The 144,179-nt window shown below is 39.3% G+C and overlaps 7 protein-coding genes and 1 long non-coding RNA gene across 15 annotated transcripts; 6 read left to right on the top strand and 2 right to left on the bottom strand.

Moving 5' to 3' along the window:
* Nucleotides 1-7,647: 7,647 nt before the first annotated feature.
* Nucleotides 7,648-13,252, top strand: LOC130914503 (uncharacterized). Of its 3 annotated transcripts, none has more exons than XR_009062941.1 (4): nucleotides 7,653-7,821; nucleotides 8,022-8,370; nucleotides 8,718-8,803; nucleotides 10,628-13,252. It is a non-coding gene; the product is annotated as an uncharacterized LOC130914503 (long non-coding RNA). The 3 variants fall into 3 exon arrangements; XR_009062940.1 differs by having other exon boundaries at nucleotides 7,655-7,821; nucleotides 8,022-8,244; XR_009062939.1 differs by having other exon boundaries at nucleotides 7,648-7,821; nucleotides 8,022-8,803.
* A 32,788-nt stretch (nucleotides 13,253-46,040) lies between these two features.
* Nucleotides 46,041-66,173, bottom strand: LOC130914709 (sialoadhesin-like). The gene is made up of 6 exons (XM_057834145.1): nucleotides 66,109-66,173; nucleotides 65,887-66,025; nucleotides 65,663-65,817; nucleotides 57,383-57,493; nucleotides 49,881-50,132; nucleotides 46,041-46,120 (listed from the first exon to the last, which is right to left on the bottom strand). The coding sequence occupies exons 1-6, from the start codon at nucleotides 66,155-66,157 to the stop codon at nucleotides 46,041-46,043; spliced, it is 786 nt and encodes a 261-aa protein (XP_057690128.1). The 5' UTR covers nucleotides 66,158-66,173.
* Nucleotides 66,174-74,405: 8,232 nt separating this feature from the next.
* Nucleotides 74,406-88,640, top strand: LOC130914486 (myelin-associated glycoprotein-like). The gene is made up of 11 exons (XM_057833725.1): nucleotides 74,406-74,509; nucleotides 74,911-74,985; nucleotides 75,060-75,452; nucleotides 77,213-77,509; nucleotides 82,169-82,268; nucleotides 82,373-82,405; nucleotides 82,478-82,510; nucleotides 82,576-82,635; nucleotides 84,490-84,549; nucleotides 86,295-86,322; nucleotides 86,420-88,640. Exons 2-11 carry the CDS (start codon nucleotides 74,940-74,942, stop codon nucleotides 86,480-86,482), a joined length of 1,113 nt encoding a protein of 370 aa, XP_057689708.1. The 5' UTR covers nucleotides 74,406-74,509; nucleotides 74,911-74,939; the 3' UTR covers nucleotides 86,483-88,640.
* Nucleotides 88,641-95,635: 6,995 nt separating this feature from the next.
* Nucleotides 95,636-107,337, top strand: LOC130914483 (sialic acid-binding Ig-like lectin 14). 4 transcript variants are annotated; one of them, XM_057833721.1, is made up of 9 exons: nucleotides 95,636-95,754; nucleotides 95,841-96,200; nucleotides 101,636-101,920; nucleotides 104,521-104,772; nucleotides 104,970-105,080; nucleotides 105,150-105,237; nucleotides 106,290-106,364; nucleotides 106,463-106,532; nucleotides 106,607-107,337. In XM_057833721.1, the coding sequence occupies exons 1-9, from the start codon at nucleotides 95,706-95,708 to the stop codon at nucleotides 106,649-106,651; spliced, it is 1,335 nt and encodes a 444-aa protein (XP_057689704.1). In that variant the 5' UTR covers nucleotides 95,636-95,705; the 3' UTR covers nucleotides 106,652-107,337. The 4 variants fall into 4 exon arrangements, 2 of the variants coding, with proteins under 2 accessions (XP_057689704.1, XP_057689703.1); XR_009062937.1 differs by lacking the exon at nucleotides 106,607-107,337 and having other exon boundaries at nucleotides 105,150-105,294; nucleotides 106,463-106,518; XM_057833720.1 differs by lacking the exon at nucleotides 105,150-105,237.
* Nucleotides 107,338-110,605: 3,268 nt separating this feature from the next.
* LOC130914491 (uncharacterized) lies at nucleotides 110,606-119,501 on the bottom strand. Of its 2 annotated transcripts, XM_057833732.1 has the most exons (8): nucleotides 119,293-119,501; nucleotides 118,845-119,216; nucleotides 118,718-118,750; nucleotides 118,589-118,624; nucleotides 118,401-118,512; nucleotides 118,220-118,294; nucleotides 113,248-113,326; nucleotides 110,606-113,174 (listed from the first exon to the last, which is right to left on the bottom strand). In XM_057833732.1, the coding sequence occupies exons 1-8, from the start codon at nucleotides 119,354-119,356 to the stop codon at nucleotides 113,088-113,090; spliced, it is 858 nt and encodes a 285-aa protein (XP_057689715.1). In that variant the 5' UTR covers nucleotides 119,357-119,501; the 3' UTR covers nucleotides 110,606-113,087. The 2 variants fall into 2 exon arrangements, with proteins under 2 accessions (XP_057689715.1, XP_057689717.1); XM_057833734.1 differs by lacking the exon at nucleotides 118,220-118,294.
* Nucleotides 119,502-122,534: 3,033 nt separating this feature from the next.
* si:dkey-238d18.4 (TBC1 domain family member 15) lies at nucleotides 122,535-128,784 on the top strand. Of its 2 annotated transcripts, none has more exons than XM_057833718.1 (10): nucleotides 122,535-122,882; nucleotides 125,265-125,450; nucleotides 125,532-125,650; nucleotides 125,823-125,926; nucleotides 126,248-126,315; nucleotides 126,398-126,544; nucleotides 126,609-126,699; nucleotides 128,046-128,194; nucleotides 128,303-128,444; nucleotides 128,616-128,784. In XM_057833718.1, the coding sequence occupies exons 1-10, from the start codon at nucleotides 122,687-122,689 to the stop codon at nucleotides 128,782-128,784; spliced, it is 1,371 nt and encodes a 456-aa protein (XP_057689701.1). In that variant the 5' UTR covers nucleotides 122,535-122,686. The 2 variants fall into 2 exon arrangements, with proteins under 2 accessions (XP_057689701.1, XP_057689702.1); XM_057833719.1 differs by lacking the exon at nucleotides 122,535-122,882 and adding an exon at nucleotides 124,413-124,991.
* A 1,203-nt stretch (nucleotides 128,785-129,987) lies between these two features.
* On the top strand, nucleotides 129,988-137,308 carry LOC130914472 (heat shock cognate 71 kDa protein). The gene is made up of 9 exons (XM_057833703.1): nucleotides 129,988-130,125; nucleotides 133,862-134,067; nucleotides 134,172-134,377; nucleotides 134,454-134,606; nucleotides 135,332-135,887; nucleotides 135,958-136,160; nucleotides 136,235-136,433; nucleotides 136,513-136,745; nucleotides 136,825-137,308. Exons 2-9 carry the CDS (start codon nucleotides 133,863-133,865, stop codon nucleotides 137,002-137,004), a joined length of 1,935 nt encoding a protein of 644 aa, XP_057689686.1. The 5' UTR covers nucleotides 129,988-130,125; nucleotide 133,862; the 3' UTR covers nucleotides 137,005-137,308.
* A 573-nt stretch (nucleotides 137,309-137,881) lies between these two features.
* LOC130914490 (chymotrypsin-like protease CTRL-1) lies at nucleotides 137,882-141,563 on the top strand. Its single transcript, XM_057833731.1, has 7 exons — nucleotides 137,882-138,016; nucleotides 138,188-138,291; nucleotides 138,392-138,471; nucleotides 140,401-140,482; nucleotides 140,590-140,770; nucleotides 140,860-140,990; nucleotides 141,301-141,563. The coding sequence occupies exons 1-7, from the start codon at nucleotides 137,890-137,892 to the stop codon at nucleotides 141,460-141,462; spliced, it is 867 nt and encodes a 288-aa protein (XP_057689714.1). The 5' UTR covers nucleotides 137,882-137,889; the 3' UTR covers nucleotides 141,463-141,563.
* The last annotated feature ends 2,616 nt before the right edge of the window (nucleotides 141,564-144,179 follow it).

Genomic DNA, 144,179 nt, shown 5'->3' with positions numbered 1-144,179 from the left:
TGGGAACACTTACCATATTCTCACAATTACTATTAAAAGAATTGCCAGTATCATCATAGCTCCATAGCTGCGATTGGCTGGCAACCAGTTCAGGGTGTCCCCTGCCTACTGCCCGTAGTTGGCTGGGATAGGCTCCAGCACCTCCGCGACCCTCGTGAGGAAAAGCGGCATGGAAAATGAATGAATGAATGAATCATAGCTCCAGCTGGAATAAGACTATAGAGTTACAGCATCTTGTCTGCAAACAAGCAAAATTGAGCAAAACACTCGATTGATGTAATTCAAATAAATGAACACTTTCTCCCATACTGTGAACAGGTAAAGTGATTGCAATACTGCTCCTGCCCACAGTGTTGTTAGCCAAGCAGTTGATAAACCCAGAAGAAGGAAGAGAAGCCTTCAGACTGGTGATGGTAACGGAATCATGTTGCTCTATGTCAGGCTCTGGAAGGACTGTGTCAGACAAAAAGAAGTGGACACTGCTAGGGGGTCTGGACTCTACAAAGCACACACATTTAACCATCTCCCCCTCGGAGGAGCAGGATGAGACACTCTTTATCTCAGAAGCATCTGAACATGAAAAAAAAAAACAAGGAAACAATAATGGGTCAATTATATTCAGACAGCTCTAAGTAATAACCTCTCTGACACACTAAGTGTTTCACCAATTTCAGGGTGATTATTATACATTCCTCTTAAATGTCAAAACTTGTCAGATATCTGTCCAACCAGTATGCAGGAATAAAATCAAATTGAAGAAAGTTTGCCCCACTCCTCAAGGCAGAATACTTTCAGCTGTGAGATGTTTGAGGTGTTTCTTGCATGTACAGCCCGTTTCAAGTCGCCCCAAAGCATCCCAAAGAGATTAAGATCTGGGCTTTGACTCGAACATTCCAGGACTCTCCATTTCTTCCCTTTCAGCCAGTCCTTGGTGGATTTACTGGTATATTTCTGGTCATTGTCATGTCGCAGGGTCCAGTTTCACTTCAGCTTTAAATTTTTTCACAGATGATCTCACATGTTCCTCAAGCACCCTCTGATACACGATAGAATTCATGGTGGATTCTATGATGGTGAGCTGGCCAGGTCCTGCTTAAGCAAAGCATCCCCAAACCATGACACTTCCACCTCCATGCTTCACAGTTTGTATGAGGTTCTTTTCCTGGAATGCTGAATTGGGTTTACGCCAAACATGTCCTATAAATGAAATTTTAGATTCATATCTGTACAAAGAACATTATTCCAAAAGTCCTGGTCTTTGTCTATATTCACTCTGGCAAACTTTAGTCTGGCCTTCATGTTCTTCTTGGAGAGCAAAGGTTCCCTCAATGCACACCTATCATGAAGGTTAAACTTGTGAAGTCTCCTTCTGATTTTGGAGGCATGCACTTTCACATCAACAGTAGCAAGACATTTTAGGGTTTTTGGAGACTTCTTTTAGAATTTTGCGGTCTGCTCTGGCGGGGAACTTGCTTGGACAGCCAGACCTCGGCATGTTGGCAGTTGTTTTAAATGTCCTACACTTGTAGACTATTTTCCAGACAGGTGAATGGCTGATTCTATATTTTTTCGAGATCTTTTGAAATCCCTTACCAGACTCATGGGTGTCTACAATCTTCTTTCTGAAGGCGTCAGACAGCTCCTTTGAGCTCACCATGGTGTTTTCTTTCACTTAAACAGTCAGGGGACCACCAAACTAAATGTGAGGCTCAAAACTCACCCATCGCAGGACAACCATTTACACCCACATACACACCTGCTGTCAACTTAGAGACTTTAATTAAATCATAATGTACACATCTTCAGAAGGTGTGATAATTGAGTCCGTATGGACGCGTATAGTTTACATTTATGAGATGGTGGACTGTGCATCTTCAACTATTCTATCAGTTGTACACAACGGCACAGTTCTTTTTTCCAATCAGACACTGGAATGTTTTGATGACGCATAAAAGCATCTGAACTTTTAATGTGTATGCAGTCTTTTAATTTGTATCCCTAAATACAGTACCTGTTTAGTTTTTTCTTGTCTTGTGAGGGCCACATCGTTTATTGACCGGTGAATTTAATGTCTCTACCAGAGTGTGGCCAGGGGAGGCCACATCCCCCGATTTCTAAAGTTACTGCCCACTGCCTGTTATTCAGTATATTTGAAGGACTGTGCTGTTATTAGTCTGCACACATTACCATTGGAAAAATTAAAAAATATATCACAATATAAACCAGAGTACCGTATTTACATTAGTAGGCAGACAAAACCTCGAATAAATGGCCTTCATGTGAAAGATGATTGCTCAAAGTATTTAGGTATATAATGTGCACATTTCTTGGACCTCTGTTAATGGAAAAGAAAAACAACAACAAACATTGTCATTGCTTATGAGCTCAGCCATCTTGTAACATCAGTTAATCCCACGTACATACAGTTAGACTCAAGCTCAGGCGGGTGTTGTAATGGGTATTAATGATGTCATGAGGAAGGGTGTGCAATGAAGTATACTAACATTCGACTGGCTAAAATAGTATCGGCACTGAAAAGATGTCTGGCCCCACATCCTAAGAATACTGGCTCTTATTTACCATGTCAGAAAAATAAAAATTCAGTTCTTTTTTAAAGTTATCAAACAAGATTCTTTCCACTAGTATGCACACGATTTAGGAGTTGTCTTTCCCTTTAAGATCGTTTAGCTATTATAGGATAGTTTTCTACTCGTCAGTTTCCTACATCAGTATAGACCCCAATCACATGCCGTCAAAACTGTCCGTCAGCTCGTCGTGTTTACACATTACCGCTACGTACATTCCTCTTATTACGGCGTGTTTTTCTGCTCGTTAACATTAATAATCAAAATGGTGAAGGCGTGTGTGGCGGTTGGTTGCAGTAACAGGGAAGATAGACGGATTAAAAAAATTATTCAAAAAATAATGATGGTCGAAGAAATAAAAATCTTGAATTTGAAACTGTATGTTGTCGACGATTAGCCTCGCAATGATCCTAATTGTGGTTGTTAGCCCAAAACCCTCTAAATATATATTAAATGCATCTTACCAGATATAAAATGACTACTACATTGTCTGTGGTGATCGTTTGGTGCCCAGTATTCTCGTCAAATTGCAACAGTCCATCTCGCTCTCCTCTTCGGGTCTCTTGGAATACGGTAGAACTTCAAGTCTACGGATCATCAGTTAAACAGGGGTGTCCAAACTTTTTGCAAAGGGGGCCAGATTTGGTGTGGTAAAAATGTGGAGGCTACCTTTGCTAATTTACATAGAACAATGTATTTTAACAAATTTTAGCAAGCCCTTCCGTGTGTCACATTTGCTTTATTATTATTTTTTTTTAATTCATAATTTCAACAATCTCGCCTTTGTGGCGTTCTCTTCCGACCCTCGGGCTCTTGCGAAATACTGCTGCTGTGAAATTAAACTAGCTTCAAGTTGCTTTAATTTCTCGCAGCGTATTTTCTGTGTAATCTCGTCATACATGTCAGTGTGTCTTGCTTGGTAATATCGCCTCACATCGAACTCCTTGAAAACAGCGACAGTCTTTGCAAATGAGGCAGACACAGTTGTTGCGTATTTTATTGAAGAAATAGTCCAATATCCACCTATCCTTGAAGCGTCGGGCATTGCAGTCAACTTTTTTTTTTTTTTTATTGATTGTCGCCATTTTAGAAAATTGGAAGTAAAGGGTCACATGGGCTAATGTTGCTTAGAATGCTGCTCTTAAAGTTTTTCAAACTTTCGTGAGAATAGGCTGAGTTTCTGTGGACAAGATGGTTGTAGATATCAGGGTAGCAGATGTCAGGCAGAGACGGCGAAGACAGCGGGTCGAAAAATATCAATTTAGGCATCAAATATGGATCTGGCGAATGGATCGACCGAAGCTTTTCCACATAACGCCTTTTATGCAACACATCCAACGAGCTTACAGTGTCTGAAGGCAACGGGGCTCCCATGAATTGCACTATAAATTGCATGATAAATTGAGACCATTGAGAATACGGACACACAATGACGGACAATATGGTGGCACAATACAGCGACACGTCATTGTGTGACGTTGGTGATTGGGGTCTATAATGATACCCTGAAACTATGACTTTTAGCTCTGCTGTGACACCCTCCCATTCTGGCCACCACTGTACAAAAATATATAAAGGTGCCATTTGGTGAATTTTGCGACATGACTAGAACAGCATTGAATTTTTATTTTGCACTCTGCTAAGATTGGAATTAAATATGGGAGTGCGTGTGACCCACTGGATTGATGCCTAGTTATAGCTTTTTCTGCTAGCCTTAACACATTTAGAAGCATTGACCTCCAATGACCTGGATTTCAATTCCTCCACCATCAGAGCTACCTTCTACTTACATTTGACATTTAGGATTTTGGTTGCCATCTGTTGCTGCCCTCCCTTAAATATGATGTGGCATTGCAAACGTGTGTTATTGTTTGCATTGGCAAGATGTAGTTTCAGTGTGGACATTGCTTTCCATTGCCCGTTCCCCAGTGGTCGTGTCTGATATTGTAGATGTCCAGAGTGACTCCAGTGGAAGACCGGAAGAGAAGTGGGGCATGAGTGAGTGACAGTACAAGAAGCAATCAGGAGTGGGTGATGTTTGTCTTCCATCACAGTTAAATTGACAGGACTTGCACCTAGAAACATAAAAGAATGTTTTGTTGCTATGAGATGTAATTTTTTTTTTTAATTTATGTATAGTATATAACACAAAATATATCAGTTCCCTTGTTTTCAGCTTCTTTCATTTCCTTAAAAAATGTGTATACAGCATTTTTCTTATATTTTTTAGAAGGCCAAAACAGTAAACTCATTACTTTGGCCTTATCTGGTGTAAATTTCGTGTTATTGTTAGGTGTGGAATAATTGATCATGTTCATAAAAAGCAAAACTGAAAGTAGTTTCTGATTCATAGCACTACAATTAAGTACTACAATAATGTAGTTGTGTTTTGAATCTCAAGACCAGTCTCTAGACCACATTTTGAAGGTCCTGGTCTAGTCCGGACATCCACAGGTTTTCAGCAATGATCTCTTGTGAGAAGTGCTTCGCCATATTCCTTCTTTCTTCACCCATGTTTAACACATGGGTCACCATCTGTCAGGGAGGGGCAGCATGGAAGACCCAATCGCAGAGAAAACTGCCCGACGAGTGGTGGCCATGATTCTTGCTTCATCAAGCTTTTAAAGTGATCCTCTACCTTAAATACATGTAGGCTCTAATAAACCACAATTGTTCTCTTGTACGAAAATATGTTGTTAGAAACACATAAAATGTTGAATCAATGGCAATATTTCATCATATTTAGTACATCTTTTGACCGATAGTTGGCCCCATGTTTTGCGGGCTCGCAGTGATGACGTAAATGGGATGTTTCCAAATGTGTAGCGTGTACAACAATTGCGTATTGCTGCCTAAACTCGCTTAGTAAAATGCCACGATGTGCTGCTTTTGGATGCAATTTCCAGTCAAATGGTAACGAGTGGAGTGACGTGAGTAGTCAAGGTGGAATTATTATTTTTTGTGAATAAATGTGCATAAGTGGAAGCTTCTCCCCTTTTTGGTCCCTGTGTGCTCGTATCCTACCTACCATGCGTTACAACTGGCGCCCGAACATTTTTCCTGGATACTCAGTCAAGTAAGGGATCCATCTAATTTCTGGATCCGACAGTCCCACCGCGGCTGCAATATTGGTTTCGGATCTGTCTAGTTTCTGGATTCGTCGGTCCCACAGCGGCTTTTTGGATCCGTCTATTTTGTGGATTCGACGGCCTGATCGCGGTTGCAACATTGCCATGAGATCGGTCTAATTCCTGGATCTTCGAGTGAGTGAAAAAACAGGGATTTGGATTACTATTGCTATCTTTTTTGTTGACTATTCTTCGTGGGAGTTTTCCCCAAATCATACCAAATAATTAAAGCACTATGGGACGCTACAGTGACGATGGTGACTCTGACATGGACCTTACTTTTATGTTGGAGTTCGTCTGGGAACGTGTGTGTGCGTACCCCTGAGCTCCCGAGTGATGAGTGGTTAAGGTGAAAATATTATTTTTTGTGTGAATAAATGTGCATAAATGGAAGCTTCTCCCCTTTTTGGTACTTTTATGCACGTATCCTACCTACCACGCATTACAATGTACAAGACATGGATTACACTCGATTCCAGGATTTGTTCCCGTCAAACTGTTGGCTTGTACAATATGTAAAGCATATGACAGCTCTGGACACTAACAATCTACATAATTATACTGGGATAAGTTTGAAAACGCAATATCTTACCTTGAAGATCTGCCAACAAAAACCGGAGTTCTCAACAGCATACACTCTCTGCTCCGTTATCATTGAGACACACTTGCAGCGAGTACATCACCAGTTTTGCCCAATTCTTCTCTTATAAGGTACTGTATTTCCTGTTCTCATTTTGGCTTTGCTGCTCGTCTTGTGAACGACCAACAGTGCTGTCCTGCTCTTCACTTTTCCAATCTGGTTCAAATTGGAAGGGCAGAACCGACGACATGTTGGGGTAGCTAAGAGTGACACGCTGGAAGTTCGGCCCGGTGATGTCACGCACTGTGACGTAACAAGAATGGCGACCTATCACTTAAAATAATTTTACAAATTTTATTAAAACGAAAACATTAAAAGGGGTTTTAATATCAAATTATCATAACTCATACAAATATTGAATAGTGAAATCTATGTTCAATATGACCAATGAGTGTTCATTCTCTTATGCCATCTTACTAAACTTTTGACTGTTTCTTAACGTTTGCTGCCACTGACGGCAATTGACCATTTGGACTGAGAGGATTGGCAGTCATAATTCGCGAAAACATGATCTTTCACTGCTAGACCTTCCAGTTCAATTGCATAGGACGTCTATTGCCGCCAGTGGCAGCCAATGAGTTAAATAATGATGAGGCAGTAGGTGACAACAATTACCATTAACACAAACTGAAGTAAATTTGTTGCCATCGCAATTGATTTCAAGAATGTGATGTAAAATAATGTGCATCAGCATTTGTACAAATATTCCAAACAGCATGAGTAGAAAAGCTGCAGTGAAATGGGCTGTTATCTTCTATCCTTCGGGTCTATTTTACACATTGGCGTAGATTGGATCAGAGACTATAGTCCACTCTGCCTGTGAAGGTAAAATGAAATCAATTTACTTCAAGCAGACATGAACTGAAGTAACTCTCAAGATGTATCGACAAACCTCACTCTGGTTGCCATATGTATGTTCACCGTACATGCTGCTGGAAGCCGGAACAGCCTTAATATTTTTCCTGACGGACAGGAAAAAGGCAGTCAGAAAATGACTCGTGCAATTTCTAAAAGAAGGTTTTCCATTCTGTAACCCAAGGGAAAAAACACTACACTATTTCAATAATTAGTTAATAAATAAATAGTTAAGATAGTTATTAAAAAATAAATAAGTTCTAAAATGTTGTTCAAGAATGTTAAAATGTTGAAAATAATCCATTTACACTATGATGATGTCATATTGTTGACCAGTAATGTCTGTTAAGCAGTTTTTTTTTCTCTCCTTCCCAACTGTCATTCATCTCATATGAACCTGTTGATTGGTTATTTGTATGTGGTCTGATGTTGTATTCCAACGGGGAGAACGACAAGGGGGAGGGACTTTGGGAGAACGAGGCAAATTGACGAGCGAAGCAGACGAGCAGAGCTCACATGAATGAGGAAAACGTCTGTCCTGGAGTTTTTTATCGTCACACAACGATAAATGCGGAGTTTATCTACAGTGTGTGGACCTTAAAACATCCCGAAGGTAAATTATTATTGAGCAATGTAGCTCATGTTGCTTTTATTTGCTAAAAGAGAAAGCTAACCGTTACTAGCGATTAGCATGTGCTAATATGCTAGCGCGAGTGGAAACTTTTTCCCCTTGTGATAGTGTTGAACTCAAAAAGACTTCAAATTAGCATTGAATAGTTTACACTGGCTAAGTGTAAATATCTGTTTGTCAAGGGACACGACGTGCGTGCTCCTTGGACCTTTTTTCGTTATTTGGATAAATTGCTTGAGGACCACCGAGGGGAAAAACGGGCGTCGACGGCGTGTCGGGCTGCATGCGTCTTCCCAGCGTTCTCAACGGTCATCAACCATCTTACCACCAACCAGAGCCCATCTCTCATCTCTTTTCCTTCTTCTTTCTAACTTCCATCTATCTCTCTCTCAAGAACATCTGACTGTGAGTACTGAGACACACAGAAAGTGCACTTATTGTTTTTTTTTTGCTGTTAAAGCGAAACGGTCACTAAGTTTTTGACCTCAACGTTCACAAGCGACGACTCAGGCCTGCAACGTTTTTTTTATGGTGGGAAGTTTTTTTTTTTGCTTTATACATTATTTGATTTCCTCTGTTTATATATGAGTGTGTGAAAAGTTTAAAGTATTTCGGTTGTGTGAGTTAAAACAAAATACACATTTTTACTTTAATGAAAGACTGAAATCTTATTATTTCTTAGTAGGGTAAATATATTTAAAAATTCTACTAAGTGGAGGCACCAAACCATTTAAGTTTCAAATTCTAGCAACGGCACCACTTACACAAAAAATTCGAACCCAGAGCCCACCCAGCGTGTCACGTGGGTAGGGGCTACAATTCTAAAAAGTGAAGTGAGAATGATGACATTTTAACCTCGCTCCTTTGACTGTTTGAAGGGACTCCACAGGTTGACGTGGATCTGAAGGAAGCGTCTCTCTCGATCTACACCTGGTGGCCAAACAACAGTATGTCACGTTATCAGGTAACCGTAAATTCTCACCTAGTGGCACGAGTAGTTAACTGGAAATATTAACATAGAGCGCAGAAATATTTTAAGAGCAAAATTAACCATAACAGCTTTTACAAATTACTTAAAATGTATTGAAAATTGCATGTATCTGTGTAAAGGTTTGGTAGAATCTCCAAACTCATTGTGATACTGATTAAGTTACAAATAAATATAAAATAGAATGCTTAAGTATTGCATGATTAGGTAATGAAAAAAAGACATAAATGATCACTGCAAGCACTACCAGTCAAGATAGATTGGATGCAGGCCCGGAGTGGCTAATTTGGAAGACCAGGAGACATCCCGGTGGGCTGGCTGGACATTTGGGCCATGAGGGCCGGTCTTAACGTACATTTTTAATGAAGCTCTTAGTTAAACATGCTAATAACGGCATTAACACAACCCTGCTTTGGCTTTGAATTTTTTAACGCATGATAAAATATGGCCAATTCCTGCACCCTGTAGCTTGGAAATCAAGACGGTGAGCGCAATGGCCGCAAGCTCTGGGAGAGAGTAACATCCTGCTGACTTTATCCTGGCAAAACATAATTTGGGGTTTTAATGGCCAAAATGGGGCACGTTGAGGCAGCGTGACAAGCATGAACCCGCCTGGCCACTTGGCGCGTCCCATTACGGGTTTTTTCCCCCAGCATGTTTGGATGGAAATACATCGATGGACTTATTGATGCTTTGGGCAGCTGTTGTGGCTGCCCAAGACGCACTATAGGCAGGCACAAGCACACAGAGCATCAGGGTAAAATGCTCGTGTTAGGAGAAAAGTCACTTTGTCTTTTTTAACCCAAAATGTGGCACGCTGAGGCGGTTTATAGCATTTATTGAGCTGCAATGCCCAGATAAACTGTGAATGAACGTGTGGCCCGAAGCTCACTATTTTTTAGCACAGACAGAGAGGATTGGGGTGAAATCAGTGTTCTCAGGCAAAACATAACTTTGACGTTTTATCCCAAAATATGTCCCTTTGAGGTCGATTGGCGGGTGAGAAACCCCTGAAAAGCACAAATGAACTGTATAAGTGCTTTGGGAGACCACCGTTTTGGTGAGTTCAATCATTTCATCTTTCACATTTAATGTTTTTGTAAAAAATTTTAAAAAATTAAAAAAAATCATGGTTAACTCATCTTTACAAGTGTAAAGTTGCCCAATTCTTATTTCTGATAAGGTTTAAATTTGAATGACTATAGCCTATATAAGGTAAGCACATTGGTCAACTCATGTGCCAGTAGGTGTATTTAAAAATAAGATATATTACAATTTTTTGCATTAAAAAAGGCCATTAATTGCAAGTTAATTATGGACGTGATTAATCGTGATTAAAAACTTTAATCGCTTGACATCACAATTACATCATTTCAATACAGTAGGTCATGATATTAAGTGGGCCGGTCTGTGGCATGAAACCCCCGCTTCAGCCTTGATTGGACATCTGTACTCGTCAAACGTAGCTAATTCGTTAATCGCTTGGGAACACTTACCATATTCTTACAATCACTATTAAAAGAATCGCCAGGATCATGACAGCTCCAGCCGAAATTATACTATAAAGATACAGCATTGTGTCTGCAATCAAGCAAAATTGGGTGAAACACTCTTGATTCATGTCATTCAAACAAGTAATTCAATTAAATAAAACACTTTCTTCCATACTGTAAACTGGTAAAGGGATGGGGGCACTGCTGTTGCCCAAACTGTTGTTGACCATGCAAGTGATGAACCCAGAGGAGGGAAGAGAAGCCTTCAAAGTGGCGATTGTAATGGAATCATGTTGCTCTATTTCAGGCCTTGGAAGTACTGTGCCAGGCAAAAAGAAGTTGACGCTGCTGGGCGGTCTGGACTGGACAAAGCACACACATTTAACCATGTCCCCCTCAGAGGAGCAGGATGAGACACTCTTAATTTCAGGAGCATCTATATATAAAGAGAAATGGAACAATAATTGGTTAATTATAGTTGGACAACTCTTAGCAATAACCTTTCTGAGTCAATATCATGGTAATTATTCATTTATATTCCTCTTAAATGACAAAACCTTTCTGACTCACTGTGTTTCACAAAGGGTGATTTAAAAAAAAAAATTTTTTTTTTACGTTCCTCTTATATGTCAAAACTTGTCAAATTTCTACCCAACCTGTATGTGTGAGTAAAATAGTCACAAAATACAGTTAACTTACACGTCACATCAAGCTGGACAGGTGATGATGTTGCTTTTCCTATGGCGTTTATGGCAATGCAGTACAAGCGCCCCGTGCGTCTAGAGACATTCGTCAGGATAAAGATCCTGCCCTCGTGCAGCCGAGCGCCGTGGTCGTTATGCCACTCATAGCTGCTGGCGGCAGGGTTGGCGTCACAGCTGCACTTTAGATACACAGCTTCTCCCTCCTTTACATTTGCTTTGTATTGAACATCTATATTCACTGGACCATCTATAGGGAAACACACAAGAGGCTACAGCGAGGTTTGATGGACATTTTTATGAACAAGAAACAAATAGTTTTTATTTTCAACGCATTGGCAGATATTTGGTCAAAACAGCTATTGCAGGAAAAGCATTTACACCCACATACACACCTGTTTCAAAGTTAGAGACTTCAATTAACCTATAATGTGCGTGTCTTCTGAAGGTGCCATAATAAAGATCGTATGGAACCATATACAGTCATGTGAAAAAAAATTAGGACACCCTGTGAAATATTCAGTTCTTTATTAAGAAATGTTCACTTATCTGATCACTTGTCTGATCTTGTTTTTCTTTATCTCTGGAAAAGAATGTGATTTAATTGCAGGTAAACAACACAAATTAACATTGTTTTATTCATTAAAGAAATGCATATTCTAACTGAGGAAAAGATTGGACCCTACCACCTAATAGTTACCCCCTTTGGCTGCAATTACTTTAGTGAGACGCTTTTTGTAGCCATCTACCAGTCTTTGACATCGGTCTGAAGAAAGTTTGCCCCACACCTCAACACAGAATACTTTGAGTTGTGAGATGTTTGAGGGGTTTCTTGCATGTACAGCCTCTTTCAAGTCACTCCAAAGCATCCCAATGGGATTGATATCTGGGCTTTGACTCAGCCATTCCAGGACTCTCCATTTCTTCCTTTTCAACTAGTCCTTGTTGGATTTACGGATATGTTTTGGGTCATTTTCATGTTGCAAGATCCAGTTTCGCTTCAGCTTCAATTTTTTCCAAAGATGATCTCAAATGTTCCGAATGCACCCTCTGATACATGATATAATTCATTTAATCATCATTAAATGATGGTGAGCTGGCCAGGCCCTGCTGTAGCAAAGCATCCCCAAACAATGACACTTCCACCTCCATGCTTCACACTTGGTATGAGGTTCTTTTCCTGGAATGCTGACTTGGGTTTATGCCAAACATGTGCTCTGTTCTGGTGTCCAAATAATTCAACTTTCGATTCATCTGTCCAAAGAACATTATTCCAAAAATCCTGGTCCCTGTCTACATTTACTCTGGCAAACTTCAATCTGGCCTTCATGTTCTTCCTGGAGAACTAAGGTTTCCTCCATGCACACCTCCCATGAAAGTTAAACTTGTCAAGTCTCCTTCTGATTGTAGAGGCATGCACTTTCAAATCAACAATAGCAAGAGCCTGCTGTACGTCCCGTGATTTTGGGTCTTTGGAGACTTCTTTCAGAATCTTGCGGTCTGCACTCAGGGTGAACTTGCTTGGACGGCCAGGCTGGACTTGAATGTCCTCCACTTGTAGACTATTTTACAGACAGTAGAATGGCTGATTTTATATTCTTTTTAGATCTTTTGAAATCCCTTACCAGACTCATGGGTGTCTACAATCTTCTTTCTGAAGGCCTCAAATAGCTCATTTGAGCTTACCATGGTGTTTTCTCTCACTTAAACAGTCAGGGGACCACCAAACTAAATGAGTGGTGTAAATAAGGCAAGCCTCCTTTAAAACACTTGGTTGGTAAGGATGTTCTAATCATGTGCACCTGATGTGATACACTTGTGTGTGATTTTAGCCATTTTAAGTGGGATTGAATGTTGGGGTGTCCCAATTTATTCCTCACCAGAAAGTGCATTTATTTAGAATTACATTTTACAGAAAGTTATTAAATACCGTTTTTTTTATTTTTTATTTTTTATTTTTTTTTTAATTTTTTAGTTCTATTACTTGAATCTCTCAAGATTGTTAAAATTGATATTAAATATCTATATGACCAAATATGTTAGAAAACACACAGGCTTCCATAGGGTGTCCTAATTTTTTCACATGACTGAAGTTTATATTCATGAAAATATGATTCAACACAATGTTGGCGGGCAGCTTCCCCTTTGCTATGGGTTATAAACAACGGCACATTTCTTTTTTCCTATCAGACACTAGAATGTTTTGATGATGCATAAAAGTGTGAGCTTTTCAGGTGTGTGCACTCCTTGAAGTTGGATACATACATATTGTATCTTTTCTTTTTTTCCTTGTCTTGTGAGGGCCACATTTTTTGTGTAACGGTGAATTCAATGTCACCCCTAGAGCATGGCCAGGGATGGCCATCACCCCCATCTACAAAGTTATTGCTCACTGCCTAATATTCCGTGTATTTTAAGAACTGCACTGTTATTAGTCTGTGCACACAAGATAATTGAAAAAACAGATATAACACAATAAACCAAAGTATAGTACCGTAATTTTGACACAAATTTGACACATAAATGGCATTTGTCCATAGATAAGCCACAGGGATGGTCACACCTAACACTACTGTTGTCGCGATACTTTAATATTTTGAACTTGATATCTATACTCAAAAAAATACTCAATACCATTTTCGATACTACATAATTAAAAAATAAAATAAAAATAATGTAACTCATTCAGTGCCATTGGACGATGTTAGACGTCCGGTCTTGTGGCTCATGAAAAATTAAAACTCTTTAAAAAAGAGTTTATGACTACTAGATGTCCAATCCATTTGAACTGGGAGGGTGGCAGTGAATTAATGTTTAAAAATTAATTACCGGTAATCGTATTTAATCGCAATTCAAACCATCTATAAAATATGCCATATTTTTCTGTAAATTATTGGTGGAATGGAAAGATAAGACACAAGACGGATATATACATTCAACATACTGTACATAAGTACTGTATTTGTTCATTATAACAATAAATCAACAGGATGGCATTAACATTATTAACATTGTTAAAGCGATCCATGGATAGAAAGACTTGTAGCTCTTAGAAGATGAATGTTAGTACAAGTTATAGAAATTGTATATTAAAACCCCTCTTAATGTTTTAGTTTTAATAAAATTTGTAAATTTTTCAATCAAAAAATAAACTAGTAGCTCGCCATTGTTGATGTCAAAAATAAATGGTGCTGAAAACCATAAAATCGTCGCACCCAAGCCCAGTAGAGGGCGGTAAAACACCAAAAAACACAAGTAACAAGTGGAAATGACACTTTGCTGTCATTTTAATCTGTTTGAGTGGGGCAGGTGCGTTAAATGTGTCAATCTTAAATTTTAAATCTGCATAGTTAATTATGTTGAGTGAGCTACATATGTGGTTACACAACCCCCACACCACTCCGCTGTTAAGATAGAGTGTGGGAAGTTGTCTCCTTGAAAATTGAATGATCTTGGAGCAAAAAACAATGAGCACCCCTGATTTAGGTAGTATAGGATAGTTTTCGACTGGCCAGTTTACTACAACAGTATAATTTTGCCCTGAAATAATGACTTTTAGTTTTGATGTGCCAAACCAACATCTCAAGTGTCCCATTCTGGCCCCCATGTACATAAATATCTGGAGATGCCATATGGTGAATTTCGTGACATGAATAGAACTGCATTCAATTTTTATTTTGCTGTCTGCTACAATTTGAGTTAAATATGGTAGTGTGTGACCCACTGGATTGTTGGGCAGTCATAACAAACAAAGCCTGTTTCCGCTGGCCTTAACACAATCAGATGTTTTGACCTACACAGCATGGGTGAACATTTTTCTTTTTAATTAATTTTATTCCTAATAGCCAATGACCGGGATTTCACTTCCTACATCATCAGAGCTACTTTCTACTTACATTTCACATTTATGATTTTGGTTGCCACCTCTACCTGCCCTCCCTTGAATGTGGCGTGGCATTGCAAACGACTGTTATTATTTGCATTGGCAGGATTTAAAATCAATGTGGATGTAGCTTTCCATTGCCCGTTCCCCAGTGGTCGTGTCTGATATTGTAGATGTCCAGAGTGACTCCAGTGGAAGACAGGAGGAGAAGTGGGGCATGAGTGAGTGACAGAACAGGAAGCAATCAGGAGTGGATTATGTGTGTCTTCCATTACAGTTAAATTGACAGGACTTGCACCTAGAAACATAAAAGAAGGTTTTGTTGTGATGAGTTGCAATTTTTTATTTAGGTAAATAACAACACAAAATCTATCAGTTCCCTTGTTTTGAGCTTCTTTCAATTTCCTTAAAGGGATCCACGGATAGAGACTTGTAGTTCTTAAAAGATTTAAATAAATTTAATTCAAATTATTTGATTTTGAAACCCTTCCTGATGTTTTCGTTTTTGTACAATTTGTAACATTTGTTCAACTTGTAGGTCCCCATTGTTGACGATGTCGCAAGGCGGTAACGTCACATGGTTTCGCTGCCGGGCTTCCAGAGTATGACTCCAGTGACATAAAATTGCCATCTCTTCAACCCTTTCAATTTGAACCTGAGAGGAAAATTAATGAGTGTGACAGCACTGTCGATATTTCACAAAATGAGCAGCAAACGCAAAATGAATAGGAAAGACGGGATGAGACGAGACGAGAGTATGGGAAAGAAAACGGTGTTCAGCCAAAATGTATTACACTGGCGAATATGACATCTAAAGTACTACCGTAAGCTTTCAACTTGTTTTGTTTTGATGCATACAGACAGGACATACTCAAGATGCCTTAAGAAAATACTTACACGTAGTAATATCAATTAAGGGCGGTATAAATATGCTATGTGACTAATGTGGTCAATAGATCAACAATCTGCTTTACAGCTACCACAAGAAAAAAAACAATGCTTAAAATTAGGAGAGGGAAACAAATGCAAAAAGTATTTTGAGGCACTGAAAAGCTAACAAAAGACTCAATAAAAACACATATAGGAAGTACTCGCCACTTTTAACCGATGAGCGCATGTGTTGGACGTCGAGTGAATATTCTTCGAGTGACAGTGACATTCTACGTCATCACCCTGAGCGCCCATTGCAGGTAAAAAGCCATGTAATAAATATTATAGATCTTTCAATCAATGGCAATATTTTATGTGTTTCTAATAACATATTTTAGTAAAAGAGAACAATTGTGGCTTATTAGAGCCTACACGTCTTTAAAGTGCCTATGACACCAAAATGCATGTTTATTTTATATTTCATACAGTATTTTATGCTCCTGAATGAAATTGACCGCTTGGATGTGTGTGGAAGCAATCATTATATTTATCAAATTTTTGAATCCCGTGCCATGAAAAGGAGTGACTTCAGGCTCCAGTCTTGGGTTGAGGACGAATGCGAATGTGATGTCATCCGGGTCAGCATCTCACAATACAGCATTGCTTTATAGAATGCAGATGCACTGCGGATTCATCTGATTTTACGGATTAATTAGTTTATTTTTCGCATCACACAAGCAAAATTTGCTGCAGAGTTTTGTTACTGCACCAGGGAGAGGAGTGTGAGCCTTTTTGGGTTTCAAAAAGTTTCCGTTCAGCACGAGTTCGGCCAAAACAAGTCCGACAACTGTGGGACCATTGGACTTAAGAGGAAGGGATTAAATGGCTTAGCTGTCACCCCAGGAGAAAGCCTCTTCTGAAGACGGTACACAAAAAAGCCTGACCGTTTCATCAGACCATAGGACATGGTTCCAGTAATCCATGTACTTTGTTGACATGTATTCAGCAAACTGTTTGCGGGCTTCTGTATTGTACCGTCTTCAGAAGAGGCTTCCTCCTGGGGTGACAGCCATGCACAACAATTTGATGTAGAGTGCGGCGTATGGTCTGAGCCCTAACAGGCTGACCTCCCCACCTCTTCAATCTCTGCAGCAATGCTGACAGCACTCCTGTAATGAGTCACATGACATTTTGGAGGGAAAATGACAAGCAGCAAGGGCGTAGGTTTGGTCAAAACATTGGGAGGGACGATATGGCATAATGTGCATGTACACTTTTTGCTGAAGATGGGACAAAATTATTGATAAATGCAAAATAAATGTGTATTGACTTATACTAACTTTTATGTGTATTGGTTCAGCAGCCCCTATACGATTCAATTCAAACCTTTGCTTTAAAAAATTACTAAAGAAGCATTTTGAAGACTTCCAGGCAAAATGTCCGGATTTTATGAGCAAATTTAAATTGCATTATTTGAACATAAATTATATCAATATACGCAATAAATACAAGCTTGTTAAATATCTCTTAACTATCCAGGAATGCAAAAAAATAAACATTTGTCTTAAGACCACTCAGCATTGTCGAGAAAAAAAAAAAAAAAAATATATATATATATATATATATATATATATATATATATATGACTGAAAATACTTCTTTGTCAGGGAATAAAGAAAAAATAAATAAAATAAAAATGGAGTCATCCTTCAGGTAAAACACTCTCAAACTCAACAAAAAACATGAAAGCTCTTGCGGGCTGCTTTAAGACCATATAAATAAAATAAAAAGTAAAATTGGGGAGCTGGGGGTAAAACTCTGTTTACTACATTTCTCACAGTCTAATTAATGTTAACAGTAGAAAACACATGAAGGAGGAGACTTCTCTCTAAGCAGCTACCTAGTTAAGTTTTACAGGTTAGCAAGTTGACACAGTTTAATGTTATGCTAAATCTGATGCAGGTTAGACTTTCAGTAGCAAAATTAGTGTGGTGTTCCCAACTTGCACAACATTGGCGTCTTTTAACATTTCTTACTGTGGCTGCTGCTGGCTGGTGTTAGGTCTAAACTCACTTTTGTAATTAATTAAAGACCCAGAAAGGGACGGAAGGAGGATCAGACCACGAACGGAGATATGCTGACGGCTGTCAGGAGAAAAGTTGATGCGAAGCGCGTAGTTCACAACAAGCTTATCTGCCTTTCCCCTGAGGAGCGCAGCCTTTTATTGACAGAGTGAGAAAGTTTCAACATACATGTGTGAGTTTCACATCTTGAGAAAAGAATGCGGGCAGTTATTTGTCTTGTCTCATTGTGTTGAAACTTTATGGTCAGCAATAGAAACCTAAAACAGGAAATCTGCCCCTCTGTATCATGCTGGCATCTGTCCTTCAGTTGAATGTGACCTTCCGCGACACATTCTTTCTTTTGTAAGGCCTTAAGACTGTTAAATAAGACTTTAGTTATAACTATTAGTTTTAAACACACATTATTAACCTTAGCACGCAAAAGCATTAGAGCACATCTTACACTGGAAAAAAAAAAACTTCTAATATCTAATGTCTGTGTGTGTGTGTGTGGGAGGGGGGGGGGGCGTGGTCATGTCATCAGCCAATCAAATGTGCATTTATGAGGAATTGATTGGCACATTCAGCAAGTGAAAAGAGGTACATGTAAGTCAGAACATAATAAAAATAATTCACTTACTAATGGTGGGGTCAAATACAACAATTAAAACATATGGGAAGCCAATCTAAACTACCTATATAACTGAAGTCATATAACGCAAATACTTAAAAGTTGGTGGGGACAATTTTACCATCCTGAAAAGTTGGTAGTGTTTTGTCCCTACCGTTCCTATGCAAACCTACGCCCTTGACAAGCAGTACTCAATTTGGACATTTAGGGATGTACGTAGTTTCTATGGGGTGTACTCACTTTTGTTGCCAGGGGTTTAGATATTAATGGCTATATTTCGAGTTATTTTGAAGGGAAAAGAAATGAACTCTATTATATAAGCTGCACACAGACTACTTTTCATTGTGTCAAAGTGACATTTTGTCAGTGTTGTCCCATGAAAAGATATACTTAAATATCTTTAGAAATGTGAGGGGTCTACTCACTTTTGTGACACACTTTATATCCAAGTTTTAGTTGACACCTTTTCAGGTTTATATTCACAAAGCTTAACTCCAACTTGTTTGATTTTATTTTTAAGATTTCTGTAATATTTGTATTACAACTTTTAAACATTTTGTTTAGGATTACTTGTTAACTCTTAGTTCTTTCTGTTCTGCTACAAAGAAAAGTGTTGTACTTACGTAGCATTTTTATGGAGACAGTTTTGTCACTGTAAGAGAAATTTTCAAAGTCTTTCATTTCAATCCTGAAATAAAAAGGCCCTTGGTCGCTTTGTTGAAGAGGGTCAATCTTTAGTGAGCAGTTCTTCTGCCTGATGTCTCCCACCAGCTCAGACCTACCATGATATTCTTGCATTGTCAATGAGCCATTAGGGTGATAGATGAGGTGATTTGCTGCTTTCAACCAAATCCCTGTGAATTCACTGATGTCCTTCTGGGGATCAGGATAGTTAAATGAGCAGGGAATCACAACGCAAGATCCAGGGAGTCCATTCATTGAAGATGGCAGATCAATGGTCCAGGATGATGCTTCAACATGCACTGCAACAGAATGTAAAATGCCAATGTAATTTCTTTTTTTGGAGGAAAGAAATGATGCGAGGCGACCTACCTTGAAAGAAAATAAAGAAAAACAGACGAGGAAAAGTTACAGCCTTCATTATGTCCTTTTGACTTGCAAATAAAACCTCAGATATTTCTCCACAGTGGTGAGAGAACAGTCACCGCTGCAATGACATGCTGACTTCACTTTGACCTCAACATGTCCAACTTGGTTTGAAAAAGGAAACAGTCCAGATATCTGAATCTTTGTCTTTCATTTTTACTTCAGTATACATGAGCCACAAATGTCAAAGTATAATCACTGTATTTTTTTGTTAAATAAATATTTAATATACTAGTATATATATTTGTATACCGTATTTTTCGGACTATAAGTCGCGTTTTTTTTTCATATTTTGGCTGGTGGTGCGACTTATACTCAGGAGCGACTTATGTGTGGAATTATTAACACATTATGATATAATTTCACATATTATTTTGGTGTTTTGCAGTGACACTGATGGTTTTGTAAAGTTGTTAGCATGTTCTTATGCTATAGTTATCTGAATAACTCTTTATAGCTATGGCCACGTTCGCGTTCTGCCTTTGGCAGTGTATGTTCAATTGTATTATTGACTTTTTTTTATCTTGAAATGGATGCATTTAGTTTGTGGCGCTTTCACGCCCACGTGAGGGCGCTCTCGCACTTGTTTACGTGACACGCCAGAAGAAGACGGACAGCTACGTAGCTCTGAGTGAGTGAGTGAGTGTGGGTGAGTTACAACGAGAGAGAATACACCGTTCCCGTGATAAAATTTGCCACTTCCGGTCCGCCATATTTTAGGGCAGAAAGAACGCTACTACGGGCATTAACAACGGCAACGAAACTTAGGACTTATAAAACTTATTATAATAGCTTACTTCAGGAATGGCAACGTCTTATAGAGATAGTTTGGGAGCAAATGAACGCCATCGGTATGACGCTAAGATAAGATTGATTGCAGGGAAGGATCCATATACCCTTCAAAAAGAGGAGTTTAACGAAGACCCGACTTTCTTGCCGGCGGTCACATATTTTGATATACAGGCATGAAAATCTCTCACCTTTCGGCGAAATTCGCCGTTTTGAAGTCAAAAAGGATGACCTACGTGAATCGTGTAGATCCGAGGAGAAAAATTTTTAAAGGGGGGGGGGGTCGTTTGTAGGCATGTGCCAGTTACCTTCACGGATTACCATGCTATGAAAACGTCGCGGTTACAAAACCACTCAAATTTTCCGTCATACAGTAGTACGTATTCGTTATTTTTCATGTGTCGAAAATGCAGCCAGAATTAGCTTGGCGCGGCAGCGCTTACCCCTTCCCCTGTTTGATGCTGCGTGTGTCAGTGACGCTATTCCAGCAAACCCAAAAACAAGCACTCCAAACGCAAGGCGTAAATTCTTCAATTTATTGATCTCTCAAATCGTGGTAACTGAAATATACCAAATGAATACATTTAAAACGTTGTACACTCGTATTTTTCCACATGTGAGTAGCTTCAACAGTTTAGCTTCATGAAAAAGTTCGTCAAAAACAAAACACATTTTCCTTTCAAATTCAATACACAAAGTTACTAAAAACTTACAAAGACGAATGATAGGCAAGGCTTAGCTATGACAGCAACTTCATTGAGGTTAATCTCAGCCGCTGAGAGAGAAACAAGTTTGTATGCGGGGAGGAAAAAAAAAAAGCGTCAAAGATCGCTAATTGCGAGAGATGATCTTGTACTAAGCACAAATTCACATTCGCTGGAGGAGGTAAAGTATCACTCCCAATTGTTTTTAGATGAATGCATTTGCCAGCATATTGAATTTAGTTAGTAATGGTTTTCGTTTTCATATTTTGTGGTATGACAAAGTTACTGCCGTTCGTTGCAGCTTGCGTTGAACACTGCCGGAGCGTCCGGTGAAAAAATAGCTCCCGTTAAGGTAGCGTCAAGCTTGTGTATTTAACGGTAATATAAAAGCAGTGTTGTCAATAACGCGGTATCGTAATGCGTAACTAATCTGATTACTTTCTTTCAGTAAAGAACAATCTAACGCGTTCATTTTTCTAAATCAGTAATCTGAGTAAAATTACTTTCCTTGATGCCTGTGCGTTACTATTTTGTTATTGCCCCATAATGTGTGTAGAATGAAGAATACTGTAGTCATGGGAGTGACATCACATGTCACATTTTTTAATCGGGGATGGAACAAAAAGGGTCTCGTGTATTACCATGATGCGTGAGCGCTGGGAGTTTGCGGCCAAAACAACATAGCCTTGCTACCTCACCAGGATGCAATGAAATAGGCAGGAGATATACTACAAACGGCTGCATTTGCACACTGGAAACACAGCCATTACTTCACATTTTTGTCCAGTAAAGATAACAAAAATATCCCCGTGCGCTGCAAACTTTGCGCTGGCTCAAAAAGACTGTCCACCGCTATAAGCATCCAATTCAAGCACCACTTGGAATTACAGCACAACAGGTAACACGACAGCCAGGACTTTTTGATAATGCTCGTGCTCAATCCTCGGTTCAAGCTCAGTTGTTGTTGAGGGTTTTGAAAGCTTAGGTTTAAAGAAATTCTAAATATCCATCTTGCCTCCTCAGCTGTAGTTTTGGCTAAGCAATGCAAACGGCTGTCTCTAAGGTTCTTTAGTCACATGATCTGTTCGAAAAATAATTTGGACCCATTATGAAATACTTTGAAGGATTCCTGTTCATTTTATTCATTTGTTTTGTTTGTTTTATTGCTCTAAAACTTTTATAGACAACATTTTAAGGGCCATATTCAATGGTCTTTATTTTAAAGGGGAAGTTCAGAATTTTTTACATTAGGCTTAATCTTTGAGTTAGCCGGGGTTTAATTAGTCATTGGAAATGATTTGAACAAATTCTGTGCAGTTTGACAGTTATTTGTTAGTTTCAGGGCTCCGGAGTGGCTAAGCTAGCGCGAGTCAACGGTGGTTGAAATCAACTCCTTCAACTAATTAAACTCCCGTTAACTCGAATATTAAGCCTTATGTGAAAAATTAAAATGGTCAAATTCACCACATGTAGGACGTTTTGCCGACGGCGGACATTTTGTGCAGAACGCCGGAACATATTTCCTCCACACCTTTCTCACCTTTTTAACCCCTGACCCATTTTCATGCCTGGATATAGTAAAGTACCTCATCAATGCAAAAAGTGCATATACATTTGAACAGTTAAAGGCCTACAAGTCAATGGAAGCCATTAACCAACTTTGCAGTGGATGGGTTCGAGACGTACAAAGTTTGACGGTGGATTCGAATGTGTTGGTGATTGCACATTACGTCTCGTAAGAGAGACAAAAACCGCACTTACTGAGCACAACGTTTAGGCTCAAACCGTCCTCCCTTTATAGCTTTTAATTTACCTGATGCACATGACCTAAACCCAAACGCGTTTAGGCTCAAGGCGTCCTCCTCTTAATGTGTGCTGATTTGTTTTTGAGACACAGGAAAAAACGTCCAATTTTGGGACGTTGCTTTGAAGTGAAATATCAAAGTCATTTCTGAATATTATTTTGCTTGCGACCACTCAAAATGTTCAGTGGCATCAGACCTATCCATATATATATATATACACACACACACATAGTTTTTATTTATTTATTGTTAATGCCCTCTATGGACAATAAAAGCAATATTGTGCTATGAGCAAAATTAACTGTCATCTGCATATATATATATATTAAAAAAAACATTTAAATCGGAATATTCAATATGGACAAGTTAGAGCCTTCAATATGTCATTAAATCATAACATAAAAATTTACATAACAGTGAGGTGTGCAAATGAGAAATGTCAGTATGGTTTTCTGCATTTCAAGTGCATAAACATTAAGAGAAATCCCAAACCTCCATATTATTGTCCTCCTTGTCGAAAAGTGATGTGGTGACAACTATGTTATCACAAAATGTATGCTATGTTGTTTGAATTAAAATTGAGCACAGAAAGAAAGGATGCATAAATATGGTAATGTGTAATGACTGTTTATTTTAGTTTTGTATTCCATTAATGTGTACAGATTTTTTTATACCAATATGGTCAAATACAGTCTTACAAAGTCACATATGGCTTCATTAATGACAGCGCTACATTGAAATTAATCAAAACCAATTGACATTAATTGACATTACAAAACAAATTGACATTAACATTGACAAAACCAATTGACATTAATCAAAACCATGAGGAAAGTAGATGCATGCTCTCAGATTGCATGCCTTCGAGGCCGAAACGTTTTTGCAAATTAAAGTTTTCTGAACTTGAAGTGTGCGGCATCTACTTTCCTCATCACTTTACGCAGGGATTTGCCAGCACCTTTTTTTGGTGTGCGTGTATTTTTACACATTTGTCCATTAATCAAAACCAACCACAGACTGACACATATTGGTCAATGCACAACAGACTGTAGTTATCTTATCAATAACTGGCACATCACCAGTTTGACTCATTAAATAGTCTATTGGCAGCTTGCCTTGCAAAATTCTAAACTTATTCCGGACAAGTCCAATGACTCTCTCAACATGAATTCTCACATGGGCAATCTTTCGTGTCATTTCTATGTCAGTAGGCGATAACTGAGGTTTTCCACGTGTGTAAGCTGGAACTTTTATTTCTGCACATTGCAAAGCAACACTGTCTGATACATTGAAACCACGGTCAGCAAGAATGAGATCTCCTGGTAATAGTTTATTCAATATCCCACAATTTTCTGTTATGAATTTATCGGAAGCTCTCCCGCCCCAACCATCTGAAATGAAGGATATTGATCCTTGAGGAGTTATGCCTATTAAGTATTGCCCCGTGTTGTGGTGTTTGTAGGTGCTCCATGTCTGTGCTTTTGCCATTAAACCTTTTGGTCTTTTGATAAATATTTCAAAACAATCAATTATCACAGCTGTTTTGTTTGAAAAGTGAGTTCGAAACTCCAAGGGCATGGTTTTCCGCAGCTCTTCCCTTTCTGGCCAATAGATTAAAAATCGTAACCTAATATACAGTACATGTATAACTACAGAGAAGATTCGTGACAGTCGAGGTTGATGTTCTAAACCTATATGCCAGGTCTTGCACCGGAAGATTTAATTTCAGCCTCATTAATGTCATCAGTAGTCTCTCAAACACTCCAATGCGCATGTTTTTTGTGTCAAGAAAAGGTAAAACTATGTTAAAAACAAGCATGAGGCATTCAAAGTTTGGCAGGCCAGTGTAGTAGTTCACCTTTTTATCATTACCTTTAAAGCCATCCTGTGTCAACAGCAAAGACTCCAGCTCTGCCCGTAATGCAATGTTCTCTGATAAGAGTCTCTGGACTTCACTGTCTTTTTGGACTTGAGTTACTTTGACGATGGAGCTGGTGGATGCTTCAGCGCCATCAGTATCGGCTAGACCTTCAGGAGACGCTGGTTGTGCAATGTCCACAGGGGTGTGCTGGCAGCCATCCTGGAGGTGAAGAAGAGCACTGGCTGCATCATTCCTCATTTTGGTTTCCTCCCTTTTTGATGTTCTCTGAAATCTGTTTAGACAAAAACCACATAGGCTGTTCATGTTAATGACACCAATGTTAAACATCAAATCTTCATAGCTGAGAAAAAAACAAGTGACAGTAATACTGTTAGATGAAAACTGTGACAGTGATGTGTCTATTGTTGTCCTTGATAATGACAATTATTAGTACTAGAGGGCCCAAGGAGCCATTATATATGGAGCCATTATGTTGCCATTAGAGCTGGGCGGTAAACCGAAAATTTACCGTCACCGAAATTCTTCACGATGACCGACGTAATTTTGACCATGTCGGTAAATTCGGTAAATTAATAAAACAAGAAAATAGTCTTTTCATCCCGCTTTGACTCTGTGTTGTTCGTCTATGCTCATTCCCCTTTAAGAAAGCAGTGAATGTACTTACGTAGGGAGTCACGGGATCATCAGGAAGCCAATCAAACAGAAGCCCGGTAAGCTAACGCTAGCAGCTAATGCTACAAGCAAAACGTGATGGAGTGTGGCTTAAGGGAGGTTCGCCAAACTGTCACCCGACATTTAATAGACTCTTGGTGGCATCCAGACGGGCTTTCACCAGCTGTCCTCCCTTGTTCTCACAATTTCCGGAGATGGTGCTTTCAGTGCTTTCTACCGGTAGCCAGGCCACAGGCTAACGCTAGCCGCTAACGCTAGCGGCCGCTAGCGGCTAACGCTACAAATGAACGTGATGGAGTCTGATAGCGGCTCTAACCTTGTCGAAACGGCTGAATTTAATGAGTGGATTGGGCATGGACTGCATCTAGCAATTACTATGTCGCGTTATTTTGTATCTGACTGTGTGTGATTTCTCTGATAGCTTTTGTGATGGTAAAGCATTCAGCATAAAGCACAAATGGCCCCAGCTATTTTTCTGTATGTGTTTAATTCTGTGTCATTATTGCTATCATAAAATCTTAAGTGTTTCATTTGCAGAAGATCAATATAGCTTTAATGTGTGTCTGTCTGTCTGTTTGGGGGTTCATGTATGTGTGCATTTATTAAAAAATGCACTGGGGGGGGGGGGGGGGGGGGACCCTGAAACCATAAAGTAAACACTTGTATTGAATAATTATGTCACAGCAGCCATTAACAATAAATTGTCTTTTTGAAGTGTATTGTTCGAGCTGCAAGTCATTTGTGTTACAATGACATGTTTGCACAGGCATATCGATTTTGACAATGTACATTTTTCAAGCCATACACTCTGTTATAAATGCTCATACTTGAATTCTTATTGTTTACAATTCATTTGTATAAACCTAATGTCTAGACTGCATGTACATTTGTTAAATATATCAAATTGAATGCTGGTAACTAAATCAACAAGAAACTGTTAATCTGTATTTCATGCATTGATTCAGATTTTCAAATTATATAACAGTCCGCTTGGACGACTTTATCGTCATTTATCGTTATCGAGATAAATCTGCTCCATTTATCGTGATACATGTTTAAGGCCATATCGCCCACCCCTAGTTGCCATGCAAGATTACTGACAAAAAACTTGAACAGCACTGGCAGAAAGTCATGTGGGCTTTACAGGCTACAGTCAGACACCGAAAAAATTAATGATCTGGGGGTTTGAGAATTACACATACCTGATTTGCTTTCTCTCAAGCTCAGCATGCTTTTGCATAGATTCTGTGGGCGTCATCTCCTTGAGTTTTAATGTTGGCGCCCAGTCAGGATTTGTTCAGTCGTACATGTTAGCAGGGCGACCTGAACATCGTTTAGAGAGACACGAATAACATCAGCTTAGTATTTCACTTATCCCCAACATTACTAATTAAGACAAGGTTGCTGTGTGATAACGGCTAAAAACCAGCGACACACGGGAAGAGAATCGGCAGGAGCAAAACTTTTTGTCTAGGAATGTGCTCGTTCCGCGTGGGGTCTCTCGTCTGTCTGGAATTTTACCAACCAATCCTACCGTGTGTCCCTGGCATTAGCTTGCTTGCTTGCCTTACGCTATTACTTTTCTGACACTCACATATGACAAAAAACACACTAGATTTTACCTGTAATGAAGTGGTCCGAGCAGACCTTGGCATATTTCGAGGGTTCATCTTTCCTCTTCATATTTGCTAACCAGAGACGACGACGTTCCTCTGTGAGCGATTTTGTGAAATCTCCTTCATGTCGTCTGACCTTTGGAAAGGAGTACAGTCCAATTTTCTTCGCCCCATCTGCTCTGTTAACACATCCACGGACCCAACAAGATAAAACCATCATGAGAGCTCTTGTGTTATTGCTCTTTTTGCCTTAAAGTGCCTGTGACACGAAAAAGCATGTTTATTTCATAATACACGCGGTATTTTATGCTCCTGAATGATATGGACCGCTTGGATGTGTGTGGAAGCGATCGCTATATTTATTTAGTTTTTTTAATCCCGCGCCAGGAAAATGAGTGACTTCCGGCTTCGGTCTTGCATTAAGGAGGAGGGCGCTGTGACGTGTACGGTAGAAGACGTCCTCTTCACGCTACAGTGTACTGTTGTGTATGAGGATGAAGGATTCAGCTGATTTTGCGGATTAATACGTTTATTTTTCGCATCACGCCAGCCAAACGGCTGCAGAAAAATCATTCTGTATGAGGGAGAGGCGTATGCGCCTTTTTGGAGTTTCAAAAGGTTCCCATTCACCGTGGATATTTACTGTGGGACCATTGGACTTACGAGGAAGTGAGTAAACATCTTGTTTTGTATTATGTCAAATACGAATACAGCGATTACAAAGTAAACACTACAAACTTCCTTTAAATGAAGGACTACTTACGTTTGATCATTGATAGGCATGTAAAAAGCTCTCCTAATGCATTAGCAGCAGCACGTTAGCTGCGTTAGCTCCAGCCACCCTCCTCCGGGGAACGAACTGTAAATTGCGGATTAATACGTTTATTTTTCGCATCACGCCAGCCAAACGGCTGCAGAAAAATCATTCTGTATGAGGGAGAGGCGTATGCGCCTTTTTGGAGTTTCAAAAGGTTCCCATTCACCGTAGATATTTACTGTGGGACCATTGGACTTACGAGGAAGTGAGTAAACATCTTGTTTAGTATTATGTCAAATACGAATCCAGCGATTACAAAGTAAACACTACAAACTTCCTTTAAATGAAGGACTACTTACGTTTGATCATTGATAGGCATGTAAAAAGCTCTCCTAATGCATTAGCAGCAGCACGTTAGCTGCGTTAGCTCCAGCCACCCTCCTCCGGGGAACGAACTGTAAATTGCGGATTAATACGTTTATTTTTCGCATCATGCCAGCCAAACGGCTGCAGAAAAACCATTCTGTATGAGGGAGAGGCGTATGCGCCTTTTTGGAGTTTCAAAAGGTTCCCATTCACCGTAGATATTTACTGTGGGACCATTGGACTTACGAGGAAGTGAGTAAACATCTTGTTTAGTATTATGTCAAATACGAATCCAGCGATTACAAAGTAAACACTACAAACTTCCTTTAAATGAAGGACTACTTACGTTTGATCATTGATAGGCATGTAAAAAGCTGTCCTAATGGTCATTAGCAGCAGCCCGTTAGCTGCACAACAACTCCAGCCACCCTCCTCCGGGGAACGAACTGTAAATTGCTCTCCGCCGGGCGGTTTGCCGATCCGCGACGACAATAGACAACCGGGTCGTCATGTCAAATAATCCAGGATAGTTATGTGTGATTTTCCGCTTTGAAGACTTTGAAACATCACTCGGTTCGGGTGAGCATGTCGGCTAGCTGTCACGCCTTCTGGTTTGTTTACATTCTCCGAAGCCGGGGAAGGGAAATGACATATGTCCGATTTAGGTGTCATAAAATTAGTTCGGGAGGTGCGACAGTAAAGGTGAAGTCGACAGTTTTGACCATTATGGAGTAATTTTGCCATGTCGTCCTGAATAAATGCATTTTTATTATTTCATATTCCATTCAGCACAAGACTGTTATTTGTCATGACCATGCCATTTATTTAGCAATTGGGGAAAATACTTGGATAAAAAGAATATCCTGTAAAAATATTGAAGTAAAGAGACAGAAACAATGACATTTTGCCGCTCTCTTCGTCGCGTTTTCCTCATTGGGAATAGTTCCCCCTCGACGGGCTGACTGGTCCTTCTCAAGCCATTTATATTGCTATTGGGGAAAAATACTTGGATAAAAAGAATATCCTGTAAAAATATTGGAGTAGAGAGACTGAAACAATGACATTTGGCGGCTTTCTTCGTCGCGTTTTCCGCGTTCTGAATAATTCCCCCTCAATGGGCTGAATAGTAAAATCGATGAGCCCAGTCTACCGCTGACGTCATCCACCTGTTGGGGACGCTAAAGCCCTATAATGGTAGGCGTGGCTAACTGGCAGATTAAAAGGCTAATTTCTCGTCATCTGTGCTTTGTTAAATTGTTGTATATTATCGAATCGTCTCAAAATATGATTCTAATTCACATAATAATGCCATTTAAGACTTTTTTTCTCGTGTCGTATGCTCTTTAAAATATGGCGGCGCAGGGGCGGATATGACGTCAAACGGGAACGGTGTATTGACGGCTGCGAACCTACTTTCATTGTTTATGCTTTTAAATCATCTCTACAGAGGCAACGCCTGCGTGTATCATCTTTTCTGTTGTTGTTGTGTGTTTTCCACCCGCGATCGGACACTTAGAGCCAGTTGTGTGGTTGTTTGAACGATGTGCTAATGATAGCGAACGCATGCTAACCTGTTACTTATTACTAATAGTACCTAATTATCATTTATTTACGTTAATGCGAACCTGTTTTCTATCGAGGACCAAATTGATTCAGCAAATTATACGTACGTCCAGCATTGTCTTTTGGGAGTTCGCTGTATAGCCAGGACCGAGCTGTAGCGTAGGAAAGTATATTCACATTTCGTTGTTCATGCACTGTACACTGTATATTTATTTAGCATGTTGTTCTCTATTGTATTTTTATATTAAATTGCCTTTCAAGATGACATGTCTGGTCTATGTGTTGGATTTTATCAAGTAAATTTCCCCCAAAAATTCGACTTATACTCCGGTGCGACTTGTATATGTTTTTTTTCTCTTCGTTGGGCATTTTATGGCTGGATCGACTTATACTCAGGAGCGACTTGTAGTCCGAAAAATACGGTACATGAAAAAAAAAATAGAAGGATAAGCGTCATATGATCAATTGCCTAAATTCATTCCTCCCGATTCATAAAATAAATTATTTTAAAAAATCATACACCTTTTCATTTTTTTTTTTTTTAACAACATTCTTTCTTGCCAAACTTGCCACAACTTTCCTCTCTGCATTCCTATCAGGGCCCGCCCAGGCCATTTGGGGGCCCTAAGCAAAATAATGCCAAGGGGCCCATATTTTGGGCCCACCATTTCGTTACAGTGTACTGTGAAACCCATACATGCAATCCAACCTATATGTCCATATTTTGTATATTAATCAGATTTTGTTGCACTGCATTCTTCAAACTTCTCACCCCAAATGATTGTCAGTACTTACAGTAGATAACGTCAAACCTTTTTCTAAAAGAGGAAAGAAAGAAGGAAGAACTTTTATTTTTTTAAGCTTGTAATCAAGTATCAAAACTCACAAAAGTCAAAAAAAGCAAACTGTAGTAAACAAAATAGAATACAAATTAAAGAATTGCCAGATTGCCCCCTATCCGGGGCCCTAGTGGTCAGGGGCCCTAAGCAGCCGCATAGTCTGCGTATAGGCTCGGCCGGCCCTGATTCCTATCCTTGATTCATAGAAGCTTTTCTTTAAACCATTGTCGTTGGTTTGCAAGCCAACAGAAAGCTCTTTGTTAAGTTTCTTCATTTCAGTATTTTCAGCATTGAAATTACTTTTTGTAATGGTGTTATATCACATTATACGCAACAAATGTTGTGCTTCTGACTTCCAGTGTGATGGAAGTGGGCGGCGTGGGTGAAATGAAACACACGACAATGGATCTCCTTTTGCAAACTTTACTTGCGTTCGGCAACAGTATAGCTGTGAGTACCATGACAGAATCAGAAATTAATATGCCTTGCCATTGTAAATGTTAACTGGGTTGCATTCAATGGCACAGCTATGCTCAGAGAAACAAATAACGAGTATATGTTCATCGACTTATTAGCATCTCAATTTCACACAATACACTCTCTAGTTAGTAGTCCCTTTCTTGTGTGCACTAATGATCTCGGGTAAGGTCAATCCATCCAGAAATAAACGTTGAGGCATATTCAACCAGATTTTAAGCCTAAATACTCTTTTGTGAAATTGTTGAAGCTGGGGACATACAATTCATTCATCTTTTGAACCGCCATAAACTTCTCTATCGGTTGAAGAGGTTCGGGGCCAATCCGTCGGGGGGGCTATTTTTAAAAACATAAATTCAAATACAGTGATACCTCGGCTCACGAACGCTTAAGCTCACGAACTTTTCGCCTCAAGAACATTAAATTCGCGAGCATATAGTCTCTGCTGGCGAACTAGTTTTCGGCGGACGAACCAAGCCACGCGGTCGGACAGCGCCACGAGAAGCTGACGCACGCTCACGGCGTCCCAGTTCGTCCCCTCCCTTTCGTTGAGTGCGGACGTGGTTTGTGTTTGATAGACATTTTGGACCATATTGAGTGTACTTTTGCTATTATGGGACCGAAAAAGAGTTACATACAGTCCTTATGGAAGGTGACTCGTGTTACCAATTCGCCCTCGACTGGTAATTGGCGGTGCTTTCAGCTTCCCACCGTCGTGAGAAGTGGACCGGCGAGTCACGTTGGCTCGTTGTCGTCGGTTGTCTTCGGTGCGCCCGATGGCGGCTTGCATACAAACACCCAGAGGTGTCGGATGGCTTTTTGTGGGCACTTTTATTAACAACCAAAAGCATGCGGGGGGCACAGCAGTGGAGTCTACGCTAACTGCGCACTTTGCCGGTAACACTCTCCTTCCAAACAGTAACTCCCTCCCTCCTCCTCCCACTCCTCCCACTCCTCCCACTCCCATACCATCGCAAAGGTAAATAAAACAACTTTATTATACAGTACAGTTTATTTCTTTAATTATAATACAATAGCACACTTATTATACATAAAATAAGGTATATTTTTGTGTAGTTTTAAGGCTTATTTAGTAGAAAATTATGTTTTATGGGGACCTGGGAACGGATTATTCTCATTTTAATGGTTTCTTATGGGAAATAAATGTTCGGAAGACGAACTTTTCGCCTCACGCACACTTTCTGGGAACCAATTATGTTCGTGAGCTGAGGTATCACTGTATTTTCAAAACCAGCCGCTAGCGACCTAAAACCAAAAAAAGCACCTCACTTAGGCATATATGAGTCTCCATGAGCAGCGATATCAAAAAATTCAAAGTCGTTCACTAATAAAATCCCGATATTTTTTTTTTTATACAAGTATAACAAAACTTAAAATGGCTATAAATTTTTCAGATGTTAGGCTAGATGCACCAAAATCACCAAATGCAGAGACAATCATCTATATTTTCAGGATCAAGACCAATATTTAACATATGTAAGTTTTTTCCCCAAAATAACTTAAATTTCTTTGTTTAGTGCAAGTTTTCAACAGCTAAAAAAACACTCAATTTTAACATCAGAAACTTAAAGTGCCTGTGACATCATGAAAAAAATCTTAAAGAGCACTATTATGTGAATTAGAATCATATGTTGAGACGATTCGACTATATACAACAATTTGGCAAAGTGCACATGACGAGAAATTAGTTTTTTAATCTGCCGTTTAGCCACGCCTACCATTGTAGGGCTCTTGAGTGCCCAACAGGAGGATGATGTCAACAAGGTGAAGGCATACCTGTTAAGTTGTAGAAATTGCAAATAGGGAGATTTCTGTTTGCCAACCCCGATGAGGTGCGCGCGCGCGCGACAATCGCTAAGACAAAATGCAACCATTTTTTTTTCAAGTTCATTTTGGTCGCAACACTTGTGTAAAAATTAACTACACTGTCAAAGAACCTCTTTTTGGTGGCATCAGAGATAGTCTTCAACTTGCTCCATGTATTGTCTGGCATCATGTGATACTGCTATGTTGCCTGTGTCATGCCAGTTCTCCTTGTTCCTGTAATCAACATCTAGGATATCCTCAGCTTTCCTGATCACATCCATTTGCACAAATTTGGACATCAGCTTCCTCAGCAGCCTCTTCATCTCATCAACCATCACTCCAATTAGGGTTTCATCAGACTAAATCAGCAAGATTAAAAACATTAATTAGGCCTGGCCTACCATGTAGGACGTGTGTAGCAGGCGCTCCGTGGGAATGCGGCATTTCATTCGCATGATTGAATTTATTAAACTGTCCACCACCGTTAATTAGCACACACCGTGCTGCGAGCCTGCGACGCGTTTCTGAGACAATGGCGAACCTTCGATCGAGAATGGATCTATCGAAAAGTAGTCGAGGTAAGCAAGAACTACCCACGGCGTCTGAATCCCCGCCGCGGCCCGTGGCTAATGAAGACATGCTACGCAGTATCAAGGGGATGATGGACGAGCTTCGGACGGAAATCGTTACCAAATTCGAAGCAATAATCTCCGAGCCTGTCAAGACGGAAGTGGCACGGGCTCCAAAGCCATTAGTTACGAAAGTTGATGCTCAGAAAGAAATAGTTTCGGACCTTGAACGCGCGGCTAATGACCACGAAAGCCAGCTAACTAGTTTACGAGCTGAGGTGGTTAAGCTATCCGCAATGGTGGTGTCCCTGGACACGAAGTGCGAGGATCTGGAAGCCCGTTCCAGGAGAAACAATATCAGACTTGTGGGCTTACCTGAGGGCGCCGAGGGACCCAACCTTGTCAAATTTGTCGCTAAATTGCTGACCGACATGCTGAGCCTCGAGAATGAGCCTGAGCTGGATTGGGCCCACCGCACGTCGCGTGCTAAGCCAAAGAACGGCGAACCTCCGCGGGCGATTGTTATAAGGATCCACATGCCCCAGGAGAAGGGTACAATTCTGCGCCGGGCTGGAGAGACTTCGCCCTTACTGCACAACGGGAAAAGGCTTCATATTTTCCAAGACTTCACTCCTACGGTGGCCAAACAGAGAGCGGCCTTTGCGAAGGTGAAGCGGGAGCTCCACTCGTGGGACAACGTTAGATTCGGTCTCAGATATCCGGCCACACTACACCTTACGATGCCTAACGGTAAAACCCATCGATTCGGAGACCCAGATCGAGCTCTGGAATTTGTCAACAAATCTCGCAGGAAGCCCCAGGATCAGGAGGAAACTTGACTTTTTTCGTGTGTCTTTTTTTTTTCTGCCTGACTTTTGTTTATTTTAACTTTTTTTTTTCTATGACAGGCCCACATTGGGAAAACCTTTCAGCAGCTTTGATTACACTGGAGGAGTGAGGCTGTTCCCACCCGCTATATTCTTCTTTTTTTTCCTCTTTTTTTTCCCTCCTCTCACCTGGATGCTGAGGTGGACGTTGACACACCTCAGTCTTGAGATAAGTATCGTGTATTCTTCCAGACCTATGAGGTATGTTTTCTTGATACTGAAATACTGAAGATAATCGTTTCTTTTGACCGCCGACCATATCTAGAGGAGCCGCGCCACCTGACATATGTAATACTGTACAGTCTCAACACAGTGGGTTATTATTTCCTCATCTTGAGCGATGTGTGCTTAATACGAGTACTTTAAGGTCTTTGGACAGTTCATGCTAGCATTCCCCTGGTCGTTAGAGGGAACGGTAGTTTTAGTTTAAGGCATGACAGAGTTTAGGTTGTCACTAGGCAAGGTAGCATGCTCCCCTTTTGGGATGCTTCTGCTAGGAGAGAGTAAGTGTTTTTTGTTTGTTTGTTTGTTTTTTTGTTTTGTTTTTCTTTCCGTTTTTTTGTCTTGTTTTGTTTGGTTTTCTTCTCTTGTCTTTTGGTTTTGTGGGGTCCTTTTTAGGTGTACTTTGGGATGGGAGGCCCAGAGTGGGTTGGGCTCTTCAGCACGGGGAGGATGGCACATATCTCCTTCTGTTTGCATATGGCATTTATCACAGGCCTCATCAGATTTATTTTTTCCCAATATCACTCATCCCTTGCAATGGCTAACATCAGGCTAGGCGGAGATGTGAAATTTGTGAGCTGGAATTGCAAAGGCCTAAACAATCCTATTAAACGGAGTAAGATTTTGCATCATTTAGGCCAACTTAATGCTCATGTTGTTTATCTACAGGAGACACACCTTAGAAATACAGACGCCTTCAGATTGCGACGTAATTGGGTTGGCCAGATATTTCTTTCCTCTTTTACCAGTAGAGCAAGAGGGGTGGCTGTACTTTTGCATAAAAACATTCCGTTTGTTCATACTAAAACCATTTCAGACTCTACTGGCAGGTTCATTATAGTAATCGGCCACATTTATGAAGTTAAGGTTGTCTTTGTCAATATATATGCGCCAAATTGGGATGACGAGGGTTTTTTAAAACAGATTTTTTCAATGTTACCGGATTTGGCAGAATATAAATTAGTGCTGGGCGGTGATTTTAACTGTTGGCTAGATCCCTCATTAGATCGGTCCTCTTTGAATTTAGTGCCACAGTCGAGATCAAGTAAAATAATTGGAGCCTTTATGGATGAGTTTAATGTCTCGGATCCTTGGCGTTTTTTCAATCCGTATAAAAAAGAATACTCCTTTTTTTCGCATGTCCATCGGACTTTTACTCGAATTGATTTTTTCTTAATAGATAACTCTTTGCTTACTGCTGCCTCTGGCTGTAAATATGACGCAATAACTCTATCCGACCACTCCGTAGTTTCTATGAAGATATACTTTCGTAAATTCATAAATGCACGTCCACCTTGGCGCCTCAATACCCAACTCTTACTTGACATGAACTTTGTTGAGCATATGACCGAGCGATTGAATTTTTTCTTTCAAGTTAACAGAACTCCGGGTATCTCAGCTACGTTAGTATGGGAATCAATGAAGGCATTTATGAGGGGGGAAATCATTTCATATGAAGCACATCAAAAGAGAACAACCATAACAAAGCTGACCAAACTTTCTCGAAATATAGCAGCGTTGGATGCTCAGTATGCCGTTTCTAAATTGCCTGAGACTTACAGAGAGCGGATGGCTCTTCAAGCGGAATACGATTCCATTTCTTCACAACAAACTATTAGGCTCTTACTGCTTTCAAGGTCTAAATTTTATGAACAGGGAGATAAAGCTAATACGCTTTTAGCTCACCAGTTACGTCAAAGGTCATCCTCTCAGTTAATTTCACGAGTGGAGACTGACTCGGGAATTACATCAGATCCCTTAGAAATAAATAAAACATTTTTAGAGTTTTATAAATTACTGTATACATCGGATCACTCTTTTGGGCCTGAACAATTAGAGCAGTTTTTTAGCAAAATACCGCTCCCAGTCCTGAATTATACTTTGAGAGAGGAGCTGGAACGCCCTATTACCGGACCTGAACTGGAAAAGGCAGTGAAATCCTTACAGAGCGGCAGAAGCCCTGGTTTAGATGGTTTCCCGAGTGAATTTTATAAAACGTTTTGGAAGCCATTAGCTCCACATTTGCTGGAAGTGTTTACGGAGTCCTTTGAGCTTGGTGTACTCCCCCAAACATTAAACCAGGCATGTATCTCCCTGATTCTTAAGGACAAAGACCCAGTCTCCACAAGCGTTAGTTAGAACCAATAACATAAATTCGGAATATTTTCACTTGTTTCGATCTACCAGGCAGGGCTGTCCCTTGAGCCCGCTGTTGTTTGCGGTGGCCATGGAACCTCTTTCGGCTGCGCTGAAATGTCACCCTGATTTACGTGGTATAGTGCGACATGGTGTGGAGCTGAAAGTCGGACTCTATGCAGATGATCTTTTGTTATTTCTTTCGGATTTATCTCGCTCTATCCCTGCAGCTCTCACTGTTTTAAGTGATTTTAGTGAAATTTCTGGGTATAAATTGAATTTTGGGAAGAGCGAAATATTTCCTGTAAATCAGCTAGCCAAAGGATATCCGTTAGAGAACTTCCCATTTAAAGTATCTAAATCAGGGTTTGTCTATCTTGGAGTCTATGTGGCTGACACGTGGAGTAACCTTCGTAAGATGAATTTTAACTCGCTGCTTGTGCAGCTCAAGCAGGACTTTCAAAGATGGTCCTTGCTTAATCTTTCCGTTCCGGCTCGAATAAACGCGGTTAAAATGAACATTCTCCCCCGTTTTCTTTATTTGTTCCAGTGCATTCCGATGTTTCTCCCTCTTTCTTTTTTCAAATCTGTGGACAGCCTTATTATAGATTTTATATGGAATAAAAAGAAATCCAGGCTGCGCTATAAAACTCTACAGAGACCCAAAGAATTGGGTGGAATGGCTCTCCCTAATATATTATACTATTACTGGGCAGCGAACATTAAAAACCTTTCATATTGGCTCCGCTGTGGGAACACTGATAGCATCCCATTGTGGCTCGCTGTCGAAGCCAACTCCGTTAAACTGGTGACATTGAAATCCTTACTGTTTTCACCACTTCTGTCATCCACCTCTCCATATTTACGAAATTCTGTGGTATTCTCGTGTCTCAGAATTTGGAACCAATTCAGAGAATACTTTGGGCTACAGGCGCCTTCCTGTCAGGCTCCAATTTCGCTTAATCATGCCTTCCCTCCCTCTCTATTGGATAATACGTTCACTTCCTGGACTAGGCTGGGCATAGAAACATTTGAGGACTTATATATGGATTCAATTTTTGCTTCCTTTCAACAGTTAGTTGGAAAGTATTCATTGCCTAATGGTGATTTCTTTAGATATCTTCAAATTCGCAGTTATGTCCGCTCACTTTGGCCAAGCTTCCCTACACTCCCTGCCGCCTCTGCGTTAGACACCTTTTTAACACCTTTGCCGTCATTAAAGGGTGCAATAACGACAGTCTATTCCAACATTTACAAAATCAGTTCAGACCCCACCTTAAACACCCTGAAAGCGGTTTGGGAGTCGAGCTTGGGAATGAGTATATCTGAGGAGGTCTGGAGAGAAGTCTTACATAGGACACACAAATCTTCAATTTGTGCAAAACATAGTTATACTCAGTGCCGGATCCTACACAGGGCCCATTATACTAAAGCTTGGCTGGCCAAATTATTTGATACAGTCTCATCCACTTGCGATCGATGTAAGCAGGCTCCAGCCGATTATGTCCACATGTTCTGGTCATGCACTTCATTAACTTCATATTGGTCTGACATTTTTTCTGTTTTATCCAAGGTCACTGAGTTAGATATTGTTGTAAATGCCTTGACTGCCTTGTTTGGTGTAGTTCCATCTGCACGTTCTCTTCCTCCCCTGAAGAGAGACCTCATTGCATTTTCAACCTTTTTGGCCAGGAGGCTAATTCTCTTGCGATGGAAATCTTCAGTACCGCCTACGCAAGGCTATTGGATTAAAGAGATGCTGTATTTTCTCAAATTGGAGAAAATTAGACTGACACTCGGTGGATCATCTGGGTCCTTTGAAAATACTTGGAACCCTTTTTTGTTATATGTTAGGAGCACAGATTGTCATCTTGATTTAAATTTTTGAAATATGCCTGAAAACTCTCAGAATATAGATGTACACTTTGGTTATGTAGCCTTTGTTCATAACAATACATGGGTCGGAGATATGTGCCGGGGGTTTTAGGGGTCGGGGGGTGGGTTTCGGTATGTTTTCTTTTTTTCTTCTTTTTTTTGTTTGTTTGTTTGTTTGTTTGTTTTTTTGGGTTTGTCGTTCTGTTTGGTTGTTGTATAAAAATAAAAGTTAAGGGGGATTTGATGAACTGATGATGGGCACATCTACTGCTGATTGCCTCTTTAATGTGGATTGTCCCACTTGCTTCTGATCCCCAATAAAAAAAAATAAAATAAAAAACATTAATTACATCATTTAGAAAATTAATCATATTTGTTTTTAAAAGTATCTTTGTCATGGCAGTTTTTTAATTGAATTGTAACCTAGAATTGAAACTTTATATTTTTTGTTTCAGCACAGTAATAATTAGAGGTGTGCAAAATTTCCGATTCTTAGATTATTCGCGATTCGGCCGTGGAAGATTCGAGAACGATTCACAAACATCCAAATTCCGATTATTGAAATATGCCAAGTAAAGCGGAAGTACAACACACTCAGCGCGCCGCGCGGTCTTCGGGACGGAACGGAGCGGGAGTCGCTAAACATCATGCTTCTCATTAACCGGCCCCTCGGGTAATGCCAACGCTCAACTCACGGCTCTAGCTCAACTCATGCCACGAGATAAAAAAAACACAACAACATACCTGACTGCTGCCGAAAAGCTGCTACAAGTACAGCTAAGCTACATAATGTTACGGTAGATATCATTTATATAGGGCTAGATGGATTATAGACTCGGTAGCGGTAGCAGCACATCTGCAAAAAGCTAGATGTGGGCGTTAGTAAACGGCTGCCATCTTAAAGCAGTAAACTTCCCTGCAATGCTGTTGTAGCAAACCTTCCAAGCAAACCTAATTAACTTTTTATCTAAAATACTCCTAAATCGGTAAAATACTGACTTGAATCTATCTTTAAAATAGTTTTAAAACTTTCACATGTCAAAAGTAGACAAAAGGGAAATGATGGAATAACGGGAGCAATTTTAACAACTTTAACGGTTGATTCACAACATTAAATTAATTGAATGTAGTTTAAAGCTGCTGATACAGAATGGGGACTGGAGTTTTTTTTATTTAATGTTATTTTTGTATATTTGTTTACTGCTATATGTTAACTTGATACTGAAATAGTAGTTTGGTTTAGCCTGAGAGTATTTTTGAACAATTTTGGAACTAATGTACAAAACTTTATTTAAAAAAAAAAAAGGAGGGGGGTGCATCAATAATCGTTTTATAATCGAATCGGAGCCTCTGAATCGTAATCATAATCGAATTGTTAGGTGCCCAAAGATTCCCAGCTCTAGTAATAATGATATAATGTAATAAAGTGTATAGTATACACTTTAGCTTTAGCATAATAGCGAATCTAAATGATTAAACTTCAAGTAAGTAACGATATGCTTTCTCACTTAAATTCATATATTGTGGGGGTAGGACCGCAGTGGTTTAATATTCCATGATGTTTGATCCACGAAAACACAGAGTAAAGCAGCGACTTCTTCCTCATCGTTCTCCCATCATTAGCTCTAATGCTATTAGCATTAGGCTAGTTAGCTATCGCTGGCAGGTAAGACTTACGGCAATTACGTTGACGAACGTCGTTTTTCCCGAATACTGGAGGCCGACCAGGGTCAGCTCCATCCCTTCCTTCCAAAATAAAGACTTGAACCAGTCTAAAAGCCGGTTTATTAGTGCCAGCATCTTGGGAAGTCGGTGGTGCTTCGCCTCTTCCCTCCCTGTCAGATGATTGGTTGGGCTTTTCCAGCTCTGAAGGGGAGTGAGGGCAGGGAAGTTGGAGACGGCCAGGCTATTCGTCGTTGGTCACTTTCCGAATCGGGCCGAATGGTATCGTTACAAAACGGTGACAAACAAAAACGTAAAAAAAAAAAAAAAAATGACATTTTTGGTGAAAAAGAGGTCTAATTTTACTGGGAATCCCTCTCTTTGGGTGTGAGGTGTAAAGCCGGCGACGCTATGGAGGTGCGACTCCGGCCAGAGAATCAGCGGATCAACAGTTCAGGATTTGATTTATTTGTTGTATTGATGAATAGGAGAAGGTAATTTATTTTGTTCTGTGTTGTGTTGCGGTTTTCTGCAAACACAGGACAACCATGTAACATGTCACTAATACAATATATAAACACATACTGTATAAACCTATAGCTCAATTAACAGGAAAAAACATTAAACATAATATAAATGAAATACACTGCTAATCATGCACAATAATGAGCATACCAATTGAGCAGGAAAATAACTTAACAATTTAAATAAGTGAATTGGCAACAACAAACTCTCAACCTTCCAGAATGTAGCCAAAAGGGCCAACGATTAGCACCAGCGCTAAGCGGCTAGCGCTCGGAAGCTAGCGGTTAGCTCGTGGCGGCTAACAACGCAACGGACCACAAACAGGCAAATCATCTGCCAAAGGTGTTCAAACAATTCCAAAGTACACTTCTACTCCACACCCACCTTTTTCATCCACACACAACACCCGGAAGGCAACAAACAGGACGGCAGATTTAGGAACGAACTGCACGCATTGAAAGGAGGAAAAAGAGTCGCTTGTGCACACGGCAGTGAAGGGAGGAAAAAAGAGAGTCACTCGCACGCGCCAATGAAGGAGGAGGAGGAGGAGAGAAAGTCACTCGTGCGCGCGTCACTCTCCTTGAAGGGCCAGTGTAGCAGCGACTGAACTGAAGCACACACACTCACAATGGGGCTTTCCTACATTTGGAAAATCGGGAGATTTGGCTTTCTAATCGTGAGGCGTGAGCATTGGGGTCAAAATCGGGAGTCTCCCGACCAAATCGTGAAACTTAACAGGTCTGGGTGAAGGTGTCATCTGATTTAGAATTCAGCCCATTGAGAAGGAATTATTCAGTACGAGGAAAATGCAAAAGCGCTATATAAATATGACACCACCACCAACTAAGAGAGCAGCAAAATGTCATTGTTTCAATCTCTACTCCAATATTTTTACAGGATATTCTTTTTATCTAAGTATTTTTCCCCACTTGCTAAATAAATGGCATGGTCATGACAAATAACAGTCTTGTGCTAAATGGAATATGAAATATTAAAAATGCATTTATTCAGTACGACATGGCAAAATTACTTCATAATGGTCAAAACTGTCGACTTCTCGCACCTCCTGAACTATATTTTATGCCACTGGAGTTAGTCCGGCTTTTGTCATTTGCCTGCCCCGGTTTCGGAGAGCGTAAACAAACTAGGAGGCGTGACAGCTAGCCAACATGCTAACCCGAACCGAGTGGCGTTTCCAAGTCTTATTCCCGCCTTTCGAAGGGTAAAATCACACAAAGCTACCCCGGCACGTCACACGGCGGGGTCATCGATTGTCTTCACTGATATGCAACCCACGTCCCCCCCCCCCCGGTTGCGAGCAAGTTACAGCTCGTCGTTCCCCTGCAGCGGGCAGGGTTGCACATTGCCTGGGAAGCAGCTGGAGAATGACCGCCGCACAAACCGGCCGACGTCGGAGAAACCCGTAGCTGCCCGAGCCTAACCTGAGGATAGTGTATGGAGATAGAATAGTGCCAAAAGAAGTGAGGTTGTAAAATGAAAATTATACCTGTAAAATGACCAATTTTAACTAAAAAACACTTGTATTTCCAAATTTTGCGTTGTGTAATAAACATGAAAAAAACACGATGTAAAAAATAAATTGTACAAGTGTTTTTTTTCCAATTACAAGTAATTTTTTTTGTTCTACAGGTTTTTTTTCTTCACTACGGGTTAAAAATTAGCAATTACAAGTGCACAAGTTTTGTCACATTCTTGTCGAGTTTTATGAGCCAAAAAAGATACTCGTAACCTAGTTTTAAAATAAAAACATACCTGTAAAATGACTAATTTTAACCTGTAAAACAAAAAAACAACAACTTGTATTTCCAAATTTTGCGTTGTGAAATAAACATGAAAAAAACACAATGTAAAAAATAAATTCTACAAGTGTTTTTTTTCCAATTACAAGTGATTTTTTTGTTCTACGGGTGTTTTTTCTTAGCTACGGGTTAAAAATTACCAATTACAAGTGCACAAGTTTTGTCACATTCTTGTCGAGTTTTATGAGCCAAAAAAGATACTCGTAACCTAGTTTTAAAATAAAAACATACCTGTAAAATGACAAATTTTAACTTGTAAAACAAAAAAAAAAAACTTGTATTTCCAAATTTTGCGTTGTGAAATAAACATGAAAAAAACACAATAAAAAAAAATTCTACAAGTGTTTTTTTTCCATTTACAAGTGTTTTTTTTTTTGTTCTACAGTTGTTTTTTCTTTGCTTACAACCTCGCGAGTTTTGTCTCCCCCTTGTCGCGTTTTCAGAGACAAAAGTCACTTGTAACCAAAGATGAAAAAATCTACTTGTACATCGAAATAATCTGTTGTAAAAAACAAACACAAAAATATCATTCCAAGTCGTGGTCAAAAGAAGACGTTAAGAACACAATCTAGTGAATAGTTTTTCGGGTGTTTTTTCTTTAATGATCTACAAGTGTTTTCTGAGCATGTACAACTAAATTTCGGGGTAAGCATGTGAGCCAAAATTCTGACCAATCAGAACGGCTATTTTTAGGAGGAGGGCGGGACACACCATTGCCGACCTGCTAGCTTCTGCTTGCTCTTCCATATGACGGCAGATGATAGAAATGGCGAAACACCTTAGGTAAGGAGTTTACTTTGTTTTCTCTTGGGTGTCATGTACTAAAAGTATTTTTCAAGCTAATGTAATCCCTATTTAAATATCAGTTGATTTTGCATTTAAAATAATCAAAACTTATTTAGATTAAATTCCAATGTTACTATTGCCTAAGCACGTCTTGCCTGCTATCTGGCCATCGTCGTTTTTAGACTGAAATGTTACATAAAATAAAACATGTAACGGGAAAAAAAGAATTTGTATGGACGCAGAAATGTCTAAATTACTTTTTTTTTTTTTTTTTTGCAAAAAACGGGCAGTTGGCCGAAAATTACCTGATGATTTGACAGTAAAGTTGCGCCACTGTGTATGGATACAACATGGCGTCCATCACAAAAAAAAAGCGAGAGAGAGAGAGAGAGAGAGAGAAAGAAAGAGAGAGAACAAAGAAGTTGAAAATTCTTGTAAATAAATGCTTATATAACGTAATTTATATAGATATGAACATAGAACAGTCTAGATTCTTGGTTAAGAGAAAAAAAAGGCAGTTATTATTCATTTTACGTAAATATTTTAAGCTAAAGTTACGCTGATTTTTTTCCATGCATTTTTTTCACAATGTTTCAAAGTGCATGCATTGTCAATGAAGTGCATGAATCCTCGCCCAAATAACTCTTGAGACACTCCTGCCTGTTTGTATGCAGTAAAACATTCGTCCTCTTTCCACCTAAATCCAGCGTTTGAACGCAGCATGTGTTTGAGTTTATCACAGTAAAAGCCAAACCCTCTGCCTGGGTCAACCCCCAAAGGGAAGGTGTGGCGCAATGTTTGTGAGAGAAGTCTTGTCAACTGATGGTGAAGTCTATGAGACTACACCCTGAACTGGTTGCCAATCAGTCACAGGGCACGTAGAAACAAACACCCATCCATGCGCACACTCATACCTAGGGATAATTTGGAGTGTTCAATCAGCCTACCATGCATGTTTTTGGGATGTGGGAGGAAATCCGAGTACCGAGAAAACCCACGCAGGAACAGGGAGAACATGCAAACTTCACAAATGGAAGCCAGAGCAGGGATTGAACCAAAAATCACACTCTGACATCGTGCCGCTGAGACATACAGTGGTATGAAAAAGTATCTGAACCCTTTTGAATTTCTCACATTCTACATAAAATCACCATCATATATGATCTGATCTTTGTCAAAATCACACAGATGAAAAAACTGTCTGCTTTAACTAAAACCACCCAAACATTAATAGGTTTTCATATCTTAATAAGGATAGTATGCAAACGATGACAGAAGGGGGACAAAGAAGTAAGTGAACCATCACATTTAATACTTTATGGCCCCCACTTTGGCAGCAATAACTTCAACCAAACGCTTCTTGTAGCTGCAGATCAGTCTGGCACATCGATCAGGCCTAATCTTGACCCATTCTTCTCTACAAAACTGCTGTAGTTCAGTCAGATTCCTGGGATGTCTGGCATTAATCGCTGTCTTTAGGTCATGCCGCAGCATTTCAATGGGGTTCAAGTCTGGACTTTGACTTGGCCACTCCAGAACATGTATTTTGTTCTTCTGAAACCATTCTGAAGTTGATTTACATCTGTGTTTTGGATCATTGTCTCATTCATCCTATTTTTAGCTTCAACTGTCTGACAGGCGGCCTCAGGTTTGGTTTTCAAGCAAATCATCCTGATTAACTTTTGAATTCATTCTTACATTAATGATTGCAAGTTGTCCAGGCCCTGAGGCAGCAAACAGTCCCTATTCATGATGCTCCCTCCACCATGCTTCACGGTGGGGATGAGGTGTTGATGTTGGTGAGCTGATCTACTTTTCCTCCACACATGATATTGTGTGTTACTCTCAAACATTTCAATTTTGGTTTTTAGAAAATCAATTTGTTGGATTACTGTAGAGCCCATACACCAAATATGAAATTAAATGTAATCACTTTATACCACAATGCATTAGGAGAGGAATTACATAATCAATAGTGTACCTAAAGAGTGTGGTAGTGAAAACTATGTTCTATATGACCAATGAGTGTTCATTCTCTTATGCCATCTTACTAAACTTTTGACTGGTTCTTAACGTTTGCTGCCACTGATGGCAATTGACCATTTGGATTGAGAGGATTGGCAGTAATAGTTCGCTAAAACATGATCTTTCACTGCTAGACCTTCCAGTTCAAATGCATAGGACGTCTATTACCGCCAGTGGCAGCCAATGAGTTAAATAACGATGAGGCAGTAGGTGACAACAATTACCATTAACACAAACTACAGTAAATTTGTTGCCATCGCAATTGATTTCAAGAATAGTAAAGTAATGTGCATCAGCATTTGTACAAATATTCCAAACAGCATGAGTAGAAAAGATGTAGTGACATGGGCTGTTATCTTCTATCCTTCAGGTCTATTTTACACATTGGCGTAGATTGGATCAGAGACTATAGTCCACTCTGCCTGTGAGGGAAAAATGAAATCAATTTACTTCAAGCAGACATGAACTGAAGTAACTCTCAAGATGTATTGACAAACCTCACTCTGGTTGCCATATGTATGTTCACTGTACATGCTGCTGTAAGCCGGAACAGCCTTAATGTTTTTCCTGACAGACAGGAAAAGGGCAGTCAGAAAATGACTCGTGCAATTTCCGACAGAAGGTTTTCCATTCTAAAAAGTGAAGTGAGAATGATGACATTTTAACCTAGCTGCTTTGACGGTTTGAAGGGACTCCACAGGTTGACGTGGATCTGAACGAAGCGTCTCTCTCGATCTACACCTGGTGGCCAAACAACAGTATGTCACGTTATCGGGTAACCGTAAATTCTCACCTAGTGGCACAAATAGTTAACTGGAAATATTAACATAGAGCGCAGAAATATTTTAAGAGCAAAATTAACCATAACGGCTTTTACAAATTACTCTAAATGTATTAAAAATTGCATGTATCTGTGTAAAAGTTTGGTAGAATCTTCAAACTCATTGTGATACTGATTAAGTTACAAATTAAAATTAAAAAGAATGCTTAAGTATTGCATGATTAGGTAATGTGAAAAATAGACATAAATGATCACTGCAAGCACTACCAGTCAAGATAGATTGGACGCAGGCCCGGAGTGGCTAATCGGGAAGACCAGGAGACATCCCGGTGGGTTGGCCTGACATTTGGGAATTGAGGGCTGGTCTTAATGTACATTTTTAATGAAGCTCTTAGTTAAACGTGCTAATAACGGCATTAACACAACCCTGCTTTGGCTTTGAATTTTTTAACGCATGATAAAATATGGCCAATTCCTGCACCCTGTAGCTTGGAAATCAAGACAGCGAGCGCGCTCTAATGGCTGCAAGCTCTGGGAGAGAGTAACATCCTGCTGACTTTATCCTGGCAAAAAATAATTTGGGGTTTAAATGGCCAAAATGGGGCACGTTGAGGCAGCGTGACAAGCATGAACCCGCCTGGCCACTTGGCGCGTCCCATTATGTTTTTTTCCCCCAGCATGTTTGGATGAAAATACTGTACATCGATGAACTTATTGATGCTTTGGGCAGCTGTTGTGGCCGCCCAAGACGCACTATAGGCAGGCACAAGCACACGGAACATCAGGGTGAAATCCTCGTGTTAGGAGTAACGTCACTTTGTCTTTTTTAACCCTTTAAGGTCTGGGCCTATTTTGTCTGATTTTGCATGCCTTTGAAGTTGCCTTTATATTTCAAAGACAGAATTGTTTACGATGGCCTGGTTTGGTCCCTTTTTTTGTGACACCTTGAACTTCATGTCCAAACTGTTGTGTCCTTCACTGACCAATTATAAGTCATAATTTTGGGCCCAAAAAGACCAAAAATTCCAAAATTGTTTTGTCAAAATTTTTAATATTGATGTCCAATTGACAACCAAACATGCGTAACGAACCGTTTTGAAACTTTGTAATATTTATTCAACATGTTAGGATGAACATTCAACCAAAAAAATTTAGAATAAATAGTCTTTTATTTGACAATTCAACATAAACAACAGGTATAGCCATAGGCGTTTTTTGCATTTATACATGCTCTAGTCAAAACAGGTTATATACAGCAGACCAAACAGTGAAGAACAGTGAAAAAATATACCATCTAACACAAAAAGTGTTTAGAGGCCATCTCTTTATGAGTTTAGGTATTGCGGCCCATCACCTGATGAAAACTATGTACACACAATCAAGCTTCTTGAACACACATTTATATACACAAATTGAGAAGACTGATTGTGGGAAAAAATATATATATATAACATTGGGGAAAAAAGTATTTTCAAAAATATTTACAATAAACAAGTTAAATTTTTTTCAGGCATGCCACTCCGAAAAGCAGTTTCGTCCTGGAATTAGACACAGGGCTACATCACAGCCCACACTTCCATGGGGTGTCGGTCCTCTTTCCACCCTTCCATTTTCAATTCACTTTACTTTCATTGTCACTATAAATGTACATGAAACAAAAGTCAGTATTTATGAAAATAATAAAGTATAAAATAAAAATATATACAGCAATAAATAATAATGGAAATCTATATGTATGACAATAGAAAGAATACCGTAGCTGAATATGTGCTACATCCCTAATCTTCATATAGAAAGAAGACCACAAATTATACTTTGATCTGATATGCACATTTTATTATTACATACACAAACACGCACTTATATTGCATCAAAATTAACTTTGTCTTGCAATATCAAAAGAAACTTTTACAGCATTAAAAAAAAAAAAAAAAAAAAAAAAAGTGAGTTGGCTTACCTCTGCTCGTCGATGGCGTCACCCACGTGTTCAAATCCGTCACTATCTTCACTCGAGGACTCTTCCGAAGAAGACGATGATGACGAATTTGGACCACCCTCTTCCTCAAGTTGATCAAAAAGCACAATTGCTTGCTCTAAATTTAGTTTTCCGTTCATCCTCAAAGTCACACAAAGTCGCTCGCCCGCTTGCTTGATTCAAACGGCCGTCGCTCGCCCGTCGCTGCGTCAGAACACTCCTGCCTCTCGTTCGGTGGAACCTCGCACGGCAGTTATATTTATAAAAAAAAAAAACGCATTTTGTGCTTCCACTGTGACTTCGAAAGGGTTCGTTTGATTTGTGTTTTTTTCATGGAGCTTCCGTTTTGAAAAAGGACAAGAAATTATGGAAATATAGACATAAACAAATGATCCATGCAGCGTTTTAATGTTTTTTTGAGAGGACAATAAACCTATAAAACTTAAATGACAATATCTCACGTTTTAGTTGGTCGATTGACTTCAAATAACAACGAGAGTAAACCGCAACTTCCGCACTTTAAAACGAGACCAACCAACGGCATGTGGGTGACGTAATTAAAACGCGAGGGTGCTTCAAAGACGACGTGCGCTGAGGACGCGCCGGCGCGTCCTTCGACTCTCAAGGGTTAACCCAAAATGTGGCACTCTGAGGCGGATTATAGCATTTATTGAGCTGCAATGCCCAGATAAACTGTGAATGAACGTGTGGCCTGAAGCTCAGTATGTTTTAGCACAGCCTATATAAGGTAAGCACATTGGTCAACCCATGTGCCAGTAGGTGTATTTAAAAATCAAAATATATAATAATTTGTGCATTAAAAAAAGGCCATTAATCGCAAGTTAATTATGGACTGATTAATCGTGATTAATCGTGATTAAAAACCTTAATCGCTTGACAGCACGATTACATCATTTCAATACAGTAGGTCATGTTATTAAGTGGGACGGTCTGTGGCATGAAACCCCCGCTTCAGCCTTGATTGCACATCTGTACTCGTCAAACGTAGCTACTACGTTAATCGCTTGGGAACACTTACCATATTCTTATAATCACTATTAAAAGAATCACAAGGGTCATGACAGCTCCAGCTGAAATTGTACTATAAAGATACAGCATTGTGTCTGCAATCAAGCAAAATTGGGTGAAGCACTTGATTCATGTCATTCAAACAAGTAATTCAATTAAATAAAACACTTTCTTCCATACTGTAAACTGGTAAAGTGATGGGGGTACTGCTGTTGCCCACACTGTTGTTAGCCATGCAAGCGATGGACCCAGAAGAGGGAAGAGAAGCCTTCAAAGTGGCGATTGTAATGGAATCATGTTGCTCTATTTCAGGCCTTGGAAGTACTGTGCCAGGCAAAAAGAAGTGGACGCTGCTGGGCGGTCTGGACTGTACAAAGCACACACATTGAACCATCTCCCCCTCAGAGGAGCAGGATGAGACACTCTTAATTTCAGGAGCATCTATATATAAAGAGAAATAGAACAATAATTGGTCAATTATAGTTGGACAGCTCTTAGTAATAACCCTCTGAATCAATATAATGGTAATTATTCATTTATATTCCTCTTAAATGACGAAACCTTTCTGACTCACTGTGTTTCACAAATTTCAGGGTGATTTTTTTTTTTTTTTTTTTTTTTTTTTTTACACTACTCTTAAATGTCAAAACTTGTCAAATTTCTACCCAACCAGTATGTGTGAGTAAAATTGTCACAAAATAAAGTTGTTAACTTACACATCACATCAAGCTGGACAGGTGATGATGTTGCTTTTCCTATGGCGTTTATGGCAATGCAGTACAAGGGCCCCGTGTGTCTAGAGACATTCGTCAGGATAAAGATCCTGCCCTCGTGCAGCCGAGCGCCGTGGTCGTTATGCCACTCGTAGCTGCTGGCGGGAGGGTTGGCGTCACAGCTGCACTTTAGATACACAGCTTCTCCCTCCTTTACATTTGCTTTGTATTGAACATTTATATTCACTGGACCATCTATAGGGAAACACACAAGAGGCTACAGCAAGGATTGAAGGACATTTTTATGAAAAAGAAACACATTTTTGTTTTTAAGTTTTTATTTTCACCGCATCGGCAGATATTTGGTCAAAACACCTATTGTAGGGCAACCATTTACACCCACATACACACCTGTTGCAAAGTTAGAGACTTCAATTAACCTATAATGTGCGTGTCTTCTAAAGGTGCCATAATAAAGACCTTATAGGGCCATAAACAGTCATGTGAAAAAATTTGGACAAAAGAAATTAAGAAATGTTCACTTATCAATGTCTGATCTTGTTTTTCTTTATCTCTGGAAAAGAACGCGATTTAATTGCAGGTAAACAACACAAATTAACATTGTTTTACTCATTAAAACAAATATATCAACAAAAATGCATATTCTAACTGAGGAAAAAGTTGGACACTACCACCTAATAGCTAGTGTTACCCTCCTTGGCTGAAATAACTTCACTGAGACGCTTTTTGTAGCCATCTACCAGTCTTTGACATCGGTCTGAAGAAAGTTTGCCCTACTCCTCAGCGGAGAATACTTTCAGCTGTGAGATTTTTGAGGGGTTTCTTGCATGTATAGACCGTTTCAAGTCACCCCACAGCATCCCAATAGGATTAGTATCTGTGTTTTGACTCGGACATTCCAGGACGCTCCATTCCTTCCTTTTCAGCTAGTCCTTGGTGTTTTTACTGGTATGTTTTGGGTCATTTTCATGTTGCAGGGTCCAGTTTCGCTTCAGCTTTAATTTTTTCACAGATGATCTCAAATGTTCCTAATGCACCCTCTGATACACGATATAATTCATGGTGGATTCTATGATGGTGAGCTGGCCAGGTCCTGCTTTAGCAAAGCATCCCCAAACCATGACACTTCCACCTCCATGCTTCACAGTTGGTATGAGGTTCTTTTCGTGGAATGCTGAATTGGGTTTATGCCAAACATGTTCTCTGTTCTGGTGTCCAAATAATTCAATTTTAGATTCATCTGTCCAAAGAACAGTATTCAAAAAGTCCTGGTCTTTGTCTACATTTTGCTCTGGCAAACTTCCGTCTGGCCTTCATGTTCTTCTTGGAGAGCAAAGGTTTCCTCCATGCACACCTCCCATGAAGGTTAAACTTGTGATGTATTTTTCTGATTGAAGAGCAGGGGTGAAAGTGGGCGGGAACGGTCAGGAACGCAGTTCCGGTATAAGATTCAGGGCTGGAACGCAGTTCCGGTATAAGATTCAGGGCTGGGACAGCGACGGTGCTTTGATTCGGAAAATATGAGGGCAACTGACGGTGAGGGATGGCGTGGCTCAGTGGTAGAGTAGTTGTCCCCCAACTCAGAGGTTGTGGGTTCGATTCTCTGCCCTGATGGACTCGCCTAAGTATCCTTGAGCAAGATTAACAGAGATAGTTATCTCTGATTGGTTCAAATGTGTATGTTTTCTGAAACAGCAAAAAAAAAAAAAAAAAAAAAAAAAAAAAGGAATGCAACAGAAAATGGATCAAATCTTTAAGCGCAAGGAAAGAGTTAAGGTGGCCTTTTTTATCATATTTAGTTTTATTTGCTCTGATGGGGAGGTTCAGAACATTTTAGCTGTCGATGTGCACTTTGGACTGATATTTGTTCATTTATGTTAGGCTACTTATTCATTTCCTTATGATTAAAAATGTCAATGTTTGCGCAATCTTTAAAATATATTCCATTTCACTCTGCGTAATATAAGTCATTTGTACTTATTTTTCTGAATGTATGTTACTTATATATTTATTATTTTAAAAAAAAGTAAGTAATAGTAAATGTTTATATTAACTTCAATTTTAATATACAGCCTTTGTTCTTACGTAGTTAAAATTGAGATTTGGCATTTAGTATGTGAGGAAATAAGGGAAAATAAAAATGAGGAGATGGAGGTTGGGGTTATAGCTGTTTTTAAATCAGTTTTCTTTGCATTTCAGTAGTTTTGACCGCCCCCACCCAAAATAAATAAATGAATAAATAACATTTCTGGCTCCGTGGCGATCTTCTTCTAAAATTCTAACCACTTTCACCCCTGTTGAAGAGGCTTGCACTTTCACATCAACAGTAGCAAGACCCTGCTGCAGGTCCCGTGATGACATTTTAGGATTTTTGGAGACTTCTTTTAGAATCTTGTGGTCTGCTCTCGGGGTGAACTTGCTCGGACAGCAAGACCTGGGCATGTTGGCAGTTGTTCTGAATGTCCTCCACTTGTAGACTATTTTCCGGACAGTAATATGGCTGATTTTATATTCTTTTGAGTTCTTTTGAAATCCCCTACCGGACTCATAAGTGTCTACAATCTTCTTTCTGAAGGCCTCAGACAGCTCCTTTGAGCTTAACATGGCGTTTTCTCTCACTTAAACAGTCAGGGGACCACCAAACTAAATGTGCGGTTTAAATAAGGCAAGCCTCCTTCAAAACACTTGGTAAGGATGTTCTAGTCATTTGCACATGATGTGATACACTTGTGTGTGATTTTAGCCATTTTAAGTGGGACTGAATGTGGGGGAGTCCCAATTTATTCCTCAACAGAAACTACATTTATTTAAAATTACATTTTACAGAAAGTTATAAAATATCTTTTTTTAAGTTTTAATTGTTTAGTTCTATAACTTGAATCTCTCAAATTGTTAAAATTGATATTAAATATCTATATGACCAAATATGTTAGGCTTCCATTGGGTGTCCTAATTTTTTTTCACATGAGTGTAGTTTACATCCATGAAAATATGATTCAACAAAATGTTGGTGTGCAGCTTCCCTTTTGCTATGAGTTATACACAACAGCACATTTCTTTTTCCCTATCAGACACTGGAATGTTTGATGATGCATAAAAGTGTCTGAGCTTTTCGGGTGTGTGCACTCTTGGAAGTATACATCCATACTGTACCTTTTCTTTTTTTCCATGTCTTGTGAGGGTCACATTTTTTGTTTAACGGTGAATTGAATGTCACCCCCAGAGTATGGCCAGGGAAGGCCACGGCCCCCATCTACAAAGTTATTGCTCACTGCCTAATATTCAGTATATTTTAAGAACTGCGCTGTTATTAGTTTGTGCACACCAGACCATTGGAAAAACAGATATAACACAATAAACCAAATTACAGTACTGTAATTTTCGGACTATAAGCCGCACCCCACAAATTTGACACAAAAATGGCATTTGTCCATAGATAAGCCACAGGGATAGTCACACCTAAACATTACTGTTGTCGCGATACTATAATATTTTGAACTTGATATCTATACTCAAAAAATACTCAATACCATTTTTGATACTACATAATTAAAAAAAAAAAAGAAAAAAATTCGTTCAGTCTTGTGGCTCATGAAAAAGTAAAACTCTTTCAAAGAGTTTATGACTACTAGACGTCCAATCGATTTGAACTGGGAGGGTGGCAGCGAATTAATGTTTATTCGCTAGCAACCTTCCCACTTCAAATAGATTTGACGTCAAACACAGTCAACGGCAGCCAATGAGTCAACAAGGAAAATGCAAAAATATCCTCCATGGCTATCAAGAGTCATGCAGGATCAAATTTACCCCATGACAACAAAATACTCTTAACCTGTGATAGCCCAATAACCAATAGATAACTGAGTAATCAAATATCGTATCCCGATACAACAATTCAGTATCAATACTAGCAGTGCAACGGTTTGCGGTTCAAAGCCGAACCGTACAGTTGGCCCTGTACGGTTCAATACGCCTTTATGAACCGCGCCTTTTCGGTTTTGCTATTAATTTATTCCGAACACTTGTGGAATGAATTGGTCGAGCTCTGTGTGCCTGTGTGTGACATGAAGCACAGCTGAGGAGAAATTCCCACCCCGCCGCAAGTAAATGTCCGATCGCTGTCAAGCACCTGTGTAATACAAGCTGAGTAACGCCCTCTCTCGCTTACGGACGAAGTGAAAGTGAAACAAGAAATAAAACAAAAAGCTATGGCGAGCGGAGGAGTGGAGAGACCGAATTTTGAGGAAGCACTGGCTTCTTTCAAATCCGCGGTGTGGCAACATTTCGGTTTCCACGTGGACTACAATGCGGAGGGAGAGAAAATAGGAGGGAGAGAAAATATTGACAAAAAAAAAAAAAGTTGCTAGCGCTTGTTCCCTATGCTAATGGCAGCACTTATAACATGACTCCGGCACCTCAGCCGGCATCACCCACAGATATCACTTTCTCAGAGCAGGACAACCCCGGAGATGACACCAGTGAAAACACACGGCGGGCTTCGTTAATTTATTTGCAACGCTTGACCCGCGTTACATTGTTCCTCGACATTTATGAAATGCGCAAAGCCATCGAAGATGACTTCGCTAAAGTACATAGTTTCGCCATGACCACTGATAGTTGGACGTCCCATGCTACAGAGTGCTACTACCTAACTGTGACAGTCCATTATAATTCATACCTATCAAGTTGTACGGTCTCGGAGTAATTTGTACAAGTGAGCACTGATTTTAAAATGTGTACGCCGTACGTTACGTTCAAAATCTGTACGTTTTTCGTGCATTACGTTTTTTTATCCGTTCGTTAAAACGTTGGTTGAATGACGTGAGAAAAGTCAGAGACACGGAGAGGGTTTGTTGTGACGCTGTAGCAAACGTGATGCCAGGCTAGGTGGCTCCAATATTTCCTGACTGTAGCCGACAGCCTATAACCTACGCCTAGATATCTCATGCATATAGAACTACATGCGAAATGACAGACTCGGTAGCGTTAGTAAACAGCCGCCATTTTAGAGCAGTACACTTCTCAGAAAGGCTCCGTTGTAGTGAACCTTCTTAGTGAAACTAAGTAACTTTTTATCTAAAATACTCCTAAATCGGCATAATCTTGACTTGAGTCTATCTTTAAATGATAAAACAGTTTTAAAAATTTCACATCGTAAGTAGACAGAAGGGAACTAATGCAAAAACGGGAGCAATTTTATCAACTTTAACGGTTGATTCAGAACATTAAATGACCTCCAAACATAGCAAAGGTTACTGTGTTTTTATTTTTTTTTAAATGAAAAAAAAAAACATGAAAGGTAACACCAGTTACTTTGCCAAGTAACTTTCTTACTACTGTGTGTGTATTTCAGTAGTCAGTCACTAAACTAGCCAAAGCGCTAAGAAGCATTTTAACAGTCGAAAATGTTTACATTTTAAGTGTTTACTTAATTTTCTTAAAAGCAAAATAAAGGCAGTTTAAAAATATATATATATATAAAAAGCAAACCGAAACTGAACCGAAACCGCGATCCCAAAACCGAGGTTCAAACCGAACCGTGGGCTAACTGAACTGTTGCACCCCTAATCAATACAATTCAGTACTTTTAACAACCCTACTAAAGACATTCACCTTATCAGCCTGCAAAATCCATATATAAGACGCACTGGACTATAAACTGCAGGGTTCAAAACGGAGGGAAAAAGTAGCGGCTTATAGTCCAAAAATGATGGTATATACATACTGTAGGTAGGCATTTCCTTAAAGGGACAGACAATGCGCATGTGGACAGAGCATGTGGTAATGAGTATTAATGATGTCATGAGGAAGGGTGGCAATCAGGGATATTCTCATTTGATTGGCTAAAATAGTACCTGCACTGATAAGACATCTGCCCCATATAAGGCAGCCACCTCCTGCAAATACTGGCTCGTATTTACCATGTCAGAAAAATGAAATTCTATGTTTCTTTTTTAATCTATTTATTTATTAAACAAGATTATTTCCACTAGGACGCACATGATAAAAGAGTTGTCTTTCCCTTTAAGATCATTTAGTTCAGGGAAGCTCATTACATTGATCACGATCTACCAGTCGATTACAGCTTAAAAATTAATTAATCGTAATTAATCGCAATTCAAACCATCTATAAAATATGCCATATTTTTCTGTAAATTATTGTTGGAATGGAAAGATAAGACTGATTTATACATTCAACATACTGTACATAAGTACTGTATTTGTTTATTATAACAATAAATCAACAAAATGGCATTAACATTCTGTTAAAGCGATCCATGGATAGAAAGACTTGTAGTTCTTAAAAGATAAATGTTAGTACAAGTTATAGAAATTTTATATTAAAACTCCTCTTAATGTTTTCGTTTTGATAAAATTTGTAAAATTTTCAATCAAAAAATAAACTAGTAAAGTAGCCCGCGATTGTTGATGTCAATAATTACTTACACAATGCTCATGGGTGCTGAAGCATATAAAATCAGTCGCACCCAAGCGCCAGCAGAAGGCGACAAAACTCCGAAAAACACATTTCCCTGTGCTGTCATTTTAATCTGTTTGAGCGGGGCATTTGTGCGTTAATTGCGTCAAATATTTTAACGTGATTAATTAAAAAAAATAATTACCGCCCGTTAACACGATAATTTTGACAGCCCTAATATATATATATATATATATATATATATATATATATATATATATATATATATATATATATATATATATATATACACATACATATACAATATATCGTTTACATCTGCATAGCTAATTATGTTGAGATAGCTACATATGTGGTTACGCAACCCCCACACCACTCCGCTGTTAAGATAGAGTGCGGGAATTTGTCTCCTTGAAAATTGAATGATCTTGGAGCAAAAAACAATGAGCACCCCTGATTTAGTTAGTATAGGATAGTTTTCGACTGGCCAGTTTACTACAACAGTATAATTTTGCCTGGAAATAATGACTTTTAGTTTTGGTGTGCCATCCCAACATCTCAAGTGTCCCATTCTGGCCCCCATGTACGTAAATATCTGCAGATGCCATATGGTGAATTTTGTGACATGAATAGAACTGCATTCATTTTTTATTTTGCTGTCTGCTACAATTCGAGTTAAATATGGTAGTGTGTGACCCACTGGATTGTTGGGCAGTCATAACAAGCAAAGCCTGTTTCCGCTGGCCTTAACACAATCAGATGTTTTGACCTACACAGCCTGGGTGAAATTTTTTCTTTTTAATTAATTTATTCCTAATAGCCAATGACCGGGATTTCACTTTCTACATCATCAGAGCTACTTTCTACTTACATTTCACATTTATGATTTTGGTTGCCACCTCTACCTGCCCTCCCTTGAATGTGGCGTGGCATTGCAAACGACTGTTATTATTTGCATTGGCAGGATTTAAAATCAATGTGGACGTAGCTTTCCATTGCCCGTTCCCCTGTGGTCGTGTCTGATATTGTAGATGTCCAGAGTGACTCCAGTGGAAGACAGGAGGAGAAGTGGGGCACGAGTGAGTGACAGAACAGGAAGCAATCAGGAGTGGATTATGTGTGTCTTCCATTACAGTTAAATTGACAGGACTTGCACCTAGAAACATAAAAGAAGGTTTTGCTGTGATGAGTTGCAATTTTTTAATTTATGTAAATAACTACACAAAATCTATCAGTTCCCTTGTTTTGAGCTTCTTTCAGTTTCCTTAAAGGGATCCAAGGATAGAGAATTGTAGTTCCTAAAAGATTTAAATACATTGAATTAAAATAATTAGATTTTGAAACTCCTCCTGATGTTTTCATTTTTGAACAATTTGTAAAATTTGTTTAACTTGTAGGTCCCCATTGTTGATGATGTCGCAAGGCGGTGACGTCACATGGTTTCGCTGCCGGGCTTCCAGAGTATGACTCCAGTGACATAAAATTGCCATCTGTTCAACCCTTTCAATTTGAACCTGAGAGGAAAATTAATGAGTGTGACAGCACTGTCGATATGTCACAAAATGACATATTTGCAAACGCAAAATGAACAGGAAAGATGGGATGAGACGAGACGAGAGTAAGGAAAAGAAAATGGTGTTCTGCCAAAATGTATTACACCGGCGAAAGGCGAATATGACACCTAAAGTTCTACCATGCGCTTTCAACTTGTTTTGTTTGGATGCATACAGACAGGACATACTAAAGATGCCTTAAGAAAATACTTACACGTAGTAATATCAAATAAGGGTGGTTTAAATATGCTACGTGACTATTGTGGTCAACAGATCAACAATCTGCTTTAAAGCTACCACATAAAAAACAATGCTTAAAATTAGGAAAGGGAAACATACAGTGCTGCTCGAAAGTTTGTGAACCCCACAGCGATGGTCAGATTTTTTGTAAAAAAAACTAAAATAACCTTATTAAATGTTAAGTTATACCCAAATCCACAATACTGACATTCCAAATAATGGACTGAAACAAAAGAAATAGTTATATTGTCATTCTTTATTTAACAAAAGTGGTTGATTTAAGAAAAACTCAGATATCATGTGTGCAAAAGTATGTGAACCCCTTCAGTTAATAGGATATTGCGCCTCCTTTTGCAGAGATTACCTCAACCAAACGGTTTCTGTAGTGACTAATCAGCCTCTCACATCTACTTTGGGGGATTTTTGCCCATTCTTCCTTGCAGAACGCAGTCAGTTGAGAGAGGTTTGATGGGCGTCTGGCATGAACTGCTCGCTTCAGGTCCCGCCACAGCATTTCAATGGGATTTAGGTCAGGACTTTGACTGGGCCAGTCCAGAACACGAATCTTCTTCTTTTTCAGCCATTCCTTGGTTGTATTGCTGGAATGCTTTGGATCATTATCATGTTGCATGATCCACCTTCTGCCAAGCTTTAACTTCAAAACAGATGGCGTCAGGTTATGTTCTAGGATTTGACAATATTCCTCAGAATTCATGATTCCCAGGACTATGTGGAGTTGTCCAGGTCCCGAGGATGAAAAGCAAGCCCAGATCTTGACATTCCCACCTCCATGCTTCACTGTTGGGAGAAGGTTCTTTTGGTGGTATGCAGTGTTGACTTTTCGCCAGACATGGCGGTTTTGGTTGTGACCAAACAGTTCAATTTTGCACCTACATCAGTTGATGAAAACTCTTTTTAATTTAGTCTCGACAACACAACTGTTAAAAAAAACAAAAAAAAACAACTGAATTGATTGATTAGGAAATCAGGTTGAAATAATAGAAAATTCCAAAATGTTGAGGGGGTTCACAAACTTTTGAGCAGCACTGTATGCAAAAATTATTTTGAGGCAATGAAAAGCTAATAAAACACTCAATAAAAACACATATCATAAGTACTCGCCGCTTTAACCGATGAGCGCATGTATTGGACGTCTTGCCGCGTAGAAGTAATTGCAGTAACAAGGTAATATTCTTCGAGTGACAGTGTCGATCTACGTCATCACCCTGAGCATCCATTGCAGGTATAAAGACATGGCGCCCACCGTAGGTCAAAACTTGTACTAAATATTATAATTTTTAAATCAATGGCAATATTTTATGTGTTTCTAATAACATATTTTAGTAAAAGAGAACAATTGTGGCTTATTAGAGCCTACAAGTCTTTAAAGTGCCTATGACACCAAAAAGCATGTTTATTTTATATTTCAAACGGTATTTTATGCTCCTGAATGAAATTGACCACTTGATGTGTGTGGAAGCGATCGTTATATTTTATTTAATTTTTGAATCCCGTGCCATGCAAAGGAGTGACTTCAGGCTCCAGTCTTGGGTTGAGAACGAATGCGAATGTGACGTCATCCGGGTCAGCATCTCACAATACAGCAATGCTTTATAGAATGCAGATGCGCTGCAGATTCATCTGATTTTGCTGAATAATTTGTTTATTTTTCGCATCACGCCAGCAAAATTTGCTGCAGAGTTTTGTTGCTGCACCAGGGAGAGGTGTGTGAGCCTTTTTGGGTTTCAAAAAGTTTCCGTTCACCACGAGTTCAGCCAAAACAAGTCCGACAACAGTGGGACCATTGGACTTTCGAGGAAGTGATTAAATGGCTTGGCTGTCACCCCAGGAGGAAGCCTCTTCTGAAGACGGTACACAAAAAAGCCCACCCGTCCCATCAGACCATAGGACATGGTTCCAGTAATCCATGTGCTTTGTTGTATTCAGCAAACTGTTTGCGGGCTTTCTTGTGTACCGTCTTCAGAAGAGGCTTCCTCCTGGGGTGACAGCCATGCACACCATTTTGATGTAGAGTGCGGTGTATGGTCTGAGCACTAACGTGCTGACCCCCCACCTCTTTAATCTCTGCAGCAATGCTGACAGCAGTCCTGTAACGAGTCACATGACATTTTGGAGGGAAAATGACAAGCAGCAACGGCGTAGGTTTGGTCAAAACATTGGTAGGGACGATATAGCATAACGTGCATGTACAGTTTTTGCTGAGGACGGGACATAATTATTGATCAATGCAAAATAAATCTGTATTGATTATACTAACTTTTATGTGTATTGGTTCAGCGGCCCTATACCGTTCGATTCAAACCTTTGTTTTAAAAAATTACTAAAGAAGCATTTTGAAGACTTCCAGGCAAAATGTCCGGATTTAATGAGCAAATTTAAATTGCATTATTTGAACATAAATGATATTAATATACGCAATAAATACAAGCTTTTAATCATCTCTTAACTATCCAGGAATGCAAAAAAATAAACATTTGTCTTAAGACCACTCAACATTGTCTAAACAAAAAAATATATGTATACAGTGCCTTGCAAAAGTATTCGGCCCCCTTGAATCTTGCAAACTTTCGCCACATTTCAGGCTTCAAACATAAAGATATAAAATTTGAATTTTTTGTCAAGAATCAACAACAAGTGGGACACAATCGTGAAGTGGAACAAAATGTATTGGATAATTTAAACTTTTTTAACAAATAAAAAACTGAAAAGTGGGTCGTGCAATATTATTCGCCCCCCTTGCATTAATACTTAGTAGCGCCACCTTTTGCTCCAATTACAGCTGCAAGTCGCTTGGGGTATGTTTCTATCAGTTTTGCACATCGAGAGACTGACATTCTTGCCCATTCTTCCTTGCAAAACAGCTCGAGCTCAGTGAGGTTGGATGGAGAGTGTTTGTGAACAGCAGTCTTCAGCTCTTTCCACAGATTCTCGATTAGATTCAAGTCTGGACTTTGACTTGGCCATTCTAACACCTGGATACGTTTATTTTTCAACCATTCCATTGTAGATTTGGCTTTATGTTTTGGATCATTGTCCTGTTGGAAGATAAATCTCCGTCCCAATCTCAGGTCTTGTGCAGATACCAACAGGTTTTCTTCCAGAATGTTCCTGTATTTGGCTGCATCCATCTTCCCGTCAATTTTAACCATCTTCCCTGTCCCTGCTGAAGAAAAGCAGGCCCAAACCATGATGCTGCCACCACCATGTTTGACAGTGGGGATGGTGTGTTCAGGGTGATGAGCTGTGTTGCTTTTACGCCAAACATATCGTTTTACATTGTGGCCAAAAAGTTCAATTTTGGTTTCATCTGACCAGAGCACCTTCTTCCACATGTTTGGTGTGTCTCCCAGGTGGCTTGTGGCAAACTTTAAACGAGACTTTTTATGGATATCTTTGAGGAATGGCTTTCTTCTTGCCACTCTTCCATAAAGACCCGATTTGTGCAGTGTACGACTGATTGTTGTCCTATGGACAGACTCTCCCACCTCAGCTGTAGATCTCTGCAGTTCATCCAGAGTGATCATGGGCCTCTTGGCTGTATCTCTGCTCAGTTTTCTCCTTGTTTGAGAAGAAAGTTTGGAAGGACGGCCGGGTCTTGGTAGATTTGCAGTGGTCTGATGCTCCTTCCATTTCAATATGATGGCTTGCACAGTGCTCCTTGAGATGTTTAAAGCTTGGGAAATCTTTTTGTATCCAAATCCGGCTTTAAACTTCTCCACAACAGTATCTCGGACCTGCCTGGTGTGTTCCTTGGTTTTTATAATGCTCTCTGCACTTTAAACAGAACCCTGAGACTATCACAGAGCAGGTGCATTTATACGGAGACTTGATTACACACAGGGGCATTCTACTTATCATCATCGGTCATTTAGAACAACATTGGATCATTCAGAGATCCTCACTGAACTTCTGGAGTGAGTTTGCTGCACTGAAAGTAAAGGGGCCGAATAATATTGCATGCCCCACTTTTCAGTTTTTTATTTGTTAAAAAAGTCTAAATTATCCAATAAATGTTGTTCCACTTCACGATTGTGTCCCACTTGTTGTTGATTCTTGACAAAAAAATTAAATTTCATATCTTTATGTTTGAAGCCTGAAATGTGGCGAAAGGTTGCAAGATTCAAGGGGACCGAATACTTTTGCAAGGCACTGTATACAGGACTGTCTCAGATAATTAGAATATTGTGATAAAGTTCTTTACTTTCTGTAATGCAATTAAAAAAACAAAAATGTCATACATTCTGGATTCATTACACATCAACTGAACTATTTCAAGCCTTTTATTATTTTAATATTGCTGAATTTGGCTTACAGCTTAAGAAAACTCAAAAATCCTATCTCAAAATATTAGAATATCATGAAAAAGTATACAAGTAGGCTATTCAACTAATCACCTGAATCATCTAATTAACTCGAAACACCTGCGAGGGTTTCCTGAGCCTTAAAAACACTCAGCTTGGTTCAGTAAACTAAATCACAAGTATGGGGAAGACTGCTGATCTGACTGCTGTCCAGAGGACCATCATTGATACCCTCCATCAGGAGGGTAAGACACAAAAAGAAATTTCTCAAAGAGCAGGCTGTTCACAGAGTGCAGTTTCAAAGCATATCCACAAAAAGTCTGTTGGAAGGGAAAAATGTGGCCGGAAACGCTGCACAACCAAGAGAGATGACCGCAGCCTTAACAAAATTGTGAAGAAGAGCCGCTTCCAGAATTTGGGGGAGCTTCAAAGACAGTGGGCTGAAGCTGGAGTCCAGGTATCAAAAGCCACAGTTCACAGACGTGTCCGGGAAATGGGCTACAATAGCCGTATTCCCATGGTCAAGCCACTTCTGAACTCAAGACAACGGAAGAAGCGTCTGACTTGGGCTATGGAGAAGAAGCACTGGACAGTTGCAGAGTGGTCCAAAGTCCTCTTTTCAGACGAAAGCAAGTTTTGCATTTCATTTGGAAGTCAAGGCGCCAGAGTCTGGAGAAAGGCTGGAGAGGAGCAAAATCCAAGTTGCTTGAAATCCAGTGTGAAGTTCCCACAGTCAGCAATGGTTTGGGGAGCCATGTCAGCTGCTGGTGTCGGTCCACTGTGTTTCATCAAGTCCAGAGTAAATGCAACTGTGTACCAAGAGATTTTAGAGCACTACATGCTTCCATCTGCTGAAAAGCTCTATGGAGATGAGGATTTCATTTTCCAGCATGATCTGGCACCTGCCCACAGTGCCAAAACCACCAGTAACTGGTGCACTGACCATGGCATCACTGTCCTTGATTGGCCTGCTAATTCCCCTGACCTGAACCCCATCGAGAATTTGTGGGGTATAGTTAAGAAGAAGATGAAAGACACCAGACCTACAAATGCAAATGAGCTGAAGGCCGCTATCGAAGCATCCTGGGCATCAATAACACCTCAGCAATGCCACAGGCTGATTGCCTCCATGCCACGCCGGATTGATGCAGTAATCCGTGCAAAAGGATTCCCAACCAAGTACTGAGTGCATCAATGGACATTTTCAAATGTTTGATTTAGTTTTGCTGTTATAAAATTATTTTTTTACTTGGTCTGAGGAAGTATTCTAATTTTTTGATATAGGATTTTTGAGGTTTCTTAAGCTGTAAGCCAAAATCAGCAATATTCAAATAATAAAAGGCTTGAAATAGTTCAGTTGATGTGTAATGAATCCAGAATGTATGACATTTTTGTTTTTTTAATTGCATTACAGAGAGTAAAGAACTTTATCACAATATTCTAATTATCTGAGACAGTTTATATAACCGAAAATACGATAACACTTTATAATAACTATCCATTTTACTAGTTAATAGATCATTGGTAAACTGTTGATATATGATTTATTGTTGATTTGTGAAGTATTTGTTAACAGTTTGTTAAGCATTTACAGGGTGTTCTTAACCTGAAACACAGTTTGTGTAGAAACGTTTCAAGTTTTTGTGTGTAACGTTTGGCATTTCTATTTTTTTAGGTTAAGAACTGCTGTTCACTTCAAAAGAAAAGGCATTTTGATAAGGCATTTTGCAGGCTGGGCTCATGTTGCACATTTATGAAAATCTGCCATAGAACCAACAAATATTTGTACTGTTCTTTGTATATTTAACCAATAAAATGTATGACCTTCAACATAAAGTGTATATAGTTTTAATAAGATCCATCAACTAGCATGGGCATTTAGAATGGGTTCAACCATATTGGAACACCCTGTAGATGCTTAACAAACTGTCAACAAATACTTCACAAATCAACAATAAATCATTTATCAACAGTTTACTAATGATCTATTAACTAGTAAAACAGATAGTTATCATAAAGTGTTACCGAAAATACTTCTTTGTCAGGGAATAACGAAAAAAAAAAAACAATGGAGCCGTCCTTCAGGTAAAACACTACTGCTTTTCTCCACAAGTACAGCCAAACTCAACAAAAAACATGAAAGCTCCCGTGGGCTGCTTTAAGACCACATAAATAAAATAAAAAGTAAAATTGGGAAGCTGGGGGTAAAACTCTGTTCACTACATTTCTCACAGTTAAATTAACGTTAACAGTAGAAAGCATATAAAGGACCTGCTTAAGTTTTGCAGATTAGCAAGTTGACACAGTTTAATGTTTTGCTAACTCTGATGCAGGTTAGACTTTCAGTAGCAAAATTAGTTGCGGAACATTGGCGTCTTTTTACATTTCTTACAGTGGCTGCTGCTGGCTGAAAAAAAAAACTTCTAATATCTAATGTCTGTGTGTGTGTGGTGTGTGTGTGTGTGGGGGGGGGCGTGGTGAATTCATCAGCCAATCAAATGTGCATTTATGAGGAATTGATTGGCACATTCAGCAAGTGAAAAGAGGTACATGTAAGTCTGAACATAATGAAAATAATTCACTTACTAATGGTGGGGTCAAATACAACAATTAAAACATATGGGAAGCCAATCTAAACTACCTGTATAACTGAAGTCATTATATCACGCAAATAAGGTTACTTAAAAGTTGGTGAGGACAATTTTAGCATCCTGAAAAGTTGGTAATGTTTTGTCCCTACCGTCCCAATGCAAACCTACGCCCTAAGCAGTACTCAATTTGGACATTTAGGGATGGACATAGTTTCTATGGGGTGTACTCACTTTTGTTGCCAGGAGTTTAGATATTAATGGCTATATTTTGAGTTATTTTGAGGGGAAAATAAATAAACTCTATTATACAGTACAAGCTGCACACAGACTACTTTTCATTGTGTCAAAGTGTCATTTTGTCAGTGTTGTCCCTTGAAAAGATATATTTAAATATCTGCAGAAATGCGAGGGGTGTACTCACTTATGTGATACACTTTATATCCAAGTTTTAGTTTACACCTTTTCAGGTTTATATTCACAAAGCTTAACCCCAACTTGTTTGATTTTATTTTTAAGGTTTCTGTAATATTTGTATTACAACTTTTACACATTTTGTTTAGGATTACTTGTTAACGCTCAGTTCTTTCTGTTCTACTTTAAAGAAAAGCGTTGTACTTACGTATCATTTTTATGGAGACAGTTTTGTCACTGTAAGAGAACTTTTCAAAGTCTTTCATTTCGATCCTGAAATGAAAAGGCCCTTGGTCGCTTTGTTGAAGAGGGTCAATCTTTAGTGAGCAGTTCTTCTGCCTGATGTCTCCCACCATCTCAGTCCTACCATGATATTGTTGCATTGTCATTGAGCCAATAGGGTGATAGATGAGGTGATTTGCTTCCTCCAACCAAACTCCGGTGAATTCACTGATGTCCTTCTGTGGATCAGGATAGTTAAAGGAGCAGGGAATCACCACGCACGATCCAGGCAGTCCATTCACTGAAGACGGCACATCTATGGTCCAGGAACGTGTTTCCATTCGTGTGACTGCAACAGAATGTAAAATGCCAATGGAATTTAGTGTGCGTTTGTGTTGAGGGAAAACAAGAAAACATGAGGTAGAGCCATACTTTTAGAGAAAAAGAAGAGAAATCGAATAAGACATGGTACAGTTTTCATTGTGTCCTCTCTTAAGGTGACTTGCCAAGATAATCCCAGATGTTTCCTGACAGTGTCACAAGAACAACCCCTCCTCCTGCTGTGTGACATGATGACTCCGTTATGCCTTCAACATGCTAAACCACGTGTGAAAAGGGGCACACTGCAGATATCTCAGTGTTGACTTCAGCATTTCTTATGTTTTCATTATTTTAAAAATGTTATAGGAGAGTAATACTATCTCAGCATTTCTTTGGTCCATTAAAAACACCTAAAAATACCTAAAAAAATAAAAAAATAAAATAAATAAAAAGTCATAGCTCATAGGATAATCATTGTATGATCGAATGCCTAGATCAATTTCTCAAGTTTTATGATATCAAGAAGTAGTTCTTAAGAATGATACACGCTCTCTTCATTTGTTTTTCTGATAATTTTGACTTTTCTTTGTTTTTTTTTTGTTTCTCTTTCTATTTTTTGTTACTCTTTTTTCTTTCTTTCTGTTTCATTCTATCTTTCTTTCCTTCTTTCTTTCTTTCTTTCTTTCTGTTTCTTTCTACCTTTCTTTTCTTTCTTTCTCTCTTTCTGACTGTTTCTTTCTTTCTGTCTTTCTGTCTTTCTGCCTTTCTTTCTTTCTTTCTTTCTTTCTGTCTTTCTTTCTCTTTCTTTCTGTCTTTCTTTCTGTCTTTCTGACTGTTGGTGTCATTTTTAACTTTGCAAGAGGAACATCTTTGACTTCCCTATGTATTTTTATCCTTGCTTCAAAGATAATATCAATCTATCTATATCTGGTCCACAAGCCCACCGTAAGCTCCACCTAAAATTATTTCATATCTGTATTTTCACCACTAAAACTACTGTTTTTAGCAACATTTTTGTTGGTGAGTAGTTTCAGTTCAGTTTCAGTAGTTTCAAATCATGACCGAATATTAAAATGCCAAAACCTATTTTATGTAACCAACTTAACTATTACTTCATCTAAATTATATTTTGACAGAAAAATTACCTGATACGGCACGTCATTACATATTTCATTGAATGTATTTACATACCATCATTTTTGGACTATAAGGCACACCTGACTATAAGCCGCCACCCACCAAATTTGACACAAAAACGGCATTTGTTCATAGATAAGCTGCACTGGAATACAAGCCGCTGTCCTCACTGCATTGTGGGATATTTACACCAAACGATATTTACCGGTAAGACTTTATTTGACAGTGGCATCATTAGACTGTCATAAGACCAAATGAACCACCATGAAGCTTTCAACCTGAAAATGTTGAAAAGGTGAAAATGTTGAAAAACTTCATTGCTTCAAGAAGCTTCATTTGGCCATCTCTGCTCCCTTGAGGGAGACAGTCAACCTCTGCTGCCACCTTCTGTCAACACTGTTGTCATCCAACATGCCTCCTACCATGTATTGCAGCGCTAAATATGCATATAACAATCAAATTTCATGTTCTGTGCTAACTATTTCTTCAGTTACTGTTCCAGCTGTTTCATTAATTTCTAGTTATGGTATTTAGTAACAATTTATTTGAAAGTGACACCATAAGACTGTCATAAAACCATCATAATTATGACATGAAAATGCCATGAGGATTAATAAATGCTTATGATAGATATAATTTTGTGTTATCCGACAAATTATCTCACTTTTGAATGGATGTAAAAGATCCGAGTTGGACATAAATGGACTTACTGACATAATTTGCCGGATGACACATAATGACATCTGTCATATGCATTAATTTATGCCCATACTAGTGTCATGTCATAGTTGTTACGGTCTTATGGCAATCTTATAACGCTACTGTCAAATAAAGTGTTATCTATTAACCCAAATAAATCAACAAATAAGCCACACTGGACTGTAAGCCGCAGGATTCAAAATGAGGAGAACAAAGTAGCGGCTTATAGTCCCCAAAAAAGGGTAATGATATTTATGTGATTTTCAATTTCTGAATTGAATTACTGAAGAAGAAAAAAAATCTGTTTTCCACTATTTAAATTAGTTGAGATGCACTTGTATCATCATGTAAATGATAAAACACATTTTTGTTTGTTTTCTTTTTATTGAATGTGTTTGAGCACAATTGCACAGTATTTTACTTGAAGTCATAAACTAAACAGACTCATTGACGATATTTGAAACATTGTAGTATAAATTTCATGTACATATTAATAATCTAAAAGGAGCCCTAATCAAATGTGTCATGACAGGATTTCCTCTTACCCAAATGCACAAACAAGCAGGAAGGTTTCGCTCTTGGTACATATTGATTCAAAGTAAATGCATCAGCCACAACATTGTTCAAAGTGAAACAAAAAATATAAAGCCTACATTGGCACTGATGTATTGTCTATCCACCAAGGTCATCACCCGTGCAGATTTGAGCAAATCATGGCTCCCCAACAAAAGCAGGGTTCAGCATTCCACTTCCATTTGGATAACAACTGTCTTGGTCTTGCCGAGCAAGGTTGATATAACGAACACTCTCTGTCAAACGGATTTTTTTCATAGAGCGACCTTGCTTTCCTCTGACGCTCCAAAGATCGTCTTCACATTTGGTCAAGAAATCCTCCAGCTTGACAGTGTCTTCTTTGGGCCGTCCCCAGGAAATTCTCCTTGGACTTGCAGCAATGAAGCTGGAAGAGGACGAGTTACCCATGACGGGAAAGGTTCTTTTAAAAAGACAGAAAGAAATATCGGTATGTATTCATGCCCAAATGTGCAAATTCAACTACAATGCATTAAAGTAGTATTACCTGAAGAGGTCCTTGCACTGTTACAATGTTGTTGTTTTTTCCACCTCCCCATTTTAAGGTGTGTCTGCTATTAATGACATCTGATTGAAAGGATTTAGGATTAATCATGGTGGTGACAATACAAGTTGATCACTGCTGATGAATGGCTCAGTTTTCTATTATTTAAACAGCCAATCAGTTACTCAAACAGAACTGGCAATCAATTTTATTGGAATTTAAATGGAAATTTCATCTAAATGGTAGATGCTACTTTGTTTTAAAGCCAGATTGCAGGGAAATTGGTCCACCCTTAGTTAAGACCAAAATTAATTCACAAACTGAACAGATAACCGTAATTTTCGGACTATAAACTGCTAATTTTCCCCTCATTTTGAATCCTGTGGCTTATTGTCCAGTGCAGCTTATTTGTTGATTTATTTGGGTAAATAAGTTTACGCTTTATTTAACAGCGTTCGTCATAAGACTGTCATACACTACTGGCCAAAAGTATTGGCACCCCTGCAATTCTGTCAGATAATGCTCAATTTCTCCCAGAAAATGATTGCAATTACAAATGCTTTGGTAGTAATATCTTCATTTATTTTGCTTGCAATGAAAAAACACAAAAGAGAATGAAAAAAACAAATTAAATCATTATCATTTTACACAAAACTCCAAAAATGGGCCAGACAAAAGTATTGGCACCCTCAGCCTAATACTTGGTAGCACAACCTTTAGACAAAATAATTGCGAACAACCACTTCTGGTATCCATCAATGAGACTCTTACAATGCTCTGCTGGAATTTTAGACCATTCTTCTTTGGCCAACTGCTCCAGGTCTTTGAGATTTGAAGGGTGCCTTCTCCAAACTGCCATTTTCAGATCTATCCACTGGCATAAGCAGAGCACATAAACGTTATTATGAGTTAAAGTAATTGGATATTGTAACCCCTCTTGATATTTTCATTTTTATACAATTTGTAAAATTGGTGTAACTAGTAGGTCGCCATGGTTTTTGACATCGCAGGGCAGTGCCGTCACATGTTTACGCTGCTCTGCTTCCAGATTATGACTCTAGCAACATAAACATATCATCTGTTCAACTCTTTCAATTTGAACCTGAGAGGAACATTAATGAGCATGACAGCTCTGTTGGTATTTCACAAATCGAGCAGGAAAAGCAAAATAAACAGGAAAGAAGGGATGAGACGAGATGGGAGTAGGGGGAAAAACGGTGTGCTACACCGACAAAAACGTCAACAAGAGGCGAATTTGACACCCAAAGTACTACCGTGCGCTTTCAGCTTGTTTTGATTAGATGCATACATAACATACCAAAGATGAATTAGGAAAATACCGTATTGGCCCGAATATAAGACAGCCCTGATTATAAGACGACCCCCTCTTTTTCAAGACTCAAGTTTGAAAAAAGACTTTTTGAACACCAAATTATTTTTTATACAGAAAATATTTACAGTACATCTGAAAAAAAATGATTATAACAATATATTTGAGAGAAAAAGCATGTTATTTTGCCTCATTCAAATCTTAATATGTGAACATTTAAATATGTAAATTAAAGTGCAATCACATTCGTAAATGAATGGCTTCTGGTTTTTGAAATGTAAATAAACCAATCTATTGTGATAAAACAGGGGTCATGAATTAAAAATCCTTGGGGACCGAAATTAAAAAATTACAACAATCTCGGGTCCAGAAATATTTTTAATGCTTTTTTTTTCCCCCCCAAAAAATACAAACGTATCTTTACGTGGCCATGCTGATAATTACAACATTCAAAATTGTAAATAATATATAAAAGGTGCATAAAACTAAAAAGTGCTTTAATTGAATCATTAAATAGCAACATTAGCGCATGTTCAAGACTTTTTCTTAATTGTGGATGCTGACAGGGGGACTTGCTTTATTTTTTGACACACCTCTTCTTTTTGCTTTCCATGAAGCAAAGTTTCAGCAACTGCACTCATACAATCTTTGACAATCGGTGCGTCACTGAAAGACTTTTTGTTTTGACCCAGTATCCACGCTATTCTGAGGGAGCATTCATTTGCGCGTTGCTGTGCAGTGAATAAATGAACCATGAGCATTGAGGTGCGATCATATTGAGCCCTTAATTCCGCTATTTTTTGAGAACGGACGGCAGAGTTCACACTTTGCGAAAAAGCTGCGTGCTTTGTCTCATAGTGCCTTTTCAAATTGCTGCTCTTTACAAGCGCTACTGTCTCTGAACAGATGAGCCATAGCGGTCTTGTGCTGCCGCCAGGTAAAATGAACAAAAATGTGTTGGTCCACTCCTCCTTAAACACTCTGTTTTCTGCATCAATCTTGCGTAGTTTTGAGCACGCCATTTGCCGTACGTTTTTCGCCTCTTCCTCCAACTTCATTCGGCTCAGTATTTGGCCGTCACTCCGCGGAGTCTGGAAAGCGAGTGTGAGGGGCCGTTTACATGGTGACTCTCCGAGAATACGAAAAATTTCAAATTTGCATTTGTGTCTCCATTTGAACAATGTCGCAATTCTGCATGAAAACGATGTAGTATTCATGCCAGGCCCTAGGGGGCAGTGCAGACTTACAGGGCGACAGAGAATGATGCACTTTGACCCCACCAAGCTCCCTCAGCCCGGAAAAAAATATGCCCGCCCACTTGAAGCAATGGCATTTTTCTTTTGTTCAAAAAGGCACAAAAATTGAAACATCTAACATATTCAATTTAAAAATATTATTAAAACAGTAAATTAAAGCCGACATTCCGCCATATTTGCTGTTTTTAATATTTAGTAGCACCGCTGTGAAGGCCCAATGTGACGTGTACGAGTGCTGACGTTAACTTCGCGGTCTCACGCCGCGGGAGGCTTTAATATGCATGCCAAAGAAGCCAGCCTCAATTCCGGCAATTGGATTCTTCCAATTTGGTGGCAGGATTCAAAATTTTTCGTTTTCGCCTTCCGTCTTCGTCGACCCCATATGCACGCAAGGCAAGTCCGCTACTCAGTCATCGCGTCTTTGTGTCGCAGAGTCACCATGTAAACCGCCCCTGAGACATGCTGTTCTAAAAATAACTTTCAAATGCTTCACTCCCATTGGCTGGCTCACGCGTGTCACCGCTAAGGTTTTTGTTTGTTGCCCACCTCTGGCTCTGCAAACCCGCAGACAAAAATGATTTTTGTTGTTGCAACGTGTATTAGCTTGAGATCCGGTCCAGACGGTTTGGGGGTCCGGAACCGGGCCGAGGTCCGCGGTTCCGTGACCTCTGTGATAAAACAACAAAACTGCAATAACTGCATTAACCATCAAAGTGAAGTCTAATTGTAACTGTAGTCTTGAAAAAATCTGAAATATATATAAAATAATGCAACCTGGTTAAACTTGAGAGTAGCTGAGATCTGTCACGACAGAATGTTGCTCCTCAAGTTCCGCATTTGCTTAACTGATATCTGGCGCCATCGAGAGTCGTGAATGGGTATAATGTCTAGACCCCGAATATAAGATGACTCCCACTTTTTCAGTCTTATTTCAATGCAAAAAACACAGTCTTATATACGGGCCAATACGGTACTTAAACGTAGTAATATCAAATAAGGGTGGTTTAAATATGCTATGTGACTAATGTGGTCAACAGATCAACAATCTGCTTTAAAGCTACCACAAGAAAACACAATGCTTAAAAGTATGAGACGGAAACACATGCAAAAAGTATTTCGAGGCATTGAAAAGATAATAAAAAAGTCAATAAAAACACAAAAAGTAAGTACTCGCCACTTTTAACAGATGAGGGCATATGTTGGACGCCTCGCCGAGTAGAAGGAATATCAGTAACCTGGTCGAGTATCAGTGACAGTCTACGTCATCACCCTGAGTGTCCATTGCGCGCTTAAAACATGGCGCCCTCCGCAGATCAACACATGTACTAAGTATTATAGATTTTTAAATCAATGGCATATCAATGGCTCAGATGACATTAACTGCTGGTTCTCCAACTTCCTCCTACTTAACAGCTCCAAAAAAGAAGTCCTCTTAGTTGGAACCACCGCAACGCTCTCTAATGTCCATAAGTTCTCTATTACCATCAACAATTTACCAATCTCTCCTTCGTCTCAAGTTAAGAGTCTGGGTGTCATCCTCGACAGCACACTTTCCTTCCGGTCACATATCAACAGCATCACCAAATCAGCCTATTTCCACTTTACAACATTTCTCGCCTCCTCCCGTCTCTCACCCGCCATACCGCTTCCACCCTGGTCTGTAATCTAATAACCTCCCGGCTCGATTATTGCAACTCACTGCTCTTCGGTCTCCTTAACAAGTCCCTCCAGAACTCAGCAGCACGCCTCATCACTCGAACCCCCGCAACACACCACATCACCCCCATCCTCTGTCAACTTCACTGGCTTCCCGTCAAACAAAGAATCAACTACAAGATCCTCATCATCACCTTCAAAACACTCCATGCCACTCCCTACCGTTGCGATCTTCTCCGTCTAAACAATCCAACTCGTTCACTTTGCTCTACCACTATTCTTCCCCTCTCCATCCCCCGTGTCCGCCTCTCCACCTTTGGTTCCAGAGCTTTTAGTCATTGCGCCCCCCCGGCTCTGGAACTCCCTACCCCCTGATCTTCGCAGCATATCTACCCTATCACTTTTCAAATCTAGACTGAAAACACACCTGTTCACTCTTTCTTACCCACCATAACCCCTAGTTCTGTTATATTTTTACTTCTTTTTATTGTGCTTTCAATTTTTTTATCCTTTAATATCTTTTTATCATACTGTGATTCCATGTCTCTTGTGAAGCGTCTTTGTGTGTTTTGAAAAGCGCTCTAGAAATAAAATTTATTATTATTATTGTATTTTATGTGTTTCTAATAACCTATTTTAGTAAAAGAGAACAAATGTGGCTTATTAGAGCCTACAAGTCTTTAAGTCCGAGGTCCCTTTTAAAAATGTGTATAGAGCATTTTGCTTATATTTTTAAAAGGCCAAAACAGTAAAATTATTACTCTGGCGGCATCTGGTGTAAATTTGGTGTTATGTTAGTCCGACGTTCCCTTTAAATGGACAACAAATTTACAACATCTGGACCGTTCTTTGAATTGCAATTGAGCTGTATGGATAGACATCAGCTGAAAATATGCCTCAACTATAAATGTAGCAAATGTACCTTTGGTAGACTCTTTGAAAATTAATTCTTCTTGTTAAATCCGAGAAAGGAAAAAAAAAAAAAAAAAAAAGATTATTTATTTCAAAAGTTATTCAAGTTTAGGTGATGACCTTTTTTTTGTGTGTGTGTATGTGTGTGTCTGTCAATCTGAAAGACGGCACACTCGATGATTACTTACAAATATGCCATATTAAACTGGTTGAAAATAGCATTCTGCTGTACTAATGTGAGAAGGAGCAATAACTTTGTCTATCAATTGAGACCACCCATTGATTTGCATTTTGGCTTCTCGCTTCGCTTCTTATGTTTGAAATCTTTTTCATACAGTCACACTTATGGGATTTTCACCTGAAGCAGATATTATTATTTTTGGTTCGGGGAAAACATTTAAAAAGTAAATCCTAATCAATTAATCTGCCCGACAGAAGCTCCAGCAGGTAAGAACATAAAATAATTTGATACAGTATATTTCTCGTAAAATGGACGAGGCATTTCACACTAGTTAAATGACAAATATAGCCAAATTTTTTTTACGCCACTACATTATATCTGTCATTATGAAAATATAGCCACATTTTTTTACGCCACTACATTATATCTGTCATAATGGAGTTAAAAACAATACATGTCCAGTGGATGCAATGCTGAGAATGAAAGACGACTAATGATAAATAACTGGTTTTAAGCTCAATTTAATGAAGCATAATATCATAGTGCCTATTAAAATGATTAAATAATTTAAACATACAAATACAAAAATTTTCAGTCACTGCTACAAAGAGACAAATACTTCAAAACATGATGCAATTTGGATGTGATATGTAGTTCTTTTTCACAGAAATTGTTGCTGCTGAATACAAACCCAGTATGAATATTGAAAAAAGGCTCTTGATGTTACACGTGCTCCTAGGAGGTAACAGTCTACTATTGTTTTCAGTTTTAGTCATTTTATCAGTAAGACTCATCACCATCATTTTCAAATTACAGCTTCTCGTGTTGCCTTTTGTGGGGAATGGAAGGCCAGTGTTGTAAAGAGCGTTGACGCCCTGGTAACTTCCTGTGTGGTTTTGCCCTGTTCATTCAGCCATCCTAAAGAAACACTCCCCAGCTCCAGACTGAGAGGCATCTGGCATCATAAAACTCAACGTAACCAACGTGTATATCATCAAGATGAGACAACAGTGTTAGCAAACTTTCGAGGTCGCACTCGGTTGTTGGGGCATTTAGGCCAGGGAAACTGCAGTTTGGAGGTTACAGAAATCAAAGACTACGACAACGGTCCTTTCTGTTTCCGCATTGAATTAGCACCAACAGAGGGCGATATGGACAGCCCCGACAAATTCTCCTTTGTTGAGGATTGCGTGGAGTTGAAAATGCTACGTATGAAATTTTATAGATCCGTATTAGGGATGGCCATGATAAACTAAAAATTCAGTTAATTTGTGGATTCATTTTAATACTTACTCAAAATGTTTTCAATTGTTTCAAAATGCTCTCTCCGAAAAAATCTTTTGGATTTCAGCTTTTCGGGGAAACCAAATCTATTGTTTAAAATGTTTTTCTTGTATTAAAAAAATATTCAAAGCATTCAGGGCTCGAAATTAACCGGTTCCCAATGATCCGGGGCAAGAAAAGAGAAACAATCCCAGGCAAGCGCCCTTAAATTTCGGATGCACTGAAATGAAAATTCTTGCCTGAAACGGAAAACCGAATATGAGAAAACTAAGGTAAGATATATACATATATATGGCGGAAAACACAGACAAGACAGAAAGAGCAGATTCTGCTCTTGCACTCCTCTTTAAAAGAAACTGCTGTATTTTAAGCCAAAACAACTGTTGTGTTTGATAGAACAATATGTCTATATGCTGCCATAGCAGATTGATGGCGCAATAAGCCCCCGATCTATTTTTAATTTTTCCTTTTTACCCTGAAAACCCCGGTTTACAGATGTCGCGCAACCACTTTTGTTTCAACCTAGCAATAAAAAGAAGGTAAGTAATCGCATTTATTATTCGAAATGTCTGTCATTTCTAGCTTACAATCATTAAATGATGTCTAACACTTAGTTTAAAAAAAGAAAACGACTTTAAAAAATTATTCACTCGCATATTTTAAACTTTTAAACAAATTACGTCAGAATGAAAAAATTGGCGTCTATAAAAAAGGTCACGGCTATCTACCTCATAACTATCGTTTAATTGTATTTTTTTCCACAACTGTTGCATTTTCCCCAATATTTTAGATGATAAATAATCAATCAAAACAAAGAAGAATTGAAAAAAAAAAGTTTAAAAGGGTAAATATATGAAAATGAAAATCTCGACCACTCCTTGATGTCTGCGATTTCTGCTTCGCGACCCTTGTTATATGACATTGTTTCACCCATAAAATCCCCCAAAAATCCGGCTGCGGCCATTCACAGCTGTGTCTTAACTCTCGGTGATACTTGCTACATGGAGTTTTTGGATCGAAACAAGGTAAGTGCGCGATAATATCTCGTTAAAATCGTGGTGTCTTTAATTCTGCTCTCGCGTGCTCTTGTCTCCAGTAAGCGTTTTACTTTTTTTCTTTCTCTTTTAAAAATGCCCTCTAGTTCAAAATTTTTCATCCCCCAGAAAATTGAGATTTTCAGCTTTCCAATGATGTATCACACATGTATATAGGACAATTTTGAAATTTGGCCAAATTGGGGGTCTCAGAGCGTAACTTCAAGTCACCTGAGTGTTTTCCGCCATATATATACGTACGTATGTACATAAATGTATGTACGCATGTATGTATATATGTACGTACTTGTCTTAAACATGGCATAACAGGTATTATTTAAAATTTCAATATATCACTTTGCAATCATTTTGTAAAAGTGACAAAATGGAATCTTGGGTTCCAGAAAACAAAACAAAATTGGAGCTTACAGAAAAAACTAGGGCACGATATGGATTCAGCACAATGCAACATTGGCTACGTGCAAGCAAATGAAAATTAAAATACTAACTTCGAGCCCTGCATGGCATTTTCAGTGCGCCTCTCCTTGTATTCAATAAAGGCAAGTTTACTGACATGTCCATCCCTAATTAACACTATTATAGAATTATATTTTATTCACAATAACTGTGTGAATTACCATATTTTCATAGCTGGCCCTCCAAAACCAACGCTGACCCACGCAAAGACAGCATATGAAGGCCGTCCATACATCGTCATCTGTTCGGTGACCTACACTTGCCCCACCCACACGCCCTCGCTGACGTGGAGCCGGGGCAACGCTGATGACATAACCACCGTCATCAAAGAAATTCACGCCGGTCATTGGGAGGTTCAGTCCATCCTCATCATCATTCCCGAGGCAAAGGATGACCACAAGGATGTCACTTGCGGGGCCAGTTTTTATGGAAGGATGTCATCCTCTGATAATTTCACTCTTTTTGTCAAACGTGAGTAAACCCAGGGGTAAAGTGGGCGGGAACGGTCAGGAACGCAGTTTCAGTATAAGATTCAGGGCTGGAACGCAGTTCCGGTATAAGATTCAGGGCCGGGACAGCTACGGTGCTTTGATTCCGAAAATATGACGGCAACTGACGGCGAGGGATGGCGTGGCTCTGTGGTAGAGTAGTTGTCCTCCAACCCAGAGGTTGTGGGTTCGATTCTCTGCCCTGATGAACTCGCCTAAGTGTCCTTGAGCAAGATACTGGCGCTGCGTCACCAGTAGGTAGATGGCGATGTAGTGTAAAGTGCTTTGAGCGCCCTGAAAGGTGGAAAAGCGCTAAACGAGTATAACACCAACTGTAAAAACGCGACGTAAAAACAAAAAAATACAAAACTGGCACACATGCATTTCATCTCCAAGAAGTAAACAATCTACCAACATCAGTTACAAGTGTTAACAACAAGCATAATAAAGTGCTTGTGTAGGATAATCCGTTTCCACCCATATTTATTTTTATTCCACTGAGGTTTCCCCAGCTGCTGCAGTTATCTGAGTCTGACGATGACGAGTCACGTCAATGTGCGAATGCACACAGCAAAGCAAAACGCCTGGACTCATTTATCTGTTCAATTGGCTGATATACTGATATGTGATTAACAGAGATAGTTAGCTCTGATTGGTTCAAATGTGCATGTTTTCTGAAACAGCAAAAAAAAAAAAAGTTATGCAACAGAAAATGGATCAAATCTTTAAGAGCAATGAAAGAGCTAAGGTGGCCTTTTTATCATATTTAGTTTTATTTGCTTTGATGGGGAGGTTCAGAACATTTTAGCTGTCATTGTGCACTTTGGACTTATATGTGTTCATTTATGTTAGGCTACTTATTCATTTCCTTATGACTAAAAAAGTCAATGTTTGCGCAATCTTTAAAATAATATTCCATTCCACTCTGCGTAATATAAGTCATTTGTACTTGTTTTTCTGAATGTATGTTACTTCTATCTTTATTATTAAAAAACACAACAAAAAGTAAATGTTTACATTATCTTCGATTTTAATATACATCGTATGTTCTATATATTTGAACTGTTACTAAACAACTAGGATTATATACATCCCACCCTTTTAAATTGAAAATAAACCACATACGAAATTGTAAAAAACATATTGTCTGAGTAAATTTCCCAGGCCTGAGACGGACAAAAATAAATAAATAACAAAAATAATATATATATTTAAAATACTAATTAAGTCTGGGTAACCCCCTAAAATGTAATTTTTCTCCTGTCCTTGCCCCCATAATGAAAATCTCAGATAAAACTGTCAAAATGAAAGTTAAATTTCTTTTTCTTTTTTTTCTTTTTTTAAAATTTGTTTCATTCCTGTCTCTAGTAACTGTTGTAGAAACATTTGTTTTAATAAACATAATAATTAAATTAATTATTACTCATGAAAGTTTGCCCAACTAATCTACATGTGTTTTGTGGACTTGGAAAAGGCGTTGGACCGTGTCCCTCGGGAAGTCCAGTGTGGCGGTGCTCGGGGATTTAGGGGTACCAGAACCCTCTGACATGGGGTCCAGTCCCTGTATGACCAGTGTCAGAGTGTCAGAGTTTGGTCCATGTAGCTGGCATTAAGTCTGATCCGTTTCCAGTGAGGGTTGGACTCCGCCAAGGATGCCCTTTGTCACCGGTTCTGTTCATAACTTTTATGGACAGATGCGATGAGGGGGTCTGGTTCGGTAGCCGCAGTATGAATTTCATCTCTGCTTTTTGCAGATGATGTAGTTTGCTGCGAAGCATGGACCCTATACAGCTGCCAACTCAGGATGCTGGAGGCCTTCCAAATCAGGTGCCTACAATGCATCCTGGGGATATCCTGGAAGGACCGAGTCCTCAACATTGAAATACTCTGTAGGACCAACTCCACCAGTGTGGGGGCTACAGTCACCCAGCACCAACTTCGCTGGCTAGGCTATGTAGTTCGGATGCTAGAGGAGCGCTTGCCCTGAAATGTACTTAATGGCCAGCTCCATATTGCCTGTTGCTTGGTAGGACGGCCAAAAAAGCACTACAAAGACCAGGTGAAGGCTGCCATGAAAACATTTGGTCTTAACCTGATCCAGCTGGAAACCACTGCACCCCAACGATCCATCTGGAGGCAGCTCCTCTAACACTGTCAGGGAACGGGAAGGACGGTGATGTGTGGACCCAAATGCAGGGAAAGGAGGCGAGGTAGATTGACGGTGCAAAATGATTTAATTATGGCAAGCAAAAAGCAAAGTACCAACAAATAATGACGAGACTCCAAAAAACACAGCGGCAAACAAAACTCAGGTTACTAACAAAAGGCTAGGTATCAAAACTTACTGAGGAGAACACAAGGGCTTGGAGAGACGCGAGAATACGGACCAGAACTTGGACATGGACGTCGACAGACTTTGACAATGACGCAACAAGGAGTGAAAAGAAAATGGGAGCTTATATACACACACGCAGACAAGGGGTAACGAGACAACAAGGAACAGGTGAGCACAGGAGGATACACTAGGAGAAGGCACATCAGGTGAAATCAATGGGCAATCACAGGGACAAGTCACACTAGGAGAAAACAAACACAAAACTTAACAAACATGGCGCCCAGAAGCTGACCGAGGTGACCGACGGACCAGGAAACATCAAAAGAGACATGAAGTCAGTGCCACAACCACACTCCCAGTCAATGTCTTCACATGCTCTGCCTGTGGCAAGCAGTGTGGATCTCGGATTGGCTACACAGTCACAACCTTAACATAACTTCATATAAATCTAAGTTTGTTGATTTCATCAGGCCGCTGTTTTTTACTCTCATTGGAGTGGTTCGCAACCGAGTGTGAAGCTGTCTGAGGAGAATCAGCACCTCCAAATCTGAGACCTCTGACATCTGAGACCAAGTCCTCAGTCAGGAAAAGGTGGGATGCCCTCAGCAGGGCAGGTATGAGGTCCTTCCCTAAGTGGGGGAGTTTAAGTGTCTTCGAGTCTTGTTCATGAGTGAAGGAAGAAAGGAGCGGGAGATCGACAGGCGGATCGGTACGACGTCTGCAATGATTTAGACTCCGCATTGGTCTGTCGTGGTGGAGAAGAAGCTGAGCCGAAAGGCAAAGCTATCTATTTACTGTTTGATAACGTTCCTATCCTCACCTATGGTCACAAGCTGTGGGTCGTGACCGAATTAACAAGATCCAGGATACAAGTGGCCGAAATAGGTTTCCTCCGAAGGGGTTCCGGGCTCTCCCTTAGAGATAGGGTGAAAAGCTCGGCCATCCGGGAGGGACTCGGTGTCAAGTCGCTACTCCTACGCGTTGAGAGGAGCCAGTTGAGGTGGCTTGGGCATCCTGTTCGGCCTCCTGGACACCTCCCTGGAGAGGTGTTCCGGGTATGTCCCACCGGCGGGAGGCCCCGGGGACGACCCAGAACACGCTGGAGCTCTCTCGGCTGGCCTGGGAATGTCTCAGGATCCCGGTGGAAGAGCTGGTTGAAGTGGCTGGGTAGAGGGAAGTCTGGGTTTCCCTGCTAAAGAAACTGCCCCCGCGACACGACCCCGGATTAAGCGGTGGATTATGGATGGGTGATGATGGCGGGAAGAACGGAGCGGGAGATCGACAGGTGGATCACTATGGAGTCTGCGATGATGCAGACTCTGTATTGGTCCGTCGTGGTGAAGAAGGAGCTGAGCCGAAAGGCAAAGCTCTCTATTTACCGGTTGATCCTGTTCCTATCCTCACCTATGAGGATGGACGATACAAGCGGTCGAAATGAGTTTTCTCCGCAGGGTCTCCGGGCACTCACTTAGAGATAGGGTGAGAAGCTCGTTCATTTGGGAGGGGCTTGGAGTAGAGCCGCTGCTCCTCCATATCGAGAGGAGCCAGACGAGGTGGCTCGGCTATCTGATAGGATACCTCCCGGACCCACTGGAAGGAGGCCGCGCGGCCGACCCAGGACACGCTGGGGAGACTTTGTCTCCTGGTTAGCCTGGGAAAGCCTTGCGATCCTCTCGGAAGAGCTGGATGAAGTTGCTGGGGAGAGGGAAGTCTGGGCTTCCCTGCCAAAGCTGCTGCCCCCGTGACCCGACTTCGGATAAGTGCTAGAAAATGGATGGATTGATATTTCTCATGAAGCATATCAAACTGTTTTCCAAAAGGATGGCAAGAGTAAATTTACTGAATGTCCTCTTCTATTTTTCACGTTTTTAAATTGATAAAAATGTGAAAAATAGAAGAGATGTCTATGTCTCACTATCTCATGCAATCCCGGTTATGCATATGACGAAAAAAGGACATTTTTTCTATTCCTATTTACATTAGTAAGTTTGTCCTCTTGGTCAGCAGTAACAACTAGCTGAAAGTTTATCATATATTCTTGGGAGGGGGGGGTGATTATGTCATGTATTGCAAATATCAAACAAATCATGTAATACAATGTTTTTTACAAATGATTTGTAAGATGAGCTAATCAAGCATTTTGTGGTTTGTTCCCTATTAATGATGAGTATTCAGTAATTTTGAAGCTAAATTTCCTCCTATTTTTGGAATGATTCATGTGTGCTTACAAAAGTATTACAGTTTTTCAAGCTTTTATAGCACGTAGTCTTTTCTATTGGCATATAAAAGTACATAATCATTTTCAAGGCACAGAAAACCATCACCACATCATCATTCCTGCAGCTGTAGCAGTTGGGTCAATTGTGCTCTTCGGAGGAATCTGCCTTTTAATGGTGAAAAAATACAAGTGAGTCACTATAAAAAAATCTTTGAGGAACAAAGTTATATGCTTTTTCTTTCCAGGTTTTGTTCAGTTAATTAAAAAAAAAAATTGTTTGCTCTCTGCTCAAGGAAGCGCATTGTGGAACTTCAAAATCAGAGCAGGTGAGGGCTAATGAGAATCCATTGGTAGCGCCAGGCTAACATTTAAGGATTTCTATTGTTTTTGTCATTTAGCATACGGAAGCGGCTTTCAGGATTGGGTCGCAGGTGAGAGACTTAACCTTATTTGTGTCTGGTTGATTTACATTTTATCAAATTAATCTCTTTTTCAGGACTCGACCAATTCCTTTGGAACAGACCTGTGCTAATCAAAGGCAAGACATCCAGTCACGGTACACACTATTAAGATTGAAAAGTTGTTTTTTTTCTTAAGGGCGCTTTCACACTAGCACTGTTTGGTCCATTTTAACGGGCCAGAGTTCTTTTTCTCAGATAGTCCGCTAATGTGAATGCACATCCGAACTCTAGTTCAAACCAAACAACCGAACTCTGGTCCACTCACAAATCCTGGGTCTTGGTCCGCTTTAAGCACACCCAGCTCTGCATGTGACTGCAATCTGAGAAGGGTGCGCTTTGCTACTTTATGTGCAGCGTCTTCACGCTGTGATCCTCTAGGCTGTGACGGTACACGCAGGGCATCCTTGGAAGTGGTAGTACACTGCACGTTGTGCAAAATCAACAATGGCAAGAGGACTGACGATTAGCCATGGCCATATGTTGTTGTGCTGCGCTAAGCAGTTGCATTTGATCCACATAATCGGGTTCTAATGTGGCGGTTGTGTTTCGCGTGCTGTTGCTGAACGTACCATGTGAGAGTGACTGGCCGAGTCAGGCAGAGTCTCATGGGGTGGCCATTTTTTGAGTCCGGCTCTCCTGGAAGTGGCGACAATTTGATAGTCCAAAAAGTCAAGGAAGTGAGAGCGATTGCCTGCCTGTGTGAAATGGGGTCCCTTTCGTGGTTTAATTTCTCCTATGCATTTTTTATATACTCCAGATCCCTTGGCATGGAGTCGGAAGGGAGCAACCCCTAGCCTGCCAAGCAGCGACTTGCGATGCTAGGCTAGAAACCTTTTTTTTTTCCTTTTTTTTTTTTAAATTCAAACTAACATGCATACAAACATCTGCTTCACAAAACAGTCAGTTGACAAAAAACCTATATACAGTTTAACATGTAAGAGATAATGCTATCCTACATTATGTGCAGCATTACAGCTCCGCGCTGTGGTGATCAATACTCCCAGGAGGGAGGTATTTCCTCTTGTCCAATCAATGAATGCACCTTTTGTCCACTTGATGCACTCAGAAAGTTTGGTTGGCACAGTGTGAATGCTGAACTTTTTTTTAACAAGTCATGCAAGTGTTGCTGCGGGGTAGCTCTCCAACCGGACCCTGGTCCTCTTGGATTTAGTGTGAAAGCGCCCTTAATCTCAAGTAAACTGTAAAGTAAGGTCCTGTTTTGTACGGTCCCAATGGTGCAAAAAGGAAGTACAGTTATTTTTATATTCTGCATTTCTAGAGTGTTTTGAATAGTTTCTGTTCTCTATTTTGAGCAGCATTTTATTTTGGGTATTTCACCGAAGCTTTCTTAATCACTTCACTGCTGTACCAGTTTTTGTTTTTTAAATCATTGATCATAATTGTATTATATTTTTACATACTAAAGTAATAATGAATAAATATATAAATTAACACAAAATTAATACAAGTTTAATTAATGGAAATAAAATGAATACTGTTATATTAACTAAAGTATTTAATTAATTGCATGCAATTGATAGACGTCCACTTCATTTTAACACAACTGTAGATGCTTGTATTTCAGTGCCATTGACAGTTCTAGACGTCCAGCCTATTGATATGGATATGGATATTATGTCTATTGCCGTCAATGCGTTAAATGAGTGCCCTGTAATGTAAAAGATGAAAAAAAAGGTCATAATTTGTGCATAAAAGGGTTAATCTTGAATTTTAAGTTATATGTTTTTAGACTGGCCGTTCATACATTTGATAGCTTTTTTTGGTGTCACTTAAAACTTGTGGTTGTGCACAGTTTGTTGTAACTGAATTGTTGTTTAATCTACAGTATTTAGTGCATTTTACAATTATTCACTAAACATTTCAGGAGGCTCAATGTGAACAATTAGTCTGAAAATAAATGTGACATATTGTACATGTGATCTACACAGGCTAGGCCCTTCAACATCTGGAGTTGGACAGAAGTTCCGGAAACCACCACCTCCAAAATGGTACCGGCCTGTAGATGAAGCATTAGGGCCACACACACGCACATACAAACCCGGACGTGCACACACCCACACATGCACACACACAAACATACTTCTAGGTGTTTTTGGCAGACAAGGTCACAATATTACAAGAATATAGTAATTATGTTTAGGATTAGGTTTAAAAAGGTATAACATCACAATTGTATTTTCTTTCTTTGGAATATATTCTCCCTTGAAATTAAAAAAAAAGTATTGAAAGATATTATTCACTGTCAAGAAAAAAGTAAGAAATTGGAGAACAAACACTTTTTATCAATGAATTTGATCAGAAAAATCTAGCTATTATGACACAATATACGTATATACAGTGCCCTCCATAATTATTGGCACCCCTGAAAAAGATGTGTTTTTTAGCTTCCAATAATTTTTTTTAAAATTCAAATAATATGGGACCTTAATGGAAAAAAAGAGAAAAATCCAACCTTCAATACAAGTGCGTTCATTCAGTGGGGAAAAAAATCCCACATAAAGAAAAAATTATTTGACATCAAATAATGTGTGTCACAATTATTAGCACCCATGGTGTTAATACTTTGTACAACCCCCTTTTGCCAACAAAACAAGGTCTGGGGACTGATATGGCCATGGGAGGAGCTTGATTTTGTGTCTGGTGGACCATTTCTGTGTAGATTTAGCCATATGTTTAGGGTCATTGTCTTGCTGAAAGACCCAGTGATGACCCATCTTCAGCTTTCGGGCAGAGGGCAACAGATTTTGATACAAAATGTCCTGGTATTTCAAAGCATTCATGATGCCATGCACCCTAACAAGTTTCCCAGGGCTTTTGGAAGCGAAACACCCCACAGTATCACTGACCCACCCCCATACTTTACAGTGGGTATGAGGTGCTTTTCAGCATGCGCATCTTTCGTGGCACGCCAGACCCACTTAGAGTGTTTGGTGCCAAAAAGCTCAATCTTGGTCTCATCTGACCAAAGCACACGGTCCCAGCTGAAGCCTGGGACCGTGTGTATTTTTGTGTGGGACCAAGATTGAGCCTGGGTCGTCACTGGGTCTTTCAGCAAGACAATGACCCTAAACATATGGCCAAATCTACACAGAAATGGTTAATTATGGAGGGCACTGTAAATCCAGGATCATTCTGATACTTATTACTCTTAGGTAATAAAAAGATTCAATTGATCCTTAATCCATAGAGCATAGATTTTTAAAATCTCTTTATCAGTCTACTGCAGGGGTGTCCAAACTTTTTTCCGTGGGCTGCCTTAAAAAAAAAATAATCAAAGGATGCAAGGGCCAACTTGAGAAAAGGAAGAAAAACGGTTTAAAAAATGCACTTATTTTTATGTATTTACTCATTGCGTGCCATTTATGGTGATAGACAGCCAATCCATTTTGACTGGGAGGGCTAGCAATGATCATTCAGTCACTGTCAACCCTCCAATGAAATTGGATTGGACGTTGATTGCTGTAAATGGCAGTGAAAAATGATCTCTTAATACCAACCTTCTCAGTTGAAATTGATTTGATGTCTCAAGCTGTCGATAGCAGTGAATGACTTAGTGGCTGCAAGCAACAAAATAGTACAGAGATATACAGAGCGTCTTCTGCGGCCATAAAATAAAAACTGAGTAGCGGGCCCCAGTTTGGACACCTCTGGTCAACTGTTTCAAACAAAATAGAGCAATGGCCTTTACAGTATTACTAATCTTTTTCTTTATCTTTCTGATGATGACCAATAGCCAGCCCAGTTCCTGCAGTTACAAACCGGTAAGAAATGGCCGCACGCTTTTCTGACTTCTTTTAATTTCAGATGCCTCATAGATTGTCCTCATTTGTGACAAAAATATCTGTTAAACCTTCACAGGACCTATCCGATGCTGATGACTACGAGAACACGGCAGATCTCAATGTGTACACGAACTTCTGAAGAAGAGGGATCAAGTCAAAAACACATCAATTTTGATGTCTTTTATAGCAGCAAAAAGATATTCATTATTGTTCTGTTTATATCTACCGTATATAAGATGGCCCTGATTACAAGACGACCCCCCTTTTTCAAGACTCAAGTTTGAAAAAAGACACCAAATTAATTTTTATACAGGAAAATCATTACAGTACATCTGAAACAAAGGATTATAACAATATATTTGAGAGATAAAGCATGTTATTTTACCTAATTCAAATCTTAATATCTGAATATTTAAATATGTAAACTAAATTGCAATCAAATTTGTAAATGAATGGCTGGTTTTTGAAATGTAAATAAACCAATCTATTGTGATAAAACAACAAAATTGCAATAACTGCATTAACCATAAAAGTGAAGTCTAACTGTAACTGTAGTCTTGAAACAAATCTGAATAAGGAAAAACATTGCAATAAAACAATGCAAACTGGTTAAACTTGGGAGTAGCTGAGATCTCTCATGACAGAACATCGCTTTAATGATATCTGGCGCCATCTAGCGTTGTGAATGGGTATAATGTCTAGACTGTGAGTATACATGTCAGAACACATTTCATGAAACTACCCTTCGTTTTCTCCAAACTCTGGACACAAAACACTTTTCTCAAGCTAGTTCCACAAAAACTCGCATTCTCTTTGCAAAACGAAACTCTCACTCCAAAATCCTAACTTTCAACCAGAAAACCCAAACTTTCACCACAAAACTGTTGCCCCCAAGGCCAAAACCAAACTTTGACAACAGAATGGTCCTCACAGCTTGTAAAAATGTAGACCCTATTGGATATGTATCGCACACGTCTATAAAAATAGAAAACACAATGTTCAGGGTGTGATGTTCTAAGTACCCCATCATCTGTATAGTAATCAATAGTAAGTGACAGATTATTTTTAGGGGAATTGAACCCCATTTATTGATGACAACCTGTGCACATGTACTTTTCCCAAAACAAATATTTCAAAAGAGAACAAAAGCATACATGGGTATACTGTAGACCCTACTCACCTACGTCACAAAATGACGTGTCGCTGTATCCGGCCGCCATATTGTCCGTATTTTTTAGACCTACTCTCATTGTTTTCAATTAGTCGTGCAAGTTATAGAGCAATTCATGGAAGCCCTGGTGTTATATGATGCCGTAAACTCATTGGATGCGTTGCATAAAAGGCGTTATGTGGAAAAGCTTCAGTTTATCCATTCGCCAGATCCATATTTGATGCCTAAATCGATGTTTTTCGACCCGCTGTCTTCGCCGTCTTTGCCTGACCCTGATATTTACAACTATCTTGTCCACACAAAATCAGCCTATTCTCACGAAAGTTTGAAAAACTTTATGAGCTTAGAGGCTTATAAATACTACGTTGCTGGTTGGATGAAAGAGGTCCTCGTACACGAAAATTCGGCAGGAATCTTGTGCTCGGTAAGGTGAGTTACGAAATTTTCAATTCAAAATCTTTTGTTCTTGCTAACATCCACTGTCAAGTCTAATGTATTTCATGTCATTTGTCAATGGAGCTAGGGCTTTTAATGTTTATATGGTTTAGCGATAGCACACTCACTACATATATATATAATATGTAATGAATGTGAAGTGCAATAGCACTACTCCAGATTGTCCCTAGTTGAATTTATTTTTTGGCTTTTGACCTCAATAGTGAAATTGTAAATGAATTGTATGACAACTGTCTTATTATCCCCTTATAATTATATATTTTCAGGTAGTTCATTCACAGTGTATGTTGTCGGCGATTAGCCTAGCAATGATCTTAATTGTGGTTGTCAGCCCAAAACCCTCTAAATATATATTAAATGCATCTTACCAGATATAAAATGACTACTACATAATCTTTCGTAGTCGTTTGGAGCCCAGTTTTCTCGTCGAATTGCAGCAGTCAATCGCGCTCTCCTCTCCGGGTCTCTCGGAATACGGTAAAACTTCAAGTCTCTCCGTCTATCTTCTCTGTTTTTGCAACCGACCGCCACACATGACTTCACCATTTTGATTATTAATGTTAACGAGCAGAAAAACACGCCATAATAGGAGGAATTTACAAAGCGCTAATGCATTAACATGACGAGTATACGGACAACATGGCGCGGGGGCGTGGCTGTGACGTCACGTGAGTAGGGTCTATACATGTCACAAATTCTTGTATGTATAGTAAAGAGGTACTATGGGGTCGGGGGGGGGCTTGTGCACGGGCTTGCGCATCACGTCGTCGTGTGGGGTCAGGCCACAGGACCTTGTCCACATCGTAAGCTATGTTTTACCTCGCCAGGCAGCGGGGGAAGAATGCTCTGGGATGCCGGACCCAGCCTGAGTAATCCCCCACATCATCACAGGCCAGGTCCATGGCCCTGAGGAGGTTCTCTCTACTATATGGTTCCCGGTCATACACCTTCCACCACCATGACGAGAAAACTCTTCTATGGGGTTGAGGAAAGGGTCTCCAATTTTGAGTCACCGTGTTTACAGTTTTTCTCGATTGCTAAAGCACAATTTCTTTATCTCTGAGCACAATGACCAGTTGCCTAAACACATTTATTAAATCAGGCCGCTAGTTGGCTTAACTATGAACACATTTCACCTCAATCTCCAATTTCACAAAACTCTAAACACAATTGCAATTCTCTAAACACATTCAAACTTAGGCTGAACACTTTCGCACTTGCTAAAACACACTGTGCGCAATCATATGAACATATTCTCATTCACTGAACACATTTTTCTCACACAATGCAAAATGGTAGACTCAGACATCAAAAGTTAAACACAATGAAAGCACGGGTGTCATTGCTTAAACACGGTAACTCAAAATTGAAGACACGTGAGACTATCCACGTTGGGCTCTTGAGAATGCACAACGACTCAAAATTTATGCTCTCCTTGGCTCCTTCAACAACCAGTGTCTCCTCACATTCTTGGGAGAGCTACAGGACATCCTGATAAACTGTGAGCAGAAGAATCTGGTTCCAGCAAAGCCTCCTCCTGTCTATGTCATCATCTGGGACAACATCGGCTTTCACCGCACTAACCAGATTAGAGAGTGGTTCAATATACACCAACAATTCCTCAATGTATGTTTGCCACCTTACACACCTTTCCTCAACCCCATAGAGGAGTTCTTGTCATCAGGGCGGTGGAAGGTGTATGACCGGGAACCATATAGTGGAGAGAACCTCCTCAGGGTCATAGACCTGGCCTGTAATGATGTGGGGGATTACTCAGGCTGGGTCCGTCATGCCAGAACTTTCTTCCCCCGCTGCCTGGCGAGGGAAAACATAGCCTGCAATGTGGACAAGGTCCTGTGGCCTGACCCCACCCGACGACGTGATGCACAGGCTCCCCCGCGGACAGGGCCCAGGCCATTTGGGGGCCCTAAGCAAAATAATGCCAAGGGGCCCATATTTTTGGCCCACCATTTCGTCACAGTGTACCATGAAACCCATACATGCAATCCAACCCATACATTCATATTTTGTATATTAATTAGGGGTGTCAAACGATTAAAATTTTTAATCGAGTTAATTACAGCTTTAAAATTAATTAATCGTAATTAATCGCAATTAATCGAAATTCAAACCATCTATCAAATATGCCATATTTTCCTGTAAATTATTGTTGGAATGGAAAGATAAAACACAAGATGGATATATACATTCAACATACAGTACATAAGTACTGTATTTGTTTATTATAACAATAAATCAACAAGATGGCATTACCATTATTAACATTCTGTTACAGCGATCCATGGATAGAAAGACTTGTAGTTCTTAAAAGATAAATGTTACTACAAGTTACAGAAATTATATAGTACAGTTTTTCTTGATTGCTAAAACACAAGTTCTTGATCTCTGAGCACAATGACCAGTTGCCTAAATACATTTATTATTTATTACAGGATTACTCAGGCTGGGTCCGGCATGCCAGAGCTTTCTTCCCTAGCTGCCTGGTGAGGGAAAATATAGCCTGCGATGTGGACGAGATCCTGTGGCCTGACCCCACCCGACGACGTGATGCGCAGGCCCTGCACAACCCCCCCAGCAGACCCCATAGTACCTCTTTACTGTACATACATACTTTTGTTCTCTTTTGAAATATTTGTTTTGGGAAAAGTACGTTTGTCATCAATAAATGGGGTTCAATTCCCCTAAAAATCTGTGACTTACTATTGATGACTATACAGATGATGGGGTACTTAGAACATCACACCCTGAACATTGTGTTTTCAATTTTTATTGAAGTGTGCGATAGATATCCAATAGTGTTTACATTTTTGCAAGCTGTGAGGACCATTTTGTTGTCAAAGTTTACTCTTGGCCATCGGAGCAACAGTTTTGTGGTGAAAGTTTGGGTTTTGTGGTTGAAAGTTTGGGTTTTGGAGTGAGAGTTTCATTTTGCAAAGAGAATGCGAGTTTTTGTGGAGCTAGCTTGAGAAAAGTCTTTTGTGTTTAGAGTTCAGAGAAAACAGAGGGCAGTTTCCTGAAATGTGTTCTGACATTCGAGAAAAACTGTAAAACCCCTCTTAATGTTTTCGTTTTAATAAAATTTGTAAAATTTTCAGTCAAAAAATAAACTAGTAGCCCGCCATTGTTGATGTCAATAATTACTTACACAATGCTCATGGGTGCTGAAGCCTATAAAATCAGTTGCACCCAAGCGCCAGCAGAGGGCGCCAAAACTCCGCAAAACACACCAGGTACACATTTAACTGTGCTGTCATTTTAATCTCTCTGAGCGGGGCATTTGTGCGTTAATTGCGTCAAATATTTTAACGTGATTAATTTAAAAAATTAATTACCGCCCGTTAACGCGATAATTTTGACAGCCCTAATATTAATCAGATTTTGTTGCACTGCATACTTCAAACTTCTCACCCAAAATGATTGTCAGTACGTACAGTAGATGGCGCCAACCCTTTTTCTAAAAGAGGAAAAGAAGTTAAGGAAGAACTTTTACATTTTTAAGCTTGTAATCAAGTATCGAAACTCACAAAAGTCAAATCAAGCAAACTGTAGTAAACAAAATAGAATATAAATTAAACAATTTCACAGTCTCACAATGGACTTTACTGTCACAACCAGTACAACAGTACATAACTGCTGTATAAAGTGAACGTCAAATATCACAACAGCAAATAAAGTAAATAACAGGTTAAAGCAGGTTCAACGTCACTCCCCAGGTTGCCAGATTGTAATGACAAGAAAATGGATGTTTGCATAGATAAACGGCAATGCTCACATTACTCACAATGCTCTATTAACAACGTATAAAATTAGGTTGCCAGATTGGGGGGCCCCTAGTGGTCAGGGGCCTTAAGCAGCTGCATAGTCTGCGTATAGGCTGGGCCGGCCTTGCCCGCGGACACAATATAGTACCTCTTTACTGTACATACAAGAATTTGTGACATGTATCCCCATGTATGCTTTTGTTCTCATTTGAAATATTTGTTTTGGGAAAAGTACATTTGTACAGGTTGTCATCAATAAATGAGGTTCAATTCCCCTAAAAATAATCCGTGACTTACTATTGATTACTATACAGATGATAGGGTACTTAAGAACATCACACCCTGAACATTGCGTTTTAAATTTTTATTGAAGTGTGCGATAGATATCCAATAATGTTTAAATTTTTCAAGCTGTGAGGACCATTTTGTTGTCAAAGTTTAGTCTTGGCCATAGGAGCAACAGTTTTGTGTTGAAAGTTTGGGTTTTGTGGTTGAAAGTTTGGGTTTTGGATTGAGAGTTTCGTTTTGTAAAGAGAATCCGAGTTTTTGTGGAGCTAGCTTGAGAAAAGTATTTTGTGTTTAGAGTTTAGAGAAAACAGAGGGGATTTTCTTGAAATGTGTTCTGACATTCGAGAAAAACTGTAAGCAATGATGCCCATGCTTTTATTGCGTTCAACTTTTGATGTCTGAGTCTATCATCTGGCATTGTGTTAGCAAAATGTGGTTGGTGAATGAGAATGTCTTCATATGATTGCGCAAAGTTTGTTTTAGCAAGTGCAAAAGTGTTTAAGTGTTTTCGTAAGTGTGAACGTGATTAGAGAAGTGCAAATGTGTTCAGAGTTTTGTTAAAATCGAAGCTTGAGGTGAAATGTGTTAATAGTTAAGCCAACAAGGGGCCTGATTTATCAAATGTGTTTAGGCAACTGGTCACTGTGCTCAGATATCTAGAAATTGTGCTTTAGCAATCGAGAAAAACTGTAAGACCCCCACTTTTTCAGTCTTATTTCAATGCAAAAAAACACTGTCTTATATTCGGGCCAATACGGTAGTTTGGAAACAATGACATCAAATCAATGTGTCTTCGGGGAAGTAGAACCATATTTTCGAGTAAGTAGATTGGAAGTGAGAATGAGTAAGACAAGCGTTTGGAATTTAAAAAATAAAAATAAAAAAGAGGAACATAACCTATATTACGAGTGACTGTTTCCATTTCATGAAGGGTTTTGCCTGTCATACTGCTTGCTTGCAAATGAAATGTCAATAATATTTTCTGTTTCATTAAAAAAAAAAAAAAAAAATACATTACATTACAAAGCAGCTCTCTTGAGAGGAAGTTGTCATGTCTGAATTTGTCATATACACACCAAAGCAACATAAGGAAAATATTTTGGCCCCCTGAAAGAAAAGCACTATTTCATGCATGAATATTTTACACACACAAAAAGTGTACTTGCTCAGGATGGGACATTAAGAAAATGAAACAGATTGGGTGGATGGGGGTCAGGGCTACATTTCTCACAAATATAATTAATTACAATTAAAATGATATGCTAAATCAAGGATGCTCATTACGTCGATCATGATTGCCCAGTCGATCGCAACGCAAGTGTAGCTCGTAGCACCCCTCTCCAATAAAAAAAAAAAAACAACTTTTATATACATAGCTAATTATGATTATCTTGTATGTATGCTGTGTTGTGTGAGCAACTTATAAGGTTCTGCAGCACCCGTCTCTCTCTAAGCAGCTTCTTGCTCACGTTTTTCTGGTTCTATTGTTTCCAGCAGAGTTCACTACATTTCTTCCAGTTTAATTAACAGTAGAAAACACAATCAAAAGGACACTTCTCTCTAAGCATCTTCCTACTCGAGTTTTGCAGGTTAGCAAGGTCACACAGTTTAATGTTATGCTAACTCTGATGCAGGTCGGACTGTCGGTAGCAAAATTAGTGGTGGGCCACAACATCGGTGTCTTTTTAAATTACTTACAGTGGGTGCTGCTGGCTGAAAAAACTTCTACTCTCCCTCCTCCCTATTCAAGGGGGGCGAAGGAGGCGGCATGTTGTCGACATGTATTTCTGTCGGGGCTGTGTGAGTGTGAGCATGCGTGTGTGTGTGTCAGGGGTGGGTCATTCAGCAAGTTAAAAGGCGTAAATCAGGGGTGTCCAAACTTTTTGCAAAGGGGGCCAGATTTGGTGTGGTAAAAATGTGGGGGGCCGACCTTGGCTGACACCCATTATGTAGAGCTATATATTTAAGCAAATTTTAGCAAGCTATTCCGTGTGTCACATTTGCTTTATTATTTAAATTAATAATTTCAGCAATCCCGCAACTAGCCTTTGTGGCGTTCTTTCGACTCTCGGGCTCTTGCGAAATACTGCTGCAATAAAAATTAAACTAGCTTCAAGTTGTTTCAATTTCTCACTATGTATCTTCCCTGTAATCTTGTCGTACATGTCAGGGTGTCTTGTTTGGTAATATCGCCTCACATTGAACTCTTTAAAAACAGCGACTGTCTCTTTGCAAATGAGGCAGACACAGTTGTTGCTTATTTTAGTGAAGAAATAGTCCAATTTCCACCTATCCTTGAAGCGTCAGCCGTCACAGTCAACTTTCTTTTTTTTCGTTGATTGTCGCCATTTTAGAAAATTGGGAGTAAAGGGTCACACGGGGTAATGCTGCTTAGAGTGCTGCTGCCTTTTAGTGGGTAAATGAGAAGCAGCATTTAGTGTGTAAGCTACTTCATACGCTGGTATGCCAGTACTGCTGACCAATTTATTAAGTCTGTGTGCGGGCCAGACGTTATTGATTTTATGACAGAGGCTGGGGGCCGGATGAAATTTGACCAAGGGCCGCATCTGGCCCCCGGGCCGGACTTTGGACATGCTTGGCGTAAATGTAAGTAAGTCTTAACATAATGAAAACAATTCACTTAATAATGGTAGGGTCATATGGGAAGACAATCTAAATTACCTGTATAACTCAACTCAACTTAAAAGTTGAAGGGGTAAATTTTAGCATCCTGACCAGTTGGTAGTGTTATGTCCCTACCGCCCCTTTGCAAACCTACGCCCTAGGCCTCAACATTTTCTTTCTGGATCGATTGACCTTACCTGAGATCATCAGTGTATGAGGGTCCCTTTACCGCATATAGTATGTTGTATACAATGTCATATATAACAATCACAAAACCTAGTTTGAACAATGAAAATACTGAAAGAACTGGGTTAGGGTTTAGGTTAGGAAAAGAAGAAAGAAGAAAAAACCTTTTCTTGACTAGTTGGCCAGCGACAGTGGCTTCATGTAAATGTTGATGTTATCTATTAAGAGTATAAAAGTACAAAAACAAAAATAGGGAAGTCGTGGCAACTGAAGTGAACATGTTACATTTGTAGAAATGATACTCAAAGACAGGAAGGAAAGAAAGAAAGAAAGAAAGAAAGAAAGAAAGAAAGAAAGAAAGAAAGAAAGAAAGAAAGAAAGAAAGAAAGAAAGAAAGAAAGAAAGAAAGACAGGAAAGAGACAGACGACCGACAGACAGACAGACAGAAGAAAGAAAGAAAGAAAGAAAGAGAGAAAGAAAGAAAGAAAGAAAGAAAGAAAGAAAGAAAGAAAGAAAGAAAGAAAGAAAGAAAGAAAGAAAGAAAGAAAGAAAGAAAGAAAGAAAGAAAGAAAGAAAGAAAGAAAGAAAAAGAAAGAAAAAGAAAGAAAAGTAAGTTATAAAGAAAGGTTATTGTTGTTGCTGAAGTTTCAATTGATAAAAAAATAGTGAAGTGAAAATAAAAGACAAGGATTCAGATATCTGTCGTGTTGCCTTTTTTACACGAGGTTGGCCAATGGCCATGTAATAATAGTATAATGAAGTCAGCATGTCAGACAACGGTGGGTGTTGTTCTCTCACCACAGTCTGAAGACATCAGAAGCTTTATTTGCAAGTCACATCTGAAGAATGCACAATGAATACTTTAACTTATCCTGTCCGGTTTTTCTTTATATTCTTTCAAGGTATTGCACTACTTCATGACTTTCTCTTCTCATAACTCTACTGCAAAACAAAAAACATTCCACTGACATTTTCTATTCTGTTGCAGTCCATGTTGAAGCATCATCCTGGACCGTTGCGGTGCCGTCTTCAGTGAATGGACTCATTGGATCTTGCATAGTGATTCCCTGCTCATTTGACTATCCTGATCCACAGAAGGACATCCATGAATTCACCGGGACTTGGTGGGATGCCGAAAATTACTGCACATATCACCCCGTTGGCTCAATGATAAGTCAACAGTATCAAAAACGGACTGAGCTGGTAGGAGACATCAAGAAGAAGGACTGCTCACTAAAGATTGATCCTCTTCAACAAACCGACCAAGGGCCTTTTCATTTCAGAATTGAAATGAAAAACTTTGATCAGTTCTCCTACATAGACGAAACTGTCTCCATAAAAATCATACGTAAGTACTAAGATGTTTTGTGGCAGACCATAATTAACTTTGTTAAACGAAGTACTGGTAATCCCAAAACTTGTTCTTCCAAAAAGTTGTATTGCCAGAGGATCCAGAGGAACCCTAAAAACAAAATCAAACAAATCCGATTAGATCTACTGTAATATACATTGGGGAGAAAAAGTATTTGATACACTGCCAATGGAAAAACCCATAGGCAGTGTACCAAATACTTGTTCTCCCCACTGTACATATACATACAGTATATTGTAATCGTTTGACAGCCCTAATATATATGTACATATATATACAGTGCCTTGCAAAAGTATTCGGCCCCCTTGAACCTTGCAACCTTTCGCCACATTTCAGGCTTCAAACATAAAGATATAAAATTTTAATTTTTTGTCAAGAATCAACAACAAGTGGGACACAATCGTGAAGTGGAACAAAATGTATTGGATAATTTAAACTTTTTTAACAAATAAAAAACTGAAAAGTGGGGCGTGCAATATTATTCGGCCCCCTTGCGTTAATACTTTGTAGCGCCACCTTTTGCTCCAATTACAGCTGCAAGTCGCTTGGGGTATGTTTCTATCAGTTTTGCACATCGAGAGACTGACGTTCTTGCCCATTCTTCCTTGCAAAACAGCTCGAGCTCAGTGAGGTTGGATGGAGAGTGTTTGTGAACAGCAGTCTTCAGCTCTTTCCACAGATTCTCGATTGGATTCAGGTCTGGACTTTGACTTGGCCATTCTAACACCTGGATACGTTTATTTTTGAACCATTCCATTGTAGATTTGGCTTTATGTTTTGGATCATTGTCCTGTTGGAAGATAAATCTCCGTCCAAGTCTCAGGTCTTGTGCAGATACCAACAGGTTTTCTTCCAGAATGTTCCTGTATTTGGCTGCATCCATCTTCCCGTCAATTTTAACCATCTTCCCTGTCCCTGCTGAAGAAAAGCAGGCCCAAACCATGATGCTGCCACCACCATGTTTGACAGTGGGGATGGTGTGTTCAGGGTGATGAGCTGTGTTGCTTTTACGCCAAACATATCGTTTTGCATTGTGGCCAAAAAGTTCAATTTTGGTTTCATCTGACCAGAGCACCTTATTCCACATGTTTGGTGTGTCTCCCAGGTGGCTTGTGGCAAACTTTAAACGAGACTTTTTATGGATATCTTTGAGAAATGGTTTTCTTCTTGCCACTCTTCCATAAAGGCCAGATTTGTGCAGTGTACGACTGATTGTTGTCCTATGGACAGACTCTCCCACCTCAGCTGTAGATCTCTGCAGTTCATCCAGAGTGATCATGGGCCTCTTGGTTGCATCTCTGATCAGTTTTCTCCTTGTTTGAGAAGAAAGTTTGGAAGGACGGCCGGGTCTTGGTAGATTTGCAGTGGTCTGATGCTCCTTCCATTTCAATATGATGGCTTGCACAGTGCTCCTTGAGATGTTTAAAGCTTGGGAAATCTTTTTGTATCCAAATCCGGCTTTAAACTTCTCCACAACAGTATCTTGGAACTGCCTGGTGTGTTCCTTGGTTTTCATAATGCTCTCTGCACTTTAAACAGAACCCTGAGACTATCACAGAGCAGGTGCATTTATATGGAGACTTGATTACACACAGGTGGATTCTATTTATCATCATCGGTCATTTAGGACAACATTGGATCATTCAGAGATCCTCACTGAACTTCTGGAGTGAGTTTGCTGCACTGAAAGTAAAGGGGCCGAATAATATTGCACGGCCCACTTTTCAGTTTTTTATTTGTTAAAAAAGTTTAAATTATCCAATAAATGTTGTTGAACGTGATGAATTTTAAAAAATAATTACCGCCCGTTAACGCGATAATTTTGACAGCCGTAATATATGTATGTATGTATATATACATATACATATATATACATATATATACATATGTATATATATATATACATATATACACATATATACACACACACATATATATATATATATGTATATAAACACAAATTTTTTAATGTAAAAAATGAATATGTATATGAAAGGTTGCATTCTAAAACTCAGCTGTACATCCATCGTTAACATTCTTCACAGAATGTAAGGGTATTCTTACCTCTTGTATGCAAGATGACTTACACAAGTCACTGCATGTAATTGAGAGTCTATTCATACCTGTCAAGTTGTACGGTTTCGGCGTGACTTGTACAAGTGAGCACTGATTTTTAAATGTGTACACCGTGCATTCAAAATCTGTACGTTTTTCGTGCATTACGTTTTTTTTTTTTCCGTTCGGATTTTGTCACCGTTTCGGCAAAGAGACAATGTGCATTACTATGCGTTACAACGCTGGTTGAATGGTGCGAGAAAATCCACAGACGGAGAGAGAAGAGCGGGTCTGGGAAAGAGGGCGTTGTGACGCCATTGCAAACGCGATGCTAGGCTAGGTGGCTCTAATAATACCTGACTGGAGCCGACAGCCAACAAACTACGCCCACATGATGCTACGCTAGATATCACATGTATATGAACTAGATGCGAAACGATACACTTCCCGGTGTTGGTAAACAGCCGCCATCTTAAAGCAGTAGACTTCTCAGAAAGGCTCTGTTGTAGTGAACCTTCCTAGTGAACCTAAGTAACTTTTTATCTAAAATACTAAATCGGCAAAATCTTGACTTGAATCTATCTTTAAATGATGAAACAGTTTTAAAACTTTCACATGTCGAAAGTAGACGGAAGAGAACTAATGCAAAAACAGAAGCAATTTTACACAACTTTAACGGTTGATTCACAACGTTAAATGACTTCCAAACATAGCAAAGGTTATTATGTTTGTTTGTTTGTTTGTTTGTTTGTTTGTTTGTTTGTTTTTAAATGAAGAAAAAAAACATGAAAGGTAACACCTGTTACTTTGCCAAGTAACTAGTTACTCTTACATTCAGTTAACTGAGTTACCAACTCAGTTACTTTTTGGGAGAAGTAATTTGTAACTGTAATTAATTACTTTTTTTTTTTTTTTTTTTTAAGTAAAATTAACAGCACTGGTCATAAAGATGCAGTCTGCAGAATGAAAAGCTATGCTGTGACGAAAGTGAAGATTTTATTCTGCCAATTTGTTGCCGAACACAATTTGCCTGCAATTTTTGCTGATCACTTCTCAGAATTAGCCAAAGAAATGTTCCCTGTCTCAAAGATTGCATCGGTAATTTAATTTTATCAATTGACGTTTTTAATTTATAATTGGACACACTAACGAACTACCTTCAACTCAAGCTGAATTGCGAACTGAAGTGCCATGAAGTGCAGCCAACAAAAGACATCATAAAAATTGCCATTAGTGCTACATACAATTATAACAACAGTCACCGTTAAATTTTAGTATTCATGATGTAAGTGAAGATATTGATGTTCTTTGATTGCACCAGGTTATATGTGAAAATACTACCAATAAATAATTATTATTTTATTTTTTAAGTTTTATTTTTGTTTCATATTGCACGCTATATAAAACGTAAGATTTGTCACCAACTTGTAAGGGCATACGTCACTATTTGTAAGATTGACAATAGCCTCGGGTTGACATGTATGTCTATTTTAAATACTTTTCACCTTTGCTTTTGATGTGCACCAAAAGGACATATCAAATGATTCAAATATTAATGTGACAATATGTTGATATGCTTTCAGTTTGAAGATGCTTTAAATGGCACCGCATACCAGAGGAAACTATCGATGACTCTAAAAACAATAACACTAAAATTACACAAGATGACGCCAAAGTACAATACTAATTTTACTGCTTTGGCCTGAGCAAAGGTTGGGCCGAAAGTTGGGTTCCATTTACTTCATTATCTTTTTCACTTTAGCAATCAGGTTTCAGATATGTATCAATTACGTTACATAATTATAAATGACGTATTTATTCTTTCATTTTCTAAATTTATTCAAAAATAAATAAATAAATAAATAAATAAATACATAAATAACACAGTTAAATAAACGTCAAAATGTCTAATAAATGTCAAATGTCGACATGTTAACCGTACAAAGGCGTAGGTTTGCATAGTGACGGTAGGGACACACCACTACCAACTTTTCAGGATGCTCAAATTGTCCCCACCAACGTTTTACTTTTTCATCAACCTTGTTTGCATTATAAAATTACTTCACTTATTTAAGTAGGTAATTTAGATTGTTTTCCCATAAGTTGTAAGGAAAGAATTGACCCTACTATTATTAAGTGAATTATTTTCATTATCTTTAAACTTACATTTACCCCTTTTCACTTGATGAATGTGCCGCCCTCCCCCCACCAATGCACCTTTGTTTGGCTGATGACTTGAAAGCACTGAAAGTCTGACCTGCATCAGAGTTAGTATAGCAATAAACTATGTGAATTTGGTAACCTGCAAAACAGGAGTAGGAAGCTGCTTAGAGAGAAGTGTCCTCCTGTATGTGTTTTCTACTGATAACATTAATTAAGCTGCGGACCGTAGTGAACCGAGAGTTAACCGCCAGCCTCTCCCCATATTTTCATTTTTTTTTTTTTAAATCTATGTGGTCTTAAAGCAGCCCGAGGGAGCTTTCATTTTTTTGCTGAGTTTGGCTGTGCTTGTGGACAAAAGCAGCCGTGTTTTACCTGAAGGAAGGCTCAATTTTTTTTTATTTTTGATATTCCCTTTTTGTTATTCCCTAAGAAGTTTTTTCAGTTATATTTCATTTTTTTATTTAGACTGACAATGTTGAGTGGTCTTATGAAAAATGTTCATTTTTTGCATTCCCGGAGATTATTAACAAGTTTGTATTTGTTTTGTATGCTAATATATAAATATTGCGATTTAAATTTGCTAATAAAATCCAGCCATTTATTCTAGAAGTTTTCAAAATGTTTCTTTAGTAATTTTTGAAAACAAAGGTTTGGATCCCCTGAACCAATACATATGAAAGTTAGTACAAGTCAATACAGATTTATTTTGCATTGATCATTTAGCCTATCAATTAATTAGGTTCATGTTTGTGAGAAATGTAGCCCTGTTCACCCAATCTGTTTGGTTTTATTAATGTCCTGTCCCCAGCAAAAAGTGTACAAGCAAGTTATCCTGTTATATCGTCTCTACCAAGGATGAGACCAAACCTACGCCCTTGTAACTGTAACACTACTTATAGCCCATCCTGTATAAACGGAATATACAAATATTATCATGCTGAGCCTAAGAACAAAAATTTTTAAATGTACAATGCAGTGGTAAACTCTTGAGCATTAAGGTGAATTTTCAGGGTTTCACTGTTGAAGTCAAACTTCAATGAGAGCCAGGTTTTCATACTTGTTTGTACTCTGAAGCACATAAAAAAAAAAATAATAATAAAGCTGCTAAACAGGAGAACGGATACATTTATCTTATCATTTAAATAAAAGATCACAATTTGTTATGACAACAAAACATTCTTTAATGTTTCTAGGTACAAGTCCTGTCAGTTTGGCTGTGATGGCAGACACACAACCTCCACTTCTAATTGCTTCCTGTACTGCCACCTACTCATGCCCAACCTTTCCCCCTACCTTCCTCTGGAGTCACTTCGGACAAGTACAATATCAGGAACGACCATTGGACCAAAGCCAAAGGAAAGCTACATCAACATTGACTTTACATCCTGCCAACGCAAACAACAACACACATTTGCAATGCTCCGTCACATTCAGAGGAGGGCAGCAACAGAAGGCAACCAAAATAATAAATGTGAATTGTAAGTAGAAGGTGGCTCTGATGATGATGGAGGAAGTGAAATTCAGGTCATTAGCTGTGGGGAATGAATTAATACAATTTGATGGACACATATTATTCAGGTTATGTAGGTCAATGCTCCTGATCGTGTCAAGGCCAGCATAAAAAGATATATATACAGTGCAGAGCAGAAGTATTTGCACCCCTGTGATTTTGTAAGTACACCCACTTAAAAAATAGGTAGAGGTCTGAAATTTCAATCATCGATGTATTCATTGTACTCATTGAGACATAATCTAAAAAAAAAAAAAAAAAAAAACAATGTATGATTTTTTTCAAAATATTTAATTTGTAATTTACTGGGGTTCATAAGAATCTGTACCCTTGATAATCAGCAATAATTAGGACACACAAATAGTTTATCAGTTTTTCAGTTCTGGGAAAAAAAAAAAAAAAATCCACCGTTACCCCATGATTAACCACCCACCCACCACCCTGTTTGAGCTCAATATTATCACCTGTGCACTCCACAGTCAGTCATAATCCAACTGCTACCATGGGCAAGACCAGAGAGCTTTCAAAAGACACCATAGAAAAAAATTGTTGAGCTCCACAAAGCTGAAAAGGCTATGGTACAATTGGAAAGCAGCTTGGTGACAATAAATCAACAGTTGCAGTAATTGTTAGAACACGGAAAAGGCTAAACATGACTAATAATCTCCCTCGGACTGGGGCTTCATGTAAAATCTCTCCTTGTGGAGCGTCACTCATGATGAGAAAAGTGAGTGAGGGCTCAGCTTAGAACTACATGGCAGCAGCTGGTCAATGAACTGAAGAGAGTTGGATGCACAGTTTCAAAGGCTACTGTCAGTACAACACTACGGTGCAATGGTTTAAAATCATGCATTGCTCCGAAGGTTCCCCTGTTGATGCCAGTACATGCGAAGGTACTGTACTGTATACAGTGGGGCAAATAAGTATTTAGTCAACCACCAATTGTGCAAGTTCTCCTACTTGAAAAGATTAGAGAGGCCTGTAATTATCAACATGGATAAACCTCAACCATGAGAGACAGAATGTGGAAGAAAAAAAAAACAGACATTGTTTGATTTTTAAAGAATTTATTTCCAAATTAGAGTGGAAAATAAGTATTTGGTCACCTACAAACAAGCAATATTTCTGGCTGTCAAAGAGGTCTAACTTCTTCTAACGAGGTCAAACGAGGTCTAACGAGGCTCCACTCATTACCTGTATTAATGGCACCTGTTTTAACTCATTATCGGTACAAAAGACACCTGTCCACAACCTCAGTTAGTCACACTCCAAACTCCACTATGGCCAAGACCAAAGAGCTGTCGAACGACACCAGAGACAAAATTGTAGACCTGCACCAGGCTGGGAAGACTGAATCTGCAATAAGTAAAACACTTAGTGTAAAGAAATCAACTGTGGGAGCAATTATTAGAAAATGGAAGACATACAAGACCACTGATAACATCCCTCGATCTGGGGCTTCATGCAAGATCTCACCCTGTGGTGTCAAAATGATACTAAGAACGGTGAGCAAAAATCCCAGAACCACACGAGGGGACCTAGTGAATGGCCTACAGAGAGCTGGGACCACAGTAACAAAGGCTACTGTCAGTAACACAATGCGCCGCCAGGGTCTCAAATCCTGCACTGCCAGACGTGTCCCCCTGCTGAAGAAAGTACACGTCCAGGCCCGTCTGCGGTTCGCAAAAGAGCATTTGGATGATCCAGAAGAGGACTGGGAGAATGTGTAATGGTCAGATGAAACCAAAATAGAAATTTTTGGTTGAAACACAGGTTCTCGTGTTTGGAGGAGAAAGAATACTGAATTGCATCCGAAGAACACCATACCCACTGTGAAGCATGGTGGTGGAAACATCATGTTTGGGGGCTGCTTTTCAGCAAAGGGACCAGGAGGACTGATCTGTGTAAAGGAAAGAATGAATGGGGCCATGTATCGAGAGATTTTGAGTGCAAATCTCCTTCCATCAGCAAGGGCATTGAAGATGAGACATGGCTGGGTCTTTCAGCATGACAATGATCCCAAACACTCAGTCGGGGCAACAAAGGAGTGGCTTCGTAAGAAGCATTTCAAGGTCCTGGAGTGGCCTAGCCAGTCTCCAGATATCAACCCCATAGAAAATCTGTGGAGGGAGTTGAAAGTCCGTGTTTCCCAACGACAGCCCCAAAACATCACTGCTCTAGAGGAGATCTGCATGGAGGAATGGGCCAAAATACCAGCAACAGTATGTGAAAAGCTTGTGAAGAGTTACAGAAAACGTTTGGCCTGCGTTATTGCCAACATAGGGTACATAACAAAGTATTGAGATGAACTTTTGGTATTGACCAAATACTTATTTTCCACCATGATTTGCAAATAAATTCTTTAAAAATCAAACTGTGATTTTCTGTTTTTTTTTTCCACATTCTGTCTCTCAGGGTTGAGGTTTACCCATGTTGACAATTACAGGCCTCTCTAATATTTTCAAGTTGGAGAACTTGCACAATTAATGGTTGACTAAATACTTATTTGCCCATCTGTACAGTAAGTCAGCCTATCCTTGCTGTAGCCTCTTGTGTATTTTTCTACAGATGCCCCGGAGAATGTAAGCGTTGACTACGACGCAAACGTAAAAGATGGAGCTTCTGTGAGTCTGAAGTGCAGCTGCAACGCCAACCCTCCTGCCAGCTCTTACGAGTGGCATAACGACTATGGTGTTCGGCTGTACGAGGGCAGCATCTTCATCCTGACAAATGTCTCCAGACAAACAGGGCCATTGCACTGCACTGCCATTAATGCTGTAGGTAAAGGAACATCACCACCTGTGCAGCTTAATGTGAAATGTAAGCAAACAAGTCTTTTGTGTTGTTTTTCTTAATTTTGTGAAAAATATTTGATTTAACACTTAGATACTTGTGAGATAAATTTTATCCAGTTTTAGCATTTCACAAGACTACAAATAAATAATCAAAATAATACAAATAAATGTTGAAATTTTAAAAGACACTCAGCAGTGTCTATTTCCTCCGGTCTGACGCAGTCCTTCCGAGGCCCGACACCAAGCGACCTTTGCCTTCATCTGGGTTCATCGATTGCGTGGCTAACACCACTATGTGCAGCACCAATGCCACCATCACTTTGCCTGTTCACAGTATGGAAAAAAAGTGTTTCATTTTGTTGAATTACCTGTTAGAATGACGTGTCTTTTGTTTGTTTGCAGACATAATGCTGTACCTTTACAGTATTATTATTCCAGCTGGAGCTGTCATCGTGCTGGCTAGTTTTTTAATTTTGATTATAAGAAAGTTGTAAGTGCCTCCGAGAGATTACCTCATTAGGTGACATTGACAAGTACATGCCACTAGGTGAGAATACTGTACAGCAGTGTTGTTAATAACGGCGTTAGAATATAACGGCGTTACTAACGGCGTTATTTTCTTCAGTAGTGAGTAATCGAATTAATTACTTTTCTCATCTTGGCAACGCCGTTACTGTTACTGAGGCGGGAAAGGCGTGCGTTACGATGTTGATTGACTGCCGCGAGAAAAGTCTGGAAAAAGACGGACTCACAGCGACGAGAGAGCAGAGCAGGAGTGGGGAGGAGGCAAGGGAGTGTGACGCCGTTGCAAACGTGATGCTACTACGCTAGGTGGCTCCAATAATAGTAGATATCACATATACACAGAACTAGATGCAAATGACAGACACGGCGGCATTAGCAACATATGTAATAAAGAATCAGATGCGTTAGTAAACAGCCGCCATCTTAAAGCAGTAGACTTCTCATGAAGGCTCTGTTGTAGAGAACCTTCCTGGCGAACCTAAGTCACTTTTTATCTAAAATGCTCCTAAATCGACAAAACGTAACTTAAATCTATCTTTAAATGATGAAACAGTTTCAAAATTACACATGTCGAAAATAGATGGAAGGGAACTAATGCAATAACGGGAGCAAGTTTAACAACTTTAACGACTGATTCACAACATTAAATGACTTCCACACATAGCAAAGGTTATTATCTAGTTATCGAAATATCCACAATACCCCTGTGTCTAGTTAAGTTTAGGGTAAAGAATTGGGCTAGGGCCAATTGTCCCAAAAACTCTTTGAACTTCAGATTGTGTGACCTTTTTTTTTTTTTTTTTAGGAAAAAAAAAAAACATGAAAATTATCACCAGTTACTTTGTCAAGTAACTAATTACTTTTACATTCAGGGAACTGAGTTACTAACACAATTACTTTTTGGGAGAAGTAATTTGTAACTGTAATTAATTACCTTTTTAAACTAAGATTAACAACACTGCTGTACAGTGACTTTAACTCAACTAATCACATGACATACTGTTGTATTGCCACCAGGCGTAGATCAAGAAGGGAGTTTTCTTCAGCGCCACATCAACCTGTGGAGTGTCTTCAAACTGTCAAAGCAACAAGGTGAAGACGTCATGATTATCAGTTCACTATTTGGAATGGAAAACTTTCCAGCTGAAATTGCAAGTCATTTTCTGACCCTTTCCTTTTCCACTTATCAGGAAAAACATCAAGGATCGTCCAGCTCATAGCAGCATGTACACTGATCATATATATGGAAACATCAGTGAGGTTTGTCAATAACTTCTGAGAGGTATTTCAACTCATGCCTGCTTGCAGTGAATTGATCTCATTTTTCGTCACAGGCAGAGTGGACTTTCGAGTGTGGTCCAATCTACGGCAATGTGTAAAATAGACCTGAAGGATAGAACAGGCAGCCCTTCAATTCAATTCAATTCAATTTGTATAGCCCTCAATCACAACAGAGGTCTCAAAGGGCTTTACAGAGGCAATATGATACACGATTAGAAATGAAGCAACAAAGATGAATAGATACAGTTCAAGTCCTGGGTATCCCCTATCCTTAAGGCCCTCCATGCCGGCAAGGAAAAACTCCAAAAACTCGAGAGTCAATTGGGAGAAAAATGAGAAACCTTGGGGAGTACCACAGTCAGGAGAGATCCACTCCCAGGACGGATAGACAGGAACCCCAGAACGGCTAATGGGAATTAGCAAGCGAAATTGTAGTCCGTAAAAATACAGTGGAGTAAAGGAGCAAGAAGAGGTCCCTCTGGTCAGATGAGACGGGGGTAGCAGCGAGGACGTCAATCCAGCCAGGGGTCCGGACAGTCAGGAGGCTGCAGCTGAAAAATAGCCCCTCCCCAGAGGGGAGAGGGGAAAGGGGACACCGGGTGACTAGTGATGAAGAGACTAGACAACTAGATATTAACATTGGAAAATAGAAATAAAGTAAGCCCTTGTCACTGCAGCTTCTCCAATTGAACTGTTGGGTATATTTGTAAAAATGCAGATGTATTGTATATCATTTCACACAAAACTCTTGAAACCACTCTATGTATTTAATTAAACTTAATTCTAAAATGTGATGGCAACAAATTTAGTACTGTATGTGATTGTGGTTAATCTTCAGAGACTCAGAAACATTCTTTGGGTCTTGATATCACTCCTTCTCATCTGGATTACAATTAAAGGTGAATAGACAGCGAGAACCAAAAGTGGTATTTGCCATATGGCAAAATGGATTTTGCCATGTGGCATTTTTTTGCCATGTGGCATAATGGATTTTTGCTATGTGACTTTTTTTTTTTTTGCCATGAGGCAAAATTGATTTTGCCATGTGGCATTTTTTTTGCCATGTGGCAAAATTGATCTTGCCAAGTGGCTTTTTTTTTTTTTTGCCATGTGGCAAAATGGATTTTGTCATGTGGTATTTTTTTGCCATGTGGCAAAATAGATTTTCCCATTTGGTATGTCTTATTGGTATGTGGCCTAATGGATTTTGGTTTGTGTTTTATTTTTTCTTTCTTTCTTTTATATATACGGCATTTTTGCCGGCTATGCACATCCATGCCATTGACGACTATGCACGTCTAAATTTTCCATTAAGTTTAAATGGCAGAAAAACGTGGCTGTGATTTTTGACTATACACTTAACATTAGAGCACATTGACATTCAACTGGCACCCAAGTCAGGCTATACCATTGACGGCTGTGCACGTCCAAATTTTCCATTTATTTTGAATGGCAGAAAAAAAAGTGTGGTTATGATTTTTGACCATACACTTTACATTACAGCACATCCATTTTGTCACATAAAAAAAAATGCCACATGTTAAAATACATTTTGCCACATGGCAAAAAAATGTCACATGGAAAAATCAATTTTTGCCACATGGCAAAAATAAATGCCACATTGCAGATTCAATTTTGCAACATGGCAAAAAAATGCCACATGGCAAAATCAGTTTTACCTCATAGCAAAAAAAAGCCACATGGCAAAATCCACTTTGCCACATGGCAAAATCTACTTTGCCACATGGCAAAAAAATGCCACATGGCAAAATCAATTTTACCTCATAGCAAAAAAAAAGCCACATGGCAAAATCCACTTTGCCTCATAGCAAAATCCATTTTGCCACATGGCAAATACCACTTTTCGACCTCGGCCCTGTTGTAAAGGTGTCTGTGCAAAGTCACCATTATTATTTAATTCATTGTCTCTCAGTGATGGCAGTAGTTGTCCAATGAAGTAGAATATCTGCCGGTGACAGATCATGTTTAAGTGAACGATCACAGCCACTGTTCAATTCAGATGGATTGGACTTCTGTTGCCATCAAGACAACCTGGAGTTTAGTAAGACAATTTGAGTAAGATGATGCATGATGCAAGAGACTAAACAGTTTACTCAATGATCAGATGATACATACTTTTCACTGCCACACTTTTCAGGTGCACTTGTAATTATGTGTGGTTTGTGGGGTACATGTATTTTCTCATTTGTTGTATGGGCACTCCAGAGACACAACAGACATTGCAAAGTTCATTTTTTCAAAATGCAGTATTTCTTCAGCTTATGCAGTCATACACAGGAGTCTTTGAGCAAAAAAATCTGGCAAGAATTTGCCTCAATGTTTATTTCTGGACTGATTGACCTTACCTGAGATCTTCATAAGACGAGCAGCCACAATTCTAACAAGATTATTTATGTTAGTGTTTTGCTTTTGGATTTAGTAAATGTATTGAGAAGTAAACAGAACAAAAAAAACATTATATTGTGAGCAGAAAATGTGTGGTTGGCATCTAAGTTCAAGACAAGCCCCTAAACAAAGGTGGAATTCTACTTAAACATAAAGTAGCGTCACAATTTCAACCCCAAGAAAGGAACTGAGTTTATGTTTCGTAAATGCTCTCAACACAGGAAGTGAGTTGATATTTCCAGTGACATCTTGTGCAACAAAAAGACAACTCCCCTGACGTGTTTTCACTAAACATTTCCAATTAAGTCATAATAGTATATTTAGCTTAAAACATTTTTACATAAAATATCAACTACAGATACCTGTATAATGTTGATACTGAGGAAACATGGTTTGTTTGTGCAGGCCTCATGAGTTACACTTTGCATGCTGAAGTCTTCCATTATACAAATTGCTTTATGTAAATATCGCAAAAAAGAATGAGCATCTTCAGGGGAATGTGACCAGATTTTGGGCAGCAATTCATTTTCGTTCAACAACGCAGGAGGGAAAAATTAAAACGTGGTGCACTTCTGAGCAGGGTTATGAACAGACTGTGTGGAATGAAAAGAACAGCAGTTTGTTCACCTTATTATATTTGACAAAATAAATTCTGGATTAGTTTTCAAAAAAAGTGAACAAAACAACCCAGGCAACAGAGATTTACTCATAATGCTGCAAAACGAAAGACACCACTTCCATTTTGCCGTTACAATAAAAGCAGCTGACTAAACGACACAATGCTTTTCTGAATAAGAAACACTGTCGCACTCTGAATTAGTACTGGACTGCAGTTCTTACAGTATATAACCTTGGCTGTATTTCTACTCTGAATATTATTAATAAATATTTTAAGATGTAAATAATTTTCAAAATCATTTTTCCCTTACGGCATTATCCAATAAATTATATATTTACCAACCAATTTAACTTGGGTGTATTTAAAGAAACATTTCTTAACAGAAAACCTAAGGGCATAGGTTGGGTCTCAACATTGGTAGGGACCATATAACAGTATAACTTGCATGTACACTTTTTGCTGGGGACACCAAAAACGATTATTGAAGGGGGGTCAAGGCTACATTTCTCAGTAGTGTTGTATCGGTCGCGAACGATTCGTTCTTTTTGAACGAATTGTTTGGGTGAACGAGACCGAACTAATCACCATCTGCACTGATTCGTTCTATGAAGTTGGTGCTTGTTCACTGCGTGGGAGGGCGTTGAGCAAGTGGCAGCGTCTTCTGACATCGCACACGACCAATCAGACGCCAGCCTCATCGCGGGCAGGGGAGGGACCGTTCAGTGACTCGGTCCTCCGGTTCCTGACCTAGCTTGCTGCTAACTTGACTTTCCAGTAATGAATATGCGGTGAACGAATCAAAAAATGAAAGGAAAGGACTTTGTCACATATTTGTTAACGTGGAGCCTATCAAATGCAGCTCAAAAAGACAAAAACACCACACAAATCTAGCGAGCATGGTTTATTGTACTACTTTTCTCAACAGACTCGCGACTACCTATTACCACATACTATCAAATTTAAAGTAATTTAAAACACGGGTAGCTACGAGGCAAGCAAAAGCTGAGCTGCGGTCGCGTGACGGCAATGAAGGGGGCAAAGAACTGTCACTATAAGGAGGCTTCATGGCAGCGATATTTACCTCATATGTGCACAGAAAAAAATATTTTGTATGATCACCATAATACTGATTTGCAATGAAACGGTATATACGTGTCAATTTTTTCCAAGTGTTTTATTTTTTTTTTTTCGTGTCAGGTGTTGGTTGGTTTGACAAATCATGTCAATCCGTCCATCATGTGCTACTCAAGCGCCCCAAAACAACGCACATGGACACGGGAGATGTCGCAATATGTCTACATTTTTCTTAACAGATCCCGTCACTATTTCTCAGCAATATGGAAACAACCAAATTAAATGATAGGCTAAATGATCAATGCAAAATAAATCTGTATTGATAAAAACTAACTTCCAAGTGTACTGGCTCAGATGATACAACGTTCGATTCAAACCTTTGTTTTCAAAAGCTATTTAAGAAACATTTTGAAGTGCAAAAACAAAAACAAAAAAACAAAAACAACAAAAAAAAAAAAGGGGGAGCAATCCAAGAATGGGTCCACATCTGGGGAACACTGGAGCACCCCTAGACTCAAAGAAATGTAATATAAAAGTGATTTGGGAAAAAATGAATGAAACAAATCTGAGATATTCAAGGACCGATCTACATCTGAGGCATACTAGACTACCTCAAGACTTGAACCAAAGTACTCTCATGAAATTCTGAAGTTTGATTTCATTTCACAGATTTCTTTTTCATGTCAATTCATGTCAGTGTCCCCATGAAATGGTTGCCTGGACCTCCGACCATTCCGCAGATCAAATTTCCAGGGTGGGGCAAGCCACAGCAAACAGACAGCGGAGTGAACCAATCAGCGACGGGCAGACGTGACGTTCGTAAAGCGACAAGAAACTCTAGCGGGTCTAAATAAACATACGAAGAGAGAGGAGAACGGAGAAGTTTATTCAACATGGCTACCGTGAGACAGACTGTTGGTTTTAGCGACTCAATGTGTTTTTGGTCATTTTAACCTGAATTTACCGCGGATTGGAACATATCGGCTCTATCGTTCGCCATCTGTGTTGTTGAAGAGACGACTTCCAATGCGCAACAGTGACGTTGCTCATTAAAATAGTCACACAAATAAACAAATCTGATCGCACGGATGATTTTGCTCTGGCTCGAGAGGCTAGTAAGAAGCTGTGTCCCAGACTATTCTCACAGTGTTGATAACAGTCTGGCCGTGCCAGGCAAATGAAGTGGACCCATTCTTGGATAGCTCTCTGTTTTATGTTAATAAAGGGACTTGCACTCAGAAGCCACCGCGTTGCATTACCGTAATGCACATAATGCAAATGCGGGACGGCTGGCTTGACTTCCTTGTTCCTTGTAGAGGCTGGCCTAACCACAGTAGTTTTGCAGGTTAGCAAGTTCACACAGTTTAATGTTATGTTAACTGTGATGCAGGGCAGACTTTCAGTAGCAAAATTAGTGGTGTTTCCCCCACCTCCACAACATTGACATGTTTTTACATTATTTACAGTGGCTGCTGCTGGCTGAAAAAAAAACTTCTAATATCCCTCTTCTTCGAAAAAGGCGGCATGTTGTCGACACAAATCTGCTGGAGCTGTGTGAGTGAGCGTGTGTGCCTGTGTGGAATGGGGGAGAGTGGTGGTCAAGTCATCAGCCAATCAAACATGCGTTTGTTGGAGGAGGGTTATGGACCGGCATAGTCATCAAGTGAAAGAGGATCAATGTAAGTCTGACCATAATGAAAATAATTCCCTTAATAATGGTAGGGTTTATTCTATTCTTCCAACATATGGGAAAACAATCTAAATTGCCTATCTCACTGAACTCATTATGTAATGGAAATAAGGTTGGCTAAAAGTTGGTGGGGACAATTTGAGCTTCCTGAAAAGTTGGTAGTGTTTTGTCCCTATGCAAACCTACGCCTTTGAAAAAAACCCATCTCCCCCTGTCTCGGCAAATGATAAGATTTCCTCCCAAAATTGTCACTGGCCTTGGCTAAATACTTTTGGACTTTTTATTCACAAGCGAAAAAGTGATAGCAGTGTCACTGACTCTTAATATTACTCTTAATATAAGATATTCTGTGAGATTGTTTTGTTATCTTACTAACAAACCTCATATATAATGGCGCCTTTATGACTCAACTTTCTTAATGTTCTGTGTTCCTTTGGGCAAACAAGTCAAGAAATAATACGTTTATAAAAATTGCAACTAGCACTACATTAAAGGAGTGTAAAGTAATTCTGTTTTGGAGAAAATCTGAACAAAATGTATTTATTTACAGTTAACAGAATGAGTTCATTTTTAAAATTTGTAAAGAAAGTGTTGAACTACTGCTGTACTACACAAAGAAAATGACCTTTCCCACTACGGGTGCTATTTCACAATATGAGATGCTCACAATTGTGTAATAACTACCCTGTTCTCGTGTGATCTGTGTTTGTACTTTCAGCAGCAGAAATCAACAAGATGGAGTGTACTATTTAGCGTGATGGACATTTTCATAAATATTGTCTTTGTTATCCATTCCACGAGCCGTATGTGTGTCCGTGTGACCCATAGCATTCTGCAAAGACATTAGGCAAAGTTAGCTTTAGTATAATAGTTTAATATAAAAAATTAGTCGTGGCGTATCATACCTGCACGTTGATATAAACAGGTTCGTCCACAACCTTCCTGTCTGGAAGAGTTATGCTTTCTTGTTTCTTTTTTTCTTTTCTAGAGAATGGAAGACAATACAATTTAAAGATTTTTTTTATACACTCAACATGTTTTCATTTGCTCATATTAAATGCTAACTGAGGTTGAAATTGTATAGCCCCTTTCCACCTTTCAAGGCACTCAAAGCACTTTACTACTATAGCCTCATTTACCTACTGATGCAGCAGCATCAGGAGCAACGTTGGGTTCAGTATCTTGCTCCAGAATACTTAGACCAGGGCGGGTAATCAAACCACACCAAGCCACACCGTTGCTATCCTTCATATGCTATTGTTTAGCCACAACTAGATTCATTACCTTATTACTATTCATCCTTCACATAGCCGCTGGAAACACAAATGTTGTTTAATCCATCTGCAGGCGACCCGGAGATTGATTGATGATTTTACGACACTATGCGGGTGTGCTCTGGTAAGGGATGGGAATCGAGAACCGGTTCCTATAGAGAACCAGCTCCGTGTGTTTTAATTCCATGGAATCGTTTGGCAGTTTATCTAATTATTCTCTTATCGATTCCAACCAGCACGAATTACGTCCCGTAATTTACGCTTGTTACTAAGCCTGTCGTAATATGCAATAATTCCATTTATCGCACGATAAATAAAAATGAAGGCGGTAATTTTTCCGCTGCAATTTATCGCAATGCGTGTGCGCGTGCGGCAGACATGCTGTTAAAAGTTCGGATTCCTAGTTACCAACTGCGCAAAATGCATCTTCGTTAAAGTTCGTTCCAGGTCCGGCAAAAAATAGCGCCGGAGCCAGTCGTTCCCATTATATCCTATTGTTCAACGTATACCGGCTGCGTCAGTGCTCTGGTTTGACTGCGGACCATCTCCGGCGTGCCGGTGTTGTTGACGTGTGGGCGCTCCCGTCAGGGCTGACATTTCACGCGGGGCGGCTATTTTTCGGCAGAACACAAGATATTTGAGTGGCAAATTAAGAGCGCTGTGCTTCAAACTCGTCCTGTTTATGAAAGTCGATTCTCATATGCTGGTGTTGAGCAGTAATGAGCAGACGTGACTTCTGTGGTGTTTGCTAATTTTTTTAATGCGCGCACACACTAGATATCATGAAATAGCAAACTAGATGTGCTACGTCCCATGCCATTGGCTACGTGAGACCAGAGTGATTAGGGACACGTAGTCCATATACTACATCGATGAATTATAAACCACCATGACTGAATAGAAGAAGGCCAAATCAATCCATTCCAGTGACTATAGATAATGCTGCAAATATTGTTAATTCAGTACGTGACACAGATGGATTCGGACCACAAATAGGATGTCTTGCTCATGTAGTAAAACTTGCTGCTAAGAGAGCTGCAGCAATCAACAATGTGCCCCACCTCACTTTACAAAAAGTAAAGATTGTTCTCAGCACTTTTATACAAAATTTCTTCAGTTAGTAAGAAGTAAGCTCATAGATATTATGCACTAAAATGCATGTTTATATGATGGCAATTTTTGCTCGTTTGCAAAAAAATAAAAATAAAAAAATAAAAAATACAGTTGTTATTTTTTTTTTTCAGAGCATTAAATGTATTGAATCGGATCGAAAATCGTGTCCCCCGTATCGAAAATTGTACCGAACCGTGACTTAACTATCCTTGCATCCCTATCGAGCATCATTGCAGAAGCTATGAGGGGGAAAGTTTTCATTTGCCTAAATGCTTAAGTTATTAAGTGCAATTTTCAAAAGTTCTTTTTTTTCCATCCATCCATCCATTATCTTCCGCTTAGTCCGGGGTCGGGTCGCGGGGGCAGCAGCTTTAGCAGGGAAGCCCAGACTTCCCTCTCCCCAGCCACTTCAGCCAGCTCCTCCGGCGGGATTCCAAGGCGTTCCCAGGCCAGCTGAGCGACATAGTCTCTCCAGCGTGTCCTGGGTCGACCCCGGGGCCTCCTACCGGTGGGACATGCCCGGAACACCTCTCCAGGGAGGCGTCCAGGAGGCATCCGAACCAAATGCCCGAGCCACCTCAACTGGCTCCTCTCAACGCGGAGGAGTAGCGGCTCGACACCAAGCCCCTCCCGGATGACCGAGCTTCTCACCCTATCTCTAAGGGAGAGCCCGGACACCCTGCAGAGGAAACTCATTTCGGCCGCTTGTATCCGGGATCTTGTTCTTTCGGTCACGACCCACAGCTCGTGACCATACGTGAGGGTAGGAACGTAGATCGACCGGTAAATCGAGAGCTTCGCCTTTTGGCTCAGCTCCTTCTTCACCACAACGGACCGGTGCAGAGTCCGCATCACTGCAGACGCTGCACCGATCCGCCTGTCAATCTCCCGCTCCCTCCTACCCTCACTCGTGAACAAGACCCCAAGATACTTGAACTCCTCCACTTGGGGCAGGATCTCATCCCCGACCCGGAGAGGGCACTCCACCCTTTTCCGGCTGAGGACCATGGTCTCGGATTTGGAGGTGCTGATCTTCATCCCAACCGCTTCACACTCGGCCGCGAACCGCCCCAGTGAGAGTTGGAGGTCACGGCTTGATGAAGCCAACAGCACCACATCATCTGCAAAAAGCAGAGATGCAATGCTGAGGCCACCAAACCGGACACCCTCAACGCTTCGGCTGCGCCTAGAAATTCTGTCCATAAAAATTATGAACAGAATCGGTGACAAAGGGCAGCCTTGGCGGAGTCCAATCCTCACTGGGAACGAATTCGACTTACTGCCGGCAATGCGGACCAGACTCTGACACCGGTCGTACAGGGACCGAACAGCCCTTACCAGGGGGCTCGGTACCCCGTACTCCCGGAGCACCCTCCACAGGACTCCCCTAGGCACACGGTCGAACGCCTTCTCCCAAACCACAAAACACATGTGGACTGGTTGGGCGAACTCCCATGCACCCTCGAGGACCCTGCCGAGGGTTATTATCCTGTTATTATCCTACGTCACACGCGCTGCGTATTCTGTGACTGAGAATAGGCGTAAGGTGCACAATTTTAGCAGAGTGCGGCGATCTGTGTGCGTCCATGAATGAATTTAAGTATTTCCTCTTTATGTCATAAAGTTCTTATGCTAAGTTAGAGCCGTTATCAGCGTGACCGTTTCGTGTTTTTACTGTTACGTTGGCTGGTTGCTCCCACTCGTCCTCGCTGCGTCGAGGAGAGCGTTGTTTACATTATATTCGGGTTGCACATTTGTGTTAAGAGGGAATGTGTTAGTTTAGCATCCTAAGATGATGTTGTACATCCATATGAGGGTAAAGTGCTAAGTTTTTGCCACTTTTATGGCCAAGATAACCACACGTGCATGCAGTGTGCTTCCGGTTTGTGCACATGCACTCGCGCCCCCACACCTTTGCGTTCATTATAGTGTGCGAGTCATGTATGTGTGTCATTGACTGCTTTACAGTCAATTTGCATTGTTTATTGCATCAGCACAAATATGATGTAATTTTCTTTCCTTTCAGAACCACATATTCCAGTCTTCTTCCACACACATACAAATACATCAACATCTTTCCACGCATGCTCTCATCTGCTCATTGAGTGATTCTCATATCAAGTGCCATTGCCTGTATATAGGTGTGCCTGTTGCCAAGTTGGATTAAAAGTGCCAAAGACCAACCTTCACTCTCTGCTCCTTGTGTTCTAACTGACACCCCGAGGCGAATGAAGCATAAAACATATGGAACACAAACTCATACCATTAGTCCAAATTAGAATCAATAAGAGAATCGATCAAGAATCGAATCGTTAAGCAATATCGATAATGAAATCGGAATCCAAAAAATCTTATCAATTCCCATCCCTAGCGCTGGTCCTCATGGTAAACGCAGTATTCCTTAAGGTAAAACACTACCGCATTTGTCCAGCGGTGTTGCTAAAATCGACCAAACCTGAAAAGTTACACCGTGTTGCTGTAATAGAAAACTGATGGTTTTCTCAAATAGTTGGAAATTTGACAATTTAAGAACCTCCTCCTCTCCCCTGACGCGTCTTCAGTACGTCATCCTCCATCAGGTTTACTTTCATTTCTAAGCAAATTACAGAAAATTCCATTTTACATTAGTGTTTTTGTAAAATGACAATGGAAAATATAGTCCAGGCCAATGTTCACGACCCTATGTCAAACCCGGAGAGTGATTTTCTGCAGCGCGGGAGCCAAAGTGGGTACAGAGATGGTTGCAGGACGCATGTCATTGCTATGCTAGTTTTGGACGTCAGCGCAGGGGAGGTGCTATATATAGTGATATGCAGGACTGAGCGTTTCAGCAGCTCCCACCAGAAAGAATAGATTTGATGATTTCTCAAACATATGTGAATGGTTAAGAAAACCACTCTGGATGTGTTTTTAACAAGAGAATGACCACATTACATGATTAAAAGCTAAACAAAAAAAAAAAAAAAAAAAAAAAAGTCAATTTTGCATAACAGCCCCCACCTTCAACATTTATTTTTTTGGGGTGTAATTGCCTGGTCTGAGACACACTTGGATAGCACCTTCAATAACTATGAACTCAATACTGAGGGTTACACACTACATAGGAATGACAGCAAAACATGTAAATAAGGACAAGCCCTATATATTAAAGTAAAATTAATATATATTGCAGGGGCCTGTTATTCCAAAAAGATCTAATTTATAATTGTTGCAGGTAATGTGAGATTGTTTAGCACTGTATACTAAAAAATGTGCATAATAGTATAACCTGAAACTAAAAAAAGAAAATGCCAGTTCTTTAAACACTGGAGGAAAAATGTGATGCAACTATTTATGAGGTCAATTCTGGCGTCTCCACCTGACAACTCCATGGCTTTGAAAACCTTTGGTAGATGATGAGGAATTACTTTCGCTTTTTTCTACCTGCTTGAGACTACAACTACCTGTTGACCATGTACGCGCACCACTGATGAAGACCCATGACATGTACCTCGTGTCTTTGCTTGGTGACGCTCTGCTAAAATTTGCATAATATCCAGAGCCCTCCCTCACAAGTGATTGTGACCTGGGAAAAAAGACATCGTTCTTATTTCCCCCCTGCAGTATTTAACCATAGTAAAAGATGGATACTGTAGCTAGACAGACAGATTAAAAGATCATTAAAATTTCACCTGGTGTGCTTTTTCCATATGAGAAATCCAGCAGTAAGAATCACCACAACTGCTGCCAGGGGTATAAAAGTGGCAATAAAGATGGTTTGAAACCCATTTCTATTCCTTTCATCTATCAAGGGAATGAACATCGTGGTCAACAAAGAATCAATTTTCAATAGGGATTTTAAACAGATGAATACAAATACCTTGGGGTATATTGGCTGAAGTCGGTACAGCAATTCCTGAAAATAAAAGGAACAAACAAAAAACAAAACAAAACCTTACATAATGATAATTGCAGCATAAACTTCCAGCATCAATATATTGCCAGTTACCTGTACTGAATGTGACTTGTCTGACATCTTGGCCTACGAGAGAATTAGTAGTGAAATTTACGCGATAACTTGTATATTAATAATTTAAAAACACAGCGACAAATTTATATTTTACAAGGATTCTCACCTGATTGAGATATAGTGACAAATTTCCTAATGAAACTGTAGTTTTCGCCCTTCGCAATTATCCTAAAGTAAATCTTCAGTTCCTCATCCATGAACTCTCTTATGTTGAGGGTGCAGCTACTGTCGTTATTTTGCACCAGCGTGGTTTTTCCTTGATACTTCTCCTCGACAAATGACTTATTGGGATGATAAAAGAACGCGTTGAAATCCTTGTCGTAGGTGTTAAAAGTACTCTTTTTATTCAATAGTTTCCAGAAGAGCTGAGGTTTTTCCATGTGGTATTTAGGTGGGTAAGAGAATGTACATGGTATGGTCAAATTTGTGCCATTTACTGCTTTGATGCGCTGCTTGACATTCAAACGCCACGTTTGACCTGCGGATTATAAACAACAAAAACAGTCTGCACTTACAGATTCTGTCTGATAGTATCCAAAACAAACACTACTAACCATTTGAATGAGAGGCCAGAATCAGGATGACACCAAACTCGATCAAAGGCTGCAGATAATCCATTGAAATCTCACAGGTCCGAGTCCAGTCTTGATGATTTTGGACAACACTGTCCACTAAATGTGTTCGCTTTTACACATGAACAGTCTGAAGACAACGACACAGTTTATTCAACTGGTCATGCTTGAGATGAAAGCTCATTGCTGGCTTATCCTTACAAAGATGTGAAATTCTTGGGTGTGTTTCCTGTTACTTTGCAGTGGTGAATAAAACAAGAAGAAGAAAAAAGGAAGTTGGAACAGTGCACCAAAGGTTCACTTTCTTTCAAGGTTAAACCAAAAGTGATAAGAAAACCTAAATGCTAAACCTTTGTTGAACATACTGTATGTGGTGAGCGTAAAAAATGAATCCTGAATCATACTTTGATAATAAATAAATAAAAACACATAAAGTATATATAATGTTTTTAAGTCAAGAAATTCAAAAGGGTTATTATAATCTTTTTCATGAATCCAAGGGCATAGGTTTGGCCTCAACATTGGTAGGGACGAAATTGCATGACCTGCATGTATATCTTTTTGCTGGGGACGGGACATTCATAATGATCAATGCAAAATAAATCTGAAAACTTTTATGTGTATTGGTTCAGCCTACACCGTTCAATTCAAACCTTTGTTTTCAAAAACTACTCAAGAAACATTTTTTTAAAATTCCAGAAAAATGTCTGGATTTTATGAACAAATTGAAATTGCATCATTTGTACATAAATTATGTTGAGGTGGTTGCAGCTCAACGTTGTATTCGTAGGAAGAATTGACGGAGAATAAGTTGTCTTTTAGCCAAAACTCGGCGTATTTAATTTCCACTGACATGCGGATACATCCTCTCTTATTGCTGTCTTCACAGGCAATCCCACAAATCAAAGTCATCAAAGTCAAACAAGAAGAAGTAATAAAAGTAGCACTTTAGACAATTAAGTCCCATTCTGCCATCTTGTGGCGAAAAGTTAATATGTCAATAATAACATGCAATAGGAACATTATTTCAACATCAACTGAGGACACATTTATGAATACAAAACATTTCCTGCACCATTTCTCTCAACAAATTATATTAACATGCACAATAAATACAAACTTGTTAATCATCTCTTAACCATTCAGGAATTCAAGAAAATAAACATGTCTTAAGACCACTCAACATTGTCTAAATAAAGAAATTAAATTAGGGCTGTCAAAATTATCGCGTTAACGCGCGGTAATTAATTTTTTAAATTAATCACGTTAAAATATTTGACGCAATTAACGCACATGTCCCGCTCAGACAGTATTCTGCCTTTTGGTAAGTTTTACAGCAAGGTTTTTTGTGCTGTCTAACAGCGAACTCTTGTGGTCGCTTTGCGACATGGTTTATTGCTTTCTTGCCAGTTCAATATGGCTGCACGACGTCTCGGGGTGACGCCTACGTGGTAATGTTGTGCTTATATGATCCTTGGACAAGATTTGTCCGTAAGTATGGTTATTGTAAAGAATGTACATATTATGTTAGTAAGCGAAATGTCATATTTTTTGTATGAGACGCTTTTTGTTTATGTTTAGTGAACCTGTATAGCGTGCTAAGCTAACGTTGTTGCTAATGCAATGCTTGTTTTGTTTTTTGTAGTTTTACTACGGTCTAAAAAGGACAATGGTTTGAGGCCATTTAATTAATAAATCAGATGAAAAAGGAAGAAGTCTGATTATTAAGGTGTCGTTCACTAGCTTTGGAAAAAGTAGACGCTTCGGAGTGAGGACAGCATAGACAGATTTAAATGACAGTAGAGTGAAATGCCCACTACAGTCCTTATGTACTGTATGTTGAATGTATATATCCATCTTGTGTCTTATCTTTCCATTCCAACAATTTATTTTACAGAATATATAGATAATTTACAGAAAAATATGGCATATTTTATAGATTGTTTGAATTGCGATTAATTGCGATTAATTACGATTAATTAATTTTTAAGCTGTAATTAACTCGATTAAAAATTTTAATCGTTTGACAGCCCTAAATTAAATATAACTGAAAAAATGTCTTTGTCAGAGAATAACAAAAATAAATAAAAATGGAGCTGTCCTTTAGGTAAAACACAACAACAACAAAAACTCCTTTGTAAGCTGCTTCAAGACGACATAGAAAAAAAAAAAAAAAAAAAGTAAAATTGGGGGGAACGTTTAACGTTAACAATAAAAAACATACAGGAAGACAATTCTAAGCAGCTTCCTACCTGAGTTTTGCAGGTCAAGTTCACAATGTTTAATGTTATGCTAACTCTGATGCAGGTCGGACTTTTAGTAGCAAAATTAGTGGTGTGTTCCCAACTTCCACAACATTGACGTCTTTTTACGCTTCTTACAGTGGCTGCTGCTGGCTGGAAAAAAAACGAACTTCTAATATCCCTAACATCTCTAAGATCTAATGTGTGCGTGTGCATCAGGGGGGCCCATCAGCAGCCAAACAAATGTGCGTTTTGGAGGGAAAAAATGAACCGGCACATTCAGGAAGTGGAAACAGGTACATGTAAGTCTGAACATGATGAAAATAATAATTGACTTAATAACAGTAGGCACAATTATATCCTTACAACATATATGGGAAGACAATCTGAATGACCTACATAACTGAAGTCATTATACTGTCCTACGCAAATAAGGTTGCATAAAAGTTGATGGGGACAATTTGAGCATCCTGAAAAGTTGTTAGTGTTTTGTCCCTACATTCCCTATGCAAACCAACGCACTTGCATGGATTGTTTGTGGTCGAGTTTGATGATAATGTGGTTGAGTTAATTTATGGTAATTTAGAACTCGATATGAAAACAGAACATAATAACAGAACTCTTGATGTATATAACAAATATTAGGTAAATGATCGAATTAACATGCAACGTCAGTGGCGTCTTTTCATTAGATTACCAAATTAATGATACGTTCGCTTTTTTGGGGGGGGGGGGGATCAGATAGTAGGCAGTTTTTCAATCACATTGTCATCATTAATCCATGTTTAGATTGTAGTGGTTTTATTGTCTGTTCTCTACAAGGTAGTGAGATTGTTTTACGAGTGAGGGCAAAAACAAAAAAAATCATTGGTATATCAAACAAGGACGTCGAAAATATGTGGGTTTCATATTATGCTGTTTGTCCAACAAACCACTAGATGGGGTTGAGGGAGATATTATCAAATCCAAAGTGCACTGAGAACTGGGAGTCAATAGCACCCTAGTTTTGCTCTGTTTGCCGTAAAATCCTGCAGAAGAACTTGGAATGAAGATCAAAAGACACGGTCTTAACGATGGATTAAAAGTTCGGTTCTGGTTGAGAAGCTGTCTGACAGTGTGCGAAAGCCACCTAAATGGAGCGTCGGACTTCCGCGGAGGAGAGCAGCCAAACCGGACGCCAGGAGCAGGAACCGCACGTCCGCGCTGGCAGACGGCTGGCAGGGGTCAGCTCACCCGCTCTGGCCGCCGCACGACTCACCTTGCCTGGGGTCATGGATGCTGAAGGGAGGGTGGACGAGTCTCGACTGAGGTTGCATATTTTCCAAAACGGTACTTATCCATTCCCATTTAGTAATGTTGCAAAAAAATAAAATAAAATAAATTAAAACAAAACAAAACAAAACAAAAAAACGATATATAAGTATATTATTAAGCATTATTAATCATCATTAAAACACTGTAGTGGATAAGAAAAAAATTCTCTTAATACAAATTATGTTCGTATATTCCAAAATTAGCATTAAATCAAAATTAAATAAGTCACAATTAATATTATTCTTTTTGACCTTTTGGCAAAACATTAGTAATAGATGATATTAACCTATGCTATTCTGGAAGCTGTGGTTTATGCCTAAATTTACCACTGGGCCACATTTATTAGTCGTGATGTCTATCATTTTTACCATAGAATCATTAATTGATGTCTAATATTTGGTTGTTGTTGTTTTTTTTTTAATGACTTTATAAAATTATTCACTCGTACGTCACAATGAAAAAAAAAAAAAATCCATGTCCATAAATAGGTCACAGATATCTAACTCATAACTATCCCTTAATGTATTTTTTCTGTTACTGACGCATTTTCCCCGATATTTTAGATGATAAATAATCGATCCAAACAAAGAAAAAAACGTTTATATTGGTAAATATTTGAAAAAGAAAATCTCGACCACTCCTTGATGTCCGCAATTTCTACATTGCGACCCTTGTTATATTACTGTGTTTCACCCATAAAATCCCCTAAAAGTCCGGCTGTGGCCATTCACAGCTGTGTCTTGACACTCGGTGAGGTTTAATTTTTTTTTTTTAAATGCCCTCCTGTTCAAAATTTTTCTTCCCCCAGAAAATTGAGATTTTAAGCTTTCCAATGATGTAACACGCATCCATATAGGACAATTTTGAAATGTGGCCAATTCGGGGGGTCTCAGAGCAGAACTTCAAATCACCTGAGTGTTTTACGCCATATATATGTATTCAGCATATACACAATACATACAGAGAGAGAGAAACTTAATGCATCTTTGTCTTAATTTTATTAAAACAGCAAAGCTGCAACAAAACTATTAGAACTGAAGATTAAAAATGAATAAAGACCATTATTAATGTGATAAGAAGCTTCCTCAAGCCTTGTGGCTACATAAACAAAGAGTTGGTTATGGTCACATGTACAGAGGTTAAAGTGCTTGTTCCTTATAGAGGCAGTCAAGTGATGCTTTGCCCACACTATCAAACATGGAAGTGCACAAAAGCCCTCGAGTTAGCGTTCCTGTGAAAGTAAAATGGCATTTAAAGACCAGGCAAGGCTTCTGAAAAATCACATGAGTTGGAACAAAGATGTTCAGTGAAGTGTGTGAAAGTAAGAAATGAGGTTGCAGTTGGATTAATGTTTCAGAGTTGGCTTTGTGATGTGAACATTACCATAGTCACCCTTATGGTATGAGGAAAGATGTTTCAGGAACATTATCAAGTGATAAAACAGTATATGTTTTCCTGGATTCGGTGAAACATAAATTATAAACATGGACATACGAATTTGAGGAAAAAGATTAAAGCACCAGCAGTGTAAAACATTGCATAACAGTGTCTCAAATCCCCTGGAACCAGAGTAAAGGTCATTTGCCCACAGTTTACACTTCATTGATTGCTTACTTGATTTGCTTTGATGATGATTTCTCAAGAAGAAAAGTATTTCAGAAGCATGTTTGTAGGCAAAATATTATTATTAACACCCTTTTACACCGCTCACCTGTGGACCAGATACTTAGCTAAGTCCATGCATTGAGGCTAAATGTTGCCTATAATGATGCCTTGAGGCTGTTATTTCGTGTGCCTAGATGGTACAGCGCCAGCCAATTATTTGTCAGTTCTGGGTTACCCACCTTTAAAGTGCTATTAAGAAATCTGATGTATAAGTTCGTGTGTTGATTAAATGACTCTGAAAATAGTATTTTAATGAAAATAACGGGCCCTAAAAATAGTTATAGATGTACGTAAAGCATGTGGCGCCATTGATGTAAAAGCCTGTTTGTTGTGCACAGAGAGTTTGTGCCTTTTTAATGTTCTTTCTTTTGTAGTTTCTGTTCCTGTGTTCCTGGTTTGTGTGCTATGGACAGCCTGTGTGACTCCTGAATAAAGATCATGTACTGTATATTTTAAGCGGTACCTTCCAATTCATCAGTTTAATAAACTGCATTAAATTATATTACATTTGTAGAATTTTGAGTTCGCAACATTGTCATGCTTGATTCAAACAAATGAAGCCAAGTTTCAAAAATGGATTGTCTTCAACCTTAAAGGTTCCAATGTACTGTACTTAGCTTTGTTTTTATTGACTGAATTCATCCCAAATCCAATGGAATGTTTAAAATTGGGAAAATTATTGAAATTTTGCAACTTAATCCACCATTAATACTCCGAACTATTTCTGTTAAGGTGGTGTGTCCCCCACTGAGCGTGGCCTGGCATGGCGCTTCCTGTTCGGGATGTACCCATGCAGCTCAACTACTTTAGAACGACCTCTGCTGCAGGAGCAGCTGGCAGTGCGTTACCAGGTCATGAAGGCAAAGTGGCAGAACTTCCTCCCCTCGGCTGTTCGGATGCAGCTAAATGGCACTGATTGTAAAATGCCCCAAACTGTCTTGTTCTCTTTCACAGTAGAATAAGTTTTGATCATGAGTATTTATTCTGTATGCTTGGCAGCTGAGCTGGTGGCTGCAGTTGGCTATTTTAACCAGAGGCAAGCATTAGTACAGCAACAGGCTCACAACTTGAGAGACGAAATCAGAGACAGGGTGACGTTTTTGGAGCTCCAAGCACAGGTTTATTTGATGAGCATCTTTTTTGTTTCTCATGCACAGGGTGGTCAGAAGACAACCCCCCCCCCCCCACACACACACACACACACAAAGTGCAGCATGGTTTTGTTATCAACTCAAAGTTGTCAGATTTTTTTTTAATGTAACATGTAAAATATTTTCTGCTTGTTTCCAGATATTGTTCGAGCGTGTTACATTTGACGAGAAAGAGCTGCAGGAAGCCATCCGAATTATTAACAAAGATGTCCCAAGAACCAACAGGGACCTGAGCTACTACCAGTATGGATTTTCAAAAGATATACTGTATATATTTTTGATTATATGGTAGAATCACATTTAGACAAGGACATGCAATGACAGAAATCAAGACTTGAAGCTGAACATAAATCATGTTCTAATAGCAGAACTCTTTCAAATCTGGGGACAATTTGAGCATCCTGAAAAGTTGCTAGTGTTATGTCCCTAACGTCCCTATGCAAACCTACGCCCTTGCTTGATATAATCACTTTGGAAATGTTGACAAAGATTAAAGGTTATCTCTTTATTGACATTTTGACATTCACTAGATAAGTTGTATTGTTTTTTGACATGTGTTTTCAGAGGTGAAGGGTCAGGTAATTTGTTGATATTACGAGACATCCTCATCACCTACGCCGCTTTCCATCCAGGTAAGCTATACAGAAATATTCTATTTTGTGTTCTTTTGCTCCGAAATGAATCCAAATTTGTTTTTCTTGTGTTCTCACCCAGAGGTGAGTTATGCCCAAGGAATGAATGACCTATGTAGTCGATTCCTCGAGGTCATGGATTGTGAGGTTGACAGTTTCTGGAGTTTTTCATGCTACATGGAAAAATTCGCCAAAGATTTTCGAGAAGACGGTCTGCACAGAAAAATAGGTGGGTTTGACTGTGAGGGTCAACGAGCAGAACAAGAAGCCAATTGAGAAATTCCCTTGAATAGAGTTGGAAGCAGCTCTGTTAAAAGAACTGGACCCTCAGCTTCATCTCCACTTGGTCACGGACAATTTGGAGTGCTTCACCTTCTGTCACAGGTAACAATAAAAAGCAGAATAGTTTGTGAAGATGCTTAGGCAGCACTGGGGTCATTTCTCAGGTGGAACAAAAATCCCATATTACCATGTCCTCCAATATGGGAGAACTTTGCAGAAATTTCACATAACAGTAATTAAAAATAATCAGCTTCTCAACCTGTGTTAGATTTATCAAAGCATACCTTCAGTGGTAAGGTGAAAAAAAAACCTGTTTTGTCAAAATTGTGCGTGTATGTGTGTGAGGGTTCTTGTACGGTACTTGAGGTGTTACTCCGTTGTGGACCGCCTGCGTACAGGCTGCGTTTCCCAATGCCCATTGCATACGTCTCTCATTGTATTGATTAAATTAGAAACTTATTTGTTGCTCCGTTCGGAACACAGCGACGCTGAGCGGACACTGACTATGTGGAATTTGGAGGTTACTTACACTTAGAAGTTCTTTCAAAATAATTGAGGCAAAACAATTCTAAAACATTAATTGTGAATCTCTTGTAGTTTAAGTTAAATATAACTAAACTGTAAGTTATAGACGCATTGTAGTGGATTAAAAAATTTGAACATTAAATTCAATCTTTTGTGTCCCACCAGAGATAGCCCGTGTACCACTGGTGGCACTCGTACCACCTGACTGTAAAGGACCAGACAGAGTGAGGGTGACGTCACCCGTGTCATTCACAGGCTCCTATTTGAAGCTCGTTTCAGGGTGACACTATGACAGTGGCCAAGTTTTCCTTCAAGCCCGTGAAGCCTATATATTTCGTGCATTTGGGTGGTATGTGTTTTCTTCGTCAGTCTATGAGCGGAAGACCCAATGCGGTGACTGGGTAAAGATTCAGAGATCCTGGAAATTCAAGTGGCCCCACTCTGATTTTTAATTTTTCACTTAGAGATGGATTACGACTTAACGATTGTGTAAGGCCTCAGTACCACACTGCCAGTGCCACCGTTTTAGGTTTTTTTTTTCTTATTGGAGGACTGACAATGGCGCCACCAGGGGCTGGCCACGGATCTTCCTATAAATTTGTTGGCCACCCCACTCACCAGTATAATGTCAGATTGTAGTAGCTGTGGAACTCAAAATGTTGACATGGCACGTGCGCCACCCCAAGATTTTTAGTGGCCCCATTTGCCCACCCCTATGTAAAATTTCCGGAGGCGTCACTGAGGACTGAAATGGCTGGGACCAAGATTTCTTACACTTTCCAGTATTTTTCGCTCCAGAGTGCCTTGATAATCTTTATTATTACTATTATTATTTTTTTTAAATGTCATTATAGTTTCAAGTTATTTAAGTGATCAGTGTTAAACTTTTCTTTTTTCAACAAATGATTTCTCTGTTACCCCAGGTGGCTCCTGCTAGGCTTCCAGCGAGAGTTTGAACACAGCGATGCACTTCGTTTGTTCGAGATACTGAGCTGTGACCACCTGGAGCTTATTTCCCAACAAGTGGACAGGGCGCGTTATCAGGAAAGGCTAGCCCAAAAATTTTGCACAGGTGAGCCCTTGAGTTGGAGTAGAAATAGAAAAGCAGTGATCTCTCTGTTGACACAAGACGATCATTAATGTGAATAGTGTATTTAAGAAGTGTTTGCCTATTCTGTAGACACCGAGTGTGAGTCAGAGATGCAGGCCGTCAACACAGACTTTACGTTCGAGTTGTTCATCTGTGCAGCCATCCTGTTGGACAACCGAGACACTCTACTGCAATGCCAAGATGATGTCCAGCTGATCCAGTTTACCAGCAGGTTTGTGATTACCCTCACTGGCTACATTGGCAACTAATGGGACTTCGATTCAAAATCCTACAAACCTACATGTTGGTTTGGATTAACACTGCTAGAGGGGTATTGATTGGTTTATCATTGAGGTTGCAGTTTGTCGTGGTGTAAAACTCAATGTGTGTATCCTTTGTGCAGCCTGCAGGGAACACTTGACTTGAACAGCACACTGAAGAAAGCAGAGTGTCATTTCTTCAACTACTGCAAACGCTGTGCTTGGGACTCAATGAACTGCCGTTGTAGAGCACACAACAGCAAAGGAGAAGACTTTCTATATCAGCTTCGTAGTTTATTTGTTTTAAGATAAGAGGGACTGTTTTAGTCTCTGTCACCTTTTCAGAGTAAGGGAGCAAATTATATTTGGAAGCACGTATTTGTTGTTTTTCCACAGTACTCCTGAGGTAAATTGTTGTACTCGTTTTACAGACTGTTTATTTTATTCTTAATGAGAAGTACTTATTGGGTGAAAGTGGATGCATTCCAACGGCGGGTCATTAAAAGAATATAATTAAACTTCAAACCCCAACACTGGGCTTGTTAAGGATTCTTACAAAGGTTTTATGCAATATTTAGCTACTGGAAGGTGACAGATAACAGGTGGTGTTACTAACATGCTCTGGTTATATATAAAATGACTTATGTAACAAGTGCGGATACCCATGTTTTAAACACTGACAGTAGGAAGGGGCAGTTGGAGAAGGAAAAAGGTTTGCCTGACAGAATACATATGAACTCATGTTCATATAATTAATTATTCATTTCTAAATGTGGAATTGTATTTAATTTCTGAAAGTCAAATTGGTATCTTTGATCGAACAATGTGATTGCTTAATTCTGAACACCCAAATCGCAGTTAAAATACAGTGTACATACTTGTGTTCAAATGTATATATTCTTTAAAAAAAAAGATTAAAAGATATATGTATTACAGTTGTAGAGATCATAGTAATGATGGAAATAATTTTGGAATGTTTTTTGTGGTCTATTTATATCACAAACCCTGTCATTTGAACAAGGGTGTGTAAAATTTGCATTTTCATTGTTCGTTCAATATGTACTGTATTTTATTTTTTGTTCAGTTCAACGAAAAGCGACAAGGTCAAAATTCCCCTTTCTTCAAGCAAAGGCAATACAGCATTTGCATTTAAATACATTTGGAGACCAGATTATAGGACCCTGGATTCATTAAAAAAATACATCTTTCCAAGACCTTTTTTGGAATCGTAGGAACAGTTTGGGGGTCTTTTCTGTTCCAGCTTGGCTGCATCGCAGTGCACAGAGCAATGTAGGTGACACATTTAGGATGAACTAGAGACTTAACTGTGAATCACTGAAAAAGTCCTCCCAGAATAGAAGCTGACATAGCAGCAAAAGGAAAGGCCATACACCTCATGGCAATGTATTTCTAAAGGTCAGATGTACCAATAGCCGTGGCCAACAAGCTTATTCAGAAGTTTCTAGAACTTTCTGTGGGGGATCACCTGACACCCAGGGCTCCCCCTGCATAGTGCTCTATATACACTGGGTGAGCACATACGCTTGTCCTCTTAATCTGCCAGCCAGGACACGGAAAGGAGCGCTGGAAAGGAAGTAAGGGGTCGCTAGAACAAAATAATCTCAGTTAAAGTTGAACAGCTGACACAACAAGGTAACACCATTTCTAGCTGTGCTACATCCAGCCTGGCTTCATAGTGTGTCTCACTTAATTGCTGCATTGAAAAGCTTAACTGTCTCGTGTTGGTTCCCCCCCTCCATTAACTTTGATGATTATGCATGATTTTTGACAGAAGGCTGGAGTGAATTAATAAAAATAGTTTGTGTCTTATGTGTTATGATAGTGTAGCCTACAAGGATTATATACTTTAGATGTAGATTTAGTCAATTTAAAAAGTGTAAAAATGTTTTAAATATATATTATATATATATATATATATATATACATTTATATGAAAATATTCACAGTCCAGTCTGTCTAAGTGACGCTGCGCTTAGAAAGTTGTGGATGTGAAGGCAGCCACGCTGCGTCAGCACTTTCATGTTTGTGTTACACAACATGGTAACAGGTGAAAACTCAATATAACCCTTGCTCATAGGAAACAGATTCTGGGGAAAAAACTTGTCTAACTATAGATAATTAAAAAAGTAAACATCAAAAGTTTGTCAATTTATTCGGTGTTAGGAAAAGCATAACCCATAATGCAGAGGTGGGTAGTAACACGTTACATGTACTCCGTTACACTTACTTGAGGAACTTCTTGAGAAAATGTACTTCTAAGAGTAGTTTTACTAAGCCATACCTTTTACTTTTACTTGATATGTGAAAAAAAAAAAAAAAACTCCACTCTTACACCGCTACTTTGAGCTACACGAAAGTAGTTACATTTTTCATTTCATTTTTCATTTTACATTTACATTGTAGATTTATTATTTTTTGCCAGTGATGCCAAGAGTAGATCTACTAATTTCACCAACGAGACGTCGCAACAATAATCACATGACTCTATTATACCAATTAGACGCAAGCTTGCCATTCTGTGATCACAGCAGCCTGTTCAATCACATGGTGTCTTTAAAACACCGTAAAAAAATGAATTATTCGACATAGAGAGCTGCCTTCAACATGATTCGAAAGTGCGGATTTCATCCTCTCTTCCAGTTTTTATTTGTCATGACTGACCACGGAAAACCACGGATATGATCCTTTTAATTTCATAATAGTAACTACAAAAGAACTAGTCACAATTTAAACTAGGAACTATTTTCTCCACAAGAGGGCACTCATGCTCTTTGGAAGAATAATGCTTCATTTCTGTCATTTGTTTTCTTGCCATAATTCAGTGATTGTTTTTGTATTTCTTTGGTTTAATGTGGTTTTGTAATGGGTAATTGTATAATATCCTTATAACAACAGTTCATATGCTGTAGATAATTTTGTGCTAAAAAAAAAAAAAAATGTTTAAAAAAAAAATGCCAGCACTTACTCACAATGTTACTCATTACCAGAGTATTCTTTTCACCAGATACTTTTTTTACTCGTACTTGAGTACATTTTTCGGATGACTACTTTTACTTGAGTAATATTCTTTTGAAGTAAGGCTACTTTTGCATGAGTAAATTTTTTGGCTACTTCACCCACCTCTGCCATAATGTGAGCAAGTATTTTGTCATGTATGTAATATATGCACATACAGTAAACTGTAAAGTGGGAGCGTTGTGCCAGTTTTTACTAAAGTGTATTTAAAGCAAGAGGATGACAGGAATGCCTCAAATTTAAAAACCTGGATTTTAATTTAGCTCAGAATGTGGTGCATCCTTGGGAACAATCACATTGCATCATCAATCTACATTTTGTGAAATATAGCTTTAGAAGAAAAAAAAAAAAGGTCTTGTGGCACAATTTGTCCCCAGTGCGTGGTAGATTTTGCTGTTGGGTAAAATGCACTGGGGTAAATGGTACCTATGGTTTACTGTATATGATATTATATAATTTTAAGTAAAGCAGATAATTTAAATCTCAGAAATAGAACATCTGAGCACATGTTAAAACCTGTTGTAAACATCTAAACCAAGCTACTATCATATAACATTGTAATAAAGAACAAAATACTGTTATATTTGAAATGAACATCTAATTGACTTGATTTCTACAACCTACCCTTTAACATCCACTTGCCGATGCTGAAAGGGCATATAAAAATGTATGCTGTCTTCTTGCTGAACCACAACATTTATGTGGTGTGTTTACCATTTCCAGTATCGTGTCTTGGGATAACGCCATATTTTTTTTTTTTTTTAATTTGAAAATGGGCTTTCCACCCACAGAAGTCTTAAGACTTTACTTTAGAAACTTTGTACCGATATTATCACCCTTATCATTCTCCACCATTCCAACATAGTTATAAGATTGGTAAAGAAGGCTTTATTGATGAAAAGCTCGTCACTCATCGCGATCACCAAGTGTAACTAGCACCGTATCTCGTGATATTACAAGATCAATAAAAAGTCATTAACTCTACTCCTGTGAGGGAAAATTTTCAAAGTGCACGAGAATGCACAGCCACAACACTGCACACAAACCCTAGAATTATATCACTCATTAAAAACCATTTCGTACACAAAAAGCGGCCAATAACCTTGTGAAAGGACACTAAATTTTAATACCAGATTAAAAAAATGAACATGATATAACCGTGGTGCATAATTTAGAACAAAGTTTCCCATTTGACTGCAGCAAGACACTACCCTCACGCTGCTCTGTTTCTTGTATCCGATAAAATTTTAGATTTTCACATTTATCCTCTCAACTTGTGCACCCAAATGCAACTTAAGTCTTTCCGACTGATGCAATGCTTGGGGGAATAAAAAGTTGAAAACTGCTAAAAATAATGAATTCTATGAGTAGAATGTGTACTAGCTTGATAGGCACTCTTTGAGCTGAAGAGCAGTAACATCACATGACAGGCCTCTATGGACCCTTTTTGTAAAAACATATATGAACTGTTTTAAAACGTGTTATTAATTGTTCAAACACCCTGATCTTAAAAAACATTACCTTCTGAGGGATTTTTTTTTTTTTTTTAACTTAGGCTTCTTTACATTATGCATGGAAGAATGTTACCGCTAAAGAAAAAGAAACTTTAAAAAAGTGGTCACATGACCATCATTTATGGTTTTCTGGAAAACAAATTCTCCTATAATGTGTGTGATTTTACAGTTTTATCTGAATAGGAGCTCTAGAAATATTTGTTGCCATTAATAATTATCCCAGCTTTTTTAGACACACACCATTCATATGGCTTCTATGACACTTAATATAGTAACACCAAGGTATTTGGAGCCATCTGTCAGAAAGCCAACTCACAGACACACCCACACACACACATTACTGCTCCAGGATCAGTGCTAAGGTCAGATGATAGAGTTATGTTCATGAACGAGGAGTGGCAAAGCATAAGGGCAGGAAGGGAGGGAAGTGAAAGCGAATGGGGCTTCCAGTCATTTAGTTTCAAGTGATTTATTAAATCTGGCACTGTCCACCAAACGTGAAAATAATTCTCTTTGCAAAGCAAAACTGTTACAGCCCTTATGTTGCATTTTATTGTTACACTTTTACATTATGATTACATTTTTAGAATTCTTATATCTATCCCAGTTATGGTTGATTAAAAAACGCCCATAAAGTTGCCAAGTATACATTTGCCAGAATGATATGGGGAGTGTTTACGTGTGTGCGTGTGTAACCAGAAAAAAAAAAGATGACTTTCTGGCAAGTCCACAATCAATTAAGTAAACACTAAATTGAGTAATTGTGCCTGAGGGATAGTAATAAAGATAATGATAAAAATTAACAATGCCTGTCTGGATCCTCCTTTTTCTTCATTCAGAATGTCAAAAGGACCAGCAGTAGGCATTGATCTTGGCACCACATATTCCTGTGTGGGCATCTTCCAGCATGGCAAAGTGGAGATCATTGCCAACGATCAGGGAAATAGGACCACACCCAGCTATGTGGCCTTTACGGACACTGAGCGACTGATTGGCGACGCCGCCAAGAACCAAGTAGCAATGAACCCGTCTAATACAGTATTTGGTAAATACAGTACTCTCTCACACAAACATGCACACACACTCATTTTTCATTCACCTAAATCGATAGAGTAAATGTGTTTGATATCCGGTTTGTTCTGTCGGCAGATGCTAAGCGTTTGATCGGCCGTAAATTTGACGACTCTGTCGTCCAGGCCGACATGAAGCACTGGCCCTTCAGAGTTGTGAATGACGCAACTAAACCAAAAGTGGAGGTTGAGTATAAGGGTGAGATCAAGACCTTCTACCCTGAGGAGATTTCCTCAATGGTTCTCACCAAGATGAAGGAGATCTCTGAGGCCTACCTTGGCAAGGTATGAACACATTTGGTTAAATGATCCTTTCATATGAATGCCAATGTTTTTGTCAACAAATCTTTCTGCCTTCCAGTCTGTGACCAATGCTGTCATCACTGTTCCCGCTTACTTCAACGACTCCCAGCGTCAAGCCACCAAAGATGCTGGAGCCATTTCGGGGCTTAATGTGCTGCGTATAATCAATGAACCCACAGCAGCAGCCATTGCCTATGGCTTGGACAAAAAGGTAATGAGCAATCTATCCACACAACCATTTTCTATAGCCTTTATATAGTTTACGGTAAGGGTAAGCTAAAGTCTAAGTTATGAAGTCTGTAAGTAATCGTGAGCTATGACCACATTGTATTGTATGTATTGTATTTATCCAATACATACAATCTGTTGACAGCGATTGATGGTGATAAACGTAGAATCCGTTTGAACAGCCTTCCCATATCAAATGGATTAGACCAGGGGTGTCCAAACCGGTCCTCAAGGGCCACTGTGGGTCCTGGTTTTTGTTCCTACCAATCCAGCACAGACAGTTTAACTAATGAAGTATCTGCTAAAACAAACAGCTCCTGACAGCAATCAACTGATTACACTTGTAAGACAACATATTGGTGAAAAGGTCTTGTTTTGTTGGAATGAAATCCAGCAACCACTGCGGCCCTATGTGGAATAGTTTGGACACCCCTGGATTAATTTATTATCAATGGCAGCAGATAACTTAGTTTTCAAAACATACATGTTTTTGGGATGTTAAATGGAACCAATTATCCAGAGAAAACCAGTGAGCTTATTATAGCAGACTTAAATCAAAACGTAGTGTATACTGTACCTTGGCTAAAACAGATCACCAGTCATTTACAGGGCTGTTACCTGATACACCCACTAAAATTTTGTAGGCAAATTCTCACAGATTAGATCTTTTGCTGTTAATTTTGATTGTCATATTTTTATTTATTCTAGGTTGGAAGTGAGCGCAATGTCCTCATCTTTGACCTTGGAGGAGGCACCTTTGACGTGTCCATTTTGACCATCGAGGATGGAATCTTTGAGGTCAAATCCACCGCAGGTGACACTCACTTGGGTGGTGAGGACTTTGACAACCGAATGGTGAATCACTTCATTGGCGAGTTCAAGCGCAAGTTCAAAAAAGAAATCAACAACAACAAACGTGCTGTGCGTCGTTTGCGCACTGCCTGTGAGCGTGCTAAGCGTACCCTCTCCAGTAGCACTCAGGCAAGCATTGAGATTGATTCACTCTACGAAGGGACCGATTTCTACACTTCCATTACTAGAGCCCGTTTTGAGGAACTCAATGCCGATCTGTTCCGTGGCACCCTGGAGCCTGTAGAGAAGGCTCTCAGGGACGCAAAGATGGACAAGTCCCAGATCCATGATATTGTTTTGGTGGGTGGGTCCACTCGTATACCCAAGATCCAAAAGCTTCTTCAGGACTTCTTCAATGGCCGGGACCTCAATAAGAGCATCAACCCGGATGAAGCGGTGGCCTATGGAGCAGGTGAATACTTCTCCTGCGATTAAAATGAAATATATGTATGCTATATGCTTAATGTGGAAACACTCTCCAGCTGTGCAGGCTGCCATCTTGGCAGGTGATAAGTCTGAGAACGTTCAGGACCTGCTCCTGCTGGATGTCACACCCCTGTCCCTGGGAATTGAGACTGCTGGAGGAGTAATGACTGTGCTTATCAAAAGAAACACCACTATACCCACAAAGCAAACCCAGACCTTTACTACTTACTCTGACAACCAACCTGGGGTGCTCATTCAGGTAGAGTCATAATCATTATCATCATAATATTCAGTCAACATTGTCATAATCTGAAAATTCACATCTAATTTCAGGTTTTTGAAGGCGAGCGAGCCATGACAAAGGATAATAATATCCTAGGCAAGTTTGAGCTGACTGGTATTCCACCTGCTCCCAGGGGAGTCCCTCAGATTGAGGTGACTTTTGACATTGATGCCAATGGCATTCTTAATGTGTCTGCTGCTGACAAAAGCACTGGGAAAGAGAACAAGATCACCATCACTAATGACAAAGGTACATTGAATTCTCCAGACCAATAACTACACCACGAGAGAATAAAGTTCAAACTTAGAGAGATTTCTTACTGTCACAGGGCGACTTAGCAAGGAGGACATTGAACGCATGGTGCAAGAAGCTGAGCAGTTCAAAAGTGAAGACGATGCTCAGAGAGAAAAAGTTACTGCTAAAAACACCCTTGAGTCTCTGGCCTTCAACTTGAAGAACACAGTGGAGGATGAGAAGCTTAAGGACAAAATCAGTGCCGAAGACAAAAAAGCCATCATAGACAAATGTGATGAAGTCATTTCCTGGCTGGACAGGAACCAGGTAAAGCTGAGTCAGCCCATTCATTGAAGCCCAAACAAGCTAATGAATGTATGACTTAATTGTGTTCTTGTTTTTTTAGACTGCAGAGAAAGAAGAGTACGAACACCAGCAGAAGGAACTAGAGAAAGTTTGCAACCCGATAATGTCAAAGCTTTACCAAGGAGGCATGCCAGGAGGAATGCCTGGTGGGATGCCTAGTGGATTCCCAGGTGGAGCTGAAGGAAGCCAATCTGGCCCAACTATTGAGGAGGTTGACTAAACATTCTACAAATACAGTGCCGAAGTTTCACATCCTGACAATATTGTCTTGTGACTTTTTTTTTGGTTAAAAATGTCACATGATTTGGAATCATGCTTTTCATTGGAGCAATTACTATGTGACTTTTTTTTTGGTTAAAAATGTCACATGATTTGGAATCATGCTTTTCATTGGAGCAATTACTATAAAAAATTCATATTTCTAATAAAGCTAAAATTTTGGTTCATTTATGTGCCAGACAAACATAAAAGACCAGGTTGTCCAAATTCTGATGGAATAGTTAATTTACATTTCCTGCATTGAAACCAAGAAATAAAGATTAAGATGAAAATGTCTGTACAAGTGTTTTCTTTTAATTACGTTGTAGGAAAGTAGAAGCAATTTTTATCGTTAAACCCAATTTCTCCTCCAGATGATTTGTTTCTCCTTGAGGAAACAATACACTTAGCGGTCACATCATTTGGTACACCTGCACAAGTGAATTCAAACTAGTACAACAATCAATAATTGCATACTGTGGGTATGGATGCACATTTAGTGTATGCGTACTACAATTAGAATACACATGTCTATTTCATGACTAAAAATGTTTACACACATTAACTAGAAATAGGCAGTCATTGCATTAACTGGTGACATCAATTTTCATAGCCTGTGTAGGTTTAGGTGCACCATAAAAGGTTTCATCTGTCCGAACAGCCATCCTGAACAAGTAATGTTATATAAAATGGCTCAATAGAGAGAAAAATTGATATTTATGCCTTAATATGAAAAACAAAGAAAAAGTCTAAGCACTTGGCAGTTTTGGAAAGATTCCAAACGCTTATCTGCAGGTGTACTGTTCCCAGTCCTATCACACCTGAACACATGGAGCTCATGGTCAGTATGTTGCAGCCTGGCACGTATAAAAGCAAGCGTTTCACATGTTCGAAGCTCACGGATGTGAATCACAGCCCAGGCATAGCCATGTTGTTGTTCATCACTTGTTTTGCGCTTGTTGCCTCCGCAATGGGTGAGTCACATGCATTCATTCACCCATTACATGACACTTGGCTGAGGATGTGAAACTAAAATTTAGATTTTGCTACTTATAACAAAATATACAATTTATGTTTGTTTATTTGAGATATTTCATAATAATGTGGCATAGGCAGTGTATGTTAAAATAGTGATTGGGTCTTAGGTTGTGGAAGGCCTTCAATCTCTCCACAAGTCAGCGGGTACAACAAGATTGTAAATGGTGAGAATGCCGTGCCTGGGTCCTGGCCCTGGCAGGTCTCACTTCAGGTATGCCCGTGAAAACGTGCATTTCATGCTGATATTTATTACTTGTTATCAATTATTGCAACAGATTAAAAAAGTGAAATGTACACATTCTCTTTCTTAGGATGGCAGGGGATTCCACTTCTGTGGCGGATCTCTGATTAATCAGTACTGGGTCGTCACCGCGGCTCACTGCCGTGTGTCGTAAGTGTCTCTCCATTGGATTGTTCACACAACCAGAAAGGCAGCCAAAGTGTTTTTTTTCTAATTATGTAAAATAGTTGATTCCATGTTGTGTTTTGTTTTATAAGCTTAATTTGAAATTAGCGCTTATCTTCTTGTACTCTTTGGTATGCTTTAGGGGGAAAAAACTAATTAGCTGGTGTCTAGTTTAGGATGTACCCAGTCTCTCAGCAATTGAAAAATTTACAGTATCAATTTCAAAGCGAGAAGACGCAGAAATTTAGATCACTTGTTGGGAGTTAATGATAAAAAAATGGATTCATAATTGCCCCATAAGCCCTATCGTGTAATTGTCACGCCGAATTACCCTATACCAAAATTATTATTTGACAGTGTCAAGCCTAATAGAACACGTCACGCCTGGGTGTGGGTTGTCCTGTCTAGGTTTATTGCCATCTCTCTTTCCGTTTTATTTTGAAGCCATTCATTCCCGATTCCACCACTCACCCTTCCTGCTGCCTCACCTGTCTCTGATTGTGATTACCTATTCTTCCCACCTGTGCCTCGTTCCTCATGTGTTTAAATTATTTGTCACTCTCTAGTTCTGTGCAAAAGTGTCCTTTCCTTTTGTTGCCACTAAAGCCCGAATCCATAGCCACCCATATTGTACATTGTAAGTTTGCTTATAGTGTTCTGCCACAGTTTGTTATTTTGTGCCTCGTGCCTTTAGTATTTTGTTTCATTTACCTACTTCAGTATATTTTGCCTGGCTTCCTTGTTTCCCTTTTGCATCATTTTGTTTCTCAGTACATTTTTTTCTCCTTTTGGAAGACCCTCACAAGGGCGTAGGTTTGGTCTCAACTTTGGTAGGGACGATATAACAGCATCACCTGCATATACACTTTTTGCTGGGGACGGGACATTAATAAGACCAAACAGATTGGGTGAACGTGGGTCAGTGCTACAGTTCTCACGAATATGGACCTAATTAATTGATAGGCTAAATGATCAATGCAAAATAAATCTGTATTGACTTATACTAACTTTAATGTGTATTGGTTCAGGTGATACACCGTTCAATTCAAACCTTTGTTTTCAAAAATTACTAAGGAAACATTTTGAAAACTTCCAGAATAAATGTCTAGATTTTTATTAGTAAATTTAAATTGAATTTTTTTACCATAATTTAACTTGTATCTTTCTGGTTTCATAGTTTCCAGGAGATTTCGCTACATTTCTCACAGTTTAATTAACATTAACAGTATAAAACACATAGAGGAGGACACTTCTCTAAGCAGCTTCCTACTCGAGTTTTGCAGATTAGCAAATTCACACAGTTTAATGTTATGCTAACTGATGCAGGTCCGACTCTCAGTAGCAAAATTAGCGGCGTGTTCCCCACCTCCACAACATTGATGTTTTTTTACATTACTTAGTACTTACAGTGGTGGCTGCTTATGCTGGCCGAAAAAAAACTTCTAGTATCGCTCCTCTGTGGAGAAGGTGGCATGTCGTTGACATGTAATTCCGCCGGGGCTGTGTGAGTGTGCGTGTGTGTGTGATGGTGGTGGTGGTGGGGGGGTGTCAAATCATCAGCCAATCAAACATGCGTTTGAGGGGGGAAAAAAATGGACCGGCACATTCAGCAAGTGAAAAGGGGTAAATGTAAGTCTGAACATAATGAAAATAATTCACTTTATAATGGTAGGGTCAATTATATCCTTACAACATATGGGAAGACAATCTAAATTATAATTGAACTCAGTATTTAATGCAAATAAGTTGCTTAAAAGTAGGTGGGGACAATTTGAGCATCCTGGGAAGTTGGTAGTGTTATGTCCCGACCTTCCCTATGCAAACCTACGCCCTTGGACCCTCACTTGTTCCTGCCTCTGAACATTTGTATTAATAATGTTTGTTCTGATCCTCTATAAATCTGTTTTTGTGCAGTCCCAGAAGCCACCGTGTGATCTTGGGTGAGCATGATCGTCAATCTAACAGCGAGCCACTTCAGGTCAAGACCATCTCCAGGGTAAGTGTCACTAGCATACAGTATGTTAAGTACTGTATGTAAACATGTACTTACGGTATAAAATGTCCATGCGCTGCAAAGACGTTGATTTTGATGTTCCTGTACAGGCCATCTCGCATCCCTACTACAACTCCCAGAACTTCAATAATGACATCACCCTTCTGAAGCTGTCATCTCCAGCTCAGCTAACTAGGACTGTGGCTCCTGTGTGCCTGGCTAGCTCCAGCACCAGCATCCCCTCCGGCACCAGATGTGTCACCACTGGATGGGGCAGGACCGGCCAAACCTGTTAGTTAAAAATACACTTGCAGTTTTAGATGCACTATGGAAGGTGTTGAACACAAAATGAAAAGTGTGTCTCTGCTTGATGTTCACAGCAAGCCCTCGTTACCTGCAGCAGACCTCCTTGCCTTTGCTCAGCCCAGCTCAGTGCAAACAGTACTGGGGTTACAACAGAATCACTGACGCTATGATCTGTGCTGGTGCTTCCGGAGTGTCCTCTTGCCAGGTATAAAAAACAGTTTCCTAATAGAACTTCAACAACCAGATAGCTTGTTGCCCTTAGCTTGGAACTGTGAGGATGAAATTTGAAGACCGTTTAAAGAAGCAGTCCTATTGTTATTGTTCTGTTGTATATATTATCGACCAGTACTATAATGGTTCACCTATGATATTAATGAGGATAAGCATAACAGAAAAGGGCAAATTAGTTCATCATATGTGTTATGACCATTAAAGTTTGAACCTTCTAGTTTAGTTTTTTTTTTTGGGGTGGGGTTGACCCAGTACTGTGGAGTAACATTTTGTTCCTTTTTTAGGGTGATTCTGGTGGCCCCCTGGTGTGCCAGAGCGGTGGAGCTTGGAACCTTGTGGGTATTGTGTCCTGGGGTACCTCCAACTGCAACGTGCGCACCCCTGCTGTGTATGCCCGTGTGTCGTATTTGCGAAGCTGGATTGACAGGACCATCGCCTCCAATTAAAACTACAAACCATTCTGGAAAATTGATCCCAACATGTGTGACCATCATTTTCATGGCCATTACTATTTTGATTAAACTACAATACCAGAAACCACGTTCTGTATTATGAGTGCATAACATTTTCCAAGTTTCACAAGTGTCTTGATTTTCTGTCATCTGAATTTTCTGAGGTGTAATGCACAAAGCTAATGTTGACAGATTTTACTGGACTGTGTTTTATAATTGAACATTCTGAGGAATCAATACAAACACTGAGGTCTTGATGCATACGTCCTGATTAGTTTTCAAGTCGATACTGAAAGGTTTATATGCAGAGACCAATACCACACTATTCCTATTTCACAAGTGTTGTTTTGTTTGCATTTCAGCAATTTGCTTGTGGAAAAAAATGTTAGGTATGTAAATCTAAAACGTCTGAAACCACGTGACTTTTTTTTATTTTGAAAGAAACACAAATCACAATGCTCAGAACAGAATTTTTAGACTATTGTCCTCAATGTGTTCTATACCAAATACTTCAACTCAAGAAATTGCTGTACTGCATAGGCGATTTGGTCTTTTTGAGGGTTCCATTCTGTGGAATTAAGGAGGTTGAAGTTTAGCACTGACTCTTACACCGATCTCAATGGGGAGGCCATACCAATATCTTCTACTCCAGATGTATTGGAACAGTGAGGCCTATATTTTTCCGAGAGACATTTGGTTTTTTCATGTTTTATTGTTAGGCATTACCATTTGGATAAGGCACTGGTAGTAAAGTCATACATGTTGCTACGATCTTCCATACAAAAGGTGATTTGATTCCCAGTCAGGGGCTTAATATACTGCCACTGACCTTCCCAAATCCAGATTTAATCTTAAAACCAAACAAAAACAGGTGAGAAGGACACTTAAAGCTTATGAACATATGATATTATAAATATAGTTAAGTCGTGATATGATTGCAAAACAAATTGTGTAAATATACTGTATAAGGTACAGCTTGGTGGTGGTAATGTAGATGCGCATCATACCTACAAATATAGTCTTTGTTGTAAAAGCTATTGTGTAATTCAGTGGCAGAGACACTTCAGGCTTCCCTTTTCAGCTACCGGTAGAAGTTCATAGTTGTGTTTTGAAAGCCCCCCTAAAATATTCTTAAGCCCCCCTAAATAATTTGGTGTTTTTTTTGTTTTTGTTTTTTTAAAAAAACATTACAAAAACTGCTGACATATTCACTATGAAGTTGCCAGAATATTAATTTAAATCAATAATCATATAACCTGTCATTATTAACCTAAATATGATCTTAAATCTGTCAGTTAACCCTCACTTCATAGAGCAAGGTAGTGCGTCATTATCCAATCCATTCCACTTGTTCATATATAAATGCCCACATCACTGAAAACCCAGTCCACATTTTCTCTGTGACCAGTTCGCATTTTGTATCGGCATTGTGTGTGTGTGTGTACCTCTGCCGCACACACAGTTTTTCAAGAAATTGAGTAATTAATAAACCAAATGCTCCGTGTTTGACAAACCTGGTTTACACACTACAGATAATCTCTTCGCACGTTTTACCTTTGCTGCTTTGAGATCTAAAGTTACATCCTAGCTATAAAATAACGCTGCTACTTAGCTGTTGCTAGCTAATTAGTCTGAAATGCATTGTGAAGGTCCTAGTAGTTAAGTGTGCACTCTTTTTACCACCGTGTTTCGGGTGACTTCCTTCTGGAGCATCAGCTGTGTTTTTCAGCTGTGCTCATTCACGTATGATTATCATCAGTGGATGGTCATAATGATACGCTAATAATAATCACCACCTTTATAGACCTGTAAGAATCAGAGCAGAGGAGCAAAGAGGATGACAGGGTAGAGACCTCAACTGGTAAGGTGAGAAGGAGAGTAATGATTAGAAAATGGAAAAAACCAAGATGATGATTATATATAGCATACACACATATATACAGTACAGGCCAAACGTTTGGACGCACCTTCTCATTTGTGCATTTTCTTTATTTTAATGACTATTTACATTGTAAATTCTTACTGAACGTAATATAATTATGAATTAACATGTTTGGAATTATGTATTTAAAAAAAAACGGTGAAATAACAAAAAACGTATAACATTCTAGTATCTTCAAAGTAGCTACCCTTTGCTCTGATTACTTTTTTGCACACTCTTGATGAGCTTCAAGGAGTCACCTAAAATGTTTTTTTACTTCAGAGGTTCGCTTTTTCAGGGTTGATTAGTGGAATTTATTGGTTTATCAATGGGGTTGGGACCTTCATTTGTGCTGCATTGAATGAGGTGTGTCCAAACTTTTGGCCTGTACTGTATGAATGTATAATGTTCGGATGTATGTTTGTGTGCATGTGTGTGTGAGGGGAAATTAGCCCAACCCAGATATTACTTTGATTCAAATAATTAGTAGTATTGTTCAGGGTTTGAAATTACAGCCATTTTTGTTAAAAGTTACAGTGCTGGCACTCCTGCAATTCTTTCAGAAAATGCTCAATTTCTCCCAGAAAATGCAATTACAAATGCTTTGGTAGTAATATCTTCAATTATTTTGCTTGCAATGAAAAAACACAAAAGACAATGAAAGAAAAAATTAAATCTCATTTTACATAAAACTCCCAAAAAAGGGCCAGACAAAAGTATAGGCACCCTCAGCCTCATACTTGGTAGCACAACCTTTAGACAAAATAACTGCGAACAACCGCTTCCGGTA

The sequence above is a fragment of the Corythoichthys intestinalis genome, chromosome 4 (genome assembly GCF_030265065.1).
Source record: "Corythoichthys intestinalis isolate RoL2023-P3 chromosome 4, ASM3026506v1, whole genome shotgun sequence".
Lineage (NCBI taxonomy): Eukaryota > Metazoa > Chordata > Actinopteri > Syngnathiformes > Syngnathidae > Corythoichthys > Corythoichthys intestinalis.
Note: the sequence above shows the minus strand (reverse complement) of the source record. Positions and strands in the feature narration are given on the sequence as shown.

Excerpts from the sequence above, each read along its gene's own strand:
- LOC130914483 (XM_057833720.1), top strand. The coding sequence starts at position 95,706 with ATGAATACTTTAACTTATCCTGTCCGGTTTTTCTTTATATTCTTTCAA. Across the intron at positions 96,201-101,635 it reads TGTCTCCATAAAAATCATAC|GTACAAGTCCTGTCAGTTTG; the intron begins GTAAGTACTAAG and ends TAATGTTTCTAG. Across the intron at positions 105,081-106,289 it reads CATCACTTTGCCTGTTCACA|GCGTAGATCAAGAAGGGAGT; the intron begins GTATGGAAAAAA and ends TATTGCCACCAG.
- LOC130914486 (XM_057833725.1), top strand. The coding sequence starts at position 74,940 with ATGAATATTGAAAAAAGGCTCTTGATGTTACACGTGCTCCTAGGAG. Across the intron at positions 74,986-75,059 it reads GTTACACGTGCTCCTAGGAG|CTTCTCGTGTTGCCTTTTGT; the intron begins GTAACAGTCTAC and ends TTCAAATTACAG. Across the intron at positions 82,269-82,372 it reads TTAATGGTGAAAAAATACAA|GAAGCGCATTGTGGAACTTC; the intron begins GTGAGTCACTAT and ends TCTCTGCTCAAG.
- LOC130914472 (XM_057833703.1), top strand. The coding sequence starts at position 133,863 with ATGTCAAAAGGACCAGCAGTAGGCATTGATCTTGGCACCACATATTCC. Across the intron at positions 134,378-134,453 it reads CTGAGGCCTACCTTGGCAAG|TCTGTGACCAATGCTGTCAT; the intron begins GTATGAACACAT and ends TCTGCCTTCCAG. Across the intron at positions 136,434-136,512 it reads CACCATCACTAATGACAAAG|GGCGACTTAGCAAGGAGGAC; the intron begins GTACATTGAATT and ends TTACTGTCACAG.
- LOC130914491 (XM_057833732.1), bottom strand. The coding sequence starts at position 119,356 with ATGGATTATCTGCAGCCTTTGATCGAGTTTGGTGTCATCCTGATTCTG. Across the intron at positions 118,625-118,717 it reads ACAAGTCACATTCAGTACAG|GAATTGCTGTACCGACTTCA; the intron begins GTAACTGGCAAT and ends TTTTATTTTCAG. Across the intron at positions 118,513-118,588 it reads TTCAGCCAATATACCCCAAG|ATGAAAGGAATAGAAATGGG; the intron begins GTATTTGTATTC and ends TTCCCTTGATAG.
- si:dkey-238d18.4 (XM_057833718.1), top strand. The coding sequence starts at position 122,687 with ATGGAGCGTCGGACTTCCGCGGAGGAGAGCAGCCAAACCGGACGCCAG. Across the intron at positions 122,883-125,264 it reads GTTGCATATTTTCCAAAACG|GTGGTGTGTCCCCCACTGAG; the intron begins GTACTTATCCAT and ends ATTTCTGTTAAG. Across the intron at positions 128,445-128,615 it reads CTGATCCAGTTTACCAGCAG|CCTGCAGGGAACACTTGACT; the intron begins GTTTGTGATTAC and ends TCCTTTGTGCAG.
- LOC130914490 (XM_057833731.1), top strand. The coding sequence starts at position 137,890 with ATGTTGCAGCCTGGCACGTATAAAAGCAAGCGTTTCACATGTTCGAAG. Across the intron at positions 138,017-138,187 it reads GCTTGTTGCCTCCGCAATGG|GTTGTGGAAGGCCTTCAATC; the intron begins GTGAGTCACATG and ends ATTGGGTCTTAG. Across the intron at positions 140,483-140,589 it reads AGGTCAAGACCATCTCCAGG|GCCATCTCGCATCCCTACTA; the intron begins GTAAGTGTCACT and ends GTTCCTGTACAG.
- LOC130914709 (XM_057834145.1), bottom strand. The coding sequence starts at position 66,157 with ATGAAAACTGTACCATGTCTTATTCGATTTCTCTTCTTTTTCTCTAAA. Across the intron at positions 66,026-66,108 it reads TCTCTTCTTTTTCTCTAAAA|TCACACGAATGGAAACACGT; the intron begins GTATGGCTCTAC and ends ATTCTGTTGCAG. Across the intron at positions 50,133-57,382 it reads TCCTCCTGTCTTCCACTGGA|ATGGTCCAGTGAATATAAAT; the intron begins GTCACTCTGGAC and ends GTTTCCCTATAG.